Source organism: Agelaius tricolor, unplaced genomic scaffold, assembly GCF_023055355.1.
Source record: "Agelaius tricolor isolate 1412-34295 unplaced genomic scaffold, bAgeTri1.0.p SCAF_6, whole genome shotgun sequence".
In the NCBI taxonomy this organism is placed as follows: domain Eukaryota; kingdom Metazoa; phylum Chordata; class Aves; order Passeriformes; family Icteridae; genus Agelaius; species Agelaius tricolor.
Genome location: NW_027269266.1, coordinates 18,087,936 through 18,232,114, shown reverse-complemented (window position 1 = coordinate 18,232,114; position 144,179 = coordinate 18,087,936). Strand labels below are relative to the sequence as shown.

Below are 144,179 nucleotides of genomic sequence, written 5' to 3'. Positions count from 1 at the left end.
AAACCCCACACTTCCTGGGAGAGTGCCCTACCTACCACCCATTGCTGTGCCATGGAAAAATGATTGAGCCATGAGACAGGGAAAAGAGAGAGATACAATACAATACAGAGTTTTGGAAGGATTTCCCACTATGTCTACAGTAAAAAAATCATTACAGAATCAAAATATGAGCCATGATTACAGACCCTTGAGATGCTTCCTGGTATAGACTGCCTTTTTACAAAATGTTGAGTAGGGTACTGGGAAGGAAAGTTGGGTTGGAATGCTTTTAGGCTGAAAGCAGTCCAAACCCAGTTCTCCACGAGTGTTGTGTTAGCTGCTCCTACAGAACTACTGAATAAAAGCTCTGCTTATTTTGAAAGGTTTCCTACAACTAGTTTTGAACCCCTCAGAAAGAAGGGATGAGAAAGGAGGGGATAAAACAGGCTCAAAGAGCATCTACCGTATTTCTTTTGTGAACATAATGGGGGATGATGAATGGGGAGGAGGTAAAGCATCCTCTGAGGATATCTAGTCATTGAATTGAGGTAGAATCCAAAGAAAACATGCAATTCCTTACAAGTAGTCAGATCTACACAGTAGATCAATGCTGACCTGCATTAGCTACTGAAAACAATTTCTATGGATAGGTAAAGAAACAGAACTAGAGGTCTGAGAAAAAACCTGTAGTAAAATAACAAAGTGCCTAGTGACTGTAAATCCTTGAGGGAAGAGGCTTGGTGTGCAGTTTTCATTTGATGTGTCAGAAGTCTGCCTAATGCATGCAATCACATTCATTATTGAGCGTGGTTAGTGTTATTGATTGCATCTAGTGTTTCTGCCCTCCAAACAGCTTTTTTTATTTCTTGTTTGCACGCCTGTGATATGCCCCTATTGCTCTGTGTCTCTTTCCCCAAGTGTATACATGAGCCTAGTTTTACTTAATTTGCAATCTAACTAGTTCAGAGTAATCGAACAGTACTAAAAGGCCTTTAGGTTAATGACTTAGAGTTTTATGTGACAGCAAGAATAGGCAGAACGTGTCTTATCCTATGAGTCATATTGTTAACGTGGGACACACCCCACTGAAGCCAGCAACAGAGGCTTACAAAAGTGGAGCACCAAGATAGGCAAGCAGAGGCCAGGGGATATTCCAGGCCCTGTGAGCAGCTTATATCGGCTGCTCTCCATGGGATGTGACCGCGGAGAACGGCTCAGGCTCCCGAGCGATGCTCTGAGGGATGCTGGCATAACCACCCGCCTGCCCCTTGCCGTCAGGCTAACCCATGTCACAAGCACTATGGCATTACCAAGGAAAAGATTTAGTCAGACCAACGTATAGGGAAGCTCCAAAAATCCTCCATAGAAAGCAGATGTGTCTGGATACAAAACCGTCTCGCCTCCCGAGCAGGGGGGAGGAAAGAGCTCCACATAACTAAACAATATAAACCTCCGCCTAGCGTAGCCGTGCCGGGGCTAAGATGCCCGCCTGGGGTGGTGGGCGGGCCGGGCCCGGGTGTCGCTGCCGGGCCCGGGTGTCGCTGCCTGGCCCCCGCGGAAGGCGGCGGGCCCAGCCCCGGTTCCCGGCGTGCTGCGCGGGAGGCGGTGCCCGGCCCTGGGAGGAGGTGGCGGCGGAGCTGCCCGGGGCGGGAGGAGGAGCCGTCGCCGCCGCCGCCGAGGGCTGCTCTCTCTCGCCGCCGCCGCTGCTGCCGCGCCGCCGGGAGGGGCGGCCGCCCCCCGCCCCGCCATGCCGCTTTTCGCCACCAACCCCTTCGACCAGGATGTGGGTGAGTGGCTCCCGCGGCCCGGCCTCCCCTGAGGTTACCCCGCGGGCGGCCGGCCCTCCGAGCCGCTCTGGCTCCATCCCCCGCGGGCGGCCGGCCCGCTGTCCCGGCCCTGCGCTGCTGGGCTCGCTGGCGCCCGGCCGGGCAGCGGGAGCAGCGGCGGCGGCCCGGCGGGCGCGGTGCGGCGGGAGCGGCCGGGCCGGGCCGGGCGGGCTGGGTTGGGGCCGCGTCCCGGCGGGCGCCGGCCGAGGACAGCGCCGGGGCCCTTGTGGCCTTGCGGGCCGCGGGGCTGAGCGCGGGGATGCTCCTGGGGGACGGGCTGGCCTGCTCAGCACGAGTAACACTGCAGCACAGCAAAACAAGTAGTGCGAAAGGTCCGCGCCGGAGTGTTTTTGAAAGGCTGAACAGTAAAAAGCACCATCTACAGTTGCTTCACAGACAGGCATGAGAAAATCATTAAAGCGTTTTGTATTTAGTTCTCTAAAGGGGATTCCTGTGGGAGCTTTTTCTTTTCCTTTCAAGTAAAGCTTGCCGTGCTGAGCTCAGGTGTTATCCCCACCTTGCTTGTTCCAAGGCCAGACTAGATGGAAAGGAAGTATCTTGCTTTTACGCTACAAAAATTGTACTTAATGCTGATGTGTCGAAACTGAAGATAAAATAACATATAGATAGTTAATAATTAGTTTTGTGTGTTTTATTTGAGATTGTGTAATATGGTTTGGTTTTGACCTGCTGCTGACGTCTCTTTTGCTTTGAGCCATTAAAGGCATTGTTTGGGGAATCCCATAATATAAAGGGACTTTTTCTCCTGTGCGGATAAGTACACTCCTTGGTTATTTTCTTACAGAAGTGTAACATTGTATAAGTCTCTTGAAACTAATTTCTTTAGTAGTATTAAACTAGCTGTAACTTTCAACTAAAGATACATTGTTTCTAAATGTTTATCAGACGTCTGACGTTTAGGCTCCAATTCAATTCTTCCAGCTCTTCAAAGAAATACCAACTCAAAACCGTTTGAAAAGTATGTAACCTTTCAGGAGAAAGGATTAGTGCCTAAAAAAAGTACTGAGACATAAATTCTGTATATATGTTATCAGAAATTCTTAGTTTATTGCATCAAAATAAGACATAGCTCGGTCTTCTCATTTTGAACTGTTAACACTTTTAAACTGAAGACTGCGCTCCAATTAATGATTTTGTTGGTAGCAAACTTGACTGACTTATTTTGGAAAGCAGTAAATAATTCTTCTTAGTTATTCTGCTGTCTTCTAGTGTAATTTGGCAGCTGAAAGTGAGGAAGAGACTGTACTGCTTGCCAGTTTTCCATGAACTATTAGAGAATTATTTGAACTAATAAGATTAAAAAGTGATAGGCTCAGGTTCTGGCAGGTGTTCACTTTTTTCTTCCTGGTGCCTCTGGCAGGGAAGCTCAGACTGCTTGAAGGGGTCTCTAGAGCTCAGTTCACTGGACGTGCTCCTCAGCACTGCCAGTCTCAAGGCAGGGCAGTAGCACCCATCAGTTGCTTTTTTCCAGGTGCAGAAGATGCCAACCCCTTACCTACTGTGCTTGCCTAATATGATCAACAGGGAAGAATTTTCAAAAGTGTTATTCTGTAAACCATATGAGGAGATAGAAATAACCACTCAGTACCAAATCGTTCTTGGAAAAGCAGAGAGTGGGCAATGAGCTGATTTTCACTGGTAGACAGCCTCTTTCTTTTGGTCCCTTTCATGGTGTCCTGAGGGAGACTGAAGGAGCAGCAGGTTGTTCAGCTGGTGACAGCCTACTTTCAGGAGCCTGCTGCCTTTATCCATCACTTAACTGGATTTGTGCCAGGGAGATGGGAATGATGAAGTTTCCCAGAAAGCGTCCCTGGGCTCTTCTTCTCTGGGGCCCTTTGGGAATTTGCTATTATCTGGATGAATTTTTTGGCAGGCTTCATAAGACAGCATCAGCTGTAGAGTAAGCTATCATGTTCTCAGGAAACTTCCAAAAGTTGTCAAGACATAGTGCTATTTTTCATTTGTTTTCTGTGAGTGAAAGTTGAGTGCTCTGCTTTTGTTCTTAACCAGCAAGAAAGTTTTCTTTTTAAAATCAGATTCCTGAAGCAGAAAGGCAGTCAGCAGCTATTCTTAATTTCATATGAATTAGGACCTTGGTGTAGTTGATAATATTGCAATAGCTGTGCATTCTTGTCTACTGAACAGCTGATCAGCACTGGGGAGTAGTTGGAAATTATCTTGGAATGATTTAGGATAATGGATTGCAGAGAAAATTTCTGGAACTAAATTGTTTTCCATCATTTTGAGGAGCATAAGTATGTCTTACATTCAGGACAAATTTTTCAGTTTGTCTGGCCAGCAACATTTGGCTAGTCCTGTTAGTATGCTGCTGCAGTGGAACCTGGTCATCCATAATAGTTTACCATTTGTGCCAACTGTTTGTTTTTTTTTTTTTTTTGGTGTAGCTGGCTAAAGAATGTTGTTTAGGACTGCTATTAAATTAATAATACTAAAGAATGCCCAGAGATTTGAGAAGGTTAACCATTGTCATCCTCAAGAGTCCAAATATCTGGATGAAGCCCAAATACTTTTCATTTTCTGAAGTTTCTTTTTTACCATATTTAGGAATATTTCAACAGGAAGGGATGCTAATCAGTGGTGACACAAGTTTTCACAATCAAGTTGGGGAACCTTTGATGATGTGCCCAAGTAAGAAATGTAATAATGGAATTAAAAAAAAAAAATCACCAAGAACTGGGCCTGTTGAGAGTATAATTAAGAAACTCTAATCTTCCATTTAAGGAGTTAGAATTAAAAATGTGCTTATTAGGTTTGTAGGCTTTCTATTTCTGCTATATTTTTCAATCTTAATAATAAAATTATTCCCAGTGAGTTGTTCCTGAGAAATGCAGATTTATCTGTAAGTTTGACTCAGGTAAAATAATGGTGACATTTTCTTTAAGAACCAAAAGACTGTCTACTAATCTGTCATGACGGGCTTATTAGTAATGTAGTGGTGCTTAGGCTAGGTTTGATGAAGAACTTACTGCTAAAACAGTTCTCAAGTGTCATTTAGATATTATCTCAAGAATAAAATCTGTAATTCAGGTTCTGGTATAAGGTGTCATAGAAATCACACATGATATTAGGAGAAGGTGTTAAAAAACATGGTGGATTGGGTTGTTTTTCTTTTTCCTTACACACAGTAAAGGATGAAGGTATTTGCACTTGCTCTGGATGGTTCTCTGGATAGTTTGAGGCAGCACAGGATTGAAAAGAAATTCAGGCTTGTTATTACCAGTAATAGGAAATTATGCAGGTGGTTTAGTAAGATAGTAGAACTTGATGTGACTTGTAATCATTTTCCCCGTGTTTTATTAACTCTAGCAGTTGTTGATAATTTTATCCTATCAACTCTTCAAATATTTAATAATATGCTTGAATTACATATGATCAGCCTATAGTTAGATACTCTTAGAATGTATGAAATGGTTTGACCATGATTCCCATGGTGCAATTTCTTGAAATAAAATCCTCTTGCTATTTAAGCTCATTGTTCTTTAGATTTATCCCCTTGCTTAGTCAACATTTTCAAAATGTCCAGTTACATGTCTCTCTGAGCTGAACTTTTTTGTTGGGCCAGGTTGGCCAAAAGAAGGGAAAATTGTCATCGATTGAGTTCCTTGACCCCAGATCATTATGGAGATTGAGTTTCTTGACCCCAGATTATTATGAGTTTACATCTGGCTGCAAAGAAAGATGAATTCCAAAGATTGGTTCAGCTTGTCATGAGACTGACACTTTTTTGCCTGAGTTGGCCTGCTGTTTTTCTCAGCTTTGTTTTACAAAGGACATAACTGTGAGCTAACAGAGAGACCGAGTAGAAAATGTGTGGAAAAGGAGCTCTATCCACCCCCCTTTTCAGTAATTTATGCATATTTATGAAAACCAGGAGCTTCTTACTTAAAGATACCTTTGGTGATAGGTCCTCAGTGAAAAATGGCAATGCTGACAGGGTAAGACTAAGTGGAATACCCCTTCAGTGTATCAGCCAACAAAAAAAAAAATCTTTTCCACTGTCAATTAGCAGGCTGTCAGTTCAGGTGGGCACTTTGAAACCAACATAGTATGTTCCATAGTGAAAGACTGCACTTTTCTGGTAATTCTTTCTTTTCTCCCAGGGAGGAACTGTCACTTAAGTAGTTCTCCTTTCAGCTGTGACAGTGTGTATTATAATACCAAAATTTAGAAGAATCAAAGTAGATCTTCAACATGTAAAATCTGTTCCTCTAACTGATAAAAATAACACTGCATACCTGATGTGGAAAACTAAGTTTCTTGCTGATCTTCCTTCTGAAATTCTTCTTGTACTGTGGTTTGGCTTGTGGGCTTCTGCAAGTATATCCTGGCACCTTTTGTTCATATGACATGCCTGTGATACACCTTGTTTACAGACTATTCATCCTTCTGATGTATCTCTAATGTGCTCACCTTCCTGTTGTATTGTAATATTTCTGGGTGAAAGGTAGTGTGAGTTCTGTGGATTTGTTAGGGTTTGTGTGAGAGATCTAAACATCTAAATTATTTTTGCTCAGCTAGTCTTACCATTTCAGCCTTTTTTAACCAGGTTGTGAATCCTTTTGTCTTCATTCTGCTCAGTTCATTGAGCTGAGGGATGTTCATCTTTGCTGGGCCCCTGTAAGCACGGTGAGATCCTGCACGGTTTTCTGAAGGAATGGGCTGAGGTGGCCTCGGTCACTGCTGCTTGCTTTGCCTTGGATCAGCTGCAGGGCTTTCACCTCCTACAATTGCTCCCAGAAGGACTTGGGAACACTGCACATGTACAGTTAAACTGCAGAAGTTGGTTAATAGCTTTATCAAAGTTAATGGTACATGGAATTCAAGTTTCTCTCTGTGGTGTCATTGCCTGTCAGGGGTGATTTTCAATCTTGTCTGAATGGAGTCTGGTTGGACATATTCTTCTTGTGCAGTTCTGAGCATGTTAGTGAAATGCAAAGTGGTAAATATTCAAGTGATGGCTTCTGTAGAATGGACCAACAAATGTACTTGTTCTTTTTATTTGACAGACAAAAAGAGCAAAACTTAAGTGCATTTAACTTCAGTGATGTGGAGTGGCATGAATCCAAAGTTCTCAGCAAGTCCCTGCAAAAAGAAAGAAAAAATTGCAGTCACTTTAGTCTTTAAGGGCTATTTAAACTATATTGTGTTGGAATTTTAGTGTTTGTAATTTCATAGGGAAGGGGAAATTCTTTAGTTAGCCATATGAAGAAAAGAAAACTTTGAGCAGAAAAGGAGAGAAGGCTTAGGGGAGTATTGAATTTTTCATTAAATCTGTGTTATTTATAATGATATAAGAGATTTTTGAGGATTTTTATCATGCTAGAAAGTAGTTGTAATATGAGTTTGGAAGTTGAAGACTTTCTTTAGCTATTCTTTTGAAGACTTTCTGTAGCTATTTGTCTCTTTGTAATTGAAGTTACAACTTCAGTATTTCATTTTAATGATGTCCAACTGTGAAAATGATGTTACATCCATGAATAGAGTAATAGCAAATAATAAGTAGGATGGTTGAAAACCTTATATTGGTAGAATTTTCTGACAGCTTTTACTGCTGCTTGTTTTAACTGCTTCAAATAATGTACATTTTAAGTGTTGGGTTTGAAGGTATTTTGATCTGGCTTTGTTATTTCTTGAAATTCTACTAGTTTTAACATCTTTGAGACTTCATTGCAGAAAAATAGCTCAGTTCTTAGACTGGGGTTTTTCTTTCAAAATAAACTTCACTAAAAACTGAAGCTTGGGAAGCTCAAGCCTGCCAAGAACTCCCTCTGAAAATGGTGTTAGCAATGGATAGTCACTAAGTTTTCTGCCCTTAGAAATGCATCATGTGGTTCACTGCAGTATCCAAACAGTCATGAGAGTATTTACTCTTGCAAATTTCTGTTAAGGCAGTAAAATGCTATTGTTAAGATGCAGAACTAAGGCAGTGACTAGCACATATTTCCATGGCAAATCTGCAGCAATATTTATATTCCTTCAACCAGCACCTAAAGCATCAACTACTAAATCTGGCAATGGATTTTTTTCAACGTGCACTACCTTTCTTCTGGCTAATAGTACTTTGTAAATCTGATGATAAATTTCTTTTAGGACAGGCATGTATTTTAGGTAATATTTATTTTTATTTCTGAGAAAAGGTGGTTTTTTTTTTCTTTCTTCTGTCCTAAAATAATCAACTGCAATTGTGTTTTGAATGTAATAGGGAACTTCAAATAGAATCAGAATGCAAATAATTTTTGCTTTGCCTATAATTTATAAATAATGCATAAAACCAGAGGAGCAAACAGAATTTTATTAATGCTCCAAGCATTCAGGTTTGTGTAAATTAGAGGGAAATGGGGCCTCAACACACTTAATGAACCTTAGGACACAAGGAGAGGCAGGGTGATTTAGATATCCCAAAAGAGCTGTGCAATAGCCTGTGTACTTTCAACGAATGCATAAGGAATTAAACTCATATATTTAGATCTTTTTGGCCTGGCTTCTCATTCAATAGGTGTAACTGTCTTCTGGATTTTAGGTACAGTATTTCAGTGAGATATTTCATTTCTATGGCATTTGTAATGAGGAATGATGTTTTCCTTAGAAGCCAGGTGCTATTCAGTGCCATGAAAAAAGATACAATATATGTTTGGAAGAATTATTTCAGCATGTAGGTGCTTTATTTAAAGGACATTATATTCTACAGATTATTGAGAAGCTAAAGATACAAACACAGCTGAGATTTCCATCAAATGAGGTGCATTTTGCTTCAGAATGTTTTATTTGTTCTGTGTGTGATTTATGACAATGTTTGTGTGGTTGGAGCACCAATTCTGACTCAGGAGTTACACAGCTGCAAATTGTTGGTCACTGAAAGGTGTGTTGGTAGGGAAGTACAATTAATGCTTACCTTGTTCTCTTTTATGTTTTCCTAGGTGTCTGGTGTAGGTATAATATATATTTTAGAGATTGAATGTTGGGCAAGTTGGAACTGGTCTGGCCCAGTATGGTTAGTGTTCTGAATGCAGAAGTGTAAGGAGAGAGGCGCAGTGATTCCAAGGTCTGTGCCTTGCAAAATGGCCAAAAAATGATATAAGTTTTTTGTCTCTTCTGTCTTTGTTTTAGGAACTAAACAAATTGTTGAAATAATTTAGAAAGGTGTGTGCCCAATCATTGTTGGTTTTGACCAAAGAACCCAGAGATCCAATTATTGTTTTCCCTCTGAAATTGTGGCTCTTATGAATATGTGTGTGTGTCTTTATGGAATTACTGGTAAGAAAAGAATTTTAAATAACTCCTGAAAAAATAAAGGTGAGCGGTAAAGGCAAGTAATGAAAAAAAAAAAAAACCAAAGAAAAAAACAGTTTAAAAAATGTAAAACTACTATTTTACTAACTACTATTAATAGTAATTAGGATTAATAATAACTATTAATTACTACAAATTAACCTGACACAACATATGATTGTACAGTCTTGCACTGCTTAAAATTACTATTGTAGGCCTTGCTTGTGCTCTGAAAACAATGCCTTGAATTTGAGTGATGCAGCCTCATGGAAGAGAGCTGTGATGTAGTCCTTTTTCCTTTGTGTTTGGCATAGCATTAGTAAGAGGCCTTTTTTGTGGACAGTCAGCTCAGACAGTTGCTGCCAACATTCTCAGTATGTTCTTAACTTTTAACTTCCCTTGTTTGAGACAGAATTTAAGTAGAATTCCAGAGGCAATTTTTTTTCTCTTGTCTTACCATTAATTTTATTATCTGATTGATTTATTGGATTGTTACTACAGAAGACTGAAAGTATACAGTGAAATTTGGTTTCAGGCTGAAATTTACTAAGAAACTATCTAGTGTTTGTTGGTGGAGGAAATATCCTAGGGGAAGGCATTACAAGCAAATGGCACTTTTCATATAGGACTAACTTCGACTGCCAAGGAAGAACGTGGTCATAGCAAAAAACTTGTAATTGTACTCATAGAGAAATTTGCAAAATGTTCTCATTGATAATTAAAATAAAGGCTATAACTGGTGTAGTTAATGTGGATCAGGGATTTCATCAATCGCTATCTTATTTGTAGTTTTAGCCAAAGTATTTAAATTAGCATAAAGCACAGTTTGCTGTTATAGTAAAACATTAAACATGCATTAGTTTACTCCTTGGTTTTTAGAAGACATAATTGATTGCTATGTCATATCTCTTTGCTGACATAGTGAGGAAAGAAGGATCAATTGTTGTCAAAAATACAGACAACTGTCTGTTATGTAGAACAATGGAAAATACCAAGGTTCCAGTTCCATTGGATTGCTCATCTCTCTGCTAAAGGATGTGCCAACTGAAGTGCAGCATTGGGCAAGAGTGACCAGTGTGGGTTTGTGAGCTCGGGGCTTGGCAGGAGCTGAAGGCTTTGGAGAGAACTGTGCAGGCATTCTTTGACTAGAGCTGGTACAGCTCCAGTAGAGCAGCAATGAACTGAAGCAGTGGAGTCCTGGAAGTAAACTGCCTCCATGTGGTCTGTTTTGTGTGTCTCTGGACTGTGCTTATCAGCTGCTTTCAGTCTGAGGAACACAGTGTAGGAAACTCAGGCTCTGAGTTTCCTAAAAAAAAAAAAAAGCAGTTCTGGTGCTACAGAGTGGAGACTGTCTTTGGAGCAGAACAGCTGCTGTGTGCATAGACTGCAATTTCAGAAGACTGCCTTGGTCTGTGATGGTTCATGCAAGGCATTGAGTTCAAGTGTCTTACCTGAAAATCACAAATCTCTATGACTGTTAGTCATAAGCATGAATTGGAACAAGAGCAGACTGAAGGGAAAATGAAGTGATTGGTGATCAGCTGGTATATCTTGGTACTAGATGTTAGCATGATGTCTATCCATAATTTTTGATATTTCTGTTGATTATGAATGCTTTTTCTAATCAAACAAGTTTTCTGATAGGTTTTAGAGAGAAGAGGTAATGTCCCTCTACTTTATCTGAGAGAACATACAGAATAGTAACTAACTTCCATTTAGGATTTCCCTATACTGTTTTGCTCTTTACTTGCATCAGGCCATAGAGCTGATGTGTTATCATTTCAGTTGTATATATGTCAGTGTTGAATTTTTCCTCAGAAATACTTTGGGAGCACATAAACATAGAGTTTTGCTTTTCTACATTTTTGTTTGAATTAAGAAATGAATTAACTGTAACCTACATCAATTTGTAGGACACAAACTCATTCATAAGAAAAACTATCAATTTAGATATGAAGAATCCTTGTAATTTGTGGAGATTAGATGTTTTTCTTTGTCTTTGCAATTTTGCCAGTGCTAATCTAGATAATGAATCTTTCCTGGCAGAGAAGTTTTTATAGGAAATCTTTGGTTCCTTTCATAAAACTAAGTAGTCTAAGACATTCCCTGAAGGATGGTATTTACTGCTGAGGCATATTTTGTGTTTTGTAGATGAAGCTGTAAACATTAGATGAAGAGCAGGGATGGGAAACAAAGTTTCTGTATTATTCTATGCCCATTGTCCTACTTTTTGGTTAGTAATTAAAAATGCTGGGACATTCCTTTATGGTCTCCAGTTCTGAGCTGATGTATCAGTGTTTAGATAATCTTCTATTGAGCTGCAGTGTAAGGCCCAGTTTCCTTTAATGCTTTTATTTATTGTTATCCTTACTGTAATTAAGCTTTTGTGGGGGGACAAATAGAGAGGGAGTCTTTTTTTTTTCTTCTGACATTGAATATATTTCTTCTCTATCTCCTCTCTCTATTTCTTTAGTCTTTACCAGGGACTATTGTCCTATTCAAAAAATTTGGAAGAAAGAGTCACAGTGGCTTCTTTGAAATTAACTTTGGTTTAGCAGTCTTTATAGCTGAAAAGAAACAGTGAAATATTCCATCCAAAGCAGAAGTATGAATGGGAATATAGAAGTTTAGTGATTATGATGACTTTTTAAATCTTTCTTGTTGAGATATAATACATGAAAGGAAATGCAAGACGCAGCTCTTTAGTGTCTGAGAAGGTGATAAATTCAGTTGTATCTGACTCTGCAAACAGTGAACCAATGCTTTGGGTATTCATATCCTATTAAACTTTACAGTTCAAATGGAAAAAAATCTATTGATAGTTATACTGCTTGTGTCATATTTTGTGTGCATCTTTATGATGTGATAAAACAACCTCAAAATATATTTGCTTATTAATTAAAATTAATGGTCACAAGTGAACATTAGAAAATTAAAAGGAATTAGATACAACATTGTTAATATATGAGTTTTATTAAGTATAGGGATTTTTCATACATTTAGAACTATACAAAGAGGTAATACATCAATGTCTTTGCTAACAATTAGATTTTTAAAAAAATTTGTATTTTGATTTATTTGTACTTTATTTATCAGAGAAAGCAACCAGTGAGATGAACACTGCAGAGGACTGGGGCCTCATCTTAGACATCTGTGATAAAGTTGGACAGTCACGCACAGGGTAAGTAACTTCAGGAATTTCCTCCCCAAACGTTTTTAATTCTGTTACTTCAGTCTCATACCCAGGTGAGAGGAGTGAATTTTTTGTTATCTTCTACAAACTTCTACAACAGCTGAATTTAACTTAAATTGATTACAAATAAAAGGAAAGTGTATGGGGTTTCTGCTGAAATATTTTGCAATCCTTACTTTGGATATACTGGCTGATGGGTTAAAATTAGGACTTGTGTACAGCAGCTTTCCGCCAGTGTAGCAGATAAAATAAATTGATATGTTTTAGCAGTATCCCTGTAAACCAGGAAGCTTCATGAGGCATTTTTCTTACAGAATCATAATCTAAGTTGGAAGTGACCTCCAGAGGTCATCTAGTCCAACCCCCCAGCTTCAAACAGGACTAATTAGATCAGGTTGCTCAGGACCGTGTCGAGTCTTGAATGCCTCCAAGGTCAAAGGTTCTGCAACTTCTGTGGGCAGCATGTTTCAGTATTATAACTAGTTCTACTTACTAAGTAAGGAGATAAAAAAAACAATCTGTTTGCAATTTTTACGGTTCCAACTTGTCGGTTGCATCTTGCCCTGTGACTCTGCAGCTCTAAGAAAGGATCTGGCTGCATCTTCTGTGTATACTCTGATTAATTGCTTGTTGAAAGCAGTAAGCCCCACTTTTTGGCTGCCTTTCTCAAAGCTGAAAGCGCCTCTCTCATCTTTTCCTTGTATGTGACCCTCCCTGACTGTCCTGGCAGCTATCTATTTGACTTAGGGCAGTGTGTAAATAGCCTTCTTGCTCTGGGGAGCACCAAAGTGGACAAAATGCTCCAGATGCAATCTTACAAGTGCAAAATGGAGGGAAAAGGGTCACTTTCCTGACCTTATTGGTTGTGCTGGCCCATAGTTTCAGCTGGGATGTGGTTGGTTGTCTTAGCTGCCAGGCTGTGCTGCTGACACTTCTCACCCAATAGAACCTGCAGATAATTTCCTACTTTTCATGTGGTCAGCTCCTGGCTTCATTGAAAATGCAGTACCATATCCTTGTTCTTATTGAACTTCCAGTGTGCCCATTTCTCCAGCCTGTCCAGGTCCCTCTGAACATTATCCATGGCCTCTAGTGTACTGATATGTTCCCCTTCAACTTGCTCTGGTCAGTAAGTTACTGAGAGTACTGTTGTTCGCAGCAGAAATCCCTGAAGGATTCCAGCCTGCTAGCTGGAATCTGCACTACAGGTGACAACTCTTTGAGCCTAGGAGACCAGTTTTCCACCCACTTTTATCCAGCCCATATTTCACTGGCTATGTGATAAGGACACAACAAAGGCATCAGCTGTATGTCAAATATTTGCTAAAACCAGGGTATAAAGCATCTGCTGCCCTCCATTGTTCTCACCATCAGACCACCAGTGTCTTTGTCACAGAAAACAACAAGGCTTTGTGTTTCTTCTCCTTGTTTTCAGAAGCTCTTCTCTGCCAGCAGGGCTTTGGAAAATGTACATTTTGGAGATGTGATACTAAATTAAACACATCTTAATATGGGCTGCTAATGTTTCATGTTTGATTATTTACTGAACTCTTTCATAGAATTTATGCCTGAAATTACTTTTTGGACAAGAAAAGATAAAGTATAATTTGAACTAGCAACTAAAAATTACAGTTTAAAGACAATTTCAGAGTATTTATAGTGCTTTCAGTCAGTGTAGTATTAGGACTTGGAAATGTTTAAAATACACCTTTTTGAAGCATTTCTTGTAAAAAATTTAGGAATGGAACAAACTCAAGAAGAAAGTTTTGCTACTGATGCAGTGGAAGGCTTCTCTGAGAGTGACTTGGATTGCCTTGTTAGAACTGCTAGAAGCAGTATGAGATGCCAGACAACACAGTCCCACCTTTTGTTCCTAAGGACAGGTTTGCAAATAATCTTATTCCTTGGGATTAGAAATGGTCTCTGGAGGAGTGCATAAAAATAGCACAGCATATTGAGACTTCTCTGCTGTTGAGTATAACTGTAGTTAAGATAACAGCTGGCAAGTTGTTAATAATGTTTCATATTAGTCTTTATATGTAAAATTGCATTTCTATTCCTTGAGCACGCTGATGCCAAGCTTGTAACAGTAACTATATTATTGAATGTTTCAGTATTCTATTTAATCACTGAAAGCCTTTCCACAGATGAAATTTAGAACAGCAACATAGCCTGAACAGTGCTCGAATGTGTGTAGCTGCAAGAGACAGCAGTACAGATAAAGCTAGAGATCTGGTAATATGGAGATAAATTCTTAGGATTTCTGAGGTTTGTTTGTGTTTTGGTCTTTTTCTTTTGTGTATTTGTAGTTTAATCTTTTTCTTAATAAAATTGTTTTATAAAAGAGAAGTGGGACTTTAACCTTTGTAGTATTTATCCTGCTTGTAACAGGCTGCCAGCTGACTTGTTGCTTAAATTCAGATTCTTTTAAAACTTGCTGAGAGTGGGTTTTCTTTGTTTTTAATGGATTATGTAATGCAGTAGTAAGGTAAAGCAATACAATGTTTCCCATGAAGAAGTTTAAATGAGATATGCTTAGCTGTTTGAAATTCTCCTGCAGTTTAAGTTCCTCTTACAAGGATGCAAGTCTTCTTAACTGGGATTGGCTTTAATTTTTTAACCAATTCTGCTCTAGCACAAGCTGTTTGTTACTGTTCTTGGCAGAAGTTTAGATTACAAAAATCTCTCTTTTGTGGATTTTCTTTGTAGTAGTCTACAAGCTCCATTGCATCCTGGAGCATTCTAGATGTGGATTGCCTTACACCTGAAGCCACAGCAGCCTAGAAAAACACTTATTCATTAAGTAGCACTTCTGGTATAGCACATTGTCTGCAAACTTGTTGGCATCCAAATTAATTGTTGGAAACCTGTTATGCTACAAAGGTGTTGCATTTTCTCATAAGATAAATTAGTTCCAGTTCCATAACATAATTGCTACTGTTATTTTTTATGTTGTAATTCTCTCCATACCGAGAATTACAAATTGCTGAAAATGTTATCTTGCTTACTTTGATCCAAACAACTAAAATAGATTTTTAGCAGGTTAGAATTCCATTGAATCCCTCTCTTTGACTACTTTCTTGGTTTTTTGTGAATTTCAAAATCAGAGTTGCTATTAGAATTTTTATAGAAAACACAGGAAAGACAGAAAATGTCATATTTTAAACAGTATGACTTGTTTACAATAGCCTATATGAAATACTACTCTATGTAGTACAGAATTAACATTTGCTGCATGCTTCACATATCAGGTTCTCTAGATTATCTAAAATTTGTCTAATGATGAGACAACACTTTTTTTAATCTCTGAATTTCCATTAGGAGCTCATACAGCTCAGCAGTTGCACATCACATTGTTTGCTTCCTGTTTTTTGCCAATATTAGCTCAATGAGCAAGTTGCCTTTTCAGCATAGAAACATGATTAAAACAAAGGTTTTACTGTTAGAGGCAATCCTTTCTGCTTCCTAGTTTTGTACAGCATTCTTTAAAACTCATTTATTTTAAAATTTTTTAAAATTTTAATCACATGAAGTGATTCTTGAGGCCGTCCTTTGCAGGGCCAGGAGTTGGACTTCAATGATCTTTGAGGGTCCCTTCCAATTCAGGATGTTCTATGATTGTATATTTGACTGGCATTTTAAATCTGACTACAGGAATGGTATCGATTTTTGCATAGTGTTACTTTTCTACAATGAAAATGCTTACAAAACTGAAGCTATAGTTTATCATCTCAGAATAAAATAACAATATGAAATTTGGATGGTTCATTAAACAGAATAAAAGGAAAAATTAATGGACAGGTATGGTATATTTTAGCAAAGATGCCCCCCTTCTTCAGTAATTTCAATGCTAGCCAATCGGGTTTGCATCTGGCTTTGAGACACTTGTACTGTTTATTTCATGAGACATACCAGTCTACATTGAAACTTTCACAACTTCAGGTTTTTTCAAGAAAAGTTACTTAAAAAAAAAAAGTTGTCTGAAAAAAATGGAGTCAGTGGCTCAGAGGCTGCACCAAGTGTTGAGAAAATACAAATGTTCATTGCAGTGCTCTCTGTTGGGGGTGGGTATTGGCAAATTGTCTTTGAGAAATGGTTTGTCCATATTGCTGCTTGCCTAACTTTGTCTTGATTCCTTAGGAATTAATCACTGCCTCAGCAAGTCAGTGTTCTGGTTAGCTGTTTCTCCTTTGGTTGTTTTTGTGCTTGTTCATGCAAGAGAAGCAGCAAACTTGCTTACTTGATAGTTTTCCATTGTGTCTTCCATTTTTCCCCCTCACATTACACAATCTCAATTTTATATTGTAATTGCAGTGTATGTCTCTTAGGCTGACCAGGAAACTTAATGACCAGCCTGTTTCTGAAGCTGCAAGGAGGAAAACTGAGTCCCACAGAGTTACCTTAGACTGTAAATGAACAATAAATTCCTGAACATATCTGAAATGTTTTGTGCAGAGTAGTATTTTATATTGCAAATACTGCTAATTGTGTCCTTATTAAATAAAATATAATCAGATTTTTTTTCTGCTTTCTAAAACTAAACCTGAAATTCATTGAGTATTTTCTATATGAATTGGTTTATGATACTATATGATGCCACATATGATACATAGCTTCTATTATATCTTGCCATATTTTCACCCTACTTATTTGTTATAACTACTCATTGTGGTGCCTCTGAAATTATCATCATTGGAGTGGACCTGTGGCCAAATATTTGTATAGTACAATTTGGAGAGATGCCTAATAAGTAGACAGAATTCTACACTCATAGAGTGCATGCTTTCCTCTGGTTTCTGCATAGTGCTTCTCATAATTTATGCACTAAATTATATGATGAATTAATTAGAAGTAAAAATAAGAATTACAGGCCTGTCTAGAATAGGTCTTCTTACTCTGTGTGACTAAAGATTGGTACACCTGGATTATTTTCCTATCTACATGTAATCAAAATTTTTCTTATTTTAAACATTTGAGTATTTAAAAACATTTAACACTCAAGCATTGATCATTTCTTTTAAATATATAAACAAGTAGACTGTACTTGAGACAAGTGGATGATCATTTGGCTTTGAGGCTTTCTTATTACTTTTAATATGACTTTGGATTCCTTTGTAAAAAACATCATAGGCTAATGATCCTGTTCCTGAACTGCTAAGTTCTTGATCCTTCACCCTGCCTTTATAAATACTGGCTTCACAATGGGCAAGAACTTTTTTGAGCTTGCAATCATATCACATTGTTAATCCTACTCATAAACTAATGGTTAAAGAAAGCAGTTATTTCTAACAATTTTAGCTTGTATTCTTTCTCAACTAAAGTGAACATATGAGAAGTCTTGGATAATTAACGGATAAAAGGTAGCACTTGCCTTAAAGCCTTCATCTGTAGTAATTGGTATGTGAAGGTATACACTGAATGATATGTACTTGTGCTGTGTGACAGCACTTTCTATAATTAGTGGCACTAAATATGAGGTGGACATTTCTGTAAAATGTAGACACTGCCAAATATATTATAGCCAAGCAGTGATGTAACTAATACCTGAGTTTCATGTTAGTTTTTGGATATCAGTTCAACAGAAAAATACTTTTGCTTCCAAAGACAGCCATGCTATAAATGTGTAAACTCCATAAGTGTGTAAAATCTCTTAGTTTAGATTTACCTTCTCTTTTCCTCCTTCTTTACTTACCCTCTTCCAGGGTTATCTTTCCAGGGCTGTTCAACAGATAATGATTTTATGCCCTTGAAAATTCCTACTTCAGCTTGGCTCAGCTTTCCATTACTTTATAGATGGAACAAAGTGTCAGAAAGCAGAAAGTCACATACATTTTAATATGCTAAACTTTCTGAAGTCCCTTTTCAAATTCTTTGTTGAAGTTGCTTTTCATGTTATTTCTATCTACCACAACATAGGTAAGACTTGAATTCTGTATTTAATTGTTTTGTAACTTTAATGTAGATTGTCTAACAGGTTTTTTTAGAAATTATTGGTTCATTACATGTCTTCTTTATTAATGTTATTCTGTAGATTAAAAGAGACTTTGAGGAATGTGGTGGTAATTCAAAATAAAAGGGTGTTGATAAATCAGTATGTAAAGAAATGTCCTTACATAAATATGTGAAATATAGAGGAGTAGATGCATGGACTAAAGAGAATTCCAGTTCTCTAATTGTAAGGGATTGTATGCATTTCTGGAGTATTTACAGTAATTTGCTCTAAGTACAAGAAGTAATATAAATTACTGAAAGGTTTTGATAATTAAGAGAGATACAAATCCTACAGATAGAAATGGCTACAACTGTTTATGCTGTTTAATTTATTTTTAAATGTTCTTGTTTTAAATTATAAGCTACTAAATAATTTACTCACGCTGTTCAGGAGATCTTGCTGTCTGTTAATGTTGCCAGCATTGTCATGTGTGCAGTAGGAAATGTTCATTCCATTCCATATTTTTAAAGCTGGACTGTGTTTTTCAGGCCTAAGGACTGCCTCCGCTCTATTATGAAGAGAGTGAACCATAAAGATCCGCACGTCGCTATGCAAGCATTAACAGTAGGTTCTTTTTCATGTAGTTCATTTTCTTCCTGAAATGTTATATTGCAAAAAAAAATCTCTAATCTCTTTTAATCTTTCTTTCATTAGCTTCTAGGAGCATGTGTATCAAACTGTGGCAAAATCTTTCATTTAGAAGTCTGTTCAAGAGATTTTGCCAGTGAAGTAAGCAATGTGTTGAATAAGGTAATGTATTGCATTGACTTTTACGTTTCACTTGTAAGTGAAATTAGGTAGTGAATTGGGATAATCTGAAAGTGGAATGGAATCTACTTTTAGAGGACTGGAAAGAGGGGGGAGGGGAAGGAGGGAAGATTACTGTAAAGACTGTGGCTCTCAGAACTTCCTGAGTGCCACTTCATACTAGTTAACATAGGTATTCTGTCTGGGGGAGGTGTGGCGTGTTAATTTATAAATAAGCTACTATATTTTCACTTTTAATAACATCAGTAAAACATTAAATACAAATATGATGAAATGGAGATAGAACAGGGGGTTCTATGTAATCTTATTTTACTTTATTTTGGGCCTAGCACATACTGTACTGGCACAAACACAATGCCGATGTATTATTCTCCCTGTCTAATAAAGACTGAGTGCTAAACTTGACTACAAAGTAAGGTATCTATGTTTTATATTGACAGTAACATGCAATTACTTGAAATTAAGATCAGATTCTTACATCATTTAACTAGTTTCTACTGTCCATGCAGGGTCATCCAAAAGTTTGTGAAAAGCTGAAAGCCCTTATGGTGGAATGGACTGATGAATTCAAGAATGACCCACAGCTTAGTTTAATATCTGCTATGATAAAAAATCTTAAGGAGCAAGGAGTTACTTTCCCAGCTATTGGTTCACAGGTATATTAGATTTTTGTGGTTGTTGTCAAAGTGTTTCACAAATTCTTTTTATCCTTAGCTCTGCATTTTACAGTTTGTAGTCTTGAATTCTAGAATGTTTGGCAAACAAAATGGAAGCTACCTTGTCTTAATAAAACTTTTCTTTGAGGAGTGAAATGGTCTAAATTATTTTAGATTTTTATGTAGCAGATGAATACAAAGCAAAATGGTGAACTTAATGCACTGTCAGTTTTTTCTTGGATTCATTTTTACATCTTTTACTTTTGGCTAGGCTGCTGAACAGGCAAAAGCAAGTCCAGCTCTAGTTGCCAAAGATCCTGGTACAGTAGCCACCAAAAAGGAAGAGGAGGATTTAGCTAAAGGTGAGTGCATTTATTTGCTGACATGATGCATATTGATTTATTTAAATGAACAGTAGTCAGTCTGTATGTGTTACTAATGGTTTCTTCAATAGTCAACCCACCAAAGTCTACATTTAAAGAGATCTGTGTCTCAAAACATATCTGCATGAGTTTCATAATATTTGTCTCCACACTGCCCCTTCTTAAATTGATCCATTTTTTTCTGCAAACTTGAGCTGAGTTTAATATGAGTGAAACTTCTCTGCTCAGTCAAGCTCAATTGAAAATGACCCAGAAATATGAAATTATTCAAGGAATGATAGGGAGGGAAATAAAGGAAGGGGCAAATTTTTCCTTGTTTAAGCAAAAATCATTTTGTTAATTATGAATTAAGGAGGGACTTTACTGTGAAGGTGACCAAGCCCTAGCACAGCTTATCATGGGATAACCATGATAACCTGGTTCCCAAGGATATCATGGTGTCTTTTTTTCTTGGAGATATTAAAAAGTTGTTGTTGGCAGTCAGCTGTAGTGACCCTGCATGAGCAGGGGATTGGACCAGATGACTTCCATAGGTACCTTCCTACCTCAGCCAATCTCTGTAAATCTGATTCTGTGAATCCAGGCTAAGGGCTTCTGTCTAACAGAGAACCAGTGTGCACTGGAACAGATGTATCTTTTTAATGTTGCAAGCAATCTGGAAAAGTTCAACATGGTGTAAGATGTAAAATAAGAATGTAAATATTTTACATCGGTTCAAGGTTGTAACAATAATATACTTTGTGGAGTTATTATATTTGTTCTTAAATGCTATTTAATCATCCTGTCCATGTTGGAAGCCTCAGTAAATCCACAGGCAGAATTCTGCTCTCTTTGTTATTTACCATTAATTCTAAGAGAAAGACACAAAGTCATTAAAATGCAACAGGAATAGAATTATACTAAAAGTTTTCACAGAATTAAATTTTCATATCCATCAGCCCATTTTTATAGGGAATTTTCATCTGAGTAACTCTTCTTTTGTAGCTATTGAGCTGTCACTAAAAGAACAAAGGCAACAGCAGACAGCACTTTCCAGTTTGTATCCAAGCACCTCAAGCCTTTTAACAAACCACAAACATGAGGGCCGAAAGGTTCGTGCAATCTACGATTTTGAGGCTGCTGAAGATAATGAACTAACTTTTAAAGCTGGAGAACTTATAACTATACTTGATGACAGGTAAGTTATATAGAAAGCCTACTAGAATTATGTTAAACTGTAAAAATTAATTAGAAAAAATTATATCTTCTATGTAGAAGCATACCTTGAAATGCAATGAATGGAAATGTATTTTTGTATTAATACTTTATTTTGTTATCTTCTCAATTTTTTACAAATAAATGTATTTGCATAAAATTTCCTGTGTAAAGATTTCTGCATATATGCAAGTTATATTCATGTGCTAGTAATATAAAAGCCTTTACTGTGCAATTCCTAGGAAAGTTCCATGTGAGTATGGGATTTCTGATGTATGGGGTCTTTACTTATTTTTTTTTTAATCTTTAGTGATCCAAATTGGTGGAAAGGTGAAACTCATCAGGGTATAGGATTGTTTCCATCTAATTTTGTAACAGCTGATCTTTCTGCTGAGCCTGAAATGAGTAAGTAACATTACATTTATATATATATATATGTTTAACTCTGCCATGGCTCATGGGTGATTTCCTTCCCCTTATGATAGGGTTCAGTTGCAAGTGAATGTGATCATTGAAGTAAAAGTGAGGAGCCCTTGCTATGCTATCACAAACAACAGTCAGACCAAGGTTGCCCAAACTGTCTTCTGCTGAAAAATGCTGCTGTCTGCTGCTGCCTTTGTCAGCAGCTTCTTTGAGACTCATGAAATCACTCCATTGACACCTAGACAGACATGGACAACAGCAGCTTTTTCTCCAAATGGCCTTTTTGTCCAGTTGCAATGGTACATATCTAATTGAGGTGGAACTGCAGGCCCCATGGCAGATAGGACTTGGAGACAGATTACCAGTGTTCAAATAGTTCAAGAAACCTACCTATTGTAGGTATGTACCTGTGCATAGTGGACAGAGGGATTTTCTGCATGCAGCTTATTTATATCCATCCAATCTACTTTAAATATTTAATAAAAATATTGAATCTTGAAGTCTTATCTCATATTTCTGTAAATCTCTTGGGTTTGCAAGGTTAATCTTCTGTGCTCTCAATTTGAGGGTGCTAGAAGTATGAGCAGGTCAGCAGAATTATATGCTGTACCAGTCATTTGTGCTATGCTAAGACTATCTAATAAGAGTCATATTTGGCTTTTTTGCTAAATATAGAGCTTTTTTGTGCTAGTCTCCACTACAGAGGAATGATATGCTTTGCATATAGGATTTGGTGAAGAAAGAATAGAGAATCTTGACACCTTTTCAATTGTGGACTTTGCTTTGGAGAAAAGAAGGCTCAGTTTGTCATAGATGATTTTATCAGTTTAATCTTAAACTTGACTTGGTAGCCCTATTTTTTCCAGTCAATCTTTCTGAGTCTTTTATCCTGATAACCTTTTAATATATGTTATGTATAGGGAGACTATGATAAAGCCATTTACTTGCTAAAACATATTTCTGCTGAGCTTGTCTGAACTGATCTATTTTTTTACAATGTGATTTACAGATAAGAAAATTATTTAGGTCTGTGGCTTTCAAATGTCAATAAAATACTAATTTTTAAAATTTTTACAGTAGAGATTTCAAATGCAAGGAACTTAAAACCTATACTAGTTGTATCATATTTATGTCATTGTTTATTTTTTCTCTTGTAAAATTAAATCTGGCTGTTTATCTTACAGTGAAAGCTGAGAAGAAAACAGTGCAGTTCAGTGATGAAGTTCAAGTAGAGACAATAGAACCTGAGCCAGAACCAGTTTATATTGATGAAGTAAGCATGGCAAAAATCCTGATTGGTATAAAATGCACTGCTGGGACATTTAAATATGTGATGTTTAACCCTTTCATCTCATACTTCAAAAATATTATAAAAAGAGCATGGAAAGAGAGTTTTCATTAAAGTAATAAATAAAATCTTCAGTATTCTCTTTTGTTTAAGAGTCTTGAAGTTTTTAGGAATTTCTGAAACTGAATTTGGAACTGCATTCCATTTAGCATTTAGGGCCCTACTTGAGGGTTGTACATCTGTTTACCTCCAAGCTAGAATCATAGTGCTGAGTGGTACATCTACTTTCAAATTTTGCTTAAAGTACTTCAGGATACCATAGAGATACTCATCTTGACTGCTCACTTAGATTTATTTCCAGTGTAATCATCACTGTCTACCCTCAGACTGAAAGATCTCTTTCTGTTCCTGAAAAGTCTAAAATTCTGTGTAAGTAATATTTAGTAAGATATTTACAATCTCACCATGGTGATCCTGTAAGGTTTCCAGGAACATTCAGTCCAGGAAATTTCCCCCCCCCCTTTTTTTTTTTCTTTTTTACCTCAACCTGGGTTCTGACATTGTTTTTTTGAAATGAGAAATCAGTTACTGTCTTCCTGAAGTCCTATTTAAATCCCACCTCAAAAACTCTTCTTCCCAGGAGATACTTAGTTTGTAACCTGCTGATATAGATTATCTGAGGCCTGCCTTGAGCTTTCAGCCTTCCAGCTTTTGTTTTCTGTGAGTCCATTGTTGATTTTTAGTGTCTTCTTTTGTTTTTGAATTGGCCACAGTATAATTTTTAAGGAAGTAGTTAATTTGACTTTTCCCAAACTTTCCATGGTTTAAGGAGGACAAAGCATGGTTTTCCTTTATACAACCTATGTAACTCAATGTGAAAAGGGCTATTTATTTGACAGTACTCAGCTAATAAATGATTAAGAAAATTTACATATTATGTTTTTGGTACTTTACCAATATAGTTCAGTCCAAGACATATTTTTCAAAGACTTTATGCCTGTTTGTTTTCTAACCTTTGATGTTTTTATTACAAAAGGGTTGCACTTAAACTCCTTACTTAACTTATTCTGAACTAAATCCTGAGATGCCTCCAAACATCATCTTAAAACAACACTTCATTACATTGGTAATGACATGGCTCATATGCTGAATAGGCCTCATGCACTTAAAATTTCTTTTCAGTGAATTTGAAGTACTTTCTCAATGTCTTCTGTCAAAATATTTCCACTAATCCCACTAGGTGGTGGTATTGCATATGTAATATCTAGGCTGGAAAAATAGGAACTGCTCAGAAAATAATACATGTTTAGAAGGACTTCTAGGAATAAAGGAGTATTGTGTACATTCCACTTGTTACAACTATTTTTTCTCATTTAGCATTTTTTGTTCAAGCATCTTCATTCCTGTAAAGTAGCATATATAATTTGCAATTTCTTAAAGTTAGTCTAGTTGATTCTGAAGTGCCAAGAGATCAAAATGGCTGTTGTGAACAGCTGCTTTAATTAACTATCCTGAAAGTGCTAATTCCCTTGCTGCCACATTTGCCCTAATAATACAATTTGTGTTCCAGGATAAAATGGACCAACTCTTGCAGATGTTACAAAGTGCTGATCCATCTGATGACCAGCCAGATCTCCCAGAACTGCTTCATCTTGAGGGTAACAAAAAAGAATGAATTTTTTCATTATTGTTTTCCTCAGTGGTAATTTTCTGTATCAATGCAGATTGAAACTAAGCTGAAACTACTTCAGTTTCGTGTGCATGCGAGAAGCATGCCTGAGAAAAGTACCTGAGCCATAATTATCTTCTCACTTCTTGTTTCCCACATCCATGAGACCAAAGTCAAAAATATTAACTTAAAACAAATCTACTTTTCTCTACTGTTTCCTAAATTATTTTCCCTTTTCAAGACACATAAATACTTGGTCATATTCATTCATAATTTTTTTCCTTCACAGGGTAGCACAGCATGAGTGGCAAAAGGAGTGTCAGGAAGATTCCATGAGAGGAAGCAGAAATACTAGAGAGATTTAGAATAGACCTGTGGGTGTCCCACATGCCTTTCACTTGCATGTGTATTTCTGGAGGAGTTGCATATTAACAAATAACTCATAGAGTGCTACAAATTATCCTACTCTTTGAGTCATTGTTTAGACTACCTCTTCATAGAGACATTATAGGTCATTTTACCTAGGCTGATAGATGCACCAAAATTTTTAAATTTTGGATAAGGAAGAAAAGAAACTTCCCAATTACGAGACAGAACATAGGCTTAAAGTGACAATTCAGATGACACCAGACTTTGTTACAAAAATGGCAGTTTCTACATCTATCTAGAAGTTAATAATTAATTAGGTTTGTAAACTTTTAGATATCTCCCATCTTTCCACACCCATCTGGTTCATCATGTCTGTAAATGAATCCTGTTTCAGAAACTCACATCAGCAACATGTCTACACATATTCTAGTTCCACTGAAACTAAAGAGAGGTAAAAAGAAACATGACTGGTTTTATTCTCTCAAGTCCCAAACATAGCTATAGAGGCTGTTGTCTAAGAAGCAGATTGCCTGTATCTGATCCAGGACAGAGGCAGAGAAATTAAAGGTATGCTTGTCAACCAGCCTACAGCTATGGCTTACCTTAGGAGTTGCTTCAAAATACATTGTGAGATCATTAAAGCAATGCTGAATTTTTATATTGAACCATGGGACTGCTGCTGGAATCTGAAGGCAGTAGTGTGGTCAGGTGATTACTCCCCAGCTACCTGCAACAGCACACGTCAAACTTATGGCTACCTATAGTTCTACAATGGTAATTCGAGATTACTTGCCATACACTTAATTAGGCTTTGGTGAACTACTGGTTTTGGCATAGGTTCTGAAAATTTTACTGTAGATGTGTTTTGAGTTCTTGGTTCCTACCAGTGGTGGCAGATGCTGATCAAAGACATTTGTGACTTGACATGTGGATGGCAGAAGAAAATGAAGTGGTTTTCTATCAAATGTTGATCAGCATCTGCCACCACTGGTAGGAGCCAAGTACTCAAAACATATCTATAGCAAAAATTTGACAGAAAAATCACTTTATTTTCTTCTGCCATCCACATGTCCAGTCACAAATGTCTTTGAACTGGAGAGCTCATCCTAATGTGTTCAGGAGCCGAGAGTTTGTAGTTGGCAGCAGAGCAGTCATCATGTTAACAGACATCTAAGCAATCCTTGTGATGCCTTTTGTCACACTTTGTGCTATACATAAAAGCAGGCAGAACTTTGACAGCTTTTACATCTTTGTACAACATTTCTGCCAATGCATTTCTGATCCCAGGTTCAAAGAAGCAGATGGGTACCTCTCATACAACTCCTCTTGCACCTGGAGTTGCCTTCAAGGAACTCAGTAATGATGTCCTGTCACTTGTCATGGCTCAGATGTTTTCAGGACCTTCTGCATTTCTAATATCCTAAATTTTCCTTTCAGCTTCTGTGTCTGTTTATTTTACATTTTGACAAACTCTGCCTTTCTGCTAATTAGCCATGGTTTGCTTGGCAGGTAGATGAGCTCCATGTCCTTGTGCTGAAAGGAGGCAAGGGGTGTGCATTTTTGTTTATTTTAATGCTTTTTCATTCTGATTCTGAAAAATTCTGTGTTGTTTTTTGCACATGTCACTGGTTTGAAAGAGCCCCTTCCCCCAGTTAGAATTCTAGTGAGACTAATGTTCAATTAGTGTCTTTGATGTGCAGATTGAATCATTGCAACCAGTTTTCTCCTTCATTGTTTTCATAGTCTTCTTGTAGCAAAATTGGATGAGCACATGATCTAGGTTGCAGTGCCAAATCTTCTTCCTTTAAGAAGAGATTTCAATTCATGTGGACCTTTAATGCAAAATAGTTTCAGTTTCATACTTCCTGGATGTTAAATGTGCTTTGTTTCATTTTATTTTTATTTTTAAATATATTTTTAAAATTGTACCAGTACTGAAAACTTTAGCTGGGTCTCATTCTTGAATTGTTCATGATGCTACCTCTGTTATTAAAATTTTTTTACATACAGCTTATAGTAATGAACTAAAACAAAATTGGATGAGCATCTATTTCTATCTAATTTTTTTACTGCTTTCTGACTTTGCAGTATGGAAACGTTTATTACTCTGATATATTTTAATGTGTTTCTATTCTAGCAATGTGCCACCAGATGGGACCTCTCATAGATGAAAAATTGGAGGATATAGACAGGTAAAAAGAAAAGTCATGTGCTTTGACCGAAATTAAAATTCATTCTTAGAAACCAGAGTTATTACTTGATAATATTGTAATTTCTATGAATACTGGCAAAGAAAATATGTGAAGAGGTCTGAAGATTTTTTTCCCATAGTCACATAACAATTTATAGTGTTATACCATTTGACTTTCTGTCACTTGTCAAGCATCAGTTCACAATAAAAAAAAGTTGCTTAACACACTTAATGAAATTACTCTATGTTGTCTGTCCTATAATAAAGTTATCTAAATTGTAAAATGAATGTATTATAACTGTAATATATATTTTCTAGGAAACATTCAGAACTGTCAGAGCTCAATGTGAAAGCAATGGAAGCTCTTTCTTTGTATAACAAATTGATGAATGAGGACCCAATGTATTCCATGTATGCAAAACTACAAAACCAGCAGTATTACATGCAGTCATCTGGTGTTTCTGGCTCTCAGGTATGGATGTAGCCTTTAATAGCCATTGACCTTATCAAGTTCACACTGACTGAGCAGTGTTTTCTCTTAGTTTTTTTGCACAATATGTAAAAAAAATAAAAATGAAAGTGTTTGTTTTCAGCTACAAGCTTTGGATGCTCTTCTTTTGTGGGTTCTAATGCATTTGGTGTTTTTCTGCTCAGTTCCTTCTGATCAAGGAAAAAGCCCATCCTGGGCTTTAAGTTGCATAAAATTAAAAACTAAAACTGCTAGGACTTTGCATAGTGGGTCAAAGAAAATAAGCAACAAAAGGAATACAATTTCTCCCTATCTACTCATAGATAATTCAATATGAAAATGATGCTTTGAAAGAATTACCATTTTTAACTTCAGTAATTTAAATGCTAAGTGCTCTTCAGTGATCTTTAAAAAAAAAGGAAACGAAAAGATTTGAGAAGACTTTAAGTTCTAAAGTCAGATATTAAATAGCAAATTTTTTTGTATTTTATTTCTAACACTGCTTTATTTAACTTCCTAGGTTTATCCAGGGCAAACTCAAGGTAATGCATATTTGGTGGCAGGGAGTGCACAGATGGGCCCCATTCAAGGTTACAATCTTCCTCCAGAACAGCTCCCTTCTCTCAGCCAAGGCACAGTTACTCCATCTGCCAGCTCAGTAATTCCTGGTCAGCCTGCACAGACGTCTTACACAAAGTAATTTTAAATATTTTTCTATTCAAGTTTAAATCAATTTAAACAGAGACTCTTTTTTAAATTACAGGAGTATAATAAAGACAACTGAATGATACTTTAGTGCAATCATTTCCAGAGTGCTTTTTATTGGTGTCATGTATTTGGTAAAAATTCCTGACAAACTTGAGTTTTTTATTGTTTCTTTTTAATTTTATATAGTTTTAAATTTTCTGTATACAAAATATGTAATTTATGTAGCTCTATGCTTTTTAATATAAACCAGAGAAAATTATACAGACATTATTTAGTAGAATTAGTAGTAACTTTTAATATAGTTTTAATGGTGAAGATTATATGCTGCTCTGGCTGGCTCTGCATAATTTCTGAGTGTAAATTCTACTGCTCATTTGTCAAATATCTTACTACAGAAGAATGGGGAGAATTCTGCTCATTTTGGGAAAGAAGTGAATGGGCAATGAATACTGACTAAAGCTTATACAGCTTGCCCAAATAAGGAAGCTAAAAGAGGCTTTTTACATTGGCTGGATGGCCAAAGATGCAAAGTTTTGGTTCAGTTACCTATATTGTGGAAAGATTTGTGGGTTTTTGTTAATTGCTTTTTGTTTGTTTGGGTTTTTTTGGTTTTGTTTACTCTCTATGGAGAGTAATTTTATTCTAAAAAGTTGGGAGACACATCCATCTGAGTTATTAAAGTATTTGTTAGTCTTTGTCCCCAGAGGTACTTATTTGGGATATCAAAGCATACAATGATAAAGTGAATTTCTGCATATTCATCTGACTTATTTTGCTATTTAAAACAATTTGTTGGGTTTTGGTTTTTTTCATGAATAGATTGGAAGATAGATGGTACTCCATATTGCACCTTAAAATAAATCAGAAGTACAGATACATGGTCTAATTTTAAATCCATGGGGAGTGTCTACTGTATGTTTAAATCTGAGGAGTGTGTTTGAGTTTTAATGGGAATACTCATTGGCTAGTTTAAAATATGCAGTGTGTCCAGAGTTAGAAAATTTTTGTGTGTATAAATAGAACAACTGAAGAAGCAATAAAGTTTTGCTGTTCTGTTGGTAAATGGTTTGTTAATTCTACTTTAAATATGTTTTCTCTCATTTTTGTTGTTTGGTTTTTTTTTCAGTGCAATGGTTGGTTCTGTTGCTGGAAGTACCTTCTCTAACCAGCCTTCAGTGTATAGTCCACCACCTGGTACTGTTGATGTTGCTGCTTATCAGAATGCTGGAACTAATATGCCCCAGGTGCCAAACTATAACTTAGCATCTACAGCTCTGCCCCAGACAGCAGGCAGTCAGCAAGCACCTCCACAACAACCACAGCCTCCACCACCTCAACAAGCACAGCACAGTTACTCACAGAAGGCTCTGCTATAGGATCCAGGACTTGTGATTCCTAATCTTCTTTAACCTCTGCTAAAGGCGGTTGGCGATTCTATGAGTTCCTTCATTTAATCTCTTAAACTTTGTTTATCCTCAGCTTAATAAGAATCTCTCTTGGTGAACAAGTTCAATTTGCACTGACTTTTTAGGATTTTTTTTTTAATTTTGCGGAAGAACTGATATATTTAGGAAATTTAATTCCTTTTAAAATGCCTAAAATTGGTACAGGATTATTTATGTATGGTTAAATTGGCTAGTTTGTGAAAACTCAACCATGGCAAACTGTTGTGGCATATATGTTATGTACATATAGTGTGTGATTGCAGTAGTGCCCATTTCGTATAATTATGGTGGTCATGTGAATATATTTAACACAATGTTTAAAAATAATTTGCTTTACTATTTTATTTTAATCATGAACTGACAACCATATTTCATAGTTTTGTCTAGTTTTAAGACAGATGCAATGTCTTTTTCCAGTGCAGGAAAAACAGTAATTCTGCATATCATGGTTACAATTACAAGCTAAGGTCTATATATGAATTGATAAACTTATCTAAGTTTCACTACTTCTTGAATTGAACACAAATGTATCATGACTATTAGATAGCTTATCTACCAAAGTAAACTTGTTAACTAGTAAATAATTTGGGGGGATAAAAGCAAATTATGATTCTGCTTTGGACATAATTACTAACTTAAAACTACTATTCAGAGGCTGCTAAACATGTAATGGGACCATGAAACAGAACAGCATTTTATCATGAGAAGCATGTAATTTATTTTTCCAAGTTGTTTTTTAAAATGAGAACCACAACTGTATTCTATGTGTGTTGGTAGAGATTACACCAAAGAAAGACAGAGGAATTGATTTGAAAGAGAAACAATGGAGTTTTAAACTGGAACACACAGCATGAATTACACTATTTTATTCAAGTCTTCTTAATTAGAACATGGAGAATTGTGGACATGTAAATCACTTTGCTGAACAAACCTTCAGGGCTTCATTATATCTCTTGTGGCCTTGCTTAACAATTTGTTCTGTTTACTGTTCTAACACAAACACTTCTGCCTTAAATGTCTGTTTCAATTTCCAGTTGTACCATTTGAGTTTATTAGCCCTTCTATAATTTGAATAGTTCATGAGGCATCTCATCTAAATCCACTTTTAGGTTACTTTAAATTCTCTTCTGCAGCAACATGCATTAGCCTGTTTTAAACCCTTATGTTCCTCAGTAACTTAGCCACATGGCTTTGTAAATCATGGTATTTTCTTTCTGTGGATGAGATGCTGCAAAAGAAATGTGGTAATGGAAGGCAGCATTTCAGGTGTGCTTGAGCAGAGTTTCTTGTACAAAGACTGTTGTTAATTTGTGTTTGTATTCCATCTTGTAATGCATCCTGGTTTCATCTTTTCCAGCAGCTCTACTTTACTCTAGAGCAATACTGGGTGGCTTCAACATCAGATCTGGTTTTAGTCCTGTGTGTATGTCAGAAGTTGTTTGTTATGTGTACTATATTTTACTGTGATGCTTCTGGAATTAAATGTTGCAATTGTACATTATACTATAAAATGAGCTCTGTTATGCCATGTACTCCTGCATCTGTTCACAGTTACCTAACATTCCTTTGTTTCACTATTTTAATTGACATCAGTGTTTTGCCAAATACTTTAAGATGACTGCTTTCCATAACTTCTGACTGGGGTGCTTACAAAACGTGCCCATGGTTGATCTTTTCCCATTGTGGATGTCCTAGCCAGCTGCTTGATCTAATGCTAGGGTTTTCACATATTTGTTTTCTCTAAAATTTTTAAGCATCCTTGCAAACTGTCATTAATTATTTCAATGCTTGGTGTCATCACAAAAGGCTGTGAAATTTGAAAGGAAATACTAAAGAAAAAAATAATAATCTGACATACTGTGTCATGGATGACTTTTTATGGATCGAAGAAGTGATGTTTTTAGAAAGAACTTGTAGTATAATTTAGATAGTGTTCTCTGTGTGCATTAGGTATCTTATTCTAAAATCAGATAGTCAATGTATAGAAATGTATAATTTATACACAAAAGTGAAAATAATTTTTATTCCATTGTTCTTAGTCCCTAATTCAAGAAGAAGCTTGAAGCATCAAGATAGTCTTTTTGATATTAACAATTGTATTCTTAGGTTTTCATATGTTGTGTCACATGTTCCCTAATAAGGGTATGTGGAACTTCCATACAGAAATGACCCAGAAAAAAAACATTTTGTTTTTAAAACTTTTGAAGTTTTTCCTTGATTTACAGAAATGCTGGATCCTGGTTTCTCATTTGAACACTGAACCCTTATGTGCATCACAGTTTTTCTGCTCTCTCTTCTTATTTTGGTCATTCATCCATTTTTATGAAAATTAAAATCACCTTTCATGTTCATAATGACAAAAAAACCCACTTGCTAAAATTCAGTGCCCCTTTAAATTCAATATAATGAAAGTTGTGAAAAAAAGATAGACATTTTCTATTTTCCTCTTTTATTAAAGTCACTGCTCTAAGGTATCTCCTGTAGCAGGCTGGGAATTTTAGTTGACTTTGAATCAGAGTTCATTGTCTATAACTGGTGGAGTAGGTCACTAGAATTTTAGGTTCTGAGTCTTAGTGTTTCTGTTGCAATGTACATTTTCCATTTCACGTGCAATTTTTGGATTAAATTGAATTTGGAGCTGTATTACTTCATGTTGATTTTTTTAATCAGAAAATGTCTTTCTGCTTGGTTGTGCCCTGTATGCTTGATACTCTGAAGTGATGCCTTCTACTTTGCTAGATGCTGTCACTGTATGAATTCTGCAGTCATCCTCTAATATTCTCTCTTACAGCTTAGAAATGATACTTCAGTTCACCTCCTCTCTGCTGGTTTGTTATCATGAACCTGGAGATGCCATTGCTGTTGCTTCTCTGCCATGATTTATTGTCAGATTCCTTGTTCCTGCATTGTTTTGACCAAGTTCACTTATGTTCTACCTTATTATGGTGTTGAACACTGAAATGTTAGTGAGCAGGGGAAAGCACACGTACAGCTACTGTGTGGAAAAGCTTTTTAGCAATTAAATAAAGTGTCAGAATGTAAACTGTTTGAAAGTAAGGAATCATTGGAAATGTTATTCATGTTCCAAGAGAAGACCTGATTTTTGAATGTCTTGTTTCTTTAAATGTAAATTGTCAGTTTGAGGCTAAAATGTCTTCCAGATAGTTTGTATAACCCTTTTTTACTTAACCCTTTCTTTAAGGAATACAAAAATACTAATTAACTTCAGAAGGGGCATTTCAGTGTCTTGGTTGGCAGGAATTGGAGCAAACTCTGGAAAGTGCCTTCTGTGCATTTCACTTTTATGAGCAAAGTTTTTCTAGCCATGTGTATCATCTCAATTTATGTGGGCATGACAAAGGTATAAGATTTACTGTAAAACCTCCCAAGAAAAATACTGGGGTACTATGTTAAAATTTTCTGTATTGACATCATGGCAGTGTGTTCCAGAGTGTGCAGGAACAGTCACAATATATTTGCCCAACTCTGTTTAGTAACTGGTGCTGTGTAGATGTGTCTGTAATGTCATTGGCCAAAGCACATAGCAGTAAAAAGGAGCAAGATGTAAGAATTCTTGCATGTTTCAACAGGTGTGGAGCAGCATACTGCCCTCATGCCACAGTATTTATGTCAAAATACTGTTCATGAATTTTGAGGCAGGGAGAACTAAATAAATTTGAGTTTCAGAAAATTCTGCCAGATTGCAAATGGTTAGATGTAACAGAGATGGATTTGCTTTTAATACCATATACATATTTTGCTGATCGACTCTAGGCTGCTACTGTAGTTCTCTGATTTCCTCTAGATGGCAGGAGCATCAGATTTACACTGGAGAACTGCTTAATACCTCATTCTCCAATTTTTTTAGTAATTTCTCTAATATCAATTTATTTTTCACTCATATTTCAAAGATATCCGTGCAGTCTTTATATACAAAGGTCTTATCTTATTCCTTCTCTGCTGGGGTTCACAGAATGAAAAAGGCATCTCTAGTTAGAGCAGCTACACTGGCACTTTGAATTACACAACTGCACCTTCCTTTGGAGAACAGGTATGTATCTGTTTTGAAGAGCAAGGAAGCATAATTTTTCCAGTTAAGAACTGCAAGAGTTATTTTTAAAGATAAAGGTGGAATAAAAGTTACAAAAACCTTCATTGCCAACAGCAGGCAGAATCATTTTTTACTTTGTTATTCAACCTTAGTAAAGCTGATCAACTCCACACTACAGCTACTCCTTTCTCATTTTCAGCTGCAGTGAAGAATATTGACCTTCATACATACACTGTCCAACACCATAGGAAAACATGGAGAAAGCCTTGACATTTGAACTTTTGCTTCAGTATGTAAAAACACTACGTACATTTTTGAAAAAACCTTGTTTCTTAAATTAGGATGGTTGTGTTTAAAAACATTCCATTTGCTACTATGTAAATTGCAGATCTAAAATTACCTTTTCATGCTGCTTCCTTGGCAAAAAGGTGGTAGCAGTTTTTGTTCTATCCTGCATGTTCTTCTGGAATCCAAATATTTTTTGTCTATGTCATGAAAAATAAAAACCTGCTGCAGTCTGCTTTGGTTTTAATAAAGTGTACACAGTAGCAAAGTGCATTTTTGTTTGGCTTTGTTTGTTTTGATGCTCCCTTTGATGTTGGCATATGTATATATTTAGATATACTGCACTGTTGTACAAGAATTGTTTTAGTAAATAACACTATTTGTAAAAACTGTTAATTGTTTTTGGTATGAATGCAAAATATTAAAGTTGGAGTATTTAGTTCATTATGTTGCAAAGTCAATTTATAAATTTTATAGAAGAATATTCTGAAAAGAACTTCTTTTGCTGGAAAGACTTAGAGATACAATAAGCAAGGTCTGTTAAAAGTACTTACATTTTCTGGTTTCAGATGGGGTGGAGGTGGGCTCTTTGTTCTGGTTGGGGAGGATTTGTAGGCTTTTTGTTTTTGTTTGATGCTTACACATAAATTACATTATCTTTTTAAACACAGTCTCTCATTGATTTCCTTCAGCTAACCCAGATAATCCATTGTAGATGTTATTTTGAGTATGCTGCATGTCCTCTATCTGTTGGTAAATATAGCATCAGTATTTTAAAGAGATTTTAAAGAACAAATGGAAACAATTGTGTCTGTACTGTCTGATGTATATATTTGGTTACAGATGAATAAGCTGATTCTATGGTAGCTTGACAGTTTGGTAGCTTGACAGTTCATTCCATTTCTGATGACAGCAACACAAAGTAGTGTAGAACCTGGTGTTCTGATCAATGTGAAGTGTCTTGAAGATCAGGCTAAAACCTGGTTTATGAATCTTAAAGTGCTGTCAGAATTGAAGCTTAACAGACTTGACAGCTGTACGCTGCGTTCTTAGAACAATGATAAGCATTAATTTCTTCCTTAAATTGATGTAGACACCATGCATGGGACTTTGGGAGCAGTGGGCAGCAGTATCAGTTTGCCTGTTCTTAGGGTGTCTTCCTAAAAATGTGAGGCAAACCCCTTAGAACAAGAGGTTATGTGGATTGTGGGTTAGTTCAGTAGCATAATTTGTGTCTTTCAAGAGAATGTCTATTCAGTTGATAGAATTAAAAGTTCTGCAGATTGTGTAGAAATGAAACTTGTTCTGTTTTGGATCAAGGAGAGGCAATTAATGTTGAGTTTACTGCCTATCTCTTAGGTAAAAAGCATTTCTGTTGGGATGCCTATGATAAAAATAGATTTTGGGAGTTTGTTTCATAGTATTTAAAGTTTATTGTAAAATCTGTTGCCATGAACCTGGGCAAGAGATAATATAAGCATGAAGTCTGTATTTGAGGAGCTGGAACCAACTCTTAAACTTTTGAAGAACTGGTTCATATATAATCTCTCTTCATAGCACTCACTTCATATCATATTTATGAAGCTGGAGACCTTAATGAATTGTCTTATTACTCAAACTAGTTTTTGAAATCTTATTCTACTCTGTTGGAGGATAAAGATTTTTCTCTCTCACAATATTTTTAAATTCAAATTTAGATTATTTTAAGTCGAGTCTGTTTTTGTTGATACTGATTGTGATCTGTGTTTTAAATGAGAAACGAGAATTAAGCCATTATGAGAGAACCTGTGGGAGAACTCCCACTAATTAAGGCTGATTTGTACTTTTTAAAATTCGCATCAACCCTGGGACTGTACATGGGCAACACACACTAATGCAGATAATCCCATAGGGCTAAAAAAGACAAATGCAATTTTAGCATGCAATCTTCTGATGTATATGGAATGTGGTGATTGTGTCACCTAATATTTTGCTTTGACTTGGCTTAACCCTGTTCAGCATGGGTTTGAGTCCTTCTGCATGCATCTTTGATTGCTACCAAACAGTGCAGCTTGGTGCCTACGCCCCATGTTCCCATGCTGGTGACACCCACTGCCTTAGCAGGTGGAGGGTGCTTGGCAGAGCCTGCTGTCATTGGGACACTGCTCAGTAGCACAAACTGGCTGGTCAGTGTCTCTGTTTATCACTTTCTGGCTACAGGAACCATACATATCAAGGAATGGAAGCCTTCAATACACACATACCTGGACCACTCACAGTTCTGAAGCTTGATTTACTAACAACACTAATTGCTACTGAAATCACACTGGAATCTATTTCTGGCCCGTTGTGGTGGCTCACCCCTGTTGACTCATGCATCCCCAGGTATTTGTGGATTATGCAGATGTGTTTTATTTTGCAGTCTGTCAGACTGCCCCAAATTACTGTGCTTTTTAAAGAAGTGTGAACATTTAGTTCCCTTGGTTTTAATGGCTTTTAGACTTGTGAAAATTTCCCCAAATTAGTTTTTTCTTTGCCTTGTGAAATGCTGTCATAGTTGATGCTGAAGAATGGTTAGGCAAATCCTTCAGCAAAAATCATATGGCCTGAGGATTAATAGGTAATACAATGATTTTCATAAAAAAAGGGAAGTGTCCAGAGAATAGCAGAGAAGTCATGTTTCTCTGAACCGGAGTTTGAACACAGGATCAGGACCAAGCATCTCACTGAAATGTGCTATTGAAACTTCCAGATAAGTTGGTTGGGTTCTTTTTCAGAGAAATCATGGCTAGTGTCTAAAAAACTTGTTAGGGGTGTGTTTGTTCAGAGAACTCCCTTTCTTCCTGGTGGGGTGAGGCAAAACAATTAGTGAAGAATTTTTTGTTTTATTCAAGTCCACAATCTAACATTTTAGCCAGTTTCTTGCAGCTTCTGTGGAGTCATGATTTATATTATCTGATTGTCTGGCTAATGATACTCCACTCTATCCACTGGGATATTGCATTAGTAATTTTTAAACTCTTGCTGCTCACTTGAGTATGAAGTAGGTGATTTTAATTTAGTAGTTTATTTTAGTAAGCTTGTTCTCTCAAAACAGACATGCTTTCTACTCTTGAGCACTTCTTATCTTCTGGATAATCAAGACCTTCTGTAAATATTAGCTCTTCCTTCCAAGGTTTCAGAGTCCCACTGATCACTTCAGGGGGCAGCTATGTGTCCTAGTTGTTCAGACCAGCTCCTGATTGCCTCTTCCAAAAACTAGACTCCTTGAATTTGTCCATCTGTGGGGCTCAATTTGACACCAGATTTGTTCCAAAGCTTTCTTTATTCAAGACAGACAGTAGGTAGCATGAAACAATTTTGTGTATCTGTGAACAATAGAGTTGAGCAGCATTCAGTGGACTCCTGTAGTGCAGCAGCGATACAGAAAGTCCAAATCTCAGCTCTCCTCTATATATATATTCAATCAGTTTCATGTAGTATATGCATTTCCTAATGGTTATCTCCTTTCATATGCTTTCCATTCTTGATCCTTACAGCAAGCATGCCCAGAAATACTAATGGTTAATCATAAATCTAATTAATTTAATATATACACATACATGCAACCTCTCTCTCTTTGGATATTTCTAGTCTGCAGATTGTCCTTCCACATAATGCAGATGTCTTATGGAGCCTTTTACCTTGTTTTCTGAAATGCAGACAGTCCTGATCTTTAACCTCTGAAGTAGTGTCCCTCGTCACGGGTTCAGTCATACAATTGCTGGAACTGGGCTTTGTATGTTTCATGTTTCTGCAATATCCCTTTGCCCTATCGAGTATCCTTTTCACGGCACCTTGCCATTAACTTGGGATCACTGCTTTCTTACTTTATTTTCTCTTCATCAGTGGTGCAGTTTCATCAAGGGAATTGGCCAGATTTCACCCAGGAAAGAAGCACCTCTGTTCTTGGGGATTGAAGTTTGGTTCTAAGTTGTTTAATGATACATGCTGGCAGTTCCATCCTACTTGCTAATTCTATTCATTGCAGGATTCAGAAACTCAGATACTGTAGTATGTGTGGCAAGTCCATCATAAAATTTTATGAGTAATTTTCTGTGAGAACACACAGAGGAACTGTGTGTTCCTTTCAAGATTCACAAAATCATAGAATGGTCTGGGTGGAAAGGGACCTTAAAGATTATCTAGTTCCAAACCTTGTGTCATGGAGAGAGACACCTTCCACTTTCTCAGAACCACATTTAGCCTGGCCTTGAACACTTCCAGGGATGGGGCATCCACAACTTCCCTGGACGTGTTCTTAACTGTTGTTAAGAACTGTTATTGCATTGCAATACAGCTTCACATGTAGGCAGCAGTCAAGTAAAACCAGTGTTGATCTCCTACGTGTTCAATTTCATTTTTATAATGTTCTACTGCTGCATTAAGGAATATGATCTCCTGGCTCATCACAGTCAGTTTTTATCAGCAACCCTACTGCATGTTCCACAACAGTAAATCCTGTAGGCTTAAAAATCTTTCCCTATCACCAGAGTCAGAAAAAATCTCCCTTTCATTATTCCTTCTTAAACTCTGGGATCCTTCAGGACAGCTGTAGCATTTACATATTCACAGAATATTTAAGCCTTCCTCATGCTCAGAGTTTACTAAAATATCAAAAATTGTCTCAATTTTTTTCTTCCACTGGTGTTACAAAGTCCTTTGGAAAATAAAGGACTCGGCCCCTGAGGTACAATAGTCTTGGGTTAATTTCTCTTAAAAATAATAATCAGTTTTGCATAAGATCAGTATCTGCACCACAAGACTAAAGAGATTTTATTTCATTTGAGAAAGTTGGAAAGAAAGCATCTTTGTCTTCTTTGGTAGGAGAATGCTCTATTCAGGTATTGATACAGATGTCACCTTTTGGCATATGCTTTTATGGATAGTAATCTTTCCCTCACTGATTTTTCAATCTTTCAGTGATTGTGACTCCCAGTGCAAAACTAAGGGTTGTTGTGCTGTTAAATGGATCTTGACTACAGATTCAGTCTCTCATAATTACCCAGAAATACTTTGTCTGAATTTCTCAGCTAACTCGACTTGACAGGCTATCCATAGCTTGTTACAGGTTTTAAGTCTTTTATTTTCTTTGTAACATTTGTTTATCCTGCAGAAAGGAGCAGAAGAGGCAGCTGTTGAAGGTAACTCTGGCAAAATATGGAATGTAGTAGTCAATGTTTTTGGGTAAAGTTCTACTTTGGAATAGCAATGACAAGCAAGAGACCATCATGAAATGGTTTTAGTCCCTATTCTTACTGATTTACTGTCAAATGTGGCTTCACTTTTAGCATGACAGGTGGGGCAGGACATTTAGGAACTGAGAAAGGTGGAGAGGTTGAAAAAAAGCAAGAGAGAACTTGAGGTGAATGATGCAATTAGGAGAGACAAGAAGAAGACTGTGCAAATAAATGAATCTTTAATAATAAAGCTTGGTTTGTAGGAGGACACACATGCTTTGTTCAGAGAGGATTCATCCATAGAAAGCCTCAGTTTCTGTAAACCAAGCAGTATTTTAAGTCTGTGTCAAAAGTAAATCAGGCCTCTGAGTGAAATCAAAGTTCTGATTGGCATGTTCTGTAATTTCAAGAGATTTACAGAAGTTTTCTACTTTGGGCGCATTAGTTAAACATCTCACCCAGAAGAATTATTAAAACAAACAAAATTTAAGGATGTTTAGGGGAAGCCTTTTTGGACCATGTTTTGACTCCCATGGTCTGTGATATCTTAAACACTTAATGTTCACCTTTAGTTGTTTACATTTGAACTGAGTGGTTTGTAGGGAGAATCAGATTTTATGATTTATGAAGCTCTTCAACTTTCTTCCCCCCCTATACCTATGTTTTCTGTTTGCTACTTGGATCTCAGCTTTAAAAGTGTAAAGGATGTATATGTGGAGCATGGTTTACTGTATCCTGCTTTGTTGCCTGTGTGACATTTGCTGATTTGGTTTCCTGTGAAAACTGATGGATCAGCTCACTTCTGGTCATAGATAACAGGCAGGAAGAGCTGCCAGGACTCCTAAGAAGAATAGTCCATTAAAATCCTGCATGCAGAACAGAGCTGAAGTGAGTATTTTTATTTTAGGAAGAAAAAGCAAATGCCATGTTTTGATACTGCAGAAGGAAGCTCTTCTCAGAAAATACAGATATTTTGAGTTGTTCATGATTTCAAACCCATTACTCTACAGAAAGCTTAGATAAGGTGACAATGTCAGAATGAAACACAGAGAGGATGAAGCTGCTGTCTCATGGCTGTCTGGGCTACTGTGGCAGGCTGCCACAGTGGGGCTGCCTGAGCAGCTACACACTGCACTGGGGGAAACAACAAATGGCACATTGCTGCTGTACCTTCAGAAGCAGACTCTGAGATTCTCTTGTGCTGGACTGAATGCTGCAGATATCTAATTTCTGGTGGAGGTAACCTAGCTTGGGTTTAAGTGCAGATGGCATAGCTGGCTACTAATCAGCAAAAATTTGGTTTGTTTTATTTAGGAGTGCTTGAAATAACAGAATTAATTTGAAATATTTAAAAGTTTCTTATATGAAATAATGGAGATGGAAAATTGTAGAAAAGATATTGACAAAATAAGTCTCAAAAAAGGCAAATACCCCATCAGGAAACTATTCTTAACCTATTAATTATTTTAATTTGATTTTTTTTTTCTTATTTAACTGCCATTTAATCAGTCTTGCAACTCCACATTTGGGATTAAACTAACATCTAGGTTTCATATTTTCAAAGTTGTTATACCTAACTCCCACTGAAATGAGGCATCAAAATAAATTTGCCACAACTGTTGCTGATCTCTTGCTATTAGCCAAGGCACCAGGAAAGGCAGATACCAAATCCAAAATCTGTCTGGTTTGGGATTCTTTCTATGAAAATACCAACAGAAATTGGAGTCTAGCCCACCCACTGACAACCTGTATCTGTATGAAAACTGGAGATGAAGCTCTCCTGGTAACAGAACTGCTGCTATTTGGTCAAGGAGGAGGTACAGGACTATTTTGTAGGAGAGATGGGGAGATTGTATGAGGCTCCTCAGCCCTGTAGTGCTGTCAGTATCCCCATGTGTGAGGGCTGGTCTCCACTGCTGGTGCAAAAAAGAATGTAATGATCACAGAAAATACTATGAAAGTATTGTATCCTGAGTAGTTTTATTGGACAGGACATTTTCCCAGTAGGACCCAGGTGCTGCTGCCTTCTGTTTTGGTCTTTGATGTGGTTTTCAGACCCACCTGGCTCCCTGCTCTTCTGAAGGAAGCTTTCATGATTGTATTTAATTGGTCCATCTGCAAACAAGTTTTATCATGATGGAACCATCTCACCCAGGAGTCACCATCATCTTGCAAGTATTGATAGACCTTCACAGGACATACATCAACATGACTTAAACTGGAGAAATGAGGCATGTGGTGACTGCCATGTACCATGAACAGGTAATCTGAGTCCCTTGCTCAGGTGCTTCTGGCCTGAGTCGTTTCAGTACTGGCTCACCCAGCACTTTTCAGGTGGCAGGTACTGTAGTGATTATATGTATTTAACATATTTTATTAACTGTAATATTTTTTCTTGACTTTGGAGCTAAAAAAAAAAATCAAGGCAAGACTGGTGAATTTCACAGAAATTTATTATCTACAGACTTAGATTCACCCCTTCTACGTTACCAAAACTTCATAAGAGGAAGAGAGCAACTTAAACTTTTCTTTTCTCTTTATCTTGTCCCACTAAGCCTTGTGCAGGAGACACGACACCAAGAAGAAGTGCTAAACTCTTAATCTCTCGGAGCCACACTGCCCTGGTGTTCAGTTACAGAGGAGTAGATGGAGGAAAAGTTGAAAAGGTTCATTATTGCAACTCCAGCAGGCTCCTGAGATCCAGGGAAGGATTAAGCCCCAAAATATGCTTTACACCAGTCCCAGCTTGGTGTTCCAGCATGTGCCTTCTCACAGCAGCACTCAGCAGTGCTGAGCTCCTCCTCACCTCCAGCAGCTCTGCTCCCTCTGCCAGAGCTTCTCCCACACACCAGGTGGTACCAGCCTCCCTCCCTCTAGCCCTGTCTCACAGGTCACCCTCCTTCCCACACAGCTCTTTAGGCTACAATCTACAGGTTCTTACATGGCCTTTATTTCACTGGAAGTAGGCTGGGGGAGAACAACTTTGAGATTCTGATCTACTTTTTGGCTCATAAGTTTCATTGTATTGAGTATTCAATATACATTTCACCCCATAAGCTTCTCTAGTAAGGGGAAGGAAGTAGTAACTGTGTCATTTGAAGGATGAGTTAAGCATGGGATTATGAGGCTGGGTACCTGGACTGGGCTTTATGCTCAGCTGTGGGTGCTCATGGGGCTGGTGTCGTTCCTGGGTGATGCTGCAGTGACAGGACTCGTGCTCAGGTCTGAAATTCTCTGTGGGAAGCAGCCCTGGCTCTGCACACACCCGATGCAGCCTGCTGAGCTCCAAGGATCACCCTATGCTTGTGAAGCCACCATGACAATCACTCTCCAAACAGATTTAATGAGCTGCATCTGAATGCACAAACAATTTTGGACTAAACAAAGTGACATTATTTGGTGACTAAACAATGTCAAATAAAAAACATGATTGTCAATCTTGGCCATAGGAGAGACAAACCCAGCACATTTATGAGTAAAGCAGAAGGTGAGCTGTGGTGGGACAGGGGCCACCTCATGGTGCTGGATTTGGCCCAAGGGGAAGTCACTGAGGCATGGAAATTCTATTCTGTTCTGCAGGAGATATTGCCAAAATAATAATCCTGTTGTTGAAATTAGAATGAAATATAAACATGATCTGTGAAATAAAACTTTATTTCCCCTCCTGCTATGCTGAAGCTTCAATAATGTGTGCTCAGTGACTGTTTAGTTTGCGTAATAATTCATAATATTTCAGTCTTCGCTAATTTTCTGAGAAAAAAAAATTGATAAAATGCAGACAGTATAAACATAAAGACTTCTTGAATCAGACAGGTTTGAACATTAAATCATATACAAAACTGCAGTTCTCAGTACCTTTACTGAAATTAGGTAAATCTTCACTAAATAATCTGATATTCTGACTATGGGCAAATCCCATTCCATGGGTAACATTTCATAAATTTGGGGCTGGCAGCAATTTGTAAAAATTATCTGACTGACATTAGGGATAGTATAACCTGTTTTAAAAATACATGCTTTTTAAAATTCATATTATTGTTTAATTTCATAGTTCTTTGGGAAATTGCACTGAAATCTGTTTCCTTTCTTTTATGTCAGGTGTGTGGTATTTTGCTACTATAACCATCCTGAATGAGTATTCAGGCTGGCATAGACTTACTGGCATACTGATCATGGTTGTAGACTATTATTTATAGTACAGGGTATTAAAACATTGCTCAACAACAGCTCAACAGAAGATTTGCCAAAAGAATGATTTAAAGATTTCTTGGTATCCTCTTAATACTTACAGGGATGCCAGAGTATTCCTATTCTAGTGAGACAAACCCGTGGTTAAGGAGTGTGGCCTATAATTTGATTATTTGAAGTTAAAAAGCCCAAGCAAACAAAGCCCTAAGTAACTCTCCTCTCTGCAAAGAAAGAGTGGAATCTCTAACTGTTGATCCCTTAACCTCCCACTTGGATGTTTCTTCTTAAATACTTTCTCCTACTGCTTTATTTCTCTAATGAAGGTTTCTGAAGGACCTCTGTGCTCATGTCATGGCTCTATTTTGAGTTGATAATGACAGTGGATATGAAGATTGTTGTTTCTGAATTAAATTGGGTTCTCTTTGGCATATTTTATTTGTGATGTGGCAAAAAGAACATACAAATCAGCTCTGGATCTTTTCCTATCATCTGATACTTTTTTCTATCATGTGTCATCTTTTGCCATCCATTTCTAAAATACCTATTCCTCTTCATGCTTTAGAAAACACTGTTTCATATATTTACTGCAACAATTCTCCTACATCTCCTTTTAACCATGGTAAACAACCAGAAATGAACATCTCAAGGCAGTAACTGTTATAAGTAGGTTATGGCATTATTTTAATTTCAAGTGTGTCCTACTCTACTCCCACTGAGTGCCAAATTTTAGATATTAGAATTATTTTTTCCCCTGGAAGAGTGGTTAGACATTGGTATAATTGGCCAAGGATGTGATGGACTCTTCCACTGTCTCTGGAAGAATTCAAGAGATGTCTGGATTTGGAGATTTGGTTTAGGGGAGATTGTAGTGTTGTTACTTTGATGGATGGACTTGATGATCTTTAAGGTCTCTTCCAAACTTGATGATTCTCTGTGATTATTATGCTTGGAGAAATCTTATAGCCCACTGGTGCACTCACAAAGTTATGACCAGGATTAAAGATATGTTTTCATTTTGTTTAGAGAGGTAGTCTTATCAGAAGGCTTATTGTGCCTAGACAAAAAAGACATGGCAGTCCAGTATTTGTCTCTTGTGTAGGTAACAGAGCCATGGGTCCCACTGTTCTAACATGTAGAACACTTAATTAAAGAAAAATTCCCACAGTGATAGTTAGGAGTGACTTATTACTACAGAATTAGAAAGAAAGTGGAATAGGCTGTGATGATCAAAAAATGCTTCTACAGTAGAATTCCCTTTCTGCCTTCTGGCTGCAGGGAATTTGTAGTATGGATTTATTGTAATTAAAAAAAGGAAGACATGTAGGGTTTCACAATAAAGGCTTGAGGTGTTGTCTTGAGAAAAAAAAAAATTAAAAAGTCATTCTGATTTAATATTTATTCTTTTGTATTACTCAGCACAAGGATGTATCTATCCTGTTCAGGAATACAGGCTCAGGCTCAAGTTAGGTAAGACCAAGCATAAGAGTATGACATCTAAATTGGTCCTCTACTTATTGCTCCTTCTTTGCTCCATCCACTGACAGCACAGGGAGGTTAGGGTGACTGTACTGCAGCTTTACGACACGTAAGACCTAGATAAGACCTAGATATATTTGTGCATTTTCTTTTTTTTTTTTTTTTCTTTTATTTTTTCTTTTGGTGTGATTTAAAGTGATTATAGATGAATTTGATTTCTTGACAGTGTGTTACTGCATTATTTTTCCTTTTTTTTTTCTCACCAGTGGTCACAATTTGTTCTTAAGATAATGGTATTGTAAAACCAGTGCTGGACTGGATCCTACTTATGTGTTTTGTTCATTGCTCCCATTAGCTGTGTTGTGTGCTTGCAGAAGTCAACAAGATGAGCTTGGGCCTTGCAAAGCAAGAAATTAGATGGAAAAGTTCTCAAAGTGTCATAACTCTTCCTTCTACTAGCTCCTGTATGGAGGAAATGTGTCTGATTCAGCTTTAGTTACAATCAAAATAAACTGTGGTGGCTGTTGATCCACACCCAGCATTCACAGATCTGTGTCCTGGCTCTGTTAGTTTATACACAACACTGTAAGAGCTAAACAATTTTGCCTCAGCTTGATAGATACATTTAGTTTGACTGTCATTGAAAATTCTTTGAGAAAATTTAAGATTTCTGTCCATTTTCTGGGATTTTCCTCTTAGCTCTTAACTCCTTTTGAACCTGAAAGATTCTGGTTTCAATGAAAAACAAAATCTCTCACTCCTAAATACTAATTAGAATGTATAGAATAGTAAAGTTATTGAAACCATCTTAATAAATAATGTTTTAATCTGTGTCTGTGGTAGTTTTACCCCAGCTGGCAGCTCAACCCCACACAGCTGCTCACTCACTCTCCTGCAGCAGGATGGGGGAGAGAACAGGAGGGTGAAAGTGAGAAAACTCCTAGGCTGAGATAAAGATATTTTAATAGGGAAAGTAAAAGGCTACATGAACAAAACAACAAAAAAAGGATTTTTTTTCCACTACATTCCAGTGGCAGACGGGTGTCCATCTACTTCCCAAGGAAATCAGGGCCTTGGGATGACAGACACCATAACTCTGAACGTCCCCCCTTGTGGCAGGTTTGGTGTTGGTTAATCACTAACACACTCCTTGTTGTCAAAACCTTGTTGTGAGACAGGATTAGGGGAAAGGTAAACTAGGCTCAAAACTTTAAAAGGGTATAAAGAAAATGTTATTAAAAGTAACTAAAAGAAAGGAAAATAATCGACACAAACCCCTCAGAACATTTCTCCTCCCCCTACAACCTTTTCTTTCCTATTGACGATGTCAAGAAACTAAACCTAAAATTTCCAGTCAGTTTACTACTTCTAAAATAATCTTTTTTCAGCTCACTTAGGGAGAGAAGCTCCTCTTGTTAAGGTTATGGAGATTTCTCCACAAGAGGAATGAAAACAGTTCTCTCGTAACTCTCTATTTGTCACGAATAACAGCCACCCAAGGAACCCTATTATTGTAAAGTCCTTCCCATTTCCACAAGCCTTCCCACAACTTATCAATAAACTATGTCAACTTATAAAATTTTATTTTAAAGATAGGTTATTTAAAAGTAAAAATTATCATTATCTATTTCTAAAATCATATTCATCCCTAAAAACAAAAATCATCTTCTTCTCCTAAAAACACAAAACTACTCTTCTCTTTCTCTGTTCAAACTTCTCATAAAATCACAACTACTTCAGAATCTACTTAACATAAAAGCCTTTATTCAATATTAATTTGAATGCTTTAATCTCCCCATATCATACATTATAAGAAAAAAAGTCTTTTCTCCATAACTTGAAAAAAATTTCAACCCCAAAATCTAGATATCTCCTCATTCCCTCCTAAGAACTTAACTTCTTCCTCACTAACCTCAATATCTTCATATTATTCCTTTACATACTTACATCTTATTCCTTACTCTCACTCAAAAAAATTAAAACACTAGAAATATTAACATCACACCTAAAGCCTACCTAACCCACCAATAATTTATAACAAAAAGCTATAACTAGACTATATCAAAATCAGCCTCATAATTAATCTTTTGTTTTCTACATAAACTCCAACACTCCAGTGTCTCAACCACACTCAAAAAGGTGCCTCATGACAAAATCTTCACAACCACAACCTACCCTACTCCGACCCAGACTCCACAACCTCCCCATCTTCTTACCCAACAACTATTAAGACCCAACCCACAACAAAACAAAACCAATAAAAGGAACCAATGAACAACCTAAAAAGAAAAAAAGGAACCCAATCCACAACAAAACTGCCCAACCCAACCTAACCAAAACAAAAAAATCAAAACCGAAACATACTACATCCTCACGAACCAAAAAAAAAAAAACAAAACAAAAGGAAATCCCCGAAGTTTTTAATCTTTAACATGTATATTTCACAAAAACATATCCAACTTCTCAATAATTCAACAAACTATAAATTACACAAAAAACTTTACATCACTTCCCTAAATTTCCTCCCCTTCCAAACCATAAAACACCTCTTCCTTCTCCCCAGATTTTATGGCTGAGCATGACATCATAGAGTGTGGAATATCTCTTTGGTCCACTGGGACCAACTGTCCTGGCTGTGTTCTCTCCCAGCTTCTGCCCACCCTAGCCTGCTCACTGATGGGGTAGCATGAGAAGCAGAAAATGCCTTCAGGCTGTGCAAAACTGTTCAGTAAAAACTAAAACATCCCTGTGTTATCAGCCCTGTTTTGGTCATAAACCCAAAACATATCACCATCTGAGCTGCTACAAAGAAAATTAACTCTATCCCAGTCAAAACCAGTATAGTATCTAATTTTAATTATCTTCTTACAATAGGACAATCTTCTAGAAAGCTCTCTCTCCCAAATCATTCAGAAGTGTGAAAATGATGTTTAAATACTCTAAGACGACTAACGAAATACAAAAATGGTTTTAGGTTTCCATTGCAGGTAACCCACTGCAGCACCCATGCAAATATTTTTAATGTGTAGATAACTGTTGAATACTATCTGAGAGATACATGTTCCCACAGGAAACATCAAAAAATATCTTGGATGCAAATGTAAAAGCATGGATAGTAATCCACTTGATTTTCTTCCACAAATACAATATGGGAATATTATGCTTCAAGTCTGGATATGATTTAATTTAGCACTGAACTTTCCATTTTCCGTCTGCTATAAACATCAAGGGCCACTGTGGCTTCAGGATTTCAATGCAGTTTACCAGGAAGAATGACCTGGAACTGGAACTGGATGTGCCACAAGAAAAGAGGGTCTGACCTGCCTCTGAGGAATTCAAGCCTTTCTGTTCTGTGTGAATGTCAGCTGGCTTCCTACCCACAGGAAAGATGAAAACATATGTCTATCTAGGACATGTACCCCACCATTAGTTATTTAGCAGATTGAGCTTTTGGTAGCTTTTTGCCTTCAAATCACCACAGCCTGAGACTTGGCTGAATACTTTTGTCTCAGAAGAGAGAAAATCTTTTCCTTTGACTATATTGGATCAGAATATCTAATTCATAATGAAAGAGGGAGCCAGATCCAGATGTAATTACTGATGAGTGTGCTGCAGATGAGACACAGAGGCTACATGGATAAGCTCATCAAGACCTGTGCTGCCCTAAACAGGGGCTATGTGTAGACATATGTATACACACATAGACATATAGGTGTGTATCATACATGTCTGTGTCAAAATGCCTTTGAACTGGTAATATCTCCAGTATATATATCCAGTGAGTGTAAGGAGCAATGAGAAAAAGGCAGTTTTAAGATCAGGAAGGGAGGCTGCAATACTTGGAAGTAGGTCTTCTGAAGTCTCATTTTGGTTGGAGAGACCTTGGGAAGCCATCTAAAATGACCTCCTCTTTAAAGAAGGGCTGACTTGGATCAGGTTGCTCATTATCATGTCCAGTTCAGTTTTGAGAAACTCCAAGAATAGCCTAAAACAGTTTCTTATGTCACTTAGAGGAATAGCTCATTCCTCATAAAGCCACTGACAGCCAAAGAGGTATCACTTCTACTTAATTCCCTTTTTCTGCCTATTTGTGCAACACATTTATTCATTTAAGTTACATGCAGCCTTTGTTGCATGTAATCATCATATAATCAGTCTTACATAACCATGTAAAGTCTTTGGTGGCTGTTTTATATTTTATTTCAGGACTGAACTTCACGCAGCATCTCCCTTCTCTGCTTATCTTGAGCCAAAAGAATGCCACAAATACCCAAACTTTCAGTGATTGTCTTAGAAATAGCAGTGTTCTATTAGGGCAGCAGCACTTTTCTGAGTCTTCTGACTTGTTCCTTTTAACACCAGATGTTTTCCTGGGCATTTGGGTTTTGCAAATAATTAGGGAAAAATAAATATCTCCCATACACTACAGCAAGAGATTAAGTTTCCCACATGACAATACATCAACACAACAATACAGAACATTGCTGATTATGGCTGAAATACTTCCCACCTCCTGTCTCTGGGCCAGGCTGTTCCTGACCTTTCTGTGGTTCTACAGATGTTGAGAGAAATTATGAAGCACTTCCTCTTTACGCCCCTGATGTAGCCCCCAAGAGGACCCAGCACAGCTGAAGTGCCTGGCTGGAATCCTTTCCAATGTTAACAGGAGTTTCTTTGACTTCAAATGAGCTTGTTTTTCATCTCCATTTTTTTCTTTTTCTCTTATAATAGTGTCAAAGTACCTTCTTACTCTGTTCTGCCTCTTTCCAAACCAATCTCATATTGGTGTTTCCTGGATGTGCTGTACTTTCCCACCCAGAACTTCCATCAAGAATGATTTGGATGATTATTTAATACTTTTCAGAGATTTCCAAGTGCATGACAACACAGGGGTAGAGCCTGCTGCACAACAGGCTTCATACACATTGTAGGTCTGATGCCTTACAGGCTCACAGAATCATAAGGTTGGAAAAGACCTGTAATATCATTGAGTCCAACCATTAATCCAGCTCTTCCAAGCCCACCATTAAATCATGCCTCTAAGCACCATATCTCCACATTTTTAAACACTTCCAGGGATGGTTATTCCACCATTTCCCTGGGCAGCCTGTTGCAGTGCTTGACCACTATTTCAGCAAATAAATTCTTCCTATCTATCTAAATATCCAATCTAAACCTCCTCTGGTGCAATTTTATGTCATTTCCTCTTGTCCTGTCCCTTGTCACCTGGGAGAGAGCCCAACCCCTGCCTCACCAAGCCCTTCTTTCAGGGAGCTGTAGAGAGCAGCGAGGTGCTCCCTGAGCCTCATGTATGCCCCATCAAAATATCCAGTAAGTCCCATATGTTACAAAAGCCTCTCTATGTAAAACAACAGTAGGAATGGTGTTTTCAATCCGTTTGGGACTCTTCAGACTGTACATTGATGGTGATCTCAAAGAAGTAGCATGCTGCTCTGCATCCAGCACAGCAAGAAGCTGTAAAATCACCAAGGCTGGCTATGCCCTAAAGGCGCCTTTTCAGAAAGATCATTTAATTCCAGGCAGGTGCTTCAGCTTGTGGAACCCAGCTAGGAGGCAAGGTTTTGCCTTTCCCGCACTGATTCACGAGCAAGATTTGAGTTCTGTTAACAGCAGATAGTGCCATCACTGTCGGTAGAATAAACAAACAAACAAATCTGCTGAAGTTCATTTATTGGGCTTCAGAGAATGCCTCTTAGGGTCCTTAAACCCCCTCGTCCCCTCCTCGGCAGCCGCGCCCCGCTCCCGCTGGCGCCCGGGGGAGGCGTGATGGGCACGGGGGCGCAGCCCAGATCCCGGGATGCCAGAAGTAGGTCTGTGCTCCTTCTGCAGCCCGCGCTCTGAGCAGCAACACGGGCTTTCGAGCAGGGGATTTTTCTTTGAGACTTGAGTTTCTTCCCCTTATCTTTCTCCTTTCCTTACCCCAGAAGAAAAGGAGAGGGATATCCTCCTCCCTCCGAGCGGGGCTGGCTAATTTTCCTGGAAGACAAACCACTGACCCAGATGCAACGCTGTCAGAGTCGCAAAGGGGATAAAAACAAAACAAAACAAACAAACGCCGCGCACAACGGCAACAACGGTAGAAGCAGCGCCTCTCTCAGCTATCGCCGCTTTATCACCTGCACATGCCTGGAAGAAGGCTCTTCCCTCCGCTAAGGGAAAAAAATCAGCTTAGGAAAGCAAAGTTTGAACAGCGAATTCCTGTTATTTCAAAACGCCCCATGTGACAGGATATTTCCTTATCATTTGGAGCCCAGAGTTTTCCCCTGATCCAGCGGCCCTCCACAGGCGCGGCGGAGCTGCCCGCGGGACGCCCTCTGCTCCCAGCCCGGGGCTCGGCCATGGCTCCGTCCCCGCTCCTGCTGCTGCTCCTCGGACTGCTCCCCCGGGCTGCTCCGCTGCTCGGTAAGTGCCCGCAGGGGCTGTGCGGGCGAGGCCAGCCGAAAAACCAGGGATCACCCAGAGCCGAACCTGCTCTGGGGCTGGCGGGGGGCGTGCGGAGGGGCCGCGGGTGCAGGTGAAGCTCACGACCATTTAAAGTCTCTCTGCGGCTGATGGAGGCGGCCTCCCCTCGGCGCCCCTTCCTCGCCCGCACCCAGTGGTGCCCGGCGGGCAGAGCTGCCCGGCAGGGCGGCCTTTTGGGTGCCCGTGGCGCTGGGGACGCCGAACAGGGCTGTCACCGGCGCTGCCTCAGTTTCCCCCACCGCTCCAATGAGCCCCTGTTTGATTTGACACCATCACCAGCTTTCCCTCACAGACCTGCTCACGGCAGAGGTTTGCAGAAGCGCCCGGTACTGGGGGCTCTGCCTGTCCTCCAGCCCTCTTGGATGGGCCCTGGTTTTGACAGATGGCTTTCATGGCCATGGAATGTTAGGGTAGCTGAGGTGCTAGGATGGATAGAGGTGTGAGAACAGGGGGAAGTTGTGTTGGAAGGTGATACCTGGAGTTTGTACCCACTTACTCTGAGATTTGCCATGATTTCCAGCTCACAGCTACGTTTCAGTGAAAGTTTTGCACTTGCACTTTCTGAAAACCTTTCAGCATCCTTTGCTCTCTGGGTTGAGATCTAGCAATGCAAATCTTTGTAGCACTGCCTTGTAACCTTTCCTTGTGTAACCACCAGCAATCAGTTTTGGCCATCTGGCAGGCAAGAGCCTGTGTAGGGAAGACAGTCACCCTACCTGCATCTGCCTCCTTGCTCTTTCCTCTTTTGCTTCTGTCTTTGGGTCTGTTTTTCCATTAGTGTTTTACAGTGGTAGCACTTCACTGGCTGCTCAAATTAGTGCCTTATTTACGCTCACATAATCTGTGAAGGCTTGGAAATGCTGCAGAGTGTGAAATCAGTTTGGCATTCTGGAAATCTCTACCATGGAAATGATACTGTCTGGTGAGATTCTGCAGTACTTGGCACAATTCTTAACTACAACTTGGGGCCAGAGACAGATAGGCAAATAGTCACAGTGGGGTGAGTAAAGAAAAATGAAAGTCTGTGAGAAAAATTCTTTGGGATCTACTTGGGACATTTGAGGGAAAAGATGCTAGATCTCCTTGGATGGCTGCTTGTGCACTGGTAGTGGTGAAGTTGTTTCCTAAGCCTGGCAGGTTCTTATGCATTTTAAAGACCTTCCTTCCAGGAGTAAGTTTCAAAATACGACTCACTGTTAGGAATAGGTTTAATTCAAAGTACTAACATTGTGGTACTCATGAGCACACTGTGGTGGACCCTAAAGTGTTCCACCCACTGTTCATCTGTGGTGAAGAACGGCACCTGTCACAGAGCTCTATAACAAATGTTGCTGCAGAACAGTAAAACACAGCCAATGGTGCTATGTGTGGTTCTGCTCAGCCCATTTCCCAGATACAGCTCATCATGTTGGCAAGAGTTGTGTCAAGTGTCTACAGAGAGGACTTGGCAGGGCAGAGGAAGTGCTGCACAAATACCTGGTTTGTTTCTTCTAGACAATCTAATTATTCACACAGATACTATTATATGGGAATCCCCTTTGGTGAGCAGGATGGCAGAATAAACAGAAATGAAGCTGCAAACTTGAGCAATACAGCACTAAGTTACAAGTCTGCTTGGTGGCCATGGATTAGAGAGGAGCAACACTGGGGGAAAGGATATCCTGCAATTACAGCCTCAGCCACAGTTGCTCCAGCATCCTGCTCCCTCTTGTTCTATTCTCCTGTTTTGGTGTCAGCTTATTTTCGATGCCTCCTTGGCTGAGCTGGCCTTTTAGCTGCTTGCATATGCACTACTGCCTGCATTGGGAATATGCCCTTGTATAAGCAGGTGGGTTGGGTTTACACACTTCTAATCCCTTGTAAAGGCACCGTTGGAATAGTAGAGAGCCTCAGTTTTGTGCCCCTCTCCATCCCCACTGGCCAGACTGCTTTGTTTAGCTTTTTAACTTCATTTTTGAAGCCAAAACTCATGCTTGGATACAGTGATCCAGGCTTTTGACTTAGGGATACTTTTTTCATGTGAAATAGCATCTTCTCTTTAACATCACAAGAACCAGAAAATAAGGGCTGCTATTTTAGGCCACAGATACAATTTTAGCAGTTTGAAAAATCAGGTAGTGTTATCTACACATGCGAAATTATTTGACATCTCTTTTATCCAGAAACTTTGAACATGATTTCAGGAAAAGGAGAGTTGCAAGCACTGCATATATCAGTTTACAGTAACATTGTGCTAAATGCTAGCAGAAAAGCAGAATAAAAAGAAGTTGTCACCAGGAGTGATAATTATACATTTCCTTGTATTGTCTGTGAGTAAAACAGATTGGCAAAAGACAGCAAGTTCTGCCTCCAGTGCTCATCAGTTTTACATTACTTCCCAGTGAGTTGGAAGCCAAAGGACAAGAGAAGGAAGCTGAACTATAGATGAGATACGTCTAGGTCAGCTCTTTCTCTGAGAGAGAGGTTATTTGTTCCCAGATTGTTCTTCTGCAGAATGATCATTTCCACATTAGAGCCTCAGCAGAGAAAGGAAGACTTTTGTGGTTAACCTGTTTTACCCTTAACTATTTCTCCATTATAGAATTTGATAAGTTTGGTAATCATACACTCAAATAAATAGTGTTTTAATCAGTTTCCATCCCATATAAATTAATATTTCTCCTTCCTATCTCATAGCCAGGTAAAATACAGCTTTAAAATGTTATACAACCTGTTACCTTCCATGAAAGAGCATGATAAAGTTCCTGTGCCAAAAGGTATCTCAGGTGAATCAGAGGGGGGAAATTTTCAGTCTTTCAGCAAGACTGGCTCAGAAATGTTACACTCATAGCACATCCATGTGCAAAAGATGCTAAAACTTTTCAAGTGGCTACAGTTTTGAAACCAACCTTGAAGATGTGAAAATGCATGCTGTGAAGCACTGTTTACTGAGAGGGAGAAATAACCTGGGAAGCTATGAAGAGCTTTGCATATTTTCATAAGTCATGAAGAGGCATAACTGGTGATGGCAAATCCCACTGCTGTTGGTATTTCAGTCATAATGGAGGGATGCAAGAAAGAAGTCACTGATGACTGAATTGAAAAATAAATTTGTTCTATAAGAAGCTTGAGTATAAAGCTTAAAAACATATCCTTCTCCTCAGTTAATAACTTAAAGATTTTAGCAGGGCTTTTGAGACCAGAGCTCCCCACTGTGAGGAAATGGTGCCTGAAGAACTTAGGGACTGTCGTCATCTCCCCAGGCCTGGGAGCCAGTGCTGCTGGAGAGTTCAGTGTCAGGATCTGCTCTCTACAGTGTCCATGCTCCCTCATTTCAGTAATTCCCATGGGTAATTCCATTTCAGTAATTCCCTTGGATTAACACCATGAGTGTGTTTTCTCTCTTCACTTTAACCCAAGCTTTAAACCTACAGGAGACACTAGGTCTACACCTCTGCTGCCTTGTGCTTTTGTGTGTAGGTGCTTTCACTGCCACAAACCAGTTGAAATGTCCTCACATCTGAGCTAATTGCACCATACAGCCACTTCAACAGGTGAAAGTGTAGTCCACACCTTCCTTTGCTGAACAGATAATGAGATTTGCACATCAAGAGGAGTGTCCAGATTCATATTTCATTTAGATAGCAGGTAAGATTATTTCAAACCAAATCATTCCAGTGCTTGTTTTTTTTACAGATACTAACATCTTCTTAATATATAATGAAGATCACAAGCGCTGTGTACTGGCTCAAAGTTCTAATTCAGTGACTACTGCCCCTTGTGTTCAAGAAAATGAGGCACAAAAATTCAGGTGGGTCTCAGATCACCAGCTTATGAGCATAGCATTCAAATTGTGCTTGGGAGTGCCTTCGAAGAAAGACTGGGTTCCCATCACTCTGTACCCTTGTGACAAGGCTAGTGAACTTCAGCGATGGGAATGCAGAAATGAGACTCTCTTTGCAATCCAAGGGGAAGATTTGTTTTTCAACTATGGAAACAAGAAGGAAAGGAATATTATGCTGTACAAGGGATCTGGTTTATGGAGTAGGTGGAAAGTCTACGGAACCACAGACGATCTGTGTTCTCGAGGCTATGAAGGTAAAGTTCTGTAAATTAATTTCTGTATTTCAAACTCGTTTTTATGTGCAGATAATTAAAACATTTTATATGTGTAGAAGAATTTTCTTAATCTTATTAATGATCAGTGAGTGTGAATTCAGGTGAAATAAACAATACTTGAGTGGGTGTGCCTTTCGTTTTTTGAGTACTTCTGTTTGGTTTTTGTCAAATTAGTCAAAGTGCTGATAGATGATTAACCATGGATGGTAGTGATTCCTTTGGAGAGAACAAAAAATTCTATGGTTATTCAAAACACGTGTATAACTATTACACAGGAGTTGATGATAACATTTACTATTTACTACATGTGTACAGAAAGACACAGTGTAAGTGTTTAGTCTGTTGGCTATTTTTTTTTCCTTAGGATGTAAATATTAACTGGCAGTAAGATATTATTTCACTCTTGATATGTTAATTTCCAGTGTATTGCAGATGTCTTCCTAGGTGTTTGAAGGGAGTCTCAGAGTTGGTGCTAAAATGTTAGACAAAGAAATGAGATATTTTAAATTGTTAAATTTGAATAAGATATTTTAAATAGTTAAATTTGAAAAAGTTATGTATAATGCATCTCTCTCTATATATATTCATCTCCATATATATATTCATGATAAGTATCTGAAAATATATTTGACTTCCCATTTAGTATTTTTTGATAAACAGAAATGGTCACAGAGGGAGGTATGGATGCAGTTTCTGTGGTTTACACTATGACTGATTACAGTACTAGTCCTTGGCCAGAAGCCAGAATAGAAGAACCCTAGCAAAGCAAATTATGTGAAAGAAGGCAGGGGGGAGATGTAATAATGTCCTGCTTTTCCTTCCTCCTCTGTTTTCTAGCAGCTCTGTGAGACAGTGACCCTGATATGTAACCTTTCCAAAAATCCTTGTCAGGTCCAGTTCCCCTGTATGTCCTTCCATCAATGAATGTACATTACATGTGCACACACAGAAAGCTGCTTTAGTTACTCTCATAAGTTCCATTGAGCCAGGTTTCTGATAAAACAAAAAGTGTTTTTACATGCAAATATAAAATTTATTTGGGCATAATATATTGGAGTCACTCTATGGCATATATCTTTCAAGTTTACGTGGACATGCTCTTCCATGTCCAAAATGATCAGCAGTTGGCTGGGTTACTGACAGAACATTCAACAGTCTTTTGCACTTTAAAAAATGGCATGAGTGTGTGTGTTTTGTACTTTTGATTGTTATGCATGGGAAATTTAGCATGGGACTGTACTTGTCTTAGCTCAGTTGTGGTCTGTTGTCTCCCTTAGCAACAAAAATTTGCCTCACTATGAACATGGGTATCAGCTTTGCCCTGGAGTAAAATGAGCAATGTTCCAGTTCTAGTACAGCTGTATACTAAGCTAGCAAGCTTTCCTTGCTATAATATTTTTAATAGGATCGTAAAGACGAACTCCTATACATCTCATGCTTATTAATTTTTATGCATTTTTGAATTGTTGTGTCTCCTTAGATACCTACACAGTGAAAGGAAATGACAATGGAGCCCCTTGCGTGTTTCCTTTTAAGTTTGGTGGTAAATGGTATGCTGACTGCACAGATGCTGGCAGATCAGATGGCTGGTTCTGGTGTGGAACCACCTCGGACTATGATGTTGACAGGAAGTATGGATTTTGCCCAATGAAATGTAAGATTTTTACATTCACAGTTCTGCTGTGCTCTTACTCAGCTGCCTGGAAATATGTCCATAACATCTGCTTTATAGTTTGAAATGTCTCTGTTTTGCCTGCTTTCCTTTTAAAAGCAACATAAATATCCAAACATAGGACCCAGCATAAATAATTGCCCAATTATTTTTGGGTGAAAGTATTTTAGTCGTATTCTGGAATCTCTATGTACACCATTTACTTAAATAGAAAGTAAATTAGATGCTTATATTAGAATAAGTAGTATATATAAAAGGTCAAAAAGTAGAAATCTATGAAGTGGAACTGAAAGCTGGAATACAGTTTAATTGAAAATTAAAATTACTTTGCAGAATGAGTTGCCTTTTAGACATGAAGGGAACTTTCCTGAACTCTTTAGTATATCCCAGTGTTTCCCAAATCTGTGTACTGTATTTTAGTCCTGTCTTTTAACTCAATTTGAAGTATTTTTATTCTAAATTCCTTGGTTTGCATATACTTGGTGTTTAAATTGCAGTATTATCAAAATGCAGAACTTTATTTAGAAATGTTGATCTTTAAGTAAATGGGAGTAATTTATGCCTGCATGTATTTGAATTCTTTTAAATTTTAATGAATTTTCTCTGGACCTCTGTAAAATATGTAGTAAACATTTTGTCTGCAAGCTGCTTCTTCTGTCATGCTGAGAAGGGTAGCACTTTCCCCTCCTTTCTTCTTTATTATTGTGTTTTGCTGTAAAGCTCCAGCTGACTGCAAGCAGAGATAAGGAGAAAAATATGCCTTTCCTTTGATGTGAAGAAAACTGTTTGGGTTGATCTTAACTGGTTTGATGACAAAATACTGGTGTCCTTTCCTGATTTCTATGAATGTTGCATTCAGTATTTCAGAAAATAAAAACTGCACTTTTTTTTTTTTTCTTCTATGCCAGTATCATTTTCAGGACAATAAAAACATGCTGGGAATAGCAATCCCATTAATAAAGCACATGCAAAGCTGACTTAAGAATACTCCCTGCTTAATATTATTTGAGTCCAACAAATAGGAGGCATCATTAAAATTTTGTTTAATTCTTTGGCATAATTCAAGGAAATCCATTCAGATGGCAGTGATTGTTTTTGGAAAAAGCTGTTTTATGCTGACTGCCTGCATGTTTCCTTCCTGATTCTTCAGTACTAGCTTTAAAATATTCAGGTTTGGGTCATATATTTTAGTGAGAGACAGCCCATAGCAGTAGAAGTTTTAGTCATCCCTATGAAAGAGAAATGAATGAGATGTGAGAGTGTGATAAGTTAATAAACCTCAGCAACACCTTTGAAAATAGGATGTTTAAGTGTGTGTGTGTGTGTTAAAGTTTATTTACTAAGAATAAAGTGTTGCTTCCTAAACTGTCTTCTTAAACAGACCAAGGGTGCAAACATGAAAATATGTGATGCAAACTCTTGCAGCTGCTCATACTGGGGCCAGGGCCTTCAGTGAAATGTCTGTGGCTGACCCAGTCACTTCTCATTGTGACCAAAACCACCTCAGATGTTCTCCAAAATGAACAGGGCATGAGGCTGTACCTGCGACAGTTATTAAAATCAATAGAGGTGGCGAAATTTTATCAGTGGGGGTGCCATAATTGTGATTATGACCCTTTATTTGGTGATTTAGAAAGATATGCTGAGACAGTGACAGCAGAAGTTTAACCCCAAGTAAAGGAACTGAGCAGAAACAGAGCAAACAATTTTTAGTAGCCTAGGAAATGCTGCTTCTTTATAGGTTACACCATGTCATTTTGAACTGTATGCTGCTCTTGAAAGAAGGTCTTGGAAGAAAACAAGTTGCACAGTGTAAGAACATCAGGAGAGTGACTCAACATGTACCTATGGATCCATTCCAGTGGGAAAAAGTCCATTGAGGCCTCTCTTGACAGATGAAGGAAAAAACCCTTCTGAAGGGTTTTTTATGCATTAAGCAATGCATAAAAATGCAGGTGACAGAAACAAAACCTGCAGAAAATAAATGCATGCTGAATTAATCTGTGTAGGGAGAGAGTTCAGATTTTTATTAATTTTCTACTTATGTCCTGAGGACAGGTGTGATTTAACATTAATTTAGCTTAGGTGCTAAAATATATTATTCCAGGAAAGCATTTCATCTTTTTGTTTCTCTGGGGAACTAAGCTTTAAACAATAGCATACAGATTTTCCAAAATCCTGCTCTGCAATCCTGCATTTGAACTCTTAAAACTCAGGCATCTTAAAAGCAAATTTTCCAAGACTTAGAAATGAGTTTGATTTTTATGAAAGGCCAAAATTCTACAAGAGAGCACCATATGGAAGTCAGCTATAAATTATGAGACAGGGGAACTGAGATGGAAGGTTGGATGAATGCCCAAGACTTGTTTACCTCTTCTCTGTAATAATTACACAAGATTTATAAACCCCTTACTATCAAATCAGAGCCAGTTTTCTTTACTGAATTATAGATTTTACTATTTTTGCAATATTAATTTTATCCCAGGCTTGTGCACAGGGATTTATGGTCTTTTAGAGTAGCAAAAAAGTTTTGATTCTGATAGTTATAAAATATTTTGGACAGAAGCTGATTTGCGGATAATGATAATCACATGAAAGTTATCATTTTTACTGAAATGTCATTATTACAGTAGGTTATATTTTATTTATTTTAAAAATAAAGATAATGTGAAAAGAAGCACTTTATATTACCTATGGGCAATCAGATTTAATACAGGAAAAAGTGGAACTGGTTAAGTGACCTCCTGGTATTTAACACGTATCATGCTTTGTTTTGAGTTTTGTTTATTGTCCCGTTTCCCTCTGTTTGCAGACTGAAGTATTCTGAGCATTCTGAATTTAGATGAGACCTCTTTCTCTCAGTTTTTCAGATAGCAGCTTGAGAAGCTGATAAAGGCTTCAGGAATTCAGGTTTTTTTCCTTGTTGGCAGACATGCACTGATCTCTGCTGTGTTCTGCTTTAGTCATGCAACTTTAATCCCTTTATGTGATATTTAGCTCAGTGCTGGGACCTCACATAGGTTCCATTTTTGGCAGATCAAGATCACACTGTTTTCTATTTCTTGTTTGTGGAGAAACAATTGAGACGAGGCAGGAGAGACTGCAGCAGTGTAAAGAGTGTGGTACCTTCTGGGGCAGCTTCTACTGTTGGGTCCTTTTGGGTGATGCTTTCACTGGCATTGCCTGAAAGTGCCAATTCAGGTATTCAAGGAGTTCAGTCAGGCTATGTGGCAGAGGAGAAATTCATGCCATGTCAGACACATGCTTAAGGAATGAGGAATTGCAGGGGAATGTGAGATGGATACTGATGATGTCAGCTTTGCATTCAGCACTTGGGTCTGATTACCACAATCACAGTAAGAAAATCCTTAGTGACCCAAATTAGTAAAAAATTTGGTGTTTATCTCAGAAAATAAGGTCAGCTTTATATATACCTTAGGTAGCATCAGCCTGAAAATTTTTAGTCTTTTTCTCCACATTCACAAATCAACTCTTTTATGGCATGTTTTTATCCACTTAAACAGCAGATTCTTTTGTACCAGAGAAAACAGTGACCTTGTTTCATACCCTGTCTGCTGTCCTGGATCTACTATTACCTTAGAGAACCTCAGGATTCCTTTCAAACCATTTGTCTATAGAAGTGTTCGGGCATTTATTGTCTTTTGCTATGCAATTTTTTTGGTATGTTTTATCTGGTTCTGTCTTTATGATGAGTTACAGCATTTTTGTCTCTCCCTGTAGTTACTAGTAATGATTTGTGGAACACAGACCCTTTAACAAATGTCCAGTACCAGATAAACTCTGAGACAGCTCTGAAGTGGCATCAGGCAAGAAAAAGCTGTCAGCAGCAGAAGGCAGAGCTATTAAGCATCACAGAGTTACATGAACAAACATACCTGACAGGTAGGTTAATATTATCCATAATTTCCTTAAAAAAGTGTATTATTGCAACAGTGACACTAATATGGCATGTTCCATCTTGAAGATTATATTTTTTCAATTCTGGTAATTAGTAAATTGAAATCGTTATATTGAATGATTCACCTGGAAATATAGGACAGATAATATTTATTTTATCATGATTAAATATTGCCATAAACTAATAGTGACATAAAAAATACTTCAATTAAGTAACGTAGGCAATAAAGAATGAATGTTGGAAAGCAGAAAAATGCAAAGCAGTTTGTAAACTGAATATGTAGATATCAAGATTACATTTCTTTTTGCATTCTTCTTGTAGTGTGTATTAGTCAGCAGCTTTGCCTATTTCAGTAAAGCCATTACATCTTCAGTATATCCTAAAATATGAAAAGAGAAACAACTAATAAACAAAAGGACTTATAAATATTCTTTTTTTGTTTCAATCTCTTTCAATGTTTTTTGGAAGGCGTTTCCACACTTCTCCTATGAGAAAATTCTTAAATTTTTTGAATATATTTACATTCTACATTGAGAAAGTCCTCTTTATTACCTTCTCAGCCTGTGTACAAACATGAAATAGTCCACTGATTCATTTATTAAATAGATTAGAAAATATTTTGAATATGGTACATCAGTTGAAAGATAAAATATTCTATACCATAACCTATATGTTGTACTCTCTAAATTTGTAGAATAAGAGGATTAGAGAATGGTTTGGGTAGAAAGGTGAACATTTAAAGATCATCTAGTCCAACCTCTCTGCCATGGTATGGGACATGGATTTGACTGCGTTGCTCAAAGTCCCATCTAACCTTACCTTGAACATTTTCAATGATGAGGATCAACAATTTCTCAGGGCAACCTGTTCCATCAACATTGTAAAAAATGCCTTCATTATATCCAATCTAAATCTGCCCTCTTTCATTTTTAAACTATTAACCCTTGACCTGTCACTACAAGCCCTAGTAAAAAGTCTTCCTCCAAATTTACTAAAAGTCCTTTGAATTTATTAAAAAGCCGTGACAAGGTCTCCCCAGAGCCTTCTCCTCTGCAGGCTAAACAACCCCAGCTCTCTCAGCCATTCTTCACAGGAGGGATGTTTCAGCCCTCTGATGAATCTTCCTGCCTCCTCTGGACTTGCTCCATGCCTTTCTTGTACTGGGGACCCCACATTTGAACACAGCACTCCGAGTGGATCCCCCAGAGACGGGTGAGGGTCAGAATCCTTTCCCTTGCCCTGCTGCCCATGCTGCTTTGGAGGCAGCCCAGGACAAGTTTGGCTTTCTGGGCTGTGAGTGCACATGGCCAGGTCATGTCCAGCTTTTCATCCATGAAGTCCTTCTCTGCTCACAATCCATTCATCCCCTAGTCCATGTTGATATTGTGAATTTCCATGACCCAGGGACAGGACCTGGTGCTTGGCCTTGTTGAATTTCATGTGGCTGCCACAGGCCCACTCCTCCAGCCTGTCAGAGGCCTCTGGTTGCCATTGCTTCCCTCCATGAGCCAAACACACCTCTCAGCTGGGTGTCATCTGCAAACTTGCTCAGGGGGCACCCAGTCCCACTGCTATGTGAGTGACCTAGATATTGATAATATTGGTCCCAATCCAGACCCTAGAGGGACTCCACTTGTTACTGGTTTCCATTTGGATTCTAAGCCATTGACTGTAGCTCTTTAGATGAGCCATCCAGCCAATTCCTTATCCATCTAGTAGTCCTTCAATCAAATTCATATTTCTCCACTTTAGAGGAATGAGAAATGTATTTTTTAAGCTATGAACAATTTGTTCTGTCTAAACTTCCATTTTCAATTTAAAAATTTGGTCAAAACATGGGTTGTTTTCAAATGATTGTGAGAAAATTGCTCTTGAAATTAGTGCTCAAGGGAGCAAACTGGTGCTGGCACAGAAGGTAGTTATTAGTTGATATGTTTTAATAGCAAATTGATAGATATGGCTGCTAAATGTATGTGAATATCAGTTTTTCATTATACAACTGTCCTGGCAGTACTAGGATTTCCTGTCATGCTCAGTTCTCAGTTTCTCCTAACTACAAACTGTTTTTCCATAAGAAGTAATAGAGCATGTTAATGTGTTGATGCAAAACCAGGTCTGAAATTCCAATTCTTTCCAGTCAACTACCTCTCCTTTTAAGTTTGCCATGCTTCAAGTGCTACCCATCATTGTGGTGTCAAAGGCAGCTACAAACTGCAACATCTTGGAAGGATGCCATCAGTAGAAGCAGAAACAAATGATACATATTGCACAATGATTTTCTGTGAAATATGCAGAAACACACTTAAATTTAAAAAATCAGCATGCATCCAGCTGCTCTTCCAAGCCTTATACTGAGGGCAGAGATAGATAATTGATTATAGCAGACTATGTATAATGCTCAGCAGGGCCATACATAAGCAAGATATTTCTAAGTGCTTTTCAGAGCTAGAGGAATAAATGTGAGCTGTTTTTTTTTTTTTTTTGAAAGCTTAACATTGGCTAACTGACTTAACATTGGCTAAAGAACTGAAACCAGATTAGTCTGAAAAAGTGCTGTTGAAAAGGTGGTGTTTGCAATGATTGCGTTTTAATGTATTTTGATAAATGAGAATAGGTTTTTACACTGTGAAACTCATACTTGTTAATTTTATGGAAGAGAAAATACACACTGGGAAACTATGTCTTTCATTTTAGAAAACTGATTTTTGGTTTTGTGATCTTTTCTGCAACTTTATCCATTTAATATTTTATAGTTCCAAAAAAAAACAAGTTTCATGTTTTTTATCAATGGTAGCAGAGTCATTTTGTTTTCTGTTGTAATAAAATTCTCCAAACCTAAATATGTCAAAACTCTAAAACTAAACTGACCAATGTAGGATGACTTTTTTATCAGGTTTAGCATAACCACCTTAACTAGAATGTTAAAAATTGTTAAAACTTGTACTAGGGAAAAAGAGAAGGCTTAACAAGAATTCAGCTCTCAAGTTTTGAGGGGTGTTTTCTCTTGCTGTGGACTTGCAATGTCTCTCTCTGTCTCTGTTACCCAGGTCTGACTCGCACGCTGAGTTCAGCTCTCTGGTTTGGCCTCAACAGTTTGAATTTCAACAGTGGATGGCAATGGGTTGGTGGGGCTCCTTTTCGGTACTTAAACTGGGTTCCAGGTAAGGTTGTATGCTTTGCTACTCAGTTCAAAAGGCAAAAATTTGGTCATTGTGTAACAAGTATGCTTTCTAGCATTCTATTCTCCTGCTATTATTGAACTTGTTTTGATGCTCAAAGATTGTGATTGTGATTTGAACACTGTGGATATGGCCCAGGCTTAATTTATTATTCATAATGGAAATGGTAGGCTCAAAACCCATAGGAAAGTTTTAAGTAATTTGTTGACACTTCATTTGCTTATCTTCGTAATTTATTTTATTTTTGAATGTGGAAGAAATCAAGTGCTGTAGAAGTCTTCATTTGTGAGATTAGAATGATCAGTGGTGGGGTTTTCTGTTTGTTTGTTTGTTTTCCCCTTTTCTTCAAATTCCTCTCCAATTTGTTTTTGTTCTTTTGTTCAATTTTTTTTTTTTTAATTTGCTTCAAGAACAGCTTTTCGTTTTCATTTGGGATTAACCTACCCTCAAAAGTAACACATATCAAGCTGAACATTTGAGGCTAGACTACTTTGACAGAAGCCCAGCTACTCCACAGCTGTGGCTGCAGTGTTGAACTCTGGTGCCATCATTAGAAAGTTTCTGTGCCATCTGTGCACATGGTGAAGGGCTGCATCTCTGGTTGACTATTCAGAGTGCCACTATGAATAGTACCACTATGTAATAGTGGTTTTTTGCAGGACCCTTGCCTTGTTCCTTTGCACTGGCTGTTCAGGGAGCTTTGGAGACTAATTTAAAGTAGGTGTCTGAAGTTCTGCAGTGTAAATGCTCTTTATCTTCACTGAGCATTTAATCATTAGTAACTAAAAGTGCATGCTCCAGTGTATCACCCAGGGCCTTCCTTGGGTAGATAAGGCCAAAAGCATGTTTTAGGTGGACAAACTTTGTGAGTAGGCAAGCTCTGAAGAGAGAATTGAACTACTTTATAAATAGCTCTCCAGTGGGGTGAGCACACAGGCAAACAGATGAACTGCAAGTTGCTGTGGAGGTATTTACAGGTCTGTAGTCTGAGTGCACTGATGAGAATCTGCATGTAAGGAGCACTGGGGGAAACAGTTGTGAGATGGAGCCAAAGCAGCAAGAGGAGCTGTTCATGGTTGTTAAAACTGCAGAAAACTCTCAGTTGCACTGTAAAGAATTAAATAGTTAAGATGGGGTTTTATGTAACAGAAATGGACTCCATTTATCCTTAACTCCTTACAGTCCTTAATTTCATTCAAAGGTAATACTCTACTCTTATGTCCATATAACATATCTTATATTTGTGCTACCTCCTTCATGACTTTATGTTGGCTCTGCCTCTCTGTCTCATCCCCATTACACTGAACGCTGAAGAACTAGCTGCTTTTTTACTAACAAATTTTAAAAGAATTTGTGGAAACTTCCTATTTTTCCATCACACTAGCCCTAAAGTAATAGAAAAAAAAATTGAACTGTTATCAGTTTTTAAACAAAGCTAACTGTTTAAAACAAACAAAATCAGTGTTTAAACAAAGCTAATTTTGCTTAGAGATTTTGGGGATCTAGCTGCCAATAGCTGTACTTCTTTGTGCAATAAAACAATTAAAATTGTATTTTTGAAGTAAGCATATATATTTCTCCTATGGGAAGAAGATAGAGCATGACTGCAAATATAAGACTGTATTTAATCTAAAGTAATGAAATCATAATGATATAAGAAAATTTCAGTGAACAATCTTGAACTCTAAAAATATTGTTCTGTTGTGATTATTCTGTGTAGCACCAATGCTTGTTATGCAGCATAGTGGTGTATGGTCAAATTAAAGAAAAAACATGCTAAGTTTAATAACAGTATGTCAGATCTTGAAAAGTTCACCTGGTTTATTGCTGAAATTTATTCTGTTCTACAGCTTCTACTTTTCTTCTAGGTGTTTTTGTTAGTATTAATGCTAACCAACTATAACAAAAATATATCAATATCCTGATATTGTCATGTTGTTTAGACAAATGAAGTTCACATCTGCAAAATTATTACTTATTATTTTTCTTATACTGAGTACAGAACTTGACTAGCTTATGGAACAGGTTTTTTTTTACCTGAAGACTGTCCTCTGGAACTTAGACATTCTCTATTTAGAAAAGGAAAAATCCCAAAGAAAATAAACACATACACTGTAACACCTTCTACCAGGACTTTGAACATCTAAGGGGCTGTTAAATTATGAATTTGCAACTTATGACTACTGTGGAAAAATTTTCTCTTAAGGGAATGAACTTCCCCCTTCAGGTTAAAGGACTGTCATGTACCACAGTTGTCTATGTGTTAATGCAATTTATGGTTGAATTACGGACCAGAAGGGAATGTGAGAGTTGGGAGGATAACCATGTTGTGCTTATACTCTGTTGTTGATGAGAATTGTGGTGGTATTTTTTTGTTTTGTTTGGTTTTTTTTCTTTTTTTAAGGCCATCCTTCTCCAGAACCTGGAAAAATCTGTGGTGCATTGAATCCTGGCAAAGGTGCTAAGTGGGAGAACTGGGAATGTGATAAGAAACTTGGCTATATTTGTAAAAGAGGAAATGCTACTTTAGAATCTTTCATTATTCCTAGAGGTAGGTTTGGTAATAAACCCTCAACAAATTCTTTGTGACCAGTGTTTTCTATCTGTAACTGGAATAGATGTTATTGCATGTGGCAAAACCAAGCAAAGGACTCTGTAGACTGTGGTTTGACCAAAATTCCCTCTAAAAGTAAACAGTGTGTACTTCCTTTTTGCTCTGGTCTCCCTATTTCCTGTGTAATAATCTTCAGTCATCTTGAGAACTCCACAATTTTGCAATGTAGAACTCTCTTCCAAATCCAAGCAGAACTGTCTGATTCTGATTATAAAATAATAAAAAATGAATTTAATGTTTTTAAAATGATGCAATTGTCTCAAAACCCATGTATACAATGAAACTAATCCACTTCCTGTAATTTTTACTACTTATGAGTTGGTGCAAGTCAGTAGTGGAATAGAACAATGTTTTTAAATTCTTTTGAATTAGATATTTTTAGTGTATCTACATGTCTTATAAATATAGAGACCTTTATATAGAAATATAAAAATATTCATTTGTATACATATAAAATCATATACAATCCTTTAAGAAATTATTTAAAATGTATATTTATATACACTTTTTCAGAAGAAATGTAACTCTGAAACTTGCCTCACATACTTAAGAAAGACAGAAGAGTGATAGGATTTATTTTTACCTCTTTCCTTGTTATCTCTCAGTGTACTAGAAACACCTTGTAACTCACTCCTTTGTTTCATCACTCCTTCTTTCTGTTCTTTCCAAGTTCCTTTCTTTTACAGGTCATACCTGTATGTCTTAAATCCACTGATATTATTTTGTATAGGCTTTGGAAGCAGAAGGTTAAACTGGAATTAGATTTCCAGTTAATTGATTAATATGCATCACTACTTGCAAAGCAGATGGTTTGGAAAATCAGTGTTTGATGTTTGGCTTAAAGAACAGTTAATGTTTTTTAATTTTTTTTTTTTGCTTTTGCCAATATACAATCAGTCCTGTTAAAAACACTTAGGACAGAGAATTCTGCCTCATTTTTTTTGCTTTGTTGCAAAGAGAAAAAACCACAAGAATTAGCTGGTGTCTTGCTAATTAGATATTGAAATACATATTAATTAATTAATTAAATTGATGATTTGGTATTGAAATCAAGTACATTCATTGCTTTAGCTGAGAAAGACATCAATGCATGTTAAAATTGTTTCCTAATTTAAGATGTAAAGTTTCATTACTTTAAGTACTTTAATGTAAAGTATTTGTATACAGGTGATACCCAAATAGTTTCATTTATGGAAGTTGTTTTAGGTTGTTGGACTGGCCACTGCTCAGCTTTTCAGGTTTCATACATCAGTTCTGAAACACTGATGCCTATAAATATAATGTCACTTTAAGACTGGCTGTTACATTATTTCTATTTAAATTAAGGGGTTTTTTTTGGAGAAAGGTATGTGTCTAATGATCATTACTCTCTTTTGCATTCAGCTTTTGTTCCTAACCCCCACCTCCACCCTCCAATTAACCAGCAATTTGAAGGAAGAGAAAAAAGTTTTCAATTAAACAGAAATTGCTGAGTAAACACTGTGACAGATAAACCAGAGATTGGCAGTAGTTCAATTAATAAAATATTTTCCAAAATGTCCCATGGGGGGAAGTAATAAAAGGAGTAAGTATGGAATCATGCAAGGTGTTAGATGCCCTCATCTTCTAAAGGTGTAAGGGAAAACTCATGGCAGATTATGTTTTCCTGAGTTAAGAAATAAATTAATTGCAAATTCATACATGCACTTAGTTGTTCACCTGACATTAAACACAAAGAAAAGCCTTTGAAATTTTAATCCTGGGAGTTATAATTATGTCTAACAGGGCAGCATGTGAGACAGAGGAACGTTTTACAGCAGAATGTAATCACGCTTGTGTTCAAAACAAAGTAGGGAAAAATCTTTACAGAATATTTATTTTCATTACAAATGGGTTTTCATAAAACAAACACCTGCAGGATTGCTTTGGTTTTGTTTTTTGCTTCTTGTAACAAAATATTTTTTCCAGCAGGGGGCCACATCATGTTGTACATCAAAGTATCTTTGGCCTACAGAGCATTTGTTCTGTAACCCAGCAAAGTATATTAATAGAAATGTATTAATTTCAAATTCAAAATGCTGAAAGGAAAGGCTGTCTATTTATCAATCACTCCACAAAGTGACTGCCAACGTAGATTTCATCCCAAGCCAACGAAGTGTGGTGATCCTAAAGCACTGTTTACAAATGTTTCTTTAAATATTTGGTTAGAAGAAATAAATGCTCTTATTGTTATTGCTGAGATGCTGTGCATCTCTGTCTTATCAGACTACATAGGATGGGTTTAAGAGAGAAATTTGAATTTCAGAATCATAAGACTGAATTCAGCTAGTGCTTTCACCCTTTTAGACACACAAGTGAAGCACTGTGAGAGTTCTCAGACTTCAGAAAGTCAAGCTTACAAGAAAGTCAGCTTCACAAGAGTACCTGCTCTATATTTGAGGAATAACTATCCTACAGCTGCAGGCCAATACATTTATCAGCTTGACATTTAGAATAATATTATTTGAATGTTAATGTAATATTATCTTTTACCTTTTATTCATGATAATTTGTATTGCTTTTTTGTTTAAGTGAAATGATGTCCAGGGAGTAGTACTTGTTTCCATTAGGATGGAAAAGTGAACTGGATGGCTTTGAGTTGTCTAGTAGTCTCTTTAAAAGTAGAATGGGGAAGTACAGAGTTAATTTTTGCTGAGTAGCTGAAATGAAGAACTGAAGTTTCTTGTACTAAGAAATCCCCAGCAATGTAATTCAATAAGACTTACACCAAAGAAGCTAGACCATCAACATTTTTTTTTCTTTTTTGTGGCCTGCAACAAGTTCCGTCTTGTTACTGGGTCTACAAGCAAAAGTTTTGCTGTCCTGCCATAGCTGCTTTAGTGTTTAGTGGGTAATATTGTCACAGTCTGCATCCAATTGAAAAAGAGATGCTCATGGACTCATTGAGACATAAATACCTTTGTGACTCTCTCTGTGGCTATGTCTGAACTGCTGATTTCTGTTCTATGCAGTGTTTGTAGTTTGCAGAAGGGTATGTTGAGTGTTCTCTGATTTATGGCAAAGCACTGCACAATGCACATGCTCAGAGCTCAGAGCAGGTATAAGATGGATTAGGCAGCTCTCTGAAGCATCAGACTAACTCCTACAACAGCGTTTGTCACCTCCACGTCGCTCGTTTCTCCCAGCTTCACCACGTACATTCAGTTTGTTTTCCTGGGGTTCCCCCACCCTCTATTTCACCTTTTCCTCTCCTTTAGCAGACTTGAGAAGTCTCTGACCAAGCATTTCCCCTTGTCCTGGGGAAAAAAGTAGTTTTACTTGAACTTTGTGAGAACATGCTGGCACTTTTTAGTTGCAGGTCTGAAAGAGCAGGTACTGTTTATAATAGAAACATGAGTTTGAGTGTTATGACACTAAGTATCTATTAATCATCAGTATCATCCAGTCGAAACAGGATATGTGCCTGCAACAAGGGCTTGATCGGTCATTAGTTTGGGTGCCTATTTAAACATTTCTACAGGATACAGCACACTGTTAAACACATTGTTCCTTCTTCTGATATATACAAGGTTTTGTTGCCAGCAGAATTTCTGAAAACCTGCTGTCCTTGTTCTCCTCTATATATATTGGTGTTTGCTAAACCCATCTGCTGATTATAAATAAAGAGCTGCAAGAATCATAATTTGTTTCTACAACAGCAATACTCTGTTTGTTACATGTTCAGGTGGCACTCCTTCTGAGGTTGAATTGTTTGCTGAACAGTAATGTGTTTGTTGGCAATACCCTGGTGCTCTTCTACTGAGCTTCTGAAAGCAAGTTTTAAGCACAAATTGTTTACTTTGACAACATAATTTTCTCAGTTAAGCTTCTGAAAAGGATTCCTAAATGCAGTAGTCTTATTTGGATTCTCTTAGGATTATGTATAATCAGTTATTTCTTTCAGTAGTCTAGCAGATGGGCTAATCCATAAAGTGCCTAAGTTTTTTTGAAAAATAATTACCCCCATAAATATGTATTGTAAAGTCAGGTAGTCAGGTTCTTAACATATAGCATGGTGGTTAAAGAGGGGTGCTGACATCAGTGTAGAAAAATGATAAAGCACTGTTCTGCAGACCTTACATTTTAGTATGCATATACCCATGCACCTGAAAGACAAAACCGTGTTTTAATTGTCTTTTCTCAAGCTGCAAGCACTTGAGTAGTGTTTTTTAAGAACAGTGTGGAAGCTTCAATTATTCATGCAGATTTTTATCACTGTATATATTTTTCATCTTTGCTGTTCTTTGTGAAGAAAATATATGATTAAATTTTTTTGTTAAATATTTTCTGATCTGATGTTTAGTCTTTAGTTGAGAACAGAATTCTGAAACTCTTCATGGGAATTTTTCTTTTCAGAGACTAATGTGCCCATTAAGTGTCCTCAACAATGGATGTCATATGCTGGTCACTGTTATATAATTCATACGGACCCTAAAATATGGAAAGATGCCTTAACATCTTGCAGGAAAGAGGATGGAGATCTGGCAAGCATCCATAATGTTGAAGAATACAGCTTTGTTATTTCTCAACTTGGGTACCGTGAGTATTTTTTCACAATAACATGTATCTATATATACTAAGTAAAGAAAGTGTTTTGAACATGTTAATAAAATGAGGAGACTGTTTAGAAATACTAGTTGTCCTGATCACAGGGTGAAGAAGGAGTTGAATTTTAAATTTAAAAAATCAGAGGAAGAAAAAACAAAGAATAAGATATAATAATATTCTATAATTGTCCTGACCAGAGAGCACAAAAGGACTTTAGTTTAAAATTAAAAAAAATCAGAGAAAACAAGAGCACAGAATAGGAGCACAAAACCCAAACAGGCTTTACTGCCACTAAAAGCTGTGGTCAGTGATGCAAATTGCATTATCTTCAAACTCCTAAGGGTCTGCTTCTCCTTCCTTTCTCCTTCTATATAGGTTAAAGCAATTTAAAACTTTTTCATAAGATAAAAGGATTTTACAATCAATGTTCAAAAATAAATGGGGGGAAGTGAGGTCTGCTGGTCCAGGACAGTTTGGGAAGATCTGTGTCCTTATTAACACTGCCACATCCTTAATCTTTCAAGTCATGCTGGTTGTGTTTCTCCTGAAACACAAATCCATCTGTCCCAGTACATGGATTCAGATCCATATCTCAATACGAATCAAATGTGTCCCATATCAAATACAGTGTTTATGTGCTTGGTTTGTGAGCACATATTTGAGCTGTTGCAAGGCAAGTTAGTCTGCAGGTGCAAGATGTGTTCATTAGGAGAATGCAGCCATGCTGACTCTGAGGCAATTTCATGGTTGCTATTGCTTTGCATGAACCTGCTCTTGCACGAGGGAACACTTAACTGCTTTTTGATGGAAGAAGCAGGTTCCCACCTACGTGTGCTTCTGGGCAGTGACTGATCCTATGTGTGCTTTCAGTGCCAGGTAAAGATGAGTTAGTTTATCCTTGACTTAATGTGTAGCCATGTGCTTTGAGCTGTAGCATAGCAACAGTCCTGGAGTGGAAATCCCAAAACAGCTGATATGCTTTACTTTTGTATCCTAGCTACCTCCAATGCAACTCGTGCTTAACTTCACGTTCCTGAAAGAGTAACTTGGTCTCTCATGAAACTTTTACTCTTTTAAAAGATATTCTTAGGAAAGATGGGACCTCTTGATGAGACATCAGGACATTTGATAGAAGTTAGATTCTAAAGGAAACTAGTTGTATTTTCATCTTACTTATACAAAGTAGGTTATTTCATAGTTTGATACCTCCTCCAAAGACCTTTCCTGAACTGACTGCTATTCTGTTTCTGTAAAACTGGGTGTTTTTGAAAGGAAAATAATCATGAAGGAAACCAGGCTTCTCACAAATGACACACTAGCAGCAACAGACTATTTTGAAAGTGTTCTTTTCAGAGGAGTAAAATTGGAACTACTAAAGAAGCCTTTTACGACAATTTATGACTGAGTCAGATTACCCTTGTTCACCACTGAGAGAGAGGAGAACACCATGTATTGCAATGCCTAGAAAAATCTTGTCTGCATCAGAGCACTGCTGTACAGAAAGAACAAAAATCTATCTTTGTGCCAAACAATTCACAGTCCCATGATAAAACAAAGGAAGAAGGGGTACAATGAGATGAATATTGTCATGGTAGCTGAGCTTTTGTTGGCATCACCCACAAAGGAGAACTTTAGAGAGGAACATGAAGAATAAAGAAGTGTATTCTGGATGTTTACACGGAAGTCCAGCATGTGACATGGCACAAATGTGGCCCAGAGCATGACTGAGAATGGGAAGCAGCTTTACCAATTGCTGTAAAAAACCCTCTCTTGGTATTTAGTCATACAGCTGTAGACATGATTGCAAAAAAGCAGCAGTTCTTCTAGTGAGGAAAAAGATGTTATGTAGGAAGAGATTTACATGGCTTATTTAGATGGCTTTGATGTAGTTATTTTGTTGAAGAATGTTGTTTATTGCTCATATTACCATGGTGTGAGCCCACCACTGTAGGAACTCTGAGCATGGACAATGCCTCTGCTGTCCTAAATGCTCAGTAAACACAGACAGAAAGATTTTAAGAGGTAACTGAACAAAAATAAATTAAAGATCATGGATGGCAGTGAGAAAGGAGGGAATGAGAGCATGATGGGCAGTAGAATTGGATCAGCTTTCAATGTGATAGCAGAAGTGTTTCAACAAGGGTACTGAACTGTAATTTTGGGAGACTTCTGAACATAAAATGCAGCCTGCAAGAAAGGGTAAAGGTGTGTGTTTGAAAATGGAGCCTGAGAATTTGAAGTCTTAGGGGTGGAGAAATGGTGAGAAATGGTAAGATATTATGGATGAGCTATGGGGGCTGATCACACTTAGGTGTAATAAAGGCAAGAGAGTCAAAGGAGGGAAGGAGAAAGGACAGAGAACTGACTCTGTCATTCAAGTGACTGACTGGGAGGGTGATATTTGCAGTATCTCAGTTGGCCAGAATGGGAAACCTCTCAGAAACAGATAGTGTGAAGTAAATTCCTTTACCAATCCTGCAGTTTCCTTCAAGCCAAAAGCAAACAGCTAACTCATTTAACTGTAAAGTGAAAAAAAAATCCAACAACCACATTAATTCCACTTTACTCTGATATGAAATAAAATATAGGAACACATATAATGGAAAAACTGGCAAGTACTCTGGTTTCCAGCTCTAAAAGACATCACTGGGTGTCTTAGCATTAGAAAATAGGACATTTCTTTCTTCACTGTACTAAAAGTAGGAGGAAAAGGGGACCTAATATCTTATTTAGATGTTTATTCATACCTTGTTAAAAGAGTTTTGAATCAGAAAAAACCATGAATCTTGTTGTGTTGCAAAATAATTCAGAAAAGGGAGTATTTTGGTTGTTTTCTATGAAGTTGAACACCCTTATTTTATTGCCACTTTGGTGACTGGCCTTTCCTGATGACTGGAGTGGGTATGTGAGAATCAGGCTGACCTCTATGAGGCTGAGAACCCTAATTTCCTGGCTGCCTTTTCAACTTCCTGAGAATAAATTTTTTTCTTTTCCACAAAGAAGAAATTTCACATTATGTGACAGGATTGTTAATTGCATGTTTCAGAGCCATCTGATGAGCTGTGGATTGGGTTGAATGACCTCAAGGTTCAGATGTATTTTGAATGGAGTGATGGAACACCTGTCACCTACACTAAGTGGCTTCCTGGAGAACCCACCCATGCAAACAACAGGCAAGAGGACTGTGTTGTTATGAAGGGAAAGGTAAAGTCACATAGCTATTGACTAAATTGTCTTAAGATTTCCTTTTTGTTTTGAGTTTTTTCTATGCAAAAGCAAATAAAAGACAAGTTTAAAAATGGGGATATTACTGCTTGAAGGAGCCTACTTTGGAGTCAGAAATTAATTTTTTGAGAAAGGGTCTCTGAGTTTTCCCAAAAATTTCACTGTCTTCCCTGAGAAGAAGAAAAGTAATGGCAACTGCCCCTCAAGATCCATAGCTCTGGATTTCAGTTTGTGAATGTGGACTTTCTTTTAAAAGAATCTTATAATTACACCAGGAAGCAGATGAACATGTAAATGTGTTTCTTCAGGAAGCTAAAAAGACCCTTGGGATATGTTTGGGTTTTTACGTTCTGACTGAATATGGGATTTGCCTTATAAAATTGCACTAGCAAATTTTTATCGTTGCTAGAGAGAAGTAATCTCTTCAGAAGAAAATAAAAATCTTAATTTTATTTTTCTAAGCAAAGTTATAAATCTTGGATCCAGATGGTTTATTTGCTATGCTCTAGCTACACTGCACATGAAGAGCTGTGAGAAAAGTAGTAAGGTATTTAGCAGTAGCAATAGTGAAAGCCTTTCCTGAAGTGACTCTATACCTACAGTTTAAAGGCTGCTTTGAAAGGGCTGTCCGCTGGAATCTAGCAATGATCAGTGACCTAGGAGTATTACAGGAACAGAGATAATACTGGGCATAAAAGTCAGTCTGTGTTGATGTTGTATTTTTCCTTTTTATGAGTTAAAAATATTAAACTTACCACCTCCTTTAGAGTTTGCCTATTTTATCAGGAGGGAAAAAAGCATGTACACATACCAAAGGTATTTTCTTATTTTGCAAAATTAGCAATGCATAACTAATTTGACCTTCTCAGTTTGCTGATATTTACCTACCTAAGTATATTTATGTTTCCATAGCTGATATTTTTGGGTTGATCAGTCCTTGGTGGAAGCCATGTGAATCTATGACTTATTTTTATGGAACAAAGCCTTGCCCTGTCTGTAACATCACCTTTTTCAAGGAAGCATTTAGGTTTAGTTAATGAGAAAGTAAGAGAAGAGAGATATAGTCACAAAAGGCTGCTCATAAGGCATGGTAACAAGTAGCTAGAAATTACTGCATGAATTTCCCACTGAAAACATAGTTATGGAAAGGCAGCAAGCGATCTTCCTGCAACTAGACACCTGTCACAGCATAGGTTGCAGCATGTGTCACAGTTGAGATGGCCACAATACACAGAGTATCACATACAATAGCCACGGTACACAGAGTATCACACACAATAGCAGAAGGCTTCAACCCACAGAGTAACGTCACACCTCATCTGGAGGCTCCAGGCATCCGCCCATGCAGAGTAACATCCTACCACATCAGAAGGCTTCAAGCATCTGCTCTTCTTGTTCTTTAGCCCTTTTATACCCCTCATGTTGATGCAGTGCACCTGTGTGCCCTCTGCTCCCTTTGGTGGCTGGTCAGTGCCCCTGGGCACTCCGTGTGCCATTGCTGTCAGTGCTGCTCACCTGCTCCTCACAGCTGCACCCACTGGGGATGGGGCTCAGTGCCCCTGGGCACTCCATGTGCCATTGCTGTCAGTGCTGCTCACCTGCTCCTCACAGCTGCACCCACTGGGGATGGGGCTCAGTGCCCCTGGGCACTCCATGTGCCATTGCTGTCAGTGCTGCTCACCTACTCCTCACAGCTGTGCCCACTGGGGATGGGGCTCAGTGCCCCTGGGCACTCCATGTGCCATTGCTGTCAGTGCTGCTCACCTGCTCCTCACAGCTGCACCCACTGGGGATGGGGCTCAGTGCCCCTGGGCACTCCCTGTGCCATTGCTGTCAGTGCTGCTCACCTGCTCCTCACAGCTGTGCCCACTGGGGATGGGGCTCAGTGCCCCTGGGCACTCCGTGTGCCATTGCTGTCAGTGCTGCTCACCTGCTCCTCACAGCTGTGCCCACTGGGGATGGGGCTCAGTGCCCCTGGGCACTCCATGTGCCATTGCTGTCAGTGCTGCTCACCTGCTCCTCACAGCTGTGCCCACTGGGAATGGGGCTCCACTGCAGCCCCACTCCCAATTACCACAAACTGTGTGCCTACAGAGACCCACAGCTTCAGAGCAGGTTTTCCTGTGTTGAGGAAGTCTGAAGGTATTGCAAAGCTATTTCTCCCAGACTGAGAAGGTCAGGGATTTAGGTGATAATTTGAAGGGTCTGCTAACCTTATGAGAAAACATGGTAGGGAATGATGTGACAGCCACCAATGGACTTGCCCTGCAGTAAGCACAGGACAGACAGAAGCTCCAGGTGAACACCCAAGACTTTGTTGTTGTAAGCAGATGTGTTGAGCTTTGGCAGAGTTTTTGCTGGAAGCAGGGTTTCTTGAGTGTCTTGAGAACTTGGAATATTGTGGCACAATTGTCTGTGTATTAACATGATGATTATTTTACATTTCTGGTGGGGAGGGGGGTTTGAAAGAATAAAACAAATGAAAAAAGAAAAAAAAGAAATTGCCATCAACTGCTATGAAATTACAGTTGTAAAGGGGTAGTCTTCAAGGTACAGGTGAATGATGCACAGGTTTCCCTTTGTCTCCTAATATCTTAGTTCATCTGTTCAGCCAAAATGTACATAAAATATTTTGGGAATATGGTGTCATGTTCCTTACATTCAGTACAACTCCCACTGAATGTCATTGTTTCTTCTGAGAACCTGCAGTATGAGGAATAAGAATGTTAATTCTAACTTTGACAAAGAAATTTTTATCTTCAAAGTTTTGTGTAAGTATTAACTAAGGAATGCAGTCTCCTGGTGTTGTTTTTTTGCTGTTAGAGCTGAATTTCTCTGGGGATAGCTGATATCTCCCTTTCCTCCAACATAATTATTAAATCAGCAGTGTTTGTAAAGATGGTATATTGCAGTCATTCTCAAGGGATTGCTTTTCAGAAAGGCATATAATCAAAGAAAGTGTAAGTCAATGGTAAATCATCTCCAGAAGAAGTGAGATAGGAATAAGATTTTGCAATTAAGTATTGAACTTAGGTGAAGGATTTTCTCCATTGAAAACTAGCAAAAATTATTAAATACTTAGAAGCATAAACAAGGTTTTTTTTGAGATTAAAGCCTGGTTGACTGAGGTTCTGTTTGTATGTTCAGGATGGATTTTGGGCAGACCATTCTTGTGAAAAGAAAATTGGCTACATCTGTAAAAGGAAACCTATGTCAGATGCTCCTACAGAAGAGGAAACTATTGACATGGGCTGCCAGAGAGTAAGTGAAGAAAAACCTGTCCAATCGGAATAGGCTGCTAAGAATGATAAAAAAGAGAAACTGTCACCTAGGTGGCAGAAAAAACATGAAAAATAGCTTCTGTTTCATCATAATCAGAAGAGTTTACCTTCTCATTTCTATGGCAGAATGATTAAACATGACTAAATCTAATCTATTACTGTCATTTGGCTCTTAATACTCACTTTCTTTTTCCAAAACTTAAATCTCAAACCTCTTTTCCCTGCAGCAGGCCATTTATTGGCATTCAAGCCTTGATTGGCATTCAAGCTTCCCTTAAGAGTTTGCCTGTGCCATCAGCTGCACTTCAGCTCTGGCTACAGTTTTCTACAAAATTGTTCATAACAGGAAGGGTGTCCCTGTCTAAATACTGTTCTCAGGGCTTTGCTGTGGTCTCTGGCAGTGCTCTCTACTTTGAATAACTTATTACCACTGAAGAAAAAAAGTCTATTGTGCTTCTTCTGAATTGTCAGCAGATCTATTTTTTACTTGCTTGCTTTCTAATAACATAACACCCAGTAATTACAAAAAACTACTGAAATTTATTATGTCACAGGAAATCTTATTGAGTATTTGTTTTCCTTGAAGAAACTGCCTTTTCTTCCAAGTCTGCTTTACACAACTTCAGAAAAAGCCTTTGATGATTATTCCCAGTATTTGTAAAGAGTACCTGGAATCCTTACAAGTGTTGGAGGAAATAAAGTGTTCCTCCTATTACAGATGTTACCATTGCCTACCAAATGAAGTGCATGCTTGTAGGAAAAAAAAATCTCTCAAAAGTGAGAAATTAAAAACCATCAGAAGAAAATTTTTGTGAACTGTGACTGATCACAGTAACCTGTTGTTCTATTATTTTTCTAGAGTCTCATATTGTTGTTATCAGATTTCTCAAGTCCATACCTCTTTGGTGTATTCTTACAGCTGCAGATCTTCACAGCACAGACTCCTTCTGCTGCATGCTGTTCTCTCTCAGTTCAGGGCTCCTCCAAGGCTCTCCCTGACTGGCTAACCCACCCCCTTTTATCCCAGTTATCTTCACTGGTTACAGCTGCAGCCCATCAAGGGCAACCAGGACCTCTGGGGCAAAGCCTCTATACAGATATTTAAATACATTTCCTCTACTATATTAACCTTCTCTGAGAGCATGTTCCTGAGTAAATGATATTTGAATGACAAAACTTTGGGACTGAGTTTTAATGTTAGCTAAGAATTAACAAACTTCTTTGAGGCATCATTCCCTTTCTGAAAATTCAAGCTGGAGTTTGCTTTTCAAGACTGTCCTCGTGATTTCATGTTGCCTATGTGCTGGTTATAATCCTGTTCTGAGCACAAAAAGTGCACAGCAAAAGCTCTCATCCCTTTGTGAGTGGAATACATTGATTAAAAATTAATTAGATTTGAAAAATTGTTTTGTGAAACAAAATTCTAAAAAGCTTTGATCCTGCCTGCTTCCACTCTGACTTTTTCAGTTACATTGTCCCTTTGACTAGTGGTTAGGTAATGGTGGTATAAATCAGTTTTCTGTTTTGTTGATTCCCTTTCCTTTTCCCTTTCCCTTTGTGATCACTTCATATTTATTTTGACAGGGCTGGAAAAGACATGGTTTTTATTGTTACTTCATTGGAAATACATTTGTAACATTTTTTCTAGCAAATCAAACCTGTGGAAGTCATCAGGCTTTTTTAGCAACAGTTGAAGACAGGTATGTAAATGTCTACATGTCTGAGGGGGTCAGAGGATGAGGATTCAACTTCTAGCATCACCTGCCTATCAGAATAAAGACTCTGACTGGGCAAGCATCTAGCTTCAGAGGACAGCTATCTGTCAATACAGAACTTCTCACAGTTTTTACATGTAAATTCAAATCCAGGAATCTGGTTTATACTGAAAGTAGTTCATGGCTGCAAAATTAGTATTGATATAGATGGTTTTGTCAAATAAAAAGTAGAATTATATCTTCTACTTCTTAATTGTGGTGGCTTACTTGAGTAAGGCATATAGAATCCAATTTTGAGTATTAAATGAAGAGATATGGCTCTGAATTCCTTTCAAAAGGTAGTACAAATGAGCAAGAGGATATAATTTTCAACTATCTGGTCTTTGAATTGAGGTACTTTAAAAAAATTAAGTGAGAAATCAAATGATGTAAAGCACTTGGTACCTGAAAATCTGTCACAATGCAGCCAGGGTTCAGTGAGTGCAAAATTTCTGGAGAAGCGGTGCACGTTACTCTATGTGAAATATAGGAAAAATAAAAAGTTTAAGAAACAAAATATTTTTCTTGCAGATGACTTGATGCCTTATAAAATCTCTTATTTGTTTCTATATAATCAAAATTGGTACATTCTACTGTGAAAGCTCCAGCTGTCGTGAATAGTAGCTCTATAAACACAGCACTGCAGCTGCCATAAAAATGTTTTAACATTAATGTGGCCTTCGGACTACACCTTGTTAGGAGGAGACTTTTTTATTTCTTAAGAGCTGTTTGTTTAAACACCATAGTGAACTATGACAGGCTTTACCTCTACATAGGTTTCTTTGCTAAATATAACTTTTCTTGCCAATCATTGGATTTAATTTACAGTGTTCCTTAGTTTTATAATTTAGTATCATACTACTTTTGCCTCTACTTTTTGTAACTACAGTAACACTGAGATTCCTTTTTCAGTTTTGGATTTTTCTGAAGCAAGAAGTAATAAAATACAAGAGTACTATAAACTCACAAAATAAGTGATATAAAACATAAGGCATGTCAGGTTTCTTCTTTACCATCAATTTCCTGTCAGTCCAAGATAAGGCCGTCTTATTCACTGGGCATCTGAGAAAAAGCAAAATACTCTGATATTGAAGCTTTCAAAATATCTATTATTTAATGGTTTTGCTAAATTCTTTGCTAAAGAAAATCCATTCAAGCTACACTTTCAAGAAAGTGCAGCTCTAATTCTGAGAAAATAAACCTTTTCCAACTTTTAAAAAATAAATTTAACAGTATTAATTTGTTGACTGATTTCTTTTTAACAGATATGAACAAGCTTATCTGACCAGCCTGGTTGGGCTGAAAACAGAAAGATACTTTTGGATTGGACTTTCAGATGTAGAAGAAAAGGGAACATTCAAGTGGTCTAATGGTGAATCTGTCTTATTTACACACTGGAATTCTGAAATGCCTGGTAGGTATGACTCTGTGCTCTTTAATTGCTCCAAGGCCTGAAATAAGTCGCTCACTGCTTGAAGATTTTTCCTTAGTGCTCTCTTGATGACATAATGGCCAATGGCTTTCAAATACATCAGGCTGCTCTCCCCAAGAATCCAGCGTGGCTGGAAAGTTCCTGCCTAGTGCTGAAATTAACTTTTAGTACGAGTTTTGATCATTGAGATCAAGTTTCTGATTTGCAACTGTTCTGGGGAATTCTGTGCCTGTACTGCTCTGGAGGAGCAATCTCTGCAGGCCCAGTGACCCTCCTTGCAAGTCCTGCTTGTTCAGCCATATCTCAGCACACTCGTTCACTGCACGTTCTGAGTGTGTGGGATATCAGCATGCATCAAGCATCTCTGAGGCCTGGAGAAAATAGGATTGTAAGGCCAAAGAGGGCCAAAATATAACAATGGGAGGTCATTTAATCTGAGATGATCACATCAGAAAGGGGGTGGTAATTAGTGTTCAAAGTTCTGGTATGTTGCATGTGCTTTTCAGGAGGTCCTCTGATTCTGTTTAATTTCAGTAACTAATTGCTGATTTGAATGTGGCAGGTGAAGTGGTAAGGCTATGTAGGCTTATATATACCTAGTTAGTTCTTGAAAATTTTAAGTCAAAATAGAAAAAATTGAGAAACTAGCTCTAACCACATTCAGTTTTAGGGGAGAATTTCTTGGATCTAAGGTTATGATCTGGCGAGAGTCAGCCACTGCAGGCGATTTGGTGTGAAGCATAATTCAGTATTTCAGAGTGGATGAACTACAGATTTTTTTGTCTTTTTTTTTCTTCATGAATTAGAATCATAGAATCACAGAATGGTATCTAGTCCTCACCCACTGCCATAGACACCTTTCACTAGACCAGGTTGCTCAAATTCAAGTCCAACCTGACCTTGATATCTTTCATGAATGGGGCATCTACAACTTCTCCAGGGAACCTGTTCCACCTATTCACTACATTCATAATAAAAAAAATGCATTCCTTATGCCCAGTCTAAATCTACCTTCTTTCATTTTAAAATTATTGTCTCTTGTTCTCTCGCTATAAGCTCTGGTAAAAAGCCTTCACCTTATAAGCAATCTTTAGATACTGAGTAGTCAAGGTAATGTTTCCCTGGAGTCTTCTATTCTCCAGGCTGAACAGACCCATTCCCTAAGCCTCTCTTTATAGGAGAGATGTTCCATCCTTCTGATAATTTTTGTGGTCCTCCCAGGGACCTGCCCTAACAGAAACATTTTTGACTCTGTACAACAACTTTATTTCTGCCAGGATAGAATATGAAATTTTCTAACTTCTTATATCACCCTAAATGGCATTTTTGTGCATTCCTGTTTACAATCAGGAAGAAAGCCAGGCTGTGTTGCCATGAGGACTGGAATAGCAGGTGGATTATGGGATGTAATAAAATGTGAAGAAAAGGCAAAGTTCATATGCAAAGTGTGGGCAGAAGGAGTGACACTTCCACCCATTCCCACAACAACTCCTATTCCCCGGTGCCCAGAAGGCTGGGACTCAAACAATCGTATCAGCTTCTGTTTCAAAGTAAGTATGTTGGTTATTTCTAATGTTGTCATTAAGGTAGTTTCTGTTTGCTTTACACACACGTGAATAGCTCAGTTTGCCAGAGCATAGTGCTTATAATGCCAAGGTTGCAGGTTTGATCCCTGTGGGTCTCTTACAACTCAGAATATTCTGTGTTTCCAATATAAATTGGCATATGTGTGTCCTATTGTTTCATAATCTTTTTTTCCAGATTATATGTAGAAGTCTTCTTCCTTTCTACTGAAATGCTCATAGTTTTCTTTATTCTGTTAAAGACTAATCTACAGGTTTGACCTTCTGTTCTTAAATTACAGTTCTGGTAAGTTTGTGGTCTGGTTGCTGTCTTGCAGTAGACACTCCTATCAGGAATGCACTGTGCTAACTTGACTTAAAGAGCTCATTCCAAGGCTGTGTTTCACAGAGAGCACTCCTAAGCCCCATACTCAAAGTTTCTGTAACCCCCACGGAATATAATTGTAAATCAACTGCTTTTGGGTAGCTAATATTTCTTGATCTTGAGCTCTATGTGGTCTGTTTTTTCTGATGGCACGATGGTGTCTGTAGCCTTTTTCCAGAGCAGAGCACAAGAAGACGTGGCTGGAATCGCAGGCGTTTTGCCGCTCCGTCGGGGGGGATCTGGCCTCCATTAACGGCAAGGAGGAGCAGTACGTGATCTGGCGCTCCATCGCGTGAGTGTCCGCGGGGACAGCGCCTCGCCTCAGCACCGCCGGGCCTTCCTCAAACAGTTCTTCTTAGCTGTTGTTGGGCTTGCTTCTGTGAGAGCCAGTCTGCAGCCCCTGTCTGTGTCAAACGCACAGCAAAAGCCTAGGGCTGATGAAGTAGTTGCATGACTAGCAGCAATAACCTCAAAAGGTGGTGCTGAAATGGCATTGGCTAGATATCTAGTTAAGGCAACATTTATCATCTGAAGTAAAGCTATTTACTGTGGAGTTGTTGATATCATAAAATTACTAGAGATGCCAGTCATTTTCAGCTAAGTATACAAAAATGGTAAGAGTTTAATAAATCTGGATAATATGTTGATTTTTTGTCACTTTTATGAACTAATAAAAAAGCAGAGGCAACTTCAGGTTAATTTTTTTTTTTACATCAGGAAGGCAAATAAGGTTAGTAAGTCCCTGAACTGCAAAAAACAGGTGTGAGATTTCTAAATAAGATGAAAAGCTAACACTTGCAATACGACCAGAAGAAACCAGGCTCAAGGATCTTGTACATCCCTGGCTAACCAAGAAGCAAGACTGAAGCATCAAGGCCCTGCAAAAAGCTATGACCATACTAAAATCCCAGTTGTGTATTTACAGTAGGAAGATTCTTAGATGCATCTTTGCCACAAATTAACTGAATATATTCAGATTAATCAGTAAAGTGTGCCTGCTTGCAGGCAAGGATTAGTTGAAGGTGATATTTTTAAAATGTGATTCAACTGCAGAAAGTAACTCTCTGTTTGAAAGCTTTAAGTGCCTTCACAGAGAAAATGAGGAGTTGAGAAATGGAGCAACAGTAGCCAGTGAACCATTATACAAAGGCATTAAGCCACTTTATGTGCAGGAGCTGTATCTGGTGATTTTCTTGATCTGTATTTCAATCTGAGTTAACGCATAATGATAACAGCTAGAAGCAGCTGCATTTTAATTTATTTCCACCTTGGTTTTTATTTTTTTTAACAGCATTACGTTATCTTTAGAGAACTCTAAACTGTAGTAAATGATAGATTGTTAAAAATATTGTAGTGCCCTTATTAGTATTGGTACTTTTTTTTTTTTAGAAACAATGGCTATTACCACCAGAATTTCTGGATAGGTTTATATTACTTGAATCCTGATGATGGCTTTGCTTGGAGTGATGGATCTCCAGTGAGTAATTTAAATTTCTGCAGCTGTTATTTTGCATTCCCTGTGCTTCTTATTTATGTGTAGTGTATGTGTTTCTGTGTATTTTTATGCTTAATCATGACCCTCTGTATTGTGCACTCTTTAGGAAAGCTAATGAATAGCAATTTCATGGCTTGATATTTTTGGCTAAAGCATACTGATTTTTGATAAGAAGATACACATTGAATCAACAAGGAAACTAAATACATGCAGACTGAAAGGATATTCTTATGAATGAAAGGATTTTTTGTGTAAAATAGTCTTTCTTTAGTTGTTATTTTCTTTGCTCATTATTTGCAATGGCTTACATGCCATGGAGATGAAGACTCTTTTTTAATGCCAGTTTGATTTACTGCACTTTAAACTAAGGTATAAAACCGTAGAAATGAAAGTGATTTTGGAGATGTAGGTGTACTTGATACAAGTTTGGTCAAGATATATTGATGGGGATTGTCAGTACAGAGACCTGAAACTGGATTTTATATAGGAAAATTAGAATAACAGTAATGCTTCTTCTGAGGCAAATGCCAACATTTTTATTGCATCTCAATAACATCCTATTCTACTCATATTGTATATTTAACTAGTTTAATATCAAGATGTAGCATGCCCCAACATTGTTATTAAATGTATTTTAAAGAATTTAGGTCCCATAAAAAATGTTTATATTCTTCCAAGTGTGTACGAAAACAACTGTTACCTTAACTGCAATCCATTTGCCATCTGAAAAAAGTTTGAAGTGTCAGCATTTGCACAGGAGGATCCTCGTTTCACCCTCAGTTTTTAACCTGACAATAGGAACAATTTGTAGGTCTGTGCTTTGATGCTGTCTCCTCCCTCTCTCCCTTACTTTATTTCCATATAACAGAATCTTCACAAAACTTCTTCTGTCATAGGTGAGGTATGAAAACTGGGGCTTTGGAGAACCAAATAATTATCAAGGAGTTGAACTTTGTACAGAGATCAGTGGTGAATCCAGCATGCTCTGGAATGACAGGCACTGTGATTATATGTATGGATGGATTTGCCAAATAAGAAAAGGTATTGCTCACTCCTGCGTATTAGTGTAATAAGAAGATGTTCTTGGTTGACTTTTATCTTGTAAGAAACAAAAATTTTCAAAGCCTCTTTTAAGAATAGTTCCCTCCTTCACTTGCTTTAGGTGCTGTTTTGTTTGATAAGAATGTGTAGTTTGAGGATGGAGCCTGATTTCAAGATACTTTATTTCTATATTCACATGTTGATTACTTGCTGAATTCTCATGAAATATGTGTTTGGATGCTTTTTATTTACTGAAGATAACAAGACAATATCTATAATTTAGGGAGCACTTGAGTTTCACTAGCAGTGCATGTATTTACATTTGAGCTTTGTAGAAAGTGCAGCACATTTAAGTGATTTACTGCATTCTTATAGTGGGACAGAGAGGAGCAAAATAAAGATGTTGTATTATATTATTGACAATAAATATCAGCTCTGCCTTTTATTGGTAAGATAACTTCTTAGGCATAGATTTTCTTAATAAATGTCATTACTACTGAGATTTTAGTAAAAAACTAATTGCTAAGCCTAAACTGACAGAGGTTTTCTGTATAATAAATTCCTTTCCTGGGACACTAATGATGACATCCAAGATCCCACCTTCATGATGCCATAGCAAAAAAATAGGGAATCTTTTCCAGTGAGATTTTATCTGGGGAAATTTGTAAGATCAAGGTAGAAGTTACTCTCAACCAGAGAAAGGTGGAAAGAACCTCACCCTGTAGTAGTTAGGGCCCCCCATCAGATGATAACCCAGCCTGCATTCCTGCTGCCTCTGGTTTAAGTCAGAATTCAAGTATTTGTGGCCAGGAGAAGAGAGAGACATGGAGATCCAGGACAATTGTCTTAACACAGTTAATGCTTTGGGACATAGGGTTTACTGCTTTCAATGAGTAAAAAATTACTTGATTCAGGTAAAGTTCAAGGTATTTATAATACTTTCCATGTAAGGAATATCCTCAGGGAACAAAACTACATATTTAAAATGGAATATTATATAAAAAATGAGAGATTTAGATTATTTAGTTCCTTCTGCATTTTGCTGTTAAATCCATTGCTAACTGTGAAAGTCGATATCAGTATTAAAACATGCCTGTCAGTCACAGTAAATATCTTTTCTTCAGACAGAAGGTATACAATCATAATAAATATTTTTTGTCACAGGGGCAAGTGTGAAGCCTGAACCAACAGAATCTCCTACACCCGGTAGGTGTTACTGCTTTGCACTTTGTGTGTGTTTGTGTTCAAAAGCATTAAAATTTTGTTAAGGAGGACTCTTGTATCTCAGGAGCAGAATAGTTAGCTTGGCAATTCTCTTGCAGAATACAGGACTACTGAGGATGGATGGATCATACATGAAGACAAACAGTACTATTTCAGCACGGAGACTGTCCCTATGGAAGTGGGTCGTGAGTTCTGCAAAAAGAACTTTGGAGACCTTTCTGTCATTGAGAGTGAAAGTGAAAGAAAGTTCCTCTGGCGATATGTAAGAAAAATCATTAATATCATTAATACTATGGAATAAACCATCCAAAACAGCTGAGCATGGGCTCAGATCCTTTTCACCATGGTGCTCTCCCTACAAGTTTTGATAGTGAAGTTGCAGTTGCACTAAGCCAGATTAATATGAAGAACAAACTAATGCTAACTTTTAAGGGATCTGTGGCTTCATTTTAGCAAAATAGATTACACCGATGAGTTATGATTGTGTAGGATATCTTAAGTAGTGTGGATCAAAGCAGCAGTTGACTTACATGCAACACTCAGAACACTGGATTTAAATCTTATCTGTTTAGCTGAGCTATAGTCTACCTAGTGTCTTTTTGGTCCTCAAGTTTGCTCCTTTGCCTCCTTCTTCTGAGAATATAATTATGGAGAGAGAAGAAACTGGGACATAGATTATGCCATGAGAAAGAGCTTTGAAATCCTATTTCCTATATAATTGGAATTGTTTGCTTTTTATGCTGGCTGAGGTCAACATATTTTTAATCAGGAATGTGCTTAAAAGTTGTATTTGAACAACAAAGAACACTTCCTGAGCTGGCTGAAGAGTGATAGTGAGAGGCCACAAGGACATGTATCAATTGATATCCAAAATATAGGAAGGGGCTTGTCATTGCAAGAAATTAGTCAGATAATGTCCACTGCAGAGACTGTGCAATAGGTGCTGATTTCAGTGGCTTTCAAGTAAAATGTGAGAAGTGTTGATACAGTGACCACACCTTTTGGCCAATGGTGAAGTTTGACTGTGGGCTGTCAGCTGTGAGCTGCTTTAACTTAAATGTTGAAGCTAGAGAATATATCCAGTTCATATTCTCTGTCAGTTAGTGTTATATGACTCATCAGTAACACAGTGGATTTATATGACAATAGAGGGCATTTGTACAATTTTAATTTTTGCATTCTAGATATTGAAAAATGGCAAAGAGGATGCATATTTCATTGGTTTACAACTGAGTATTGACCAACGTACGAGGTAGGTCATACCCAGTTTTGAGTTATAATTTAAAAATTATTGTATTCTCAAGTGGTTTAATTACATCTTAATTTAGCTCTAGATTATCCAGAAGAAATGCCGCATGTTTCCTAAATAGAATTCACTCAAAGCTAGACAAAAAATTACACTGCAGCTAATGTATTTTGAATTTTTATTCAGGAATTCTACTTTCCTTTATTATTTGATCTATACTGAAAATATAAGTAGATGTTCTAGCTGTAAATATAGAAAACTTTTGTAGGTAAAAATGTTCTTTTACCCCATCCTTAACCTTTGAAAACAGACTCTAATAAAGGAACAAATGAAACTTATTTTCTTTTTCTAGAGCAATGATAGCAGTGGCACTGTGAGGTCAAGCAGGTTTTCTACAAGCCTTTCTGAATGTCAGGATGCAGCACCATATTGATTTTGACATGTAATGTTTATTTAAGCCTGCATTGAGTTCAGTCTGTGTTTGAGGTGCCTGGATAGATGGCTAGTAGTTCTCAGGTCTCCTTATAGTTCACAATAACAATGAGGGACCTACATAGGACAATTAGGATGTTAGGTGAGCCTCTGAAAATGAGATGTTTCTGCCTTGCTGGTTTTATAGGGACCCTAAGATGAATATACTTTTAAGTACCTTGTGCATGTGTCTGAAGGATGAGCCTGGGCACCTCTGTCACTTGCAGACCACTAGAAAGACGTGTCCTAATAATTTTCCTGGTTACAATTTTGTTTTTCATTGCCTAATCTACATGGATGTTCAGCTTTTACAATGTTTGTATTTTATGTTGTATGTCTTTGAGCAGAGTAAGTTTATTGCAACTAGTAAAGAGGCAATTTAGTCAAAAAACTTTGTACATTTTACTGTGAGCAGTTATATTAAGCATATTAAAAAGTTACTTTTTTAACACGGAAGAAGTTCTATTTTATGCATTTTGTTGGATTGTTTTTCTTAAGCTGGATGGATGGCACTCCAGTCAATTATTTGGCATGGGCACCACATGAACCTAACTTTGCAAATAATGATGAAAACTGTGTTGTTATGTATAAGAATTTAGGTGAGTTTTGTATGTTTTTCATGAATTTCATTATTTGTGCGTTTGCGTCACAACTTTTTTTCTTCTGCGAAGCATCCTTTCTTCCTGGGTTTTTTTTTTTTTCCTCTTTTACAAAAAGTTATTTAGGTAGACCATAGTATTACTTACAGAACTTAATAGTTTCATACTCTTGTGCTTACCTGAAGCCTAACATGGGGATGTTAGAGATCTGTGGCCAGGGGTGTATGGTTGTGATTGCTGGTTTATATTTTTTATTAAAATTGACCTAATGTGTCACTATGAAATTTCTAGTACCTGGTTCTACAAAGCTTTTAATGTTATGTAATTACAGCAAAAAGTGGCATATTTTTCCTAGACACTCATTTTGAATGATAATAAACTGGAAGACAGCTTTGATCTTATCTTTCAACTAAAAGCACTGTATGTGAGAATGTGTGAAACAGATTTCCATTAACCAACTTGAGATGTGGTGTCATGCAGTTCCCCATTTATCTTACACCCAGGATTTTGGAATGATATAAACTGTGGCTATCCAAATCCCTACATATGTGAAAGGCACAACAGTTCCATTAATTCAACTGTTCCTCCAACAACATTTCCAAGTCCAAGAGGATGTCGTCCAACCTGGCTTTCTTTTCGTAACAAGGTACCATAACAAATACAGTCTGTGCTGGATGTTTGGCAAAGCATTAAATAGAAAACAAGGGAATTTTTAAATCATACTGTTTCTTATTTAAACAGAATGTTGTTACTTTTATGCAGAGAGCTATGACACGTGCACGCTTTTCTTTGTTTGCCTATCCATTGTTTTGCAGGAAAAATGCTTTTCTGATGCTTCTAATGAAGCAAATTCAGTTGCAGTTGATGAAAGAAAATTCTCTAGTCAGCTCTTCAAATGTTTTGATACACATTTAGTCAGAATTCCTAAAGTATTGATACCTTGATCTTGGTGTTTTTTAATCAAACCATAATCCTTTTTACTGACTACATTTTGCCTTCCTTAACTTTAATAACATGGTATGTGTTGTAGAATAAAATTAATAATCAGGCAGACTAAGATCAGTCATGCATAACTTACCACTGTCAGCTGTCTGTAGAAAAGTCAGGATTTGCTTGTTTTCTATGGATTTCAGATCAAATCTAGTTGTTGAGCAAAACACTTTAGTGAGACTTGTAATTTTATATAGAACTAGGACCAACACAAAAGCTCATTGAAAGTTGAATGTATTCTTTCAGATAAATGTATTATTTTACTGCCTTTTTTTCCATCCTGCTCTGTTTAAAACAGTGATTATCAATTGAGGGATATTGGAGTGAAGATAATATATAGAGAATTTGTTCATATTTTAGTGTTACAAAATATTTGGATCTACAGAAGAGGAACGTGTTACTTGGCATGCTGCACGAACAGCTTGCATGAATTTAGGAGGAAACCTGGCCTCGATCCCTAATGAGCAAGTGCAAGGTACTGTGCACAGTTTTGTAGCAGCTAGATGAGATGACATTTAATCCTTACAGGCTAGCTGGGGTTTTTGTCTGAATATGAACAGATTTGAATAATGATTGCATATTTGATTTTTGTTCCAAAACATACAATTTTTAGAAATCTACAATGAGGTCTTCACTTGAATCTACCAAATTTTAGAGTTGGCTCAGAGAGATATATGTGTATATTGTTCTGGCAGCCAAAATAGTGGTTTTTCCTGCTTGCATATGATGCCAGCTGGACCCTGCAATTTCCAATCCAAACAATATGGTTTCACTAGGTGGCATTAACTTGCTGCATGGCTTTCCTATTAAATCAAGTAGAACACCTTTAGGATGAGAGCCTGCCTGTGGGCAACTTGGAACAGGTTTGAGTGTTCACACCCATACCCAGAGCTCTCCACACAGAAGTGCCACTCTCTTCACTGGAGGAGCTTATTGCGATGAACCCAAGAGCTGCATCCATGCCTCAGGGAGATGAGAGGGGGAAAGCTACCCCATGCTTGAATAAACAAGGCACACGTCCAAACTAAAAACAGGGAAAGACCTTGATAGATGTTAGACTGACTTTGACAGGTAGACCTTTTTCTTAGGCATACTCTTTTATCTTAAGTGTGAATGTGATGAAAAAAAAATGCTGCAAAACACATACTGTCTGTGAACTCAAGAGAGCACATTGAAAATTCAACCATTGTAAAACAATGCATTGAAGTCTGAGCAATTAAATAGTTTTAATTTAAACTGCTGATAAGTATTTAGCACAAATTATGTTTTCTACTTGTGAAGAGCTGAAGAGTCAAACTTCCATTTTTCAAACAATTATATTCTTATTTTACATAATTTCTGCAGTGGTTAATTCATGCACAGGACTTGAATTCTAGGTAAAAGAGAAATGAGGAATGGAGCTAATAGCACGAAACTCTTATCATTGCAGGAAGTGCAGGCATAAAGGCCTGAGTTCCGGTTACAGTTTTTGGCAATGCTAATGTTTGACAAAAAAACCTACAGATTTCATTCCTGGAGGAGTAAGCTGCATACATTTAAAATTCTGAAGGAAGGTGAATGATTAACTGAGCAAGCAGAAATGAATCTATTCTTTTCAGAGGAAAAAAATATTCATAACCATGACTGCAGCAGTTGGCAAAAGCCATGGTATATTCATTTTATCACCACATTCAATGTATCATGGATTAGTAGATTTAATACAATTAATAATGTTCATGATAGATGAATATCAGCTGACCTAGCCTGCTCTATTTGTGAGCTTGCCACTTTAGCTAAGACGCATCAGCACCCACCTGTGCAAAGCAGTGACAATTATTTGCTTTTGTTTAATAGCTCTGTTAAGTCTCATTTGGAGCATGTTTCTTGTGCATTTTGCTCCCTGCCAAGGCAGTGCAGGCTCAGGAGCAGGCTCTGGCTCTGGAACAGCACTGCTTATGCAGATACACAAATGGCAGGAGATCGGTGGTGATGTTGTGTCACTGGAGAGCAACCTCTCTGTGGGATTATCAAAAATGTGTGGGATCCCCACAGCTGTTAATGTCTTGAACTAGGATTTAAAAGTGTTCTTGGGACATTATAAAAACAATTTCTATCATGTTTTTGGGATTCATTCCAGTACCAGCTTATATGCTTAGATGAAGTATTTTGCCCAAAGCCACAGTTGTATATCTACTTACCCATTCATCAAACTCAACATTCATCTCCTTTTCATCTCACCTGCTTGTGTTATCAGCAGTGGAGTGTTCTGTATTTCAGAAAGAGTATTTAATATCACCAATCTCTGTGGGGCCAAATATTTAAACTGTCCTATATTAAAATTGTTTGCCTTTTTCTTTTAATTTTTTTTATTCTAGCTTTCCTTACCTTCCATTTAAAAGATTTTGCCACTGAGACATGGATTGGATTAAATGATATAAATCATGAAATGAGGTTCCTCTGGACAGATGGAACAGGGGTTTACTTTACAAACTGGGCCAAAGGCTTCCCGTCAGGCCATACGGGTTTATATGCGTACAGCGGCCAGGTAAATAGCAATCACAAATTGTTCACTGAAATTTGATTTTATAGAATCATTTAGTTTGGAAAAGGCTTCTAAGATTGTTTAGTTCAATCATTAATACAGCACTGCCGAGGCCACCACTAAACCATGTCCCTAAGTGCTGCATCTACATATCTTTTGAATACCTCCAGGGATGCTGACTTAAACACTTTTCCCTGGGCAGCCTGTTCCAATGCCTGAAAACTCTTTTGATGATGAAATTTTTCATAATATTCAATCTTGTTGAGTCAACTTTGGGCCATTTCCTCTTGTTCTATCACTTGTTATACTAGGGAAAAGAGATCAATACCCTAAGATTGAATTCATGCATTTGTGGTGATTTTAGGTATGTCACTGCTTGACTTACTACTTTCATACTTGTATACATGTTGGATCTAAATCCAGGTAGAGTGAAGCTTTTGAGCCCTTGTGCAGTTTCTGTATCAGCTGGTGACAGCATCCGTGGAGTGCTCATACACAGACTTGTTTCAGTTTTCAGTTTGTGAGGACTCCACAGCTTTCGTGTTCAGCCTGTGTTCTCTCATGGGCTGTGTAAAGAGGGCAGTGGTTCTCCTGCCCCATGGCATTTTTCCCAAAAGCACAACAATGGGAACATCCTCCCAGTCCTCTGGTGACAGCTGTGCTGGAACTTGGCAGGCTTCCCAGTTGGCATGTAGTTTGCAAGGAGGCATTCACAAACATTCCCCTGACACAGGTGTCTTACAGCAAATAAGCAAATTCTGCTGGTCACAGTTGCAGAAAGAACACAAGTCTATAAAAAGACAGCCATTCAATTTTTACAAGGGAAAAACCCCTGAACCACCAGAAAATCACTTTCTCTATTTCTCTGTCAACAAACTGATGTGATAGGTCACAGAATTCCTTTCTCTCTGATCATGTGTGTGTACTCTGGAAGTACAGCACTTTATAGTGCTAACTCTATTTCTCTTGAATGACATTTTTAATGTAGAAATTTGATTTTTATGTGTAATATCCTTTTCCATGTCTTTGAAAGGAGCACCTGTGAACTTCTTATCTCTAAAGGAGGAAGAAAATTAGGTAGAATTTGGAGTTCTAAAGGAAAATATTTCAAAAATGCTACTTCTCAAAAAAATATGTTTGTCTCTTTTTTATGGGAAGTAATAGGATTTTATTAAGTCTTATGTGACAACTTTTAAAGTCCCTTTTTCATAAATTTTATATTTGCTTTTAAGTCTACTTGATCTTACCAAAAAACATTATCATAGTTAGTAAAAATTAGTATGCAACTGTTCAGTTGGAAAGATTTAAATCCAAATGGTTTTCACCCAGAAATGATGTAAGTATCTGAACATCTTCTCAGATGAAACAGAAAAAACCCAACCAAGTAAACAATAAAATAAATATGGGTGTTTCATTGCACAAAGCCACCCTGCATGATTTTGCACTAATCACTGTTTATTTAATATGTGCTAATCTAATTTCTAGCTATTGTGTCCATGTCAGAGAAGTTGAAATGTCACAGTAAGGCTGGAACTGACAGCAGTGGCTGCCTTTGGGCAGGAGCTGTTCTAACATTGCTGTGTGTACTATTACAGCATGAAATAATAAATTGTTGCATTGCAATTTAAGCGTTCTGTTTTATTTCTGGGGCAAAGTTATCCAGTCTTTTCTGCAATGATTGGTCTAATTTCTCTTTAAATTGTCTGTGACTCCTCTCCATGCTGTATGCCTGGGGATTGAGAATACTAGAGTTCCTCTGGTCCTCTTACTCACCCCAATGTAGTGCAATAGAAAATAACAAAGAAGCTTGTGAAGTGTAAGAGGAATAGAACTTCCACATCACTTGTGTAACTTAAAGCTTGCGCTCTTAAATGTTACAAAGATATGAGACGAAAATTACAGCATTACTTGTGTCTGAAGATGCAAATGGGAGTCAAAAGTTTCTTATTTGCTTATTCTAGCTATTTTTAACTGGTGTTGTATCTCTTTGCCTTGAGGCTGATTGTGTTGCCATGAAAAACAAATCTGTTAAGGAAGCAGGGAAGTGGGCTGATCAGAGTTGTGATAACAGCAGAGGATATATATGCCAAATTAATGCAGGTAATTCTCTTTCTAATTAAAACCAAACCCTTTTCTTCTTTTTTTTTTTTTTTTTCAGAGGAAATTGCTTAAGTATGTGGGTTTAAACATGATTTTGCTTCCAATAAAGATAAATGCATGAATTGTTCTTCTGTCAGGAAGAAAAGGGTCAAATAGTCACTTGTGTCAGAAGTCCAGTTAGTCACTGCTCTCATCTGACCCTTCCCAGAAAATGCTGTGTTGATATTTTCCTGAGCTGGAATTTGTATCTGCATCTTTGTGTCATAACCCTTGATATGACATTTGTTCCATAGTTTTTTATTTTTCTGAGTACATTGGCTTTCAAAACATGTTATGGAAAATACTGGTTTGTACATGTAGCATAAACTGTCTGGAATGAGACTGTAACCTGTCTGCACTGAACTTGAGAAAAATTGCCTCTAAAAAAGAGATTAAAAATATTTAAATCTCTCCTCTGTTTAAGTATCTACATAATTTTTAAGGACTGGTCTGTTGTGACCATTTTATTTCTTGGAAAAAAAATCTTTGGGAAACCAAACAGCTTCTGCAACCATTTCATTTTATGAAAAAAATCATGACCTAATCTTAAGTAATTTCAGTAATACTATTCTTGATTATTACACAGAATGTTCCTTTACTCTTTATCAGAAGTTGCTTTAAGCAGCTCTTTTCCTTTCTACAGCTTTGTAATTGAATTTTACTACTGTTGCTAGCTTAAAGCATAGTGCATCTTACCAATGCTGATTGTAAACCAGGGATATGAAATAAGGAAGACTTTTGTTTAGTTCCATTTGCAACCACAGTGAAATCATACTCCCCTTTTGAACAAGTATATGGCTATTTTTTCATCCCTTATTTTACAGATGCTGAATTTCTGCCTTCTACAACTTCATCCCCATCCAACATTATCCGTTATGGGAATAGTAGTTACTTGTTCATCCACACCAAAATGACATGGGAGGATGCACGGAAAAACTGCAAACAAAATCAATTTGACCTTTCCAGTGTCTTAGACACCTACAGTCATTCGTTCCTGTGGCTGAAGATATTAAAGTATGGGGTGCCTGTGTGGATTGGTCTTAACAGCAATGTGGTAAGAACATTAAACTAATTGAACATGATGCTGCTTTTCTCATGGGACATGTCAGGAACATAAAAGTCTTATCATCTCTCTTTACTGTAGCTTATTTGCTTCCATATTGGACCTAAATACTTTGTGCTGTCAGAGGAATCCATCCTCTTCTGTTAATCTGATTAAATTGTATATGTTGCACATGCTTTTCACACTTTTGCTATGATATTCCACTCTGTGCACTTCGAAACAAGGCATTTTAGTCTAGCATCTTGGAATATCTCTTTATATATTTCAGGTATAAGTGTGATATATATGTGATATAATCCTGATATTTTAGAATTTACAGAAGAAAACATCTATTTTAATAATGATACCTAATTTTGAGAAGTATAAGAAGGTGCTATTACTATGAATATTTTAACATTTTTGAGGATATTTAGCAAAATAATTAATTAGTTTACCTAGTTTAATTGTATTTGTCTCCCTTTTCTCAGTTGTTTGGTATTTTAATACTTTCTGCATATTTAAATAAGATATCTTTTTCTTCTTGGCACAGACACTTGTTCCACACACTCAATTTGGCTGAGCAAATGAAAAAAAACCCAAATGTACAAACATAGCACAACACTTCCCAAAAATCAGAAGATGCCTCTAACATTAATCAGCAGGATAAAGGATTAACCAGCTTTGGTGGGAAATGATTACTGATTTAAATGTATTTCAAGTAAAAATAATCTACATGTCTTGAAACTTCTGGGGAAAGAAGTAGTACAAAAATTAGTCATCAGAATTTCACTCCCAAAATTTATTTTAAATGAAATTGTTATTAGTCTCAAATTAAAGGTATTGTTAAGTTCAACATTAACTCAACGTCACTTTGCATTTCATTTTGCTGAGAAGTACTTGCTGCACTGCTGTATTTCTCAATAAATATCTGTTTGTCACAACAAAAATGTCAAAGTTTGAGCCATTTGTATTTGTTATTGGTTTCTAGGAAAAGCCCCAGTCCTTTTAGCACAAAGTACTACGTAGACAGAGTAGATTGATAGAGTTTAATCATTCCAGCTGATGTTTCTTTTCCTTAGACCAATGGGCATTATGAATGGATTGATAACTGGAGAATGAAGTACACGAAATGGGCTGAAGGGGAGCCAAAGCAAAAACTAGGCTGTGTCTATCTTGACGTTACTGGAGTCTGGAAGACAGGATTCTGCAATGAAAGTTACTTCTCTGTTTGCAAAAAATCTGATGGTAAGAACTTGAAATCTGATCGTTGCAATTTAATAAACATCTCATTAGAGATGTTGGGGTTTATTTTCAGAGCTAAATAGATGAAATCATTAGAATTTACTTAGGTTGAATTGGGCTACTTTAAAGTTAGAGCTACTGTGACTGTGAATAGCTATCACTTTATATCAAGTGTTAGTTATCACTTTATATCTAGTTTTAGACAAATTTTGCAAAGCTAAGACTCACACTACTCTGCTATTTAATTTCCTATTGAATAAACTTGCAATGTCAAAACCTGCAAAAATCAAAAGGCAGTGAATGTAAGGACGTAGTCACATGGGGTTTTTTTTAACTATTTTTAATCAGTTCAAGCTCCCACTGAGCCCCCTCAGCTTCCAGGAAAGTGTCCTGAGTCAGAAGGACACAGATCTTGGATCCCTTTCCGAGGCCATTGCTACTACATTGAATCTTCATCTTCAAGAAACTGGGCCCAGGCATCTTTAGAATGCCTTCGACTAGGTGAGTATCCTACTTTTCCTAAAACGAGTATCAAAAGTATCAAGTAACAAAACCTACTTGTTTTCCTAACTGTGGAAAGCTGAACATGTTTTATGTGTTTTTGTGAGTTCAAGGATGGCCCAAGTGTTGGACAAGACAGTTGCATCCAATTATTGCTTTAATTGGAGAGGTAATGGAAAAACTATGGCCCGCACTGCCTCATGCATGTGGGACCAGGCATGAGAGGAGCTGTGTGGCCTGGAGTGAAGGTCATGAAAATAGAAATCTTGTACTTTGACCCTGATAGGAGATAAAACAGCTTCATCCACAGCAGTCACTAAAGCTTAATGGAATTTGTATCTTTTGTATTCTTGATCTAATTTCTCCCTTGATTATTGCAGTTTTATACCACTGGAGTGAAAGATGTTTACTCTGGATAATATATGAGTAAACTAGGGCTGTTGTGCAGTTTCATTCTCTCAACTTCCTTCTTTTGGAAAGTGATGAAGATTGATTTTGATGGATTTCATATGTCTGCAGCATTGTTGTTTATGGCATTGGTGGCAATGTGACATAGGTGCCTGGTCTCCCATCAGATTATGCCGAGATCACTCATTCACTCTCCAGCAGAATTTATTATAGCTTTATCTTCACTGGAAATATATATTTTCACGTAGTCAATAAGAACCTACCAGTGAAACCCACGGCACATGTAGACACCTGGTACTGGGTGAGAAGATTCCCCTTCTCTTTTCTGATACTCAGAAAGTTGAAGCATTTTGTTGAAGCAATTTGTTGACAGGGAAATGAGAATGTTTTCCCTTGTGAAGCATCTCTAAGGAATTTTTCTTTCCCTGCGTCTTCCAGGTGCCTCTTTGGTCTCAGTTGAAGACTCAGCTGAAGCCAACTTTCTGACCTACAACCTTGAACCACTTGAAGGCAAAACATCAACATTTTGGACAGGAATGTACAGAAATGTGGATGGTATTTTCTCTACTTTTAATGTCTTTTTTTTTTAGTGACTAATTACTGCAAGCTTTTTGACATGAGTGTTGAAAATTTCATGCTATAATTCTGTAATAAAGAAGATAAATCCAGACAGAATAGGCAAGAGGCTGCTTTAATTAAATCCTATATTTGATGATTATTGCTTTCACATTAATGCAATTAATATTCAGTTAGATAGATGTTTCTATTATTATGATAGATTTTAAAGTACAGTCTTATACTGTTCAGGTAAAAAAATACCAGTATAACTGTGAGTGGCACGGTTGCAAAATAGTTCAGGTGACTTGAGTGGGATTTTCTTGAGTATTGGAAGATTATTTTTGCACTGCCTACCCAAGCATTTAAATGACAAACTTCTTAGGGATAAGACAACTTTTCAATTACATTGCTTGAATCTTAACCAGGAATAGCGAAAATTTTTGGTAAAGGAAAGAATTCAAGGGTAGTCATTTATATGCATGACACACAGAGGAAAGCTGAGGTTTACTCATGCGATCAGTTGACACAAGAAGTGTTTCTTAAAGTGGCTCTAGAGCAGTGTAGAGCAGCACACTTCTCACAGTAATCATAAACACAAGAGTTCTTCAGCTCTTCATTCTAGATAGTGATTCTAGATAGTGATTCACTCTAGATAGTGATTATAGCAATTTCAGCATAACTGCATAGCTAAATTTCATACCTTTATGTGTGTATCCAGATTGTATTCAGTTGCCATGTCCTCACAGAAAGGGTGTCAGGAATTATTAAAAAAAAAACAAAACAAAAAACCTCCAAAATATATAGAATCTTATAAAAATCAAAATACAATTTTCATGCTGAGTGTAAGAATTTGCTTGAGTACAACTTACAGTCACAAGGAGTACATTTACTCTAAATAAATAGCACTATTAAAAGAAAGAAAAAAAAAAAGGAACCGGAAGGAAGAAGCAGAAAGTCCAAAGCATAGCTGAGCAACAGTGATCACAAGATTTTGGAAGGAGATCTATAAAAAGGAAGATCATCTGTGTAAAGCTTGTGTAAAGGAGTAGAAACTGGAAACAAATGAAATAAAATTGGACCTAGAAAGACTTTGGTGTGGGATTTGAAAAGAGTAACACAAAACCTTCCTACAAATTACTGAAATAAAGAGCATTCTGTTGAAGTTATATTTTAACATTACTTATTTCTATAAATGGAATGAATAATTGACACTGCACTATTGCTATCACTTGTGGGAGATTCTTCTTGGAACTTGCCTTTGCAACACCATAAGCTAGATTTGTCTGCCATTTTTCAAATATTGATATTACATCATTTACATAAAAACTTAGGGGCAACATGTTGTGCCAGAAGTAAATAGTTTAGTGGTCTGTCTCCAAAAGTGGTGACAAGTAAATTTCTCAGGAAGGCAATAAATATGGAGCATGTGAAAGTATGGAAATTAAGACTATCTTTTTTTCCCCTATTCAATATTTTTTCTATTAGGACTATGGTTGTGGCTAGACGGCAGTGCAGTGAATTTTGTCAACTGGAATGTAGGAGAACCTTCTTCTCAGCAAAATGAGCACTGTGTTGAAATGTATGCAGACTCTGGGTATTGGAATAATTTCTATTGCTCTTCCTACAAAGGATATATTTGTAAAAAGCCAAAAAGTAAGTGTTGCATTTATGAATTTGTTTTATGTATGGAATATGCTCTCTGTAAGCTAGTACTAGTAGATGGCTGTTACACACAATGCATTTCAGCTGGATGTTCTGAGTTTCTGTATATGCCAAAGGATGCACATTTCCATGACAACAAAAAGATAGAATGACTCTTCAGAAAGTAGTTCTGGACAGTAGTCAAGTCCCTTAAGAATTGCTTTTAGGAGACTGTGTTCATATTTTAGCTGTACCTGGTGTATACACTTGATGAGTTTGCATGTTTTCTATTGACAATTGTTGAGAAATCACAGTGTGAGGACCATGCCTTGTGTACAAAAATCTGCCTCATCTATATGCAAACATATTCCTCAGGGTATCCCCTCTGCTCTGCCCATTGTTTATTTCCCTCTGCCGGTCTCATGTGCATGTGTTTTCTGAGTTTTATTAATTGAATATTTATTAATTATTTCTATTAATTTAATATTTATAAATTGTGACTTATTTAACAGCTTGGGATCTTTTGTCTCTATGTCCTCCTGTTGTGAAAAGATGAATGAATGAAAAACAAAGCAAATAGCATAGTTTGAATGTGCTAAACTGAACGTGCCCTGAAAAAACGGAATGTGCAAATTTGACAGTGGGGACGTCTAGTGTATACATATTCCTAAAAGTCATCATAATAATTTCTTTCAGCATATATTGCAAAATCAAAATCTCTTACTTATGCTTCCTAAGAAGGTTGAAATGTGTAGCTGCAATATACTGACTTCCTCTACAATACTGGAAATGGGAGAAATTTTGCTATCCTTTCTGTAAATTTGTTCTCATGCAAAATTATTCTTACTTACTCAAATGCTTGTAATGGTGACTGTGTCTTTTACAGGAAGCACTGCAACATATCAGTATATCCACCCTTTCAGAGTCCATTTATCAATCTTTTTGTATTGTCATTGACAAATAGTCATAGACATGGGTACCAAGTGTTAGAATAAATCGCCACTGCTCCTTTTGGACCATTCAGTTCAATTATTTCTGCTGCTACTGGCATTCACCTGTTTTGATGCTGACCAAAGAGCTGAAGCAGACGAAAGCTAGTTACTTTTTTCTAGGATTAGCTTTAGCCAGTCTAGTCTACTAATCTGGAATGCCACAGATTCAACCTAATTCCAGTGTCAATGCAGGGATTATATAGTCACTCACCCCAAATCAGGACATGATCTAGTCCTACATTGTTATAGACATGCAGCTTTTCTTGGCATAGTTTTTCCGAACTGTGACAATGCTCCACATGCAGAATTTAAACAAACTGTTACAGCTACAGACCAATAAATGGAGCATTAGAAGCATGGTTTTACTGAGCTGCACTGGATATTGCTGGCTATGTTTGCTGTTTTCTGAAGAGACTGAAACACAAAAACATGACGGAAGTCTTCCCATAGAATAGATGCTGTTTTCTGTTTAATTTGTTGAGCTAATTTTTACCACAGTAATTTGAGAGTTCTGTAGCAGGTCTATTCCACAAAGTACCTAACTTTATTTCTTAAGTGAGGAGATGCTCAGTCTGGGGAAGACAAGACTCTAGGGAGACCTTAGAGCACCTAAAGGGGGCTCACGAGACAGCTGGAGAGGAACTTCTTATAAGGGCTAGTGACAATCCAAGGATGGAAATTCACAACCTCCCCGGGCAGCCTGTGCCAGTGCTCAGTCACCCTCACAGTGAAAAAGTGTTTCCTGATATTCAGAGGGAGCATCTTTGTGTTGCACAGTGGTGCTCACACCACTGGGCAGCACTATCAAAAAGATGTAAGTGGGGACTGGTAAAATAATTTAAATTCCTGAGCTCACCTTTTTCAGAATGAAACATGATTCATTGATTCAAGACTTAATAATAAACTGATGTTATATCCACATGGCAAAATAAATACCTTCATCTTAAATGATGGTTCATTTACCCAGCAAGACAGATTTCATGGCCCTGATGTTAAAATTTAAATGAGCTACAAACCTTTTAGTTCAGATGTGATACATGCTAGGGCACTGTGAAATTCATGAGTGATTTCAAGTGTCTATGCAGGTAAGCCATCAATGTCTATTGGAAAACCAAATTTATTACATTTTCTGTGTTTATGTAACAGGTACCAGAATAATTTTTATTTATATTGAGGACTGTGTTTGACCATGTCTATCCTCAAGATGCTGTATAGGTTTTCTTTTGGTTTCATTCTGATGTCTGGATCAGTCTTCGTGGAGCTTTTTGATATTATTTTTTTGTTAGTTTGTGTAAATAGCTACATATGAGACCAAAATACACTAGAGCGCTGTGCTATGCCTTAGGTGTATATAATTTTGTATGAACTAAACCCAAGTGTTTTCAGTATTTAGTGGTTTGTATTACCATATATCTATCTGAGCATGATTTTCAGTATATTCCAAGATATATAAATAAATAATGTAGAAATAAATAATAATACAAAAATATAATTATTTTTTTAATATTTTCAAGTTCCAGCAACTGAAATGCCACCAGCATCTGAAATGCCACCCGCTGAAATACCTACAATGGGTAAGAATATTGTCTCTCAAGTAGAAAAAAACTAGTCCCACATAAGATCATAAACCAAAAATATTTTGTACTATGTCTCAAATTTTCCGTTTTACCGAAGTACTGTACTTATTTCCTAGAATGACACTGTTTCCAATAGGTACACAATATAGTCTATTTAGGTGCATCTCCAAATGCAGACTAAAAAAATAATAATAGTTTGTGATATGGCATGCAATATTAGTGATTTAAAATCAAGTTATTTTATGTTGCTCCCTCTTCTTCTCATTACATCAAAACAAATTAACCCCTTTTTCTCAGAAGATCATGCATTCTAAAGAACTTGCTTCCAGTAATCAGATAAAGACTTCTGTAGCATTCTCTTGATTTCTTCCTGTTTGTTTTCAGTAATGACAAAAGATGAGAAGGCTTCTACCCTAAACCACAGCAAAACAGCAGTTATAGTTATTGTTGGTATCATCATCCTGGTTGGAAGTGGCCTTGCAGGATATCTCTTCTACAAAAGAAGGAAGAATTGCTTGCCAACAAATGACAGCTTTGAGAATAATTTGTATTTTAATGGTGATGCAGTTCCTGGAATTAGTGACACAAAGGATCTTGTAACCAACATAGAGCAGAATGAACATGCAACACTGTAATGTAACAAAAGGAAATGTAATGTAATATGTAATATAAAATGTAATGTAATAAAATGTGCCTTGTTTTATTTAAAATTATGCAATTAGAATGAAGCCAAAGGTATTTTCTCATGTGCGATTACTGTACTAGCCTGTTTCTGTGTATAATGTCATACACTGCATTTTTTTTTATTTTGTAGCCATTATATAAAGTGAAAGATTTCAGGTCTCAGGATTTGATGATCACCCTGGTGAATGTTGGTCTTAAGAAAAGTGGTAATGTTGACTAATTATTAAATGGAACAGTAGAAATGGATAAAATAAAGTAAAATCCAAGAGCCCCTTGAAGAACACACATAAGATTTGACATTTCTCCATCAGATTTGTTTCAAACCATGCTACTGAACTCGAAGCTATTCAGTAAACATCTTCTAATTTTACCATCTTTCAAGTATTCCCATGGACTTAAGTACAGGCGAGGTTCACTATAGAATAAGTCTGTATTTGGGCACATTTCCCCTTTGGCCCACATGGGCAAAAAGACCTTTGTGATATTTCAGTTCCACAACCTCATACAATACAGAAAATCAAGAATGAAGTACTTGCAGTTTATGAATTCTAGGATTTTACCAGGTGAAATCTGGGGGCAGACGTCTGGAGTGGAAAAGTGTGGTTGATAGTACCTGCCAGTTGTGGCTGGCCACAAGTGGGTTTGTTGGTGAGAGGTGATGAAGGCAAAAGGTGATGAAGGTAAAGGTGATGAAGGCAAAACTTCCCTCTTACCAGGCAGCAGCTACTGGTGAGAGGGAGGAAGATTGCCTATGTATGTTCTGAGGCTTCTGGGAGCAGAAGGTTTCTGCAGAGCTGTTATGGTGATCACATGCTGGTACTGCTCTCTACAGCTTCTCAGTAAGTAGCATAGGTTTGTGAGATGTGTGCTGCAAGTAAAGAACAATTTAGCTTTACCAATATAATAATTACTACTGATTTTATTTGCTTTCAAACATGGTTAAATTGGCTACTATTTATGGACATCTTCTATTCCCCAATGAGTTTATATTCCTAATTTTTGTAAATCCTGTAAAATGTAAATCATACGTGATTCCTCACTTGCTTACAAAGGTTTGCAAGAATTGATTTAGTGGTTTCAGATTTTGCTCTGTGAAATAAAAAATAACTATCCTTGATTTTTAAAATAGGTTTGTATTTTATAGTCTCATCTATATAAGACACTGCAACATGATAAAGTGAAAAAAGAGATGATACCTCAGGGGAGACATTCCAGGAAAAGTTGTTAACAAGTATTATATTAACCATATTTTCCTGAATCTGTCCCAGGATTAAATCTGCTTAAAGACAAAACAAAAATGTGAGTTGAGGGATTTAGTAAAAGTCTTAAATTACATACATATGTAGGTAAGATGGGAAAATTTGTCCTGGAACTCCTTTTCTCTGGCTCTGCTCTCTTTCTCCCAGCTGTTTCCTTGCACTGTTCCTACTGTTGTTTCCATTTTTAATATGCAATTGTTTAAGCATGTTTTTTCAAGGATCAGTACCTCTAATGGTTTTTTATGCCATCTGATGCAGCTTCTGACTGATTAATGATACTAAGGGTCATGTTGTTTCAGTTCTACGGAGGAGTGGTGCCAGGCAGAAATTTATGTGAAACAGACAGTGAAAGGCCAAGAGAGCCTGACTGAAATCCCAGCCTCACTGTGCTGGCTGTTGAGCAAACAACAAACAGGTGCAGTCTCACCTAAAAGAAGCTCAGTTCTCTTCTGGGCCCTGCACAATCTTAAAATGGTGTCTGTACACTGAATCATTCTTCCAGATAACCTTTATTCCCATGCACATATGCAAAGGTATGGTTGCAAAGAAGACAAAAAATAGAGGGGATATCTCATTTCTGGTTTTTTGCCATACTTATTAAGTACATCACTAAAAAGTGTCAAGGAGGGAATATAACCATTGGAGCCTGGATAATTCTGAGCTCATTCATTCATTTATTTTTCCTGAAATCCAGCATTGTCTCTGAGCTGAGGAGAATTAAAAATGCCATGCTCGTTAATAGCTGGCAGTAGATGTAGGTGCTTCTGTTCAGTTCTGCTCTCCTATCCAAACAGCTATAGAAAAATAGAGAAGGTTCCAAACAAGAAGCCCTACTCTGAAGATGGAGCTGCTTAGCCTGCTCATTTTAGAAAGAGTGTAAGTTAAAAAGACTTGAAAGATTTTCAGAAGAGGGGGAAATTTAAACTGCATGGCTTACAGTATTTCCTATTTCAAGACAATGGAATTGAAGCAAATTTCCCATTAAAAAGACTAATACAGAAACAGTAGCATTTACAGCACAGGAAATTCTCACAGTTCCATGTCATAAGCAGAAAGTGAGCACTGATGCTTTATACACAAACTATAACAGAAATTTTTTGAATAGAAGGTAACTTGAACACTTTAAACAATATCTAATTCATATAAGATCAAATGAAAAGCTTTTACCTAGGAACATAGATAAGTAAAATATGCTTCTCTATTTGACTGGAAAAAAGAAATGTGTCTTACTGGAAATGAGTCATGTTCATATGGACACACTCTAATTTTATATTTTACATATTCTGATCCTTCACCAAATCTTTCAACCATTTTCTGCTACTGACTGCTATTCATATTGGGACTGGTCAGGTGCCTTAGAATCTAACTGTTGCTCTTGTGATCTCTTACCTTGTCTCCCAAGTAGATGATGCTACATAGGGGAGGTCTCAGGCTGTATTTTGCATACACACACACGCACACATATATCTATATATATCTATATATATCTATATATATATCTATATATATATCTATATATATATATATATATATATATATATATATATATATAGATATATATATGTATATTCACAGAGGAATTGGGTTCTTGCTTTTCTGAAACATACTTGCTGTAAAAACAAGGAAAGTAATTCCTTGAAAAACAAGATGATGAATAGTATGAACAAGGGAATATGAACAGAAAAGCAAATAAATGTTTTGACAGATCCCTAAGAGTTTATATCTATAATCCTCTGATGCTGCCAAGATTTCTTACATTTGATCAGGTGGTATAGAAAAATGAAAGGAAAAAAAATCATTCACTATGTAATGTGAAAATAGAAAAATAGAAAGGTTGTTCCCTTTTTTTTTTTAGGCTAGAATGTTCCCACTGAGGTTTAGAGTGGCTTTTTTTGAAAGAAATAAATGTTTATAACTTGGAAACTGTGATTGTCCTATGTGTGGGGATTCTGGATTGAAATCTTATATCAAGTTATAGCAGGCTAAATGATCACAAAATTACTTTCATATTTTAGTATAAGTGTTTTTTTTAAAAAATGAATATAGAGAAGCATCCAGTTGAATCCAGATGGCCTCACCCATCCATTTCTGTGAGCACCTGAGGAATGACTTGATGGTAATATTCAATAGTGTGTAAGGTTTTGTCTCTTCACATCGCTGTGTTTCTTGGTACACTTGTGTTTAATTCTCATTTCCCTTTTCTCTGAAAAAGTTTGGACTTTAGAAGAAAGGTGGTGAATCTGCACACTGTGAGTGTAACTTCCTGCCTGGGAGCAGAGACTGCCAGAGGAACAGTGCTGACTCAACACAAACTCCAGCAGCTTTTGTTCCTCGCCACTTTTAAAACGTCAGGCTGTGCCTTGCCAAATGGCAGATCCTGGAGCACATCTTCCCAGCCCTCTGGTTTTCTTTCCTGCTTTGTGGCCTGTGATGCAATCTGCTCAAACACATAAACACAGAGGTAAAGCTGACTTTAGTATGTTTTACACTTGTTCAGCCTCTCTCAACAGATTATCAGTGCCAGTCCCTCACCAACCACTGATCCTTGTTCAGAACAGAGCCAGTTTCCTTTTCTCTGTTGTAATTTTCCTTGTTACACCCTGGTAGATTTGGACATTCTGAGATGTTTTATACAGCACAACCACATGACATATTTGTCTTGCTCCTGAACAAGGAGGGAAGGAAAGATGGAAAACTGAGGTTGCATGTTCAAACACTCTGGTGTTGGGGAGTACCATAATGCTTGACTGCAGCCATCCTTACATATGGATCATAACTTAGTGAGTAATTGGATTCTGCTGCTTTGTGGAGCAGCCTCATTTCTTCCTCTTTGCTCAGGTCTCATTATCCTTTTCAGGCTCCCTTCTCTGCATGGCTTTGTTCTAGCTGTGTCTGCTGGCCTTGAGGTCCCACCATTCTCCCTCACTGTTGTGGCTTTGTTCTACTCCAATTCCCTGCATACATTATCAGACCCAGTCATTCACCTACATCTGAGTCAGAGTAATAGAAGCAAAGTCCCACAACTTCATGTGGGTGTCCAGGGTTTTCACTGCAATTTTGCTGCAGATGCAATATTGGGGAAGGTATGCCACACCAGCCTCTCCTGGAGGTATGGGAAATGAAATTTTTCAAAGTCCATGTGCAAAAACTGATGCAAAGCTTCCTACCAGAGTTCCTTTTCTTGTCCCTGTGCCCTAAGATTTTTGAGGTCTTTAAACTATCGTGGAGAAAAATTTATGAAAGTAAACATCAGAATTTTGTCAGAATGCCTGTAGGGTGTATACTTTATGGGGTGCAAACTTTCACAGACTAGTGGTATTAAAAATGAGGCAGTATTCCTCATCAGTTTCATTTTCCTCACTAGCAATAACTGAAAATCCAGTATTTCCCAGTTACAGGTTCTTTTCTTCCTAGAATTGCGTATATTCTTTCCCAATTTTTTTCAGCTGTTGCTGTCATTTGGGTAATTATTCCTGCATATAGTCAAGAATGGAGCAAAACAAAGAATAGGGGTCTCCTGAAGAACACAGATCTGACTTTCTACAGCTTTTTTTTTTCCTTTTCTGTGGAATTTCAAGCATGGAAAATTTTGTTTCTGTCTGACTCCAAGGTCATAGTTACTTCATTTGCATGGTGTCCCACCAGGTTTTTCACAATACTGCAGTGCACTCTGGCTTTTTTCATCATGCATTGATACAGACAAATCTTTCTCTTCTTTTTTACTTCTTTTATTTATTTCTGCAAATGAGACAGTAATCTCACCTTTTGTTAAAAATAATGATCTGAATTATAAGGTTTGTCTTAAAAAATCCACACTAAAATCTTACCTGTTAAAACTTATACTTCCATGGCAAATTTTTATACATTAGAAAAACTAGCTTAGGAAGCAAAGTTTGCTCATTAATGTATTATTTCAAAATTACTCATGTGACATGAGACAGTTCCTTATTTGAAGCTCAGAACTTCCCTGTATCTGTTGGGTCTTAAAAAGGGTTTGTTAATCCGCTTCACTGCAGCGGGATTTTCTTGCAAGGCACTGATTTGGTCCTTAGGATCAATACGAGGTGAAGGGAAGAAAGGAGTGAAATATTTGCCATGTCTCTCTACTTGTCCCTGATTTTTCTTCTCTCCATTAGTACATCTCTTCAAATGTCTGGTAAGTCTTTGTCCTCTGCTTTGTGTGGAGGTTCTCAAGTTCTTTAATGTGTGTTCTAGTTATCTCCCTTAGTGGGCAGTGAATTTAGATCTAGTCACAGCTTATGATTTGAAAATGTTATGTTCAGCTTGAAGTTTGGTAATATCTGCATAGGCATTCTCTTTCCTTAACCCAGGTTTCAATGTGGTATATGAGTGAAAGGAATATGCCAATAGATGTGGCCATAACCTCGGCAGTGCTGATTCTTGAGAAAGCAGACAAAATCTGATTTCACTTTACTCCATCAGAGGCTAGAAGAGTTCAGTACAGAGCAGTGAACCCTCAGCATGCACAGAACTACTGGCTGATGTGTGCTTTGAATTTCTTGGCAGATCATATAGACCATAGCATACTGATCAGTGCATATTGAAAACTCATTTCCAAGCTGAGAGCTTTAGGAAGGACCTCAAAATCTCCCATCCATTAGATCTCGCACCCTCCTACTGCTGAGATGAAAAAGAAATGACACTGTGTCTTTTCCATGGCAAGTTCCCAGCTAGAGAACTCTGGAAGTCCAGTACTATTGCTCGAATGGCAGCAGGGACCATCCAATGCACCAAGGATCTAATCCACCATAGGGAATTTCTTCTGGGCATGCTTTTGGGTGAGACCAAGCCAGCTCTAACCCATCCTCTGCTAACTTGCCCACGAATCACTGCAGCCAGAGAGCTCTGTCAGGGAAAATATTACCTGGCTTGTTCTGGTCTGTAGCCTCTCAGAGCAACAACACCAAGGCTGTTCAACCATTCCCTGTCAGCTTTGGGATGGGAGGGTTATGAAGGCCCAGCTAAGTACTCTGGCCTTGGCTAAAACCCTTGGGTAAAAGTTGATGGCACTGCCGAGTGAGTTAGGTGATGTTATCTGTCACCTGGAAGGGAGAAAAGGGATGCAAGCTGAGATGCAAAAGGAGTGAAGATTTGGAGGAGGTTTTGTTGAAGCTGATCTTAAGAAAGAAACAAAACCCTGATGTTCAGTGTCTCACATTTCTATTTACAAATGTAGTTATTAATAGCACTTAGGATACTGGCGTAGTTTAACTGTTCTTAGAACTGATGATGCTGCAAGTTGTGGCTTCCCTCCTGAGAAACTTACAAATAAAACTCTGGGAAGAAATGAATTTTTGCAGAGCTGCTAAAAATTTCCAAGATAATTAACCAAAAATCAAATATACACCATTTTCTTGGTGAGTTGAAAACTACAGTGTTTTTCTGGGCCAAATTTAATTTTTTTTTTTTTAATTTTGAGTGTGTAAATGATTTTTAATAACTCTAAAGCAAAAAATACTCTTACTTGCAGAATTAAAGCCCATTTAAATATGACTTTTTGGAACTTTGAAGAAATGATGAAATGTAGTGAAGGTCATTTTTGACATGCTTTTTGAGACCACTGTGGTTTCAGGAGGGATATGAAGAAGAGCAATTTCACTTGAAAGAGCTCTATTTTCAGCTCTTGTGTTTTTTCATTTTAAGAATATCTTCATAAATATCCTTCATACCAATGATTAACTTCTCTTGATTTATCTCTCTATGAACTATATATGCCATTTTGGGTTTTTTTTGGTTTGTTTGGTTTTGTTGGTTGGTTGGTTGGTTGGTTGGGGTTTTTTTTGGTTTTGTTTTTTTTTTTTTTTTGGTTTTGGTGTTTGGTTTGTTTTTTTTGTTTTTGGGTAGCAGACTGTCATATAGCAACTAATTGCCTTTATCTCCTAAGAAACTTCTCCTCAAATGTTTGCATCATCATTTAATTTTATAGGTCGGGGAATATTTTCAATCTACAATGAAGATAACAAGCTCTGTGCCCAAGCTCAGAACTCTAGCTCAGTCATAACCACCACTTGTGATGAGCATGATGAGTTTCAGAAGTTCAGGTGGGTCTCTCCCACTCAGCTGCTGAGCATGGCACTCAAGCTGTGCCTGGGAGTGCTCGCCAAGGACGACGAGGCTGCCGTCACCTTGGAATCCTGCAACAGGACAAACGAACTCCAGTGGTGGGAGTGCAGAAATGAGACACTTGCAACCCATGGCAAGGATTTATTTCTCAACTATGGCAAGGGGAAGGGGAAGAAAATGAGACTGTCCAAAGTATCCAGCAAAGGGAGCAGGTGGAAAATCCATGGAAGTGCAGACAGTGTGTGCTCTCAGCGCTATGAGGGTGAGTACCGAAATTCCATCTCTGTTTCTTGGTAACTTGACTGCCCCTTCCTACAAAGCATGCCACTGCCTGCTGGACAGGCAGCAACCATTTTCTTAGAGTGACATCAGCAGAAGAGCTAATTATAAATAGGATGTAGAAATGAAAGGTGAATATGTCTGTACACTTTTCAGCAAATATAGCTGTATGCATTTCTACATACCTTGTAAAATACAATTCTTTCAAATGATAGAATAAAATTACAAAGGCCTATGATGCAAACATAAGGAAGAATCGGAATTCCGTTCGTACAACAACAGCAAAAGGAAACCTATGGCTGTTTTAAAATATGTCTGATCAATTTGTAGAAGAGATTATTGTTTTATATTTAGTTTTTATTGTTGCATTCATTTAGTTTGACCACCAATAAACTCTAAGAAGTGAATAGCTAGTTTAGACAGATGGAATTCACAATTAATATTATTTACCTAGTGTTTCCCAGGCCAAATTTAGAAAAAAAAAGGAGAAAAAAACAAAAGGAAAAATGGTGCATAATGGTTTAGGATGCAATGTTTTATTACCCTGGAAAAAGACCCCTAGAGAGTAAGATCTCCTTTTCCTACAATTTTATGGCTCTTGGGCTATGTAGAGGGGGCATTCAGGATCAAGTAACCAATGTCCTTTTTGTTGTGAAACTGGTATGTTGGGAATTTCAATAACAATAGAATAAATTTTTGTTGTACACTACAGCTGTTGCACAGGAATGAAGTTTGTCATAATTTTGTACAGACGACAGCAAATTAGAGTGGAGAGTGATGGAAGGGTCACTTCCTAGCAGAGTCCTTGCAAATTTAAAATACAGCTTCCTCTCATGAAGACTAATAAAAATCTTGTGATATCTCCTTTCAACAAGTTTTTTTTCAACAATACAGGGGAAACAAAAGAGAATATATATATTATCTAAGGACAGAAGTATATATGTCATGGGAAAAGCTGAGTCACAGGGACCTCTGACACAATTGTCCAGAAAGCAATGGCATGACAAAGTTATACAGAAATTAATTTGAGGCCCAATTAAGTATTTGAGAGTCTAAGTTCTGAATAGTCCATAGTCATACCTGACTGGCACAACCTTTAGAGGTTCAGGGTAAAAAAGCACTGGTGTGTTGAGCCCTGCATGACTCAGTTTTGACCATGGAAAATTGGCTCTGAGTGTCACTGTGGTGAGCATGTGATGCCAGCTGACTGTTGAGTATTGATCTCTGCTTTTCTCCATAGACATCTATACCCTGGGAGGAAATGCCTTTGGTGCACCCTGTGTGTTCCCTTTTAAGCACCAGGGGAAGTGGTATGCTGAATGCATCCCTCGGAGGGATGATGCAGACTCTCTCTGGTGTGCAACTTCTTCAGATTTTGATAAAGACCAGTTGTTTGGAAACTGCCCACTAAAAGGTAATATATTTATAAAAATCTCAGGAAAGTTGTTAAGCAAAAGTGCCATCCGCTGTCGTGGTCAAGATGCTCTTGGGATGTGGGAGTAGCATTGGACAGTGAGCTGAATTCTGGCTTTCCTGGTTCACTGGTGGGCTGTGCAACAAGGACATGAGGCATCTGCTCTGCACTCCCACTGTCCTACAGTGTCCCCAAGACTGGTACTTACAGGGAGTATTCTGAGGGTGGTGACTGGGACTGATGGATAAAGGAAAAGGAAACCCCTAGGACTGGGTTTCAAGACAAAAGGAAGTGCAGTGGATGAGGAAGGTGAGATTTATCATGAGACTGTGGTGTATTACAGGATGGAGGAGAGAACAGGAAGGCTTTAGTGAAGGGAAGGGTGCAGGACACACTGAAGGCAGTGACCTTCACCTGCCTTCAGTGCTTCCATACACAAATTCCCTGCCCTTTCATTCCCATTCCACATATGATTGTGTGGAAATGGCAATTTATGTTTTATTGGGTGGTCTGGAAGACCATAAGAGGGATCTGAAGGTAAGAAATGGGTGTGGAGACCAAAACTTCCATATAGTGAAAAGAGAAATACTTGTAGAGGTAGAATTTATCAGTGAGTGGGTTAATGTGGACTGAAATGTGAGAAGTAGGTGAGTTACATAAATAAAAAGGAACAGGGTCAATGTAGAAAAATTATGTTTGTGAGGATAAATAATTCCTTATGTGATTAAAATATTTTTAATACTGAATGGACAAAGTATATATATGTGAGGCAAAAGCTACTTAAAAATTATCAAATCACAAAATTATATAGTTTTAGTCTGCATCAAAGATTTATTTTCTGGGTTAGTAAGCATGATTATCTTGTCAAATTGCTGGTATCATCTTTTATAGACACCACCCACAATAACTTTTGGAAAACAAATCCTGTGACAGAAACACGCTATCAGATAAACTCAGAGTCACTTTTGACATGGCACCAAGCAAGAAAAAGCTGCCAGCAGCAGGATGCAGAATTATTGAGCATCACAGACCTTCGTGAAGAAATGTATTTATTAGGTAAAGTAAAAATACCCTAAAATAATAATAATAAAAAAATGCACTCTTTAAAATGTAAGCCATATCCAAGGCTTTAACATGGATACTTATATTTATCTCATAAGATAGGTCTCAGTGACATAAGAATTCTTCTTCTCACAAAACTCTGTATTAAAATAATGGAAATAATGTAACTTACACTAAAAAAATATATTACTCATGCTTTAAAATATTATTTCCAGTTTTATTGAATAATTTTAAAAAATCAGAGTAATTTAAAACCTGACTATTTGTTTTGGCCATTTAGGGCTCACTAGTGACCTGGGCATCAATGCAAAGCTCTGGATTGGTCTCTATGGTGCACTTGACAGTGGCTGGAAGTGGACTGGGGGAAGTCCTTTCAGATACCTCAACTGGGCCCCAGGTAAGTGCACTTTTCTTAAATGATGATCAACATCTGGGCCAAAATTTCCTCCCCTTCTCTCTCCTTCTCTCCCCTCCCCATCACAGTGATGCTCCCTTGTCACACCTCTTGGGATTTTTCACTCTAAAGAATGATACCCCTGTGGCTTTGCAGCTGCAAAGGTCTTGCACATTCCCTCCTGTGAAGAGGTGAAAAGTTTCACTGTTAACAGGGGGATTCTGTTGCTTTTTTTTAAAGGAAATCCCTCTATGGAATCTGGAAAAATATGTGGGACCTTCCAAGGTAGAAATGGCAAATGGGAAAACCAGCTGTGTGATCGGAAACTGGGATATATCTGCCAAAAGAGAAACATCTCCTTGGATTCTTTCACCATTGCCTCAGGTACACTGTCAAAAGCTAAGGCTGCTTTTACAGTCAGTGAGTAATATTGGGAGGATGTCATACATGAAAAGGCAGCATATTGACAAAACAAAAGGCTTACACTTGTTGATTTGGGTCAAATATTGAGAAGATTTTAATTTTCTGGCTCATTTTAAAGATGATGTCTAAATGTTGTTCAGCATTTGGAAAAGAGCCCAGAGTACCAAAGAAGGCAGGATTAGGTGTTTAGCCATGTTATTCAGACCATGAAATACTGATAAATGTCCTCTGCTCTGATATATACTCTAAACCTATGTCCTGCTAAAGCCAGAGTTCATGCTCCCCTGCTCTCTGTGACCCTTTTGTTCTATTCTGAAAGGAAAAAATCAGACTATGCATCAGGAACCTTTCTCCTGCTGAGCTCTCTTTTTACTTGAGGCAGAGTAGGTCTTAGCTATGTGAAGAAATAGGTGTGCAGTTTCTTAACTGGGAATTCCCAGCATGTAACTGACTTCACAGTACCTCCCTCCCCTAATATATATGAGTATCTGAGATTATACAGCTCAGGGGAGCATGCATATCCTGTACTTTCTGGCTGTATCCAGGCAGCTCACTTGGAAAGGTTTCTGACCCTGCTAACCATCGAAGCATGTCTGGATGTTGCTCAGGGGAATGAAATTTGCCCAGGTCCAAAGCATGTCCAGGGAGCATGAGACAAAGCAGGACCACACACCAATTCTGGGCACACATCCTCCACACATCCTCCCCTCTTCAGTTTGCTCTGTAGGTGCAGAGCATGGGAACTTTCCAAGCAATGGAAGATGGGCTGGCCATACTGAATTCATACCAAGAAATCAGTGTTGAACAAAGTGTGTGGTATTTCTGTGCAGCTGGAATGCCTGGTATAACATTTCTGGTATAATGTAGCTGTGTCTGGACTCTCTGATATATGGTATGGGCTGTGTAGGAGCTCCAAATGGCTCCTGAGCCCCTCCTGTTTCCAGAAAAAAAAAAAAAAAAGCTTTAAAACTCACCAAGATAGAGTCCCTGAGCAGAAAAATAGGCTCTTTTCTGTAGAACTTGGCTGTGTCCAGAGCCTCACTGAAAGGGATTTAATGTGGGGTTGTGCCCTGTACATTTGCATGCCAAATTACTCAGTATTTACTTAATCCTGTAAAACAGTTTTTTGGAAGCTCCAAGCACAAATAGGAGGAAAAATTTGTTTTTTAATCTTTGTACCCCTTTGGCTTCTCTCCTCTTTTAGTATGTGCTCCAATATTTCAAATTTGTATCAGCACAGGTAATTTTATTTTTGATGTGAATAAAACACTGAATAGAATGTCTCATTAATATCATAATTTTTTAGGTGATTCAAAGCATTTTAAATGCCCCAGAGAATGGGTGGCCTATGCAGGTCATTGCTACAGAATTTATAGAACACCAAAAATATGGAAAGAAGCCCAGTCTTCCTGTAGAAAAGAGGATGGAGAGCTGGCAAGCATTCATAATATTGAAGAGTACAGTTTTACAGTGTCACAGCTCGGGTACAGTGAGTATTCCTGAAGATCACTTTCTTTTTTTTTTTTTTTTAATCTGGGATTATGCTGTTGCTATTATTCATTTAATCATTATAACCATAGTATTTTCTTTTAAGTTCTTCAGTCAAAAGTGGGTGTGAGATGTAATTATTCCATTATAAGATATATCCATACCTACAATTAACTCTGTGTTCCCAGAGCCAGATGATGAACTCTGGATTGGTCTAAATGACTTCAGGATTCAAATGTACTTTGAATGGAGTGATGGCACACCTGTGACTTATACCAAATGGCACCATGGAGAGCCAACCCACACTTGGAATAAGGCAGACTGCATCCTTATGAAGGGACAGGTAAAAATCCCTTCCCCGCTCTCATACTTTGTTCTGGCATTTTGCTTCCTAAAATGTAAATGTTCATGATTAAAAAAAAAAAAAAAAAAAAAAAGAACTTGGTTTGATTTAGGATATCTGGATATACCAGATCTAGGAAGCTGTGTGATGTACCAGAAGCAGTGCACTGCATGGAGACTTTGTCTTCTCTGAGGCAATTCCCAAATTCCCATCTGAAATTGGTTGAAATCACTCATCATCCACATGGAACGTGACTGATCATAAATGAATAGATTCTTGGAGCATGGACTTTCTCATTTTTTTCTCTAAAACTACTCAAATACATGGGCTTTAGAGTTACTTTGGAGGCACAAACCCAGATTTTATTTTGTTTTCTACTCATTATAAAAGAAAAGGGTAATGTTGTGGAAAAAGACTTACACAAGACATTTTTTTCATATTTTATGTTTGGTTTATCAAGCACTTCCTTGCCATCGTCATCTGGTTATATGACCATAATAGATGCTATGCTGGTGAGAATAGGGAGGAACCTAATGTTTCTTTCCTGCTTTCATTAGTCCCTGAATCTTTAATGGATTCATTCTCACATCTCTGAGGAAATGTGGCCCTTACTCTATGTATTTGTGAGTTTTGGAGAAAAAACAAAGGCAAGGAAGAGAGCTGAAGCAGTCTCAGCCATAGGAAGACAGAAGGGTTCTTTCTGAGGATGGATACTCTTGTTGGACCTGAATTGTCTCTAGCTTTCACTTCTCTTTGTGGTTTCTTACAATACTTAGGATGGATCCTGGGCTGACAGTGCCTGTGATATGAAATTTGGCTACATCTGTAAAAGGAAACCCTTGGCTGAAGAACCTGGGGAAGCTGAAGTTACTTACCCAGGTTGCCCAAAAGTAAGTGTAAAACAAAAGCAGTAAAAGATGCTTGTGTATTACTTTCACTCCCATGATAATAACTATGACAGAAGTAAATTATTTTGACTGTTCTTGGTGGAGCCTAGAAAGCTTTTAATTTCATAGGTATTGATACTTCTTAGACAGATAGGGAAACTTTTGCTTTATTTAATGAAATATAGATTGACTTCTTTTTTGTATTCCCTTACAAGTGTATTTAAACTCAGCTCTCTCCTACTGCAGAGCTGTCCCCATAAAAACCACTCTCTGCAGAGCAGTCTTTTCAGGGTGTAACACACATGTCAAGGCTTGCATGCCTCCTCAGTTCCATCAGTCTGCCACAGGAATCAGGAATATTTGAGCTGATTGTTTTGCAGGTTGTAAGCTCTTGTAACAGCTACTAATGCACTGAGGAGGCAGAGCAAGCTTTACTCAGGGAGCTGCAAGGTGGCTGTGGCTGCCAGTCCCAAGGCATAACCATGGCTCACTGTTTGCAAAGACCCCTGGTGTGTCCTGTATCAAGGGGCAAGACATGGAATTATGGTCACAAAAGCTATGTTTGATTGTCCTCTTGGTTCCTTTCACGGCCTTTGAGCTCAGTTTTGACTTGGGGTGTGGCACTAGTGTGGCTTTTGGAAGTGCACAAAGCCATGCAATCTGACAGCCTCTCTGCACATCTCTGCTTTTACACTGACAGGGCTGGATGAAGCATGGCTTTTACTGTTACTCCTTGGTGCAGCTGCCAACAACATTTTCAGATGCAAAAAAAGTTTGTGAAGAAAACAAAGGTTACCTGGCTACTGTAAGAGACAGGTATGGAAACATAATTCTTGTCCTCTAATGTGTGTAACCAGGATGGAAGTATTAAACAGAAATTTCTTCTTATTTAGCAGTTATTCACAATGTCTATCTAGTGTGACACCACTCTTTCCCAGGAAAATTTAAGGTAGAGCTGATGAAGTATTGCATAATACATCAGGGGCTTTAGGGTCATCAATACAAACATTCAGGCTATTGCTACTACACTTACGTGTTGTTGCCTATGGGAATTAAAAAATTCGCTCACCTGATAACAATCCCAGATTGACAGATTGTTTTCAAACTCTTTGAATTAAAAATAAACATATAACCATGGAAATATTTATTTTTCTTGGGTTCAAGCTTTTCAGCCTTTTTTTTTTCTTTCTTTGCAACAGCCAGATCTGGAAGAATTTTAGAATAAAAGTAGATTTTTTTCCCCACAGTAACAAGATTTAAAGATCTAGAACTTATCATAAAGCTCAGTAAAATACTGTAGCTCTTATTTATACAGAATGAGAAATATATACACATTACCTTAAGTATTATTTGGCTTGTGTTCATTGCAAAGTATAAAAGGTCAATAGAATCATCCTAAATTCTAGATATAGATTGGTGAAATATAAGGAAAAAATTATTTTTTATGGTAATTAGAACCACAGAAATAAGATAATTACCCTTGCTTCATTTCGTACATATTGACAAATCACCATAAATTTACCAGATTTGCTACCATGAACTGTTTGAAGAAATGAATAAATTCTGATAAAATGTGATACAACAGTTTGGTGTTTACTCTTTGCAGATATGAACAAGCTTTTCTGACCTCCATTATTGGATTCAAACCAGAAAAATACTTCTGGATTGGTCTTTCAGATGTGGAAGAGCAGGGAACATTCAAGTGGGCTAGTGGAGATCCCGTCAGCTTCACTCACTGGAATGTGGGAATGCCTGGTAAGTGCCATGGGGGCCATTGAGTTCCTGCTCTGGGGAATGACAAGGTGAGGGTTTGAAAGCTAAAAGTGGTTTAGAAACTCTGTCATAAAGCAGCAGAAAGGGTAAGGCTCTTTCTATTTGTGCTAAAGAGATAGATCAGGGATTGTGGTAACGCCTGCTAGAAGATCACTTGGGACTGCACATGTCTGTTGGCATCATTAGGTTTTTGTTGTTTGATGGGTATTTTTAAGTAACTCCTAGCATAACATAAGAGAAACTCACATTAAAAAAATCTTTTAATGATTAATAGGAAGGCATATGAGCTATTGTGAGCTACTGATATCCAAATACAGCAAGAACAGGTTACTCCTAAATAAGCAGTAGATATTTTGAGAAGATGCAGTCATCAATAAAATTTAACAACTTTATGTTTTATGAAGGAGAGGAGTCAGGCTGCGTGGCCATGGCAACAGGACGTTCAGCTGGATTATGGGATATTTTGAACTGTGAAGAGACAAACACATTTCTCTGCAAGCAGCTGGTGGAGGGAATCACTCCCCCTCCTCCTCCTCCAACAACATCCCCTCTCCTGTTTTGCCCAGAGGGATGGCAGTCTGTTTCTCAGAGCAGCTTCTGCTTCAAAGTAGGTGTTTCATTTCTGAATGCAAGTGTTTGCCATTTAAATAAGAATATATTTTGTTCATGCATGGAAGGTAGATCCCTCCCTATTTGACAGACAGTCTGTGGTAACGTGTCTCCAGCCATCCCCAAGTGGTATGGCTGGGAAATGTTGGAAAAAAGCTGAATGTGTGTGAAGTTTGGAGCCACAGGAACTCTGAGATGACAGGAAAGGCAATAACCAAATTTGATAGACAACCATAGGTCGAATGGTTAAACAATTAAATAGTCAGTAATAGAATGAGACCAGAAGATCAGAAGCAACACAGAAGACTACATTTGTGTTTTTAAATATCTGTAATATTCAATACAGTATCTAATTGCCCACTTTCTAGATTTTTCAGGGAGGAAGGGAAAAAATGCAAACATGGTTTGAAGCAAGAGATTTTTGCAGAACTATTGGAGGAGATCTTGCATGTATCCACAGTGAAGAAGAACAAAACCTGATAGCTAGACTGTAAGTATTTGCAAAGTCCATCATTTAAATAGAAGAAGAAAAAAAATTTAAAAATGCCTCTCTGAAAGACATAAAGGATTTCTGATGATCAATTTCTACTTTACAAAGGTTTTGTAAAAAGTGGCAGGAAAAAATGGGTAAAAAGAGGTGAGCAAAAAGTTTTCTTGACACACCTCTGGGAAGGTGATGCCATGCACTAAAGTTGCCTGAACAAAAACAAAATTGAGAGAAAAATCATCAAAATTGGTTTTAAGTGAAGTTAATTCAAAGAGATAAAACAGATTTTCTTATCTCATTTGCAGCTGATCAGTAGATAAAATACTCTTGATTAAAAGAATGCTTTGTGCTGGTTTCCTTCCTTAAGTAAGGGGGAAAATTGGAAGACTAAGAAAAGCCTGACCTATTGATATGATTGTATACATGTTTATATCAAATCCATGAGGGCAGGCATGTCTGAATTTGAATGCCTAAGCTACTTAGTGGAACCAAGACCTTTAAATATATTTTCTTTTAACTCAGTTTTTGTGGACTTATGGCATTTGTGATCTTTCCCATAAAGTTCTGTGTTTCACTGCTTCCTGGAACATGTAGTGCCAGGCTGTTTTCCCCCACATGACAATTGAATGATTCCTTTATATGATTGTCTCAAATTATACTTAGAGTATCAAGTGTGCTGACAATGATATAATGCTGTACATTCCCCTTCTCTGTTTCATGGTGTGTCTGATTCTCTCTATTTGTAATCATTTAGAGACAGAGGTTATATTCACTATTCTTACTGGATGGGTTTAAGTGCCTTGGACTCTGATAGTGGATTTACATGGAGTGATGGCTCACCAGTGAGTAAATAATTTGTTATTCTAGCTTTTTTACTCTTACTTTTTTATGTCTCTCTTGGCAGAAAGCTCTCATAACTCCTATATAAAATACAAGTACCCTTAAGTCTTTAGTACCTGATTCCTTTGCAGGAATTAGTGTTAAATCTTCTATTAGTTCATAGTTATAAATAAAAATACAGCATTTACAGTAATGAAAGGTGGTGGAGTCAAGCTCCTGCTTCAAGCAAGTCTGATTGGGCTAATCTCTATATTCCCATTCATCATTTGCTGCAATAAATAATTTTGTACATTGACACCAGTTCAGCTTTGTTGCCCTCATTGTCTTAAGTAGACCAAGATCTGCCAGGTCCAAGGCCATATGGCAGCACCAATGGATTGTCTTGGGTTGGAACATCTGAACAGGACAAACAACCCAGAAATCAGAGAACATGTTCCTTCTTAGAGCTTAACAGGAGAACATCAACTCTCCTGGTAACAAATGGGGCAAGAACTTCTGATTTACTACCATGGCTTATAAACACACAGATGAATTATTCCATTCAAGTGTCATGGAATTGTCCTTAAAAGGTCTGGCATTACAAAACAAGATGAACCATGAAATCAAATTAAGTACATTCTTCTTTAACATAATGATTGTTTCCTCTTAAAAGGAAAATAGTAACAAAGTTGTGTTTTCCCTACAGGTAAATTTTGAAAAATGGTCACATGGAGAACCAAACAATTATGATGGGAATGAAAAATGTGGCGTGTTTACTGGCTATCTCAATATGAACTGGAATGATTTATTTTGTGAACACATGCTGGACTTTGTTTGCCAAATTAAAAAAGGTAAGATAACTTTCTCTCTTTAGCAACTTTTAGAGGTAGATGAGAACATCCTTCCAGGTCAGATCACACTATCTACATGTGTTAAAGACAGCTGTGCCATCCATCACAATAAAACAGTTTATATGTATAATTTCAGTAAAGGCAGTTGAAAACTATTAATTAATCCATGAAATACACTGGCAGGTTTGGAAGGTATATACAGTATGTTGGGGAAGAGAAACACAACAGCCTAAAGTTGGGCAGTTTCTGTAAGCTTAACTTATGATGAGCTCTAACATGGTGTTTGCTGAATGTAGCCCTTTTTTTCATATATTCTGAGAAATTCTGTGACAAAAATAAGCATATACTGAGTAACCCTTAAGATTATTTGTAATTAAAATGCTGACTACTGTGTAAATATAATTTAGAGAGAGCTGAGAAACATAATATACTCAAATATTGATTTATATTGCAGGAACCTCACCAAAACCGGAGCCTAATTCCACATTCAGTAAGTCTTGTACATCCAATGAAAAAAATGTAATTAACATGTAATGAAGTTAATTTCTATTACAGGTAATTAATGTTTTCATTTGCAGATGATGAATATGCTGTTGGTGAAGATGACTGGATAATATACAAACACAAAGAATACTACTTCAGCAGAGAAGCGATGTCTATGGAAAGAGCCAGAGAATTTTGCAAGAAGAATGGTGGTGACCTTGTTGTCATTGAGAGTGAAACTGAAAAAAATTTTCTTTGGAAATATGTAAGAAACATGTTTGTTTGAAAAATGCACCATTTTCTGTGAACTGAGGCACATTTTTTCATCTTGTTTGTGAAATATTAGAAAGTGGTCCCCATCATTAAAAAAAAAAAAAAAATCAGTTCCACCTTTCATCTTTCATTGGCTTATCTATTTAAAGCTTTATTATAATAATTATTTTAATAACTTGCTATACATAGACAAATTCTCAGCTTCCTTTCAAGAATGTTCTCAGGGCGCAACTTTCAAAGACTTTGCTCTGTTTAGCTGAAAGCTGCAATTACTAATTATGGTTTTTTCTAACTCATTCTTTTCCCAGAATTCAATAAAAGCTCTTTGTCAAAGTAGATCTCATATTGGCAGCAAAAGGTTTAAGTTAGGATGTTGTCTTATAGCAAAGGAATGGCCTGGTGACGATATACTGTTTTGGAATAAAATAAAATCAAATTTTATTACATTCTTTCCTCCACATGACTAAGTACAAACCCCCATGATTAACTGGGACCCTTTCAGCAAATTCTCACAATGTTTTCCTAAAACTCTCAAAAATACTGCTATAAGACTGCTTAAGAGGTCATTCTTGCCTTTTTAACATGGCTTTTTTTTCTCCATTTCTTTTTCAGATAATTTGCACCTTTTTTTGGTTGTTTTTGTTTTTGTTTTGTGTTAGGTTTTTTTTAATTTCCAATAGTTATATACTGAAAATTAGAGGAAAATTTTGCATTTTTTGCAGTTTGGGCACATAATTCCAGCAACTCCCTGCACATTACATAATATGCAATTTAGCAATAGAAACTACAGCATTTTTGGAACTTTTTTTTTTATTTTATTTGAAATCTGTTTTATTACAGCTAAGTAAATTTGTTTGTTTGTTTTAGATTTTCTATAAAGACTGGGGGAACAACTTCTACATTGGCTTAAGCGTGAGCCTTGACAGAACATTCCGGTAAGTAAAAACAAATTAATTTTTTCATACTCATAATGTATTCACATTTAACATGGTTGGCTCTAGGAGACAATTGAAATCCAATCACTAACACAACCTGTAGACAGGTTTATGTCCTCACATAAGGTTTTAGAATGGGATTCTGCTCCTCAGCAAAGCACTTCACCCATCATATTTCCACTATCAGTTTTTACCTCTTTTGGTTCTTTACTGCTTTTGTGTTCTGAGGCTGAATTGTTGTATTACAGTAAGTGAGGAGTCATCCTCTTTTATTTGGTTGGAGGTCTTCAGCATATTCCAGACACTACTTGTAGGCATTACTTAATGTTGAAATGATCAAAGAAAAAGAACACTAGAAACCTGCAGTGAGAAGCACCAAAGTGGTTTTTAGAGGCAAAATATCAATCCTGGAGAGCCCTTGTTTGGTTTTCCAGATGGTTTTACTCTCAGAGTTCAGGGCAGGACAGCTTCAGGTGACATGGAGTCGCTACTCCTCTACAAATGTTTTTGGAAACAAAGTGCTCTGGAATTATCTTAAATGTCCCCTGGAGCCTTGGATGTGTTGCAGACATGTCTCCTGTGGCATTCTTCTCTCCCACTGCAGCTTTTTCTAGTGGATTATTCTGGGATTCAAAGCTTGGTCAGATGAGTCTCAGCCTCTTCATTTTAGTCTTTCTTCTGTTGTCACAGGTTGTCTTTGTTGGCCACAAACCACAGAGACTCTGTAGTCTCAGCTCCTGGAGATTCTGCTTTCTACATCACATTCACTGCTCAGATGATCATTGTTTTCCCAGTCCTCCCTTGTTCCCTCATTAGTTTCATTCTCTTCCCTGTTGGATAAAGGTGCCACTATTTGCTGTGTATTCTTTCTCCTGGTTTATTAGGTACTGGTTTTTCTAATTTGACTCAGGAGGTTTGCAAGCAGCTAGGCATCCTGATGGACTCCTAATCTGTAATTTACTTCCAAAAGCATGCATGTACTTACTCAGTCTCCAAAATTGGAAAAACATTGAATTGTCCTGGAGGTGCTACTGCCTGAAGATTGTTAGTCTTGTCTGATTCATCACTTGACTTCCAGCACACTGAGGCCTTTTCACTTTTTTCTTGGCTACTTTTTGAAAATAAGCCCGTGAATCAATCATCAAACTAAGAATCAATTGATGCATAATTGGAAAAAATAGCAAATAGGTAAACAACATTAAAGATTTCCTATGCTTAACAAAATGCTTCCAAGGGGTTCCCAGTATATGGTTCAAGACCCTTTCTTACCCTACAAGAACTTACGTTATTGCTTTTCACCCAGGAAATTGCTAAAATAAGCTCAAGTGTCTGTTTCTGTGCTCCAGAGAAATACAGGTCAAGTCCTTGACTGGTGCATTTCCAGCACTCTATCAGTGTTTAGAGACCAAGACAAGTTGGGACCACCAGTAAAGATGATTTGTTCAGACCTAGTCTGAGTCAACACTGTAGGCAGTTGATATGAAAATAGTTTTCACTAATTCCAAGTGGAAGGTCTTGGTTTCCTTTTAAGAGAGAAAAACATGTGTTTTTAAGCTGTGATACACAAAACTTAAAATACAAAACTCAAATGTATCCTTTGCAAAGAAATACTGACTAATTCAACTCAGAATTATAATTCCCTCAAATGACTTCTTTCAGGTGGATGGATGGAACATCAGTGAACTATGTTGCCTGGGCTCCAAATGAACCCAATTTTGCAAATAATGATGAAAACTGTGTGGTCATGTATACCCATACAGGTAGGTGCTGTAACAACATTCAATCTGCAGAATGTGCCTTAGGCCTGGGAGGGCTGTGGGGGCAAGGCTGGGTGGGTTAACATACTGAGCAGGCTGATGTTTCATAATGTTCAAAAAGCAAAGGAAAATGAATTGTAGTCTCTTCTTTCATTTATGTACTTTAAAAAAATTGAACTCTATGTAGCTAACACATTGAATTACACATGCAATTTTGTAAGAAAATTTCTAAGTGAATAAATAAATCAGGTAAGCATCAGACAATTGGCAGAGAGAGTCAGCATTTTTTCTCCTCTAACCTCTGTCCAGTTTATTTTTAGGAGCCCACCTTCCCAGGATATTAGCGATCTGCTTTTGTTTCTGCAGTTCCTAATAACTGAGAATTTGGCCATGGCTTGGATTATTATTAAGCAATGTTATACAATATTTAAATTAAAAGAAAATATTTTTTAATATCCATTAATACAGAGAACTGGAAGCAATTGTGTTTATACGAGCCAAGAACTTAGTCTTTTTTTGGCCCAGTAAACCTCTTCTACTTTTAAACATTTCTGGTCTCAAAATCTATAGCTGAGGTGATTTTCCAAGGCTCTCTTAGAGGTGAATGAAAGGATATGGACACTTTTGGGGAGTAAATATTATGTCCTGTTTTGAAAACCTTCTTTCAGATAAGTCATTTCCTTAACTTCTCTGAATTAAGATGACAATATCTCCATTAAACATTAGGTGTGAAAAATTCTGCTGTAGGTAGTTACTTGTAAATGTCTGCAGCCAATTAAACATATGTCATTTTCTTATTCATTCCTGATCTGTAAAATGAGGATGATGATGTTAATGTTATCATCTTGCATCGCACTCCAATAGGCAGAAAATATACCAGAAAACTCAAGGACTGTGAGAAGCTCAGGTGGGAAGGTACCCAGGACTGAGCGCCTTATATAGACAGAGCAATTCCAGAGACTTTACAGATCTCAAAAGATTTAAGCATTTGAACTAAAACTCCTGTCTGTCAATGCAATGGTTTTGAAATATTGAAATATCTCTGTTTCTAGACAAGTTATTTATATTCTAAATTTTGCTGGAAATGTGAATATTTTGAAGAAACAGACATACAACGACTTATTGTTCCTGGGGGAGAGAAACACAAATGCTGCAACCAGTTTTGCTTCCTACAATAGATTTTCTTTGGGAAAGGACACTTTTTATTTCAGTCTTGTTTGCATTTTGTTTTGTTTTGTTCTAATTCTAATTTGCTATCAGGTACATGGAATGATATCAACTGTGGCAGTGTTGAGTTATTCATTTGTGAAAGGCTTAACAACACTGTTCGTCCAACTGTTGCTCCCACTTCACCACCGCCAAAGGGTGGGTGTACAGAAGACTGGCTCCTCTTTGATAACAAGGTGCAGTATGAAATATCAATATATTGTATTTTTAAAAGAGCAGAATGAAAAAAAAAAATCTTTGAATCAGTTTTTCAATAGTAGCAGGGTTTTTAGTTATCACAAATTTGGTTGAGCAAAAATATTTCAGTTTGATAGAGATCCTTTGTTTGAGATCCACTGGCTGTTGTCTTCCTTTCCCTTCTCTCTCTCAGTCCTGAGGAAAGGCCACAAATGCAGTGTCTTCCATTTCATGGTGCTCTCTCAAGCTAAAATCTCTCTCTCCCTCACCTCCTGGAAGAGGAGCTTCAAAGTCTCTTCCCTTATCTCTTCCCTTAGTGTTCATATACCACTTCTGCCCATCTTCCATTTTCCTCAATTTTTCCACAAATTAACTGCTTGATTTTTCAGTTGCATGCTTTAGGTAGCACATTTGGGTTACATGACTCTGACAGAGCTGTCTAATGACTTAAACCTTATAAGATCATATTACAAGAAATGATAAATTCATGGCTTTCTTTACAATGTTGGAATAATTTTCTTTCTGTGATTTTCCTGTAAGAACCAAATCCTGTTTGACAAATAGGGCAACAGAAGATGACATATTTTGCTTCAATAACATATCTTTTTTGTTTTCCGAGGTCTTCTTCAGCATTCCTCTCATGGTCACATCTCAGAATTATGCTCAGAAAGTTTAATGCAATTTCTGCTGAGATCAGTGGACTGACATATCTCTTCTTTTAAATATATGCTAAAATATTGGGTTTTATACTCATTTTATAGTACAGGTCTTCTCTGTCATTTAAACCTAAAGACAAGGTAGAAAGTACTGTTAAATTAGCTAACCTCCTCTTTTACCTAAAATATCCAGTTTATTTTGTTTGCCACAAACAGAGATATTTTCATCAGAAATTAAAACAGCACCTAGATTCAGATTTGGCACACTTCTCTTTTCCAGTGTTTTAAAGTCTTTGGCTTTAATGAAAATGATACGTTGACATGGCATGCTGCACGCAACAACTGCATTGATCTTGGAGGAAATCTGGCTACTATATCAAAAAAGGAAGAGCAAGGTATAATGTACCAATGTTTTGATAATGGTGACACATCATGTAATTTCTGATAAAAAGATTTAAAAATATGTTAGAGCTTCTGCCATATATGCCGTTATTTATTCCATATCAATACAAATTTATGCCAAATGAGAAATTACACCTTTGGAAAAATGCTTGCACAGTGTCTTGATTAAATCTTAAAATCATAGTTTGGAGGTTAATATAGGACATACTGCTGAAATATCATATTTTTTTTAATTAGAGTATTGTCATATAATTAAATGTCCTTTTTTTTTTTTTTTTAAGGAACTATCTGATCCTTGAGGTGACATCCATCCCTGGCAGAATGTCACCTCATAGGTTCCACCTCTAGTAGAATCTGTGATTCCATGATTCTATGATTCTATGCCAAAATGTCACACAAAAGGAGTAATATCCAAACCCAAATCACTGGGCATGTAGCTGCTGAGCCAGATGCTGTGGGTGCCAGTGCAGGGCACATCCTCAGGAAGCAGGAGGCTCCAGTGCTGGAGTCCCAGCTTCCCCCTGTTCCCCTTGCTCTGCTGCACCTCAGCACCTGCTGCTCTTGCTGCTCAGCGTGTTGCAAACATTTTAAGAGACCTCATGTTTGCTTGGGAGTTGTGCTGCGTCAGGTCCTGAGGGATGCACATGGATCTCCTACCTCACTCCATCAGTGCTAGTGTTTTAAATTTCTTTTTTGTAGCAGAGGAATAGGGTTATATATGTGGAAAGTCAGTCTTGGTAGGAATTAAGGAGAGCAGCATCTGGTATTCCACAAATTCATACATACTTGGTTCATACATACTTAGTTACTAAGTAAGGTTTATTTTGTGTTATGCCTGTTTAGAAATTAAGTTATTAAGTCAAGATAAAAAAGAATTAACCAAAGAAGGAAAGGGAGTGCACACTCAGTGGACTCGATTTCTATGTGCCAAGGCTTAGTGTACTCATGTTAATTTCTGTAATATATTAGAACATTTCCCATGCTTCCCCAGATGATGAACAACATAGAAGAGTGTACAAATAAATTCCTGTTTCATTAAAAATTTGCCCATCCTTGAATTTGTATACACTTTTTTCCAATTTTAACTTCAGATGACTGATGTTAAATATCCGTTAATGTATAAATATTTTATTTTTGTCATGAGATTGGCACCTTATTATTAAGAGAAAACTCATCATCCTGGTTTCAGGCACTCCAAAGTCTGTGGCATTGAGGAAGAGAGCATTCAGTTTCCTTCCTTATACCATTTTTCTTTTTTCCCTTCAGCTTTCCTTATGTCCCTCTTAAAAAATGCTGCAACTGATGCTTGGATTGGACTGAACGACATAAATCAGGAGCACACATACCTGTGGACAGATGGAAGCCCAGTAGACTATACAAATTGGGCAAAAGGTTCCCGAAGTTATTATAGTATGGTAAGCTTCAATTTCTGTTTGTCACTTAAACATTACAACTTTGGTAGATGAGCAAAATGTATGTAGCTACAATTGTATATCTGTCTTTTCCTTTATGAGGATTTTTACTAGTCTCATTGCTTTTTAAAAGTGGGGTATCCATGTGGGAGATGTATCTACACACTTTTTTTCAGCTTCTGTATTTGTCATGGTTCTGTGTGAGCCCAGACAGAGGTTTGGAAGAATTGTGCAAAACTCAGACATGTGAGCAATTTCCCTCACTTTACCATGATTCATCAGGATATTCAAATTAACCATAGCATAAACAATACAATTTAGGGATGCAGTGAGTGTTATTTAGATTTGATGAAAATACTCAGATAATTACATGCATTGACATTTCTTGGAACTGAACCTGTCAAGATAAATGCATTGAATGAAATACTCAAAAGAGGGAGTCTGGGTCTTCCTTTCTAATTTTTATCTTCCCCTAATCTTCATTTTGAAAAATCCTTTCTCTATGCTTTGAAACTTCTGACATCTCTCTACCTATTGTGTGTAAGACAGAACATAGCGTTACTCAGTAATTGTGAAATGGCCAAGGTAAAATACTGCCCAATAGTATTGTTTCTATACCCCTGTGCTAGCTCTACCAAGTTTTTCTCTTTTCATTAAGAGTATTGCTTCATATTCAGTTAAAATGGAAAAGGGTTCTTTGAGGTCCAGCTACCATCAGGCTAGAGCAGGGTTTTAGAATCTCCAGGGCTTCCCCACCTCACACCTGCCTGTGCTTTCTGCAGAAGGCTGTGACCATTCCTCTCCAGAAATCACTGCACATACAACTTCTGTCTCTTGCAGACAAGACCTGGGCTAGTGCCAGAAGGGGGTTTGGAGGCAGCATAAGGTTACAATGAGGCAAGGGGGGGACAGCTCCTGCCTTCCCCTGTAGGAGGCCAAGCCACATCTTGTGCTGTGGGAGGAGAGGAGGAAGGTAAAGGGTCCAAAGCACAGCAGAAAGGGTGTGGGAGTTTCCCCAACAAAGGGTTGTTTCTGACAAACTACCTCTACATTACTGCACTGTGGTGACCACTTTGCTTCCTAGTCCTGAACTGGGGCAGAAGGAGGAATTCAGCCCTCCAGGTAAGCTTCAGTGCTGAGGAGCAATTCCCCACAACTTCCAGGAAAACAGCAGCAGATCTATGGGCCAGCACACACATGGGAACCCACGCACAGGCACACACATTCAGGGCCATGCACAGAGCTATGTACACCCAGGTGGCCCCAGACACATCCTCCTACCTCTGTGCTTTGCAGCTCCCTCCATCATCCAAGGGCAGACTTTCCTGGGGCTGAGTTGCAAAGGCCTATGGCCATACAATGTGTCTGACCATTGGTTGTATGAGTTTTATGAACTTCATATTATTCCTCTGTATGTGCTTGTATGTGACACATGAGTCTGTGTGTCCAGAAGTAGGAATGCTTTCTACCTACCCACATCTTCTTTCTTGTTAATCTCACTTGTCTTGTAGGATGATTGTGTCTTTTTGATTAAGAACCCTATTGAACAGGCAGGGAAATGGAAAGATGAAGGGTGTAAAGCAAGCAAAAGTTACATCTGCCAAAAAAGTTCTGGTAAGTTTTCTTTCACCACTTAGACCTGATTTATTGTGGTCATTTCAAACTGGTGCTAAAAGTGGCTTTCCTGTAACTCTGCCCTAACCTAACTGAAATTAATGACAGTATCACATGCATTATGGACCATTTTAACAAGATGATCACACATTTTAGTTCTTTGGAAAAAATCTCTTATTTTTTTTCTATTTCAAAAACTAGACCAGTAAATAACAACAACAACAACAACAAAATAGAGCTATGTATCATCATGTAGTTTACTACTTTTAGCAATCAAAGGTGGCTGAGTGAATTGTCTTTACATCTTCAAAACTGGAATTTTTAATGGTATACTAAAAACATTGAAAGTTCTTTATATTTTTAAAACTGCCCTGCTTGGTTTCCTTTACATTCTTAGACAATTTCAGCAGCAGCAGTCACATCCCTCTGCTTGCTCATGGTGTGTTTATCATACCCTGTTCCTTGTCAGAAATACAACAAATGCCAATATATAATGGAAAAATTGAAGGAATTGTTCCCTTTAATGCCCTACATATGGTGCAATATGATTTAGGTAGGTCTGTGCTTAAAAGGTATATTTCTAGGCATGATGCTTATGATAAAAAGTCATTCTGACAAGTATTAGAAAATTTTGTCACAGTACATGAACATGTGGCTTTCATCACCGCAGGGATTTTTGGATATATTTTAATTTGGTATTGTAGTTTCTCTTAATTCCAGTATACTAGATCTTCTCTCAGGGTTATAAGTCTGAGCCAATATAGATTTTTGGTTGTTCTTTTGCTTGTTACAGACCCCAAACTGCCACACTCCCGACCCACAGATCCGGCATTTGGCTTTAACAATTATGGTGATGACCGCTACGAAGTCATCAACTACAAAATGAGCTGGGAAAAAGCAGAGAAGAACTGCAGGGACCAGTCTGCAGAACTGGCCAGTATCCTGGATCCTTATGCTGAATCTTTCCTGTGGTTACAAATATTAAAGCACGGGGAGCCTGTATGGATTGGCCTTAACAGCAACATAGTGAGTCCAACCCAATTGCTTGTGACAGTCATAGCATTGCCTTAGATAAACTATTGGTCAGATCCATAGATATGTGACAGGAATCAAAATCTTGCAGAGGTTCCTGACTTCCCTCCACTTGAGGGGAGTTACACATCTAAATGTTTGTCCATAGTGTAAACAAGAACTGCCACAGCCCACACTTCAAAGACCTGAGTGGCTTCAGTGGTAAAAGCGGCAATGAAGCTCTCACTTCCTCCTCCATGGTCTACCACATGTTCCTGTGGTGGAGCAGTGCTTTCTGAAGGTATACTGTGGAGCACACCAAAGGAAAAAAATGAGTTAAAAATAGTTCTTTCTTTGTGAGTTCAAGTTTTTGTTTCAATTCACAGCCCAGCAGTACATGAGCTCATGCTGGGCAATAGTGGAACGAGCAGGGCTCTGGCAATGAGGACTCCTTAGGCTGGCTTTTGGAGCTGCAGCTGGTGCCTTGTGTAAAACTGCCAACAAACTCGGCTAAGAGTGGAAAGGTCTGAAATGGGAAGCATCAACAGAGGCATGTAAAAAAGAACACAGATAAATAAAATGTAGCTGGATATTTTTGTAATTGAAGCTGGGCAGAAATCAAGTGGAGAGAGGTAGAGCAAGAGCTTGGTGGGACACAGGTCTGAGATAGGGCACAGGTGCTGAGGCGAGAGGAACCTGAGCTGCACCTTAGTGAGAACACTGGGGAACTGGGATTAGGCAGGAATCTGGAATGAAACATGGCCAAGGGTCTCAAAGCAGACAGGAAAGGAAATAGCACAAAGAATACGATGGTAGGAAGGAAGGATCTAGGCTGCACAGGATGGGGTAGCAGAAGCCATGGGTGTGACTGATGTCAGTTATCCTCTGCAAACACTGGTTGCAGAGTGAAATCCACTGACCAAATACATGGTTAGCTCATCTCTGGTAGCTGGCCCATGCAAGACCCACAAACTTACCCCAAGCCCAGTTAACATGGGTGGCAGAGTTCTGTGGTCCAGCCCCAAGGAAAGCCTCATGAGTTTTCTCTCTCCAGTGAAACCTCAGATTTTCCTCTTTGCTTTCTAAATACCTAGAGAAGCCTATGTTAGAGGAATAGTTTCTCTGCAATCTTTATTTGATCTGTGTGTATATGTGGACTCATTTGATGAAATCTTCATCTGTATGTTCACATTTATTACCTCAAGACCCTTTGCCCACTTAGGGCATGAGACAAATGGTGTGAATTGAATAATATAGGCTGCATACTAAACATCTGTAGGACCACAGATGTGGTCCACCTACCACCTGCTGTGGAGAGTGGGAGTATGGAACAGTTTCTTATACATTCATTACATAATCTTGTGCAAGAAACCATGATTCTCATTTTTTTCCGACCTTTTGCATACATTCAAGTGCAATCTTAATGTTCTTCCAATCTAATTCTTGTATGTGACATAATCATAATTGTGATTTGCTTTTAGACTGGTGGCCAATATGTATGGTCAGACAGAAGGAGGAGCAGGTATCTTAACTGGGGCAGTGGAGAACCAAATAAAAACAAAGCCTGTGTCTATTTAGATTTGGATGGTTTTTGGAAGACAGCATCTTGCAATGAAACATTTTTATCCCTCTGTAAGCAATCCAATGGTAAGTTCTGAAATGGACAAATGTGTTTTGGGAGGTTGGAATTTGAGTTAATGTCTTTATTTGGATTTAGTTTTTCCACATATGCAGAGGTTGTGATAGACAGTGTATGCCTTGTGATAAACTCTTACTTTTTTTAAGGAGTAGATCCAGTTCTGATCCAGTCTGTCTTGTGTGATTTCCAGACACTCCATTTCACAGGCCAGTCAACACATGCACATAAAAAGACAGCTGCAATATTTCATGCCACATGCCATAGTGGTTTTTTGCATCCATGTTTGTCAAGAACTACAAAATCAATCAACTTTAGCCTAACTATAAACATATTAATTATATACTTTCACATTTAAAAGTATCTTTTGAAATATTAATAATATTTCAATAACATTATAATTAATAATTATAATAAATAATTAATAATAACTCACAATAATATTGTGAGTTAAGAAACTTCTCTCAGTGTAGGAGCCAAATCAATTAGTTTGTTGTTTCTCCCCAAATACATCAGTGCTCAAATATGACATGTAATTTTCAAACATGTTGCAAATTATATATGAAAATCATAATTTAAAAAAAATTATTCTAATTTAAGCTCTGTTTTGGCTCTAACTGGGTGATGCAATAGGCTATAAATTCTGGTTTTATGTTGATTAGGCTCTATGATGCACAAGGGCATGAATAGACAACTTCTCTGACTTTTCTAGAAACTGGCCAGACACAAGCCACAGAGTTGTGTTGAGGTCCTTATGTATGCTGACTCATTCCTCATCCTGTTTCACAAATTTTAGGTAAAAATTGGAGTGTTGAAGACAATTGCAATTAGACTGGTGTAAGCCTCCTTTAGCAGACTGGACAACCAGCTCCAACCAGGATAAGCTTATTACTAGTTTTTCAAGCTTAATTCAATACTTAATAATTAGTCAAGTCTATGGGATATTCCTTTTCCTGGAATAAATGTCGTATTTGTGGGGTTGATGTGTGGTCCAGGAGTACATGTTTCCCTTAGGTTTTAAAACTCCACTGAAACCTGTGTGTCTTCCTAATAGAGTTAATCCCTAGTGAGCCACCTCAGCTTCCTGGGAAGTGTCCTGAACCAAAGCGTGGTAGATCCTGGATTCCCTTCCGTGGGCACTGTTACTATGTTCACACCACTTCTGAGGAAAGTTGGCCTGATGCTTCCATGATGTGCATTCAAATGGGTAAGTGCCCTTTTATATTAGGATATTTTACAGGTTGTTTCTTTGTTCGGTTTTTTAATCCAGAACCAAATGATAATACTTAATGCGTGTATCAATTATAAGCTACACCAGATTTAAATTTATTATCAACCATTTTTTCTATATGGTAATGCTGATCATGCAGCATGTAATTATTTTTTACTGAGATAATTAATTTATAATGAAAAATCTCACTGATATTGTATGTAATCTTTAATTGATATTTTTAGGTGCCTCTCTGGTTTCCATAGAAGATTCGGCTGAAATGAATTTTCTCTTACTTTACTTGTCTCCACTTGCAAGTGACTTCAGAAAGTTTTGGATAGGATTGTTCAAAAATATTGATGGTAATTATTTCACAATGCATACTGAGATGAATATAGAAACTAAGTAAAGAGAGTGAATACTAACACACTAAATAATAGTACAAATATGCTAAATGTTTAATAAATAATCAGTGAAAAAAACCTTATAAACATTCAATAGCTTTTCTGCTGAAACATGTAAAACATAAACCACCAAGAGGCCTATCTTTCTGTATCTTTGTAGCAATTAGAGTACATTTGTCTGTAAAAGGTTTTAGATTAGCACTGCAGTAGTTGACTAAAAATGTTTCTTATTGCCTTTTTAAACTCAAAATACTTGACATTTAACCACTGTAGTATTTTAAGCAAAATGTTGTCTTGTCATTAAATGCTGAGTTAAATTAAATTTAAATTTATTTCTAGATAACACAGGGTATAGCATCTCATATGAGCTGCCTAGAAAAATTTAATAATCTAAATTTCAATGTTTTTTTCCATAAATTTTTGGTAGAACCTTTCATTTTTATCCAAATATATTTAATGGGCTTGTGGTTTTTTGTTTTTTTTTAACTGCTGTAACTGCAAGTTTGGTACTCTATTCTATATCATCATAATTCTGAATACAGTTTTTCTTGGCAGACTTTGAGGGTAAACCTCCAGACTGAGTCTAGACTGGGCTCCAACTTCTGCTCAAGTCTGTGTTCTCTCAGCACCAGGAATGGTGGGCCAGGTTGATCTGCTCTAGCTGAAAATGAGCGCTACAAAAGCAGTGACCTGTTCCTGACCTGTCCCCTACAGTGTCACACCTCCACACTGTGCAAGCAGGGGCAGGAGGGAGGTGCAGCTGCAGGGGAGGGACAGAGGAAGTGGCACTGAGGCAGCTGGATATACCAGGATATGCTGCCACAAAAGCTCACAGAGAGGCAGGGAAGATAGCTATTATTCCTAATTGATATGAGATGCATGACAGTCAGCAGATGAGATGATTAAAGAGAGAGCTAATTCAATTTGCAAAGATAATTAATTAATCCAGCTCTAATAAAGTAGCTATTTGCTGATCTTGAATATGCACATAAAGAAAATCTCCTGAGCATTCTGTATGCTGGCACTGCTGATACTGGCTTGTACAGATGCTCTGCTTTTATTAAGGTTCCCAGGCACAGTCCTGGGTGCAGGCTTCAGCTAAAGGTCCCTGGCAAGCTGGACAGGTCTTCCTTACATCAGTGACAGCTGTGAACACTAGTGAAGTTAACTTTGTGAACATTTGCATTTGGTACACTCCCACCTGAAAAGTGCTGAGTGTTAAAAGAGTGAGAAATAAGTGCTTTAGAGTGAGAAATAGGGGCTTGGTGATACCAGTTTAATCAATTAAAAAATCCCAGATCTGATCTGTCATTGTGACCAGTAGACTAGAAGTTATTCTTCACTTCATTCACTCACTAAGTAATACATCTGATTTTAGGAGAATGGATATGGATGGACAAAAGTGCAGTAGAATATGTCAACTGGGAGAAAGGAGAGCCTACAGTACTTTTTGATGAACACTGTGTTGACATGGACGTCTCAAGTGGAACCTGGAGGACCTATTACTGCTCTGTTGACCAGAATTTTATTTGCAAAATCCCCAAAAGTAAGTTTTGAATTTCTGTGCTTTGGGTTATTTTCAAAGAAGTGGTTGATGTACATCAGGCCATCAGTGTTTAGGCACTGGATGCACTTCATGCATTGATGTTGATGCATGTGCATCTGAATCAAAGCAAAGAGTAATTTCTGTTTAAAATAGTGAGAAATAATGTTGGAGAATAATCTGAGTCACTGTTCCCTCCCCTCAGTTTAAAAGCATTGGCTTCTGGGCATTTACTGGGCCCTGGGGTAGGGAAGGACAAATGATCTGCTGACAGTGCAGAGAAGATTCATGGATATTATGGTTAGAGTGCAAGGAGCAGTAGATGATGAACAGATGATCAAACTGGAGAGTGCTGAGGAGAAAGGCAGATACTCTCCTGATAGGTAAGCTGAGGGGGAGCAGTGCAAAGTCACTGAGCTCCTGCAGAGAGAAGGTAGGTGCTGCTGGTGGGGACAGTACCACCACAGTGAATTGTGCTGGGATCTGCTGGATGAGCAAGAAGAAAGCATCAGAGGGTGGGCAGTGGGGCTCAATTCATTTCTCTGCTGACAGGGGAGCAGTGAGACATGTCAGGACAACCAGACAGCATGGTATGCTTCATTTATAATGGTTACTTGTGGCCCTTTGGTGTTTTAGATGACAAGTGCTGAGGAATCTGGGTGTCACAGGCTGGGGCGAGTACTTACACAGCAGTACTGCATAAAACATGAAGGATGTAAATCTGCACACATGCAGCTGTCGAGGTCAATGTTTGCACACAACAGCTGGGAGACAGTGTGGAGTAGGTCACGTTTGCTACTGGCTAACAGATCCACCACACAAATGTAATTCTGCCTGTGGATCCTCACATGTTGGCAGGTTGGCAATGGAGTCATCCATCACTTTTTAGGGCCCAGCCAGTCAGTCCAGCAAGCAATTAACTGAATCATACCCCCAAGCAATGGAGGGAGGAAAAGGAATTGGCCTAAAAATACAGCTAAAGTGCTAAGTACAACTGTGCTTTTCATTTTTGCAAGTGTAAAAATTGGAATTCTTTAGTGTGAAGTGTTAAGCTTTACCCTGTGGAAGAGTAAAAACTTTGAACACAATCTACCTTACATAAAAAGTGCTCAAAGCAATGAATGACAATAGTTAGTCTTGTCTACAAATGTTTTTAGCAAGTATATTTCATGGATTCAGCATCATTTGTCAAAATACATTTTCATATATTTTTTCAAGTGCACATACTTTGTTCAGCTCTGGGGCCCCCAGCACAAGAAAAACTCAACTAGGTTATTTTTAAACCTTTTGAAATAACCTACTTTTAAAATAGCCTACTCAGCTTGGTTCAGAGAAGGATTTTGAAGATGATCTGAGGGCTGGAGCACCTCCCATATGAGCAGAGGCTGGGGGAGCTGGGGTTGTCTAGTCTGGAGTGGAGAAGAATTCAGGAAGACCTTATAGCACTTTCCAGTTCCTAATGGGGGCCCACGAGAGGGCTGGAGAGGGACTTTTTCAAGGGCGTGGAGTGACAAGACAAGGGACTTTAAAATAAAAACGAGTATGTTTAGATTCTATATTAGGAGGAAATTCTTTAATGTGAAGGTGATGAGCAACTGGGACAGGTTGTCCAGAGAAGTTGTGGATACCCAGCCCTGGAAATGTTCAAAGCCAGGTTGGGTAGGGGCTTGTGAGAAACTTGGTCTCTGGAAGGTATCCCTGTCCAGGGCAGGGGCTTGGAACTCAATGATCTTTAAAGCTCTTTCCAACCCAAACCATTCTATGATTCTATGATTATTTAAAAGCAAAAATTAAAAAATTTTTACTTTGTGTTATGAACAAAAAGTAAAAATTATGTATGCAGAATTTATTTCATTGAACTGTTGCTTTCAAACCGTATAATATACATATTTCTTAATTTTGAAGTTGCTGAAGTTGAGCCAACCCATGATTCACCCGTCAATAATGGTAAGTTGGTTTCTTTTAAGCCAAATAAGCAGAAATTTCAATAGGTTTATAGGCATTCATTATTTACAAGTGGAATTTCCTCCAGAAATTTTCATTTTAATACCCATATAACTGTCATGATTATTTTATTTTAAATCTGTTTAAAATGAGAGCACTTCTCTCAAACTGGATGTCTTCTTTTTTTTTTCCTTACAAGTTGTATATGTAGTACAACATAATGTTCCTTAGAACAGATTGGGCCAAATTTTGCATTATTTAGCTGGAACATGCATCAATTTTAACTGCTATTATGATTGTTCAGTACTTTTGTTGTAACTCAGTTGCTTACTTAGGGAAATATTTGTTGTATGCAACAACACTCTCTGGGCATCTGTAGCAATTGTTGTGTTTTGTCTTCTACAGCATCAAGAAATGAAGCTCCTGCTGCTTCATCATCAAGTGGTTTAGGTGGGATGATTTTTGTACTGGTCTTCCTTCTGCTAGCTGGCACTGGCCTCACATTGTACTGTTTCTATAAAAGAAGACGTGATCGACAAATGTTTACAGCTGGGTTTGACAATGCCATATACCGTGGTGACATTGGAACTCATGAATCAAATTGTCTTGTGACCAATATTGAAGAAAATGAGCAGGCAACAATTTAATAGGCAGGGTAATCTTGGGCTTGATTTTAAAAAGAACTAAAGTGTTGGCATACATAAAAATTCTTAAGGAAAAGGAAAGCAATTTTCTCCTGTGTAAATTCTATTTAATTTTGCATGGGGTGCTTCTTGCTTTCTCTACTAGCAGGACCAAGCAAACTTGCCAGGCAGATCCAGAGATCTGCTCACAAACTTTAGTACCTGGGAGGGTTGCTGAGCTTTCACACAGACCTGGAACTATGTTGTGTCAGCCAACACTCAGGCAGCTCCAGCCACCACACATGTCCAACATCATCTTTAGGCACAAGAACTGTGTTCATCATATTCAGTTGTGAGAATATGGTCCTTAGCATGTTCCAAAAAGTTTATCCAGACCTGTAGGTACCCTGAAAATGTCCTGTTGATGTCCAGCACAGACTGGCAGAATTGCACAGGTTGGACAGGATGTCCAAGCTCACCTGGTGTGGATCCCTGTTTGAAGCAAGACCAGGTCCTAGCCTCAGCCAGGCAACTGCTCCAGAACTGTGGGTCCCTGTCTTCTCTTTGCTACTGAGGTACCACAGAAACTCTTTGTGTTGTCCATAATATCAGAATTAACATAATTTCCTCCTCTGTTTATGACTGATGAAAAGCAAAGTGTAAATTGTATTTCTTCTGCTGTAGTTCTGTAACATATGCATTGAAAAAACAATTATGATGAGAGGTGGGGATGTATTGTGAATATCATCGTTTATCATAAACAGTCAAGTAGTTTAAACAGTCAAGTAGGGATCTCAAAGGATGCTGCAAAAGGGCAGGAAGGAAAGAGAAATTATACTTAATTCACACCTGAACATTGTCATAAAATGTATTCTTGATATCTCCAATGCCAGTGTAGATTTCATAATTTTTTAGGCCATTTTGTCAAAGCCTAATGACTTTAGAAAGTCTTTTCTAATTTCTAACCAAATTCTCCCTGTGCAAGTCTGTTTTAAACTTTTGAGTCTCATTCTAGACTTCCATCATGATGGACCTGATGGCATTGCATCTTATATAGGTCTACTGATATAATTCTCAGGCTTCATAAACCTTAAAATAGTCTCACATACAGGTGTTTTTTATTTTTACTTTCCAAGTGTCTTTCATGCCAAATGCAAACAACCAAATGGCTCAAAGCTCTTAGTGCAGTGGATGTCCTTATTTAATTTGATACTTTTTGATATTTTAATCTTTTGACTGGTTTTAATTGTGTTTAAGTTAAAATATTTTGTGTGTGTATGAAAAACATGTAAATAAGTTTTTATTCTGTATTGGTTCACTAAATGGGAATTAAAAGACTGATTCTAAGTAAAAGTGTGTGTCTCTTCTTAAACAGAACAATTTATCATAAAAGGAAAAAGAGAAAGGAAGGATGGGGCTCTTAAATTTTTATACACAAATGAGCACCACTTTTCCTAGTCTAGCATGTTCTTAAATGCTCCTTAACAATCTGTGAAACTGTCTCATTGCTTCTTTATCTGTAACATTTGAAGGTTTTACTTGTCTAATGAAAGTATTGTAATTTAAGCTGGTCTGCACTAGTAGTTTCTGAGACAGGTTTTATATATTGATGGCCCTTTCATATCTCCTCTCAGTATTTGCTGATAGCAACGCTAGCTCTTCCTTCTGCATTTCAGTGGCTGCATCTTCCAGGTCTCTCCTTCCTTCTGCTGTTCCCTTCTAGACCCTGTGCTGTGGTATGTGGGTCCTTCTGACAGTGCACTACACCAGATAAGGTAAGGTAGATAGATAGATAGATAGATAGATAGATAGATAGATAGATAAGGTATTTCAGCTGAGATCCTCGCAGCACTGAGCAGATTAAAAAGATTTAATCCACCCTTGTAACACCTTCCATAAAGGACCCTTCTGTCTAGCTTGTCTGAATTGGTTCCACAGGATGCATAATTTTGGAAAAAGTGGCTACCAGAAAACAATAGGCCAAACCCAGGAAATATCCCTAATGAGAATTTAATTAGTGAAAGTTTCCAAGGACTGATAAGCCTTAGCAGTCCTTTTGCATTTGTGAGAATTGAACCCAGAGTTCACCAGGTCTGTACAGAGTTTCTAGTGTGACAAGCATCAGCAGAGAGAGGATTGTGTATCTTTGACCATATTGGAGACAGCAGTGGCTGATGCCTGGTGTTGAAAAGTAAGACCCTCTGAGAGAACTATCCAGACATCTCCTGAGAATTATCTGGAGTGCCAGTATGACTCTTTGAAACTGAGTGTACAGCTGGGATTAGTTTCAGAATATTGGTCCAACCAATATTGATCATTGCCTGTGAGTGAACTCTGTGAGTGAAGAAGTGAATGTGCTGTGTGAATAGCTGCTTGTTATTAGAGAAGCTTCATTCTCTTCATAATAAGAGCTTGTTAGAGAAAAACCCAAACAAACAGAACAACTTGTTTTAAGAAACACAGTTTATGATCTGCATTTCTTCCCTATCAGTGAAGCAGGAATTTACAAGAAAGTTTAGTTTTCCATACATCCTAATTTGATGGATTTTCTTCTCAAACTTCATGGTTACTTGTAGGTTTTTTTATTACAAATTATTCTCCTGCAGCTAGATTTCTGAAAGAAAGCTGCCATTGCCACTATTTCCAACCAAATCCTAGCTACTAGACCAACTCCAAGAATGCTCATCAGGCAAGACAGGTCCAGTACCTAGTTTACAGACTACTTGTGTGGAGGTAGGAAAGAGGTACTCGTCAAATGCTTGGGCACAGAATTTAGTGGTAAAAGCAATCTTTCCACCAGGCCAAAGAACCTTTGGTGTTACACTGCTGTAAACAGAAATGTGGGAAACACAATTTGTCAACATGTTCTGCTTCCACATGGATTCTGGATTTGGTCTTACATGCAACAAAATAGCATTTGTAAAATGCCTCTCCAAAGATGTTGGCACCTACTTTCTCAGTCGCTTGCCCTTGTTTTCTCTGTATGAGGATGGTATTTTAGAGAGAATGTCCTGTCTTTTCTCATCTATTTTCATTATATCCCTAGCGTATAACATGGATGAAAAAGTAATTGTTTCTCTACTTGAATTTACTATAATGTAAGATGTAGTAACTGCCTTTAAGGAAGGGAAAAGCTGTGGAAAAATTCACCATTGTAACTTTCTCTAAGGTCAGACAGTGATAGAGCCATGGCAGACACATATACAAGGAAGAATGGAGCATCCTTCTCCAAAAAAATAATACCAGTTTACAGAGAAAATTTACTAATATCAGTATCAGTACCTATTAGATTCAGGCCCCTGGCTAAACATGAGTCTAAAAAGAAACTGTTGAACTACAAGTCTTTATTTTTGTCATTTAATTTTCTGAAACTAGGGGACTGAAAAAGGAAGTGAAGAGTAATTTGGAGCAAAATGTAAGGAAGTTCTATAAATACAAAGAGAATAGATAGATGTGAAATGAGCTAGTGCCTTCAGGCCAGATTCCAATTGGCAAGAGCCAGATTTTCCGGGGTCAATAGGAAAGGTGCAAACTGCTCCATAAGCAGAACGTGTTCCCGATGTCACTGCATCCGGACAGAGGAAGAGTTAGTGTTCATTTTGTCTCTTCACAGCTGTGTCCTTATCTAACACATCCAGCTTTCTGGGCACAAGTTTTTGCTGTGCACAACTATTCACTCTCTGTTATATAATCTTTAGAAGGAGTTGGTTAGTGCTTTAAGGATGTGGTTAGTGGTTCTGGTTCCTCTGAGGAAATATTTGCTCTCATTTCTGGAGAAAGCACACAGTGCAACCATTATGCTGGCTTTTTACCCAGACTATAGATCTAGACATCCAGATGAAATCCATCTCACCTACTTTAAGAACCGACTGACATAATTTTATGTTTATAGTTGATAATCAGGAATATATGTGGAGGACTTGCAGTTGTTTTGTTGCCCACCAGAAGAGGCAAATGATGACAAAGAGGCTCTAGACATTGGAGGGAATAATATTCAGTAACTGGAGGAAAAAGAATTTGTGCAGTGGGAAACAGTGACTGAGGTTGGTAAGAGGATGGCAAACAAAAATACAATGCAAAGTGTCCAAACAAAGGAGATTAAAGGGAAAGGTTGACCTAGAAATGAAGGAGTTTGAATTGAGCCAGAAGTGCTGACCATTCCTAGGAGAGAGAGGCAAGGCTGAACATGGCAAAGCAGAGATCCGGGAAATGCAGATCCTGCAGGGAAAAGTGCAGGAGGATGAGACTTCTGGTCGTGGGGAAGGAATAGAGGGTTGAATTTACTTTGCATATGAGAATTAAGAAAAAAAGCTGCTATACCTAAAGTGAACTGTTGCCTCAGGAACACTGTTCAGACCAGGAAAGAGAGTGTGTGTGAGGATGGGGAAGGGCTGGAGAGTGTAAGATCTTTGTATGTTTGTTCCTATTTGCCTGGGTATTCTTGTGTTCTTTGGAAAGGCCACAGCTGAGTATCAGAGCTGGGTAGAGCCATCTAGAAAAATGAGGTGATGGTTTCTTTCTTGAGAGTGGTGAGTATGCAAAGGATGTGGCTGATGCTTCAGAGCATCAGGCTAGAGTGCAGAGGTTGGGAGGGAACCTGGGGTTTTCCTAAGAGGAACAGAAAGTGGACCTGTGGGGAAGCCTCCGGGGCAATGGAAAGGAAGAGGTTTTTGTTAGAGTGCTACAGAGGAACTGTGTGGGTTGTTTTGCAACCCAAGAAGCCACTGAGAGAAAGCTCACAGCAAGCACTTTCTCTGCAAAGCTACTGTGAAAAGTGGAGAAGTTTGTTTTTAAACATCTTGTTAGAGAACAAACACCCCCTGCTGTTCGTTGCCTCTGCAACACGTTCAGTTTGAAGAAAAGGTGCTGATATTTCAACCTGCTGGATCTGTCCCCCTTGGGGTTCACGCTCAGTGGGTGCTGGGAAACGAGAACAAAAGTCAAAAGAAAAGGAAAGAAAAGGTATATTGGCCTGTAATTAGTGATGGGAGTGAGGGGGGTGAATAATCTGTCAAAGGGCAAATGGGATAGTAAAAATGAGGCTTGATTACACATCTCCCATCTGCCCAAGGATTTCTCCTCCACTCCACGTGGGGA

The 144,179-nt window shown here is 37.7% G+C and overlaps 3 protein-coding genes across 4 annotated transcripts; all 3 read left to right on the top strand.

Annotated features, from left to right (window-relative positions):
* The first annotated feature begins 1,566 nt into the window (after positions 1-1,566).
* Positions 1,567-34,644, top strand: STAM (signal transducing adaptor molecule). Its single transcript, XM_071428895.1, has 14 exons — positions 1,567-1,766; positions 12,213-12,297; positions 18,790-18,865; positions 18,956-19,051; positions 19,579-19,725; positions 19,997-20,087; positions 21,093-21,285; positions 21,613-21,707; positions 22,910-22,998; positions 24,584-24,671; positions 27,189-27,243; positions 27,561-27,714; positions 28,232-28,407; positions 29,546-34,644. The coding sequence occupies exons 1-14, from the start codon at positions 1,727-1,729 to the stop codon at positions 29,793-29,795; spliced, it is 1,635 nt and encodes a 544-aa protein (XP_071284996.1). The 5' UTR covers positions 1,567-1,726; the 3' UTR covers positions 29,796-34,644.
* A 16,238-nt stretch (positions 34,645-50,882) lies between these two features.
* Positions 50,883-104,729, top strand: LOC139590923 (macrophage mannose receptor 1-like). Of its 2 annotated transcripts, XM_071428891.1 has the most exons (30): positions 50,883-51,485; positions 55,221-55,622; positions 57,124-57,297; positions 61,057-61,218; positions 64,282-64,395; positions 66,818-66,964; positions 71,402-71,584; positions 74,640-74,797; positions 77,966-78,079; positions 79,684-79,799; positions 81,119-81,267; positions 82,636-82,835; positions 83,400-83,524; positions 84,622-84,709; positions 85,624-85,768; positions 86,933-86,974; positions 87,091-87,254; positions 88,177-88,244; positions 89,208-89,308; positions 89,812-89,954; positions 90,659-90,773; positions 92,653-92,822; positions 94,817-94,919; positions 95,783-96,012; positions 97,080-97,245; positions 97,591-97,743; positions 98,590-98,706; positions 100,195-100,362; positions 102,857-102,916; positions 103,304-104,729. In XM_071428891.1, exons 1-30 carry the CDS (start codon positions 51,422-51,424, stop codon positions 103,552-103,554), a joined length of 4,392 nt encoding a protein of 1,463 aa, XP_071284992.1. In that variant the 5' UTR covers positions 50,883-51,421; the 3' UTR covers positions 103,555-104,729. The 2 variants fall into 2 exon arrangements, with proteins under 2 accessions (XP_071284992.1, XP_071284993.1); XM_071428892.1 differs by lacking the exon at positions 77,966-78,079.
* A 4,105-nt stretch (positions 104,730-108,834) lies between these two features.
* LOC139590924 (macrophage mannose receptor 1-like) lies at positions 108,835-140,435 on the top strand. The gene is made up of 30 exons (XM_071428893.1): positions 108,835-109,018; positions 110,810-111,208; positions 112,466-112,639; positions 113,531-113,695; positions 113,982-114,098; positions 114,336-114,479; positions 115,825-116,007; positions 116,195-116,349; positions 117,126-117,239; positions 117,937-118,052; positions 118,843-118,991; positions 119,414-119,616; positions 119,987-120,108; positions 120,860-120,947; positions 121,631-121,775; positions 122,230-122,265; positions 122,354-122,523; positions 123,399-123,466; positions 125,126-125,226; positions 126,484-126,626; positions 127,564-127,678; positions 128,952-129,100; positions 130,609-130,711; positions 131,505-131,737; positions 133,204-133,369; positions 134,413-134,565; positions 134,814-134,930; positions 136,351-136,518; positions 138,421-138,462; positions 138,865-140,435. The coding sequence occupies exons 1-30, from the start codon at positions 108,958-108,960 to the stop codon at positions 139,104-139,106; spliced, it is 4,341 nt and encodes a 1,446-aa protein (XP_071284994.1). The 5' UTR covers positions 108,835-108,957; the 3' UTR covers positions 139,107-140,435.
* Positions 140,436-144,179: the final 3,744 nt, after the last annotated feature.

Excerpts from the sequence above, each read along its gene's own strand:
- STAM (XM_071428895.1), top strand. The coding sequence starts at position 1,727 with ATGCCGCTTTTCGCCACCAACCCCTTCGACCAGGATGTGG. Across the intron at positions 24,672-27,188 it reads AGAACTGCTTCATCTTGAGG|CAATGTGCCACCAGATGGGA; the intron begins GTAACAAAAAAG and ends TTTCTATTCTAG. Across the intron at positions 27,244-27,560 it reads AAATTGGAGGATATAGACAG|GAAACATTCAGAACTGTCAG; the intron begins GTAAAAAGAAAA and ends TATATTTTCTAG.
- LOC139590923 (XM_071428891.1), top strand. The coding sequence starts at position 51,422 with ATGGCTCCGTCCCCGCTCCTGCTGCTGCTCCTCGGACTGCTCCCCCGG. Across the intron at positions 87,255-88,176 it reads GAAAGTTCCTCTGGCGATAT|ATATTGAAAAATGGCAAAGA; the intron begins GTAAGAAAAATC and ends TTTGCATTCTAG. Across the intron at positions 88,245-89,207 it reads AGTATTGACCAACGTACGAG|CTGGATGGATGGCACTCCAG; the intron begins GTAGGTCATACC and ends GTTTTTCTTAAG.
- LOC139590924 (XM_071428893.1), top strand. The coding sequence starts at position 108,958 with ATGTCTCTCTACTTGTCCCTGATTTTTCTTCTCTCCATTAGTACATCT. Across the intron at positions 118,053-118,842 it reads CTGGCTACTGTAAGAGACAG|ATATGAACAAGCTTTTCTGA; the intron begins GTATGGAAACAT and ends TACTCTTTGCAG. Across the intron at positions 119,617-119,986 it reads AGAGCAGCTTCTGCTTCAAA|ATTTTTCAGGGAGGAAGGGA; the intron begins GTAGGTGTTTCA and ends CCCACTTTCTAG.